Source organism: Macaca fascicularis, chromosome 4, assembly GCF_037993035.2.
Source record: "Macaca fascicularis isolate 582-1 chromosome 4, T2T-MFA8v1.1".
NCBI classification, from domain to species: Eukaryota; Metazoa; Chordata; class Mammalia; order Primates; family Cercopithecidae; genus Macaca; species Macaca fascicularis.
In genome coordinates, this window is record NC_088378.1 from 144,430,866 (window position 1) to 144,570,837 (window position 139,972).

At 41.2% G+C, this 139,972-nt stretch overlaps 1 long non-coding RNA gene and 14 other non-coding genes across 15 annotated transcripts; 8 read left to right on the forward strand and 7 right to left on the reverse strand.

The window, feature by feature from the left end:
• Nucleotides 1–2,762: 2,762 nt before the first annotated feature.
• On the reverse strand, nt 2,763–2,835 carry TRNAK-UUU (transfer RNA lysine (anticodon UUU)). Its single transcript has one exon. It is a non-coding gene; the product is annotated as a tRNA-Lys (tRNA).
• A 4,716-nt stretch (nt 2,836–7,551) lies between these two features.
• Nucleotides 7,552–7,624, forward strand: TRNAR-CCG (transfer RNA arginine (anticodon CCG)). Its single transcript has one exon. It is a non-coding gene; the product is annotated as a tRNA-Arg (tRNA).
• A 6,630-nt stretch (nt 7,625–14,254) lies between these two features.
• Nucleotides 14,255–14,326, forward strand: TRNAA-AGC (transfer RNA alanine (anticodon AGC)). Its single transcript has one exon. It is a non-coding gene; the product is annotated as a tRNA-Ala (tRNA).
• Nucleotides 14,327–20,088: 5,762 nt separating this feature from the next.
• TRNAA-CGC (transfer RNA alanine (anticodon CGC)) lies at nt 20,089–20,160 on the reverse strand. The gene has a single exon. It is a non-coding gene; the product is annotated as a tRNA-Ala (tRNA).
• A 5,174-nt stretch (nt 20,161–25,334) lies between these two features.
• TRNAT-AGU (transfer RNA threonine (anticodon AGU)) lies at nt 25,335–25,408 on the reverse strand. Its single transcript has one exon. It is a non-coding gene; the product is annotated as a tRNA-Thr (tRNA).
• A 6,723-nt stretch (nt 25,409–32,131) lies between these two features.
• Nucleotides 32,132–32,203, reverse strand: TRNAA-AGC (transfer RNA alanine (anticodon AGC)). The gene has a single exon. It is a non-coding gene; the product is annotated as a tRNA-Ala (tRNA).
• A 7,853-nt stretch (nt 32,204–40,056) lies between these two features.
• Nucleotides 40,057–40,128, reverse strand: TRNAA-AGC (transfer RNA alanine (anticodon AGC)). Its single transcript has one exon. It is a non-coding gene; the product is annotated as a tRNA-Ala (tRNA).
• A 16,532-nt stretch (nt 40,129–56,660) lies between these two features.
• Nucleotides 56,661–56,732, forward strand: TRNAA-CGC (transfer RNA alanine (anticodon CGC)). Its single transcript has one exon. It is a non-coding gene; the product is annotated as a tRNA-Ala (tRNA).
• Nucleotides 56,733–69,217: 12,485 nt separating this feature from the next.
• On the forward strand, nt 69,218–69,289 carry TRNAA-CGC (transfer RNA alanine (anticodon CGC)). The gene has a single exon. It is a non-coding gene; the product is annotated as a tRNA-Ala (tRNA).
• A 15,155-nt stretch (nt 69,290–84,444) lies between these two features.
• TRNAA-AGC (transfer RNA alanine (anticodon AGC)) lies at nt 84,445–84,516 on the forward strand. Its single transcript has one exon. It is a non-coding gene; the product is annotated as a tRNA-Ala (tRNA).
• A 3,776-nt stretch (nt 84,517–88,292) lies between these two features.
• On the forward strand, nt 88,293–94,427 carry LOC135970446 (uncharacterized). Its single transcript, XR_010586118.1, has 3 exons — nt 88,293–88,336; nt 93,663–93,834; nt 94,078–94,427. It is a non-coding gene; the product is annotated as an uncharacterized lncRNA (long non-coding RNA).
• An 18-nt stretch (nt 94,428–94,445) lies between these two features.
• Nucleotides 94,446–94,519, forward strand: TRNAT-CGU (transfer RNA threonine (anticodon CGU)). Its single transcript has one exon. It is a non-coding gene; the product is annotated as a tRNA-Thr (tRNA).
• Nucleotides 94,520–103,885: 9,366 nt separating this feature from the next.
• Nucleotides 103,886–103,957, reverse strand: TRNAA-UGC (transfer RNA alanine (anticodon UGC)). Its single transcript has one exon. It is a non-coding gene; the product is annotated as a tRNA-Ala (tRNA).
• A 10,845-nt stretch (nt 103,958–114,802) lies between these two features.
• On the forward strand, nt 114,803–114,874 carry TRNAA-UGC (transfer RNA alanine (anticodon UGC)). The gene has a single exon. It is a non-coding gene; the product is annotated as a tRNA-Ala (tRNA).
• A 21,503-nt stretch (nt 114,875–136,377) lies between these two features.
• On the reverse strand, nt 136,378–136,449 carry TRNAA-AGC (transfer RNA alanine (anticodon AGC)). Its single transcript has one exon. It is a non-coding gene; the product is annotated as a tRNA-Ala (tRNA).
• Nucleotides 136,450–139,972: the final 3,523 nt, after the last annotated feature.

The following is a 139,972-nucleotide window of genomic DNA, read 5'->3' on the forward strand; positions in this document are numbered from 1 at the left end:
CTTTCTTCTAAAGTTTATATTAGGCCAGACGTGGTAGCTCACACCTGTAATCCCAGCACCATGGGATGCTGAGGTGGGTAGATCACCTAAGGTCAGGAGTTCAAGACCAGCCTGGCCAACATAGTGAAACTCCGTCTCTACTAAAAATACAAAAATTAGCCAGTGGTGGTGGCACATGCCTGTAATTCCAGCTACTTGGGAGGCTTAGGCAAGAGAATCACTGGAACCCTGGGCGCAGAGGTTGCAGTGAGCAGAGATCACGCCATTGCACTCCAGCCTGAGTGACAAGAGTGAAACTCCATCTCAAAAAAAAAAAAAAGATAAATAAAGTTCATATTATATTAATAAACTCACTTTTGCTTTCTTTTAATTAACATTTGAATGTTATATATTTTTATACTCTTAATTTCAACCTGTCTGTAAAATTATATTTGAAATAAGTTTCTTGTAGACAACATGTAGTTGGATTATATTTTCTAATCTACGCTGTTAATCTCTGTCTTTTAATTGGTACCTTTAGACCATTTACATTTAATGTAATTATTGATATGTTAGGGTTTAAATCTAGCAGTTTGTTTTCTATTTGTACCCTGTTACTGCCATTTTCTTAGGATATGTATGTATGTATTTATTTATTAAAGTCTCCTTTGTGGACTACTTGTATACTTTTTAGAATTTCATTGTCATTTATCTGTAGTGTTTTTTGTGTGTGTGTGGTTTTGTTTTTTTGTTTTTTTTTTCTCCTGCCTCAGCCTTCCAAGTAGCTGGGACTACAGGCATGTGCCACCATGCCCAGCTAATTTTTGTAGTTTTAGTAGACATAGGGTTTTGCCATGTTGGCCAGGCTGGTCTCAAATTCCTGACCTCAGGTGATCCCCCTCAGCCTCCCAAAGTGCTGGCATTACAGGTGTGAGCCACTGTGCCCAGCCTATGTGTAGTGTTTTTAAATTATCTCTTTATATAACTCTTTTAGTGATTTGTCTGAGTATTACAAAATATTTATTTAATTTATCACTGTGTACTGGTATCATTATTTTATCAGTTAAAGTGGTGTGTCTCATCTTTACCTCCCTTTTTGTCACTTTACCTCTCCCACTTGTAATATAATTGTCTTAAATTATTTCTTCTATATACATTTAGAACTACATTGGACCATGTTATATATATATATATTTTTTTTTTTTTTTTTTTTTTGAGACAGTGTCTCACTCTGTCACCCAGGCCTGAGTGTAGTGGCGTGATCTTGGCTTGCTGCAACCTCCATTTCCCGGGTTCAAGTGATTCTCCCGCCTCAGCCTCCCAAGTACCTGGGACTACAGGTGTGTGCCACCACGCCCAGTTAATTTTTTGTATTTTTAGTAGAGACGGGTTTCACCATGTTAGCCAGGCTGGTCTTGATCTCCTCACCTCATGATCTGCTGGCCTTGGTCTCCCAAAATGGTAAGATTACAGGCATGAGCCATGGTGCCTGGTCATGTTCTAATATGTTAGAAGGTGTAACATGACCTTCTAAATTATGCTTCAACTGTTAAACATAATTTAGAAAGCTCAAGAGGAAAAGGAAAATGTATTGTTTTTACCCATTTTTTTCTTGCTTACCATGTTCTTTCTTCTTTCCTGATATCAATTATTTCTTCTTTTATCATTTCTTTTCCGTCTGGAGAAATTTAGCTATTTTTTACAGGATAATTCTGCTAAGCTAATTATCTTAGTTTTTTTTTTTTACTCTGAAAATGTCTTGATTTCTTCTTCAGCTCTAAAGGATATTTTCTCTGGATATAGAATTCAGAATTAGCAATTCTTTTCTTTTGGTCCTTGAAAACTGTTGTGCCACTCTTTCTGACCTCTACGATTTCTGATAAGATACCCACTAATATGCAAATTTGTTTTCTCTGTAGGTAAGGTGTTTTGTCTCTTTTATTGTTTTCAATATCTATCTGTTTTTAGAGTTTAGAAATTTTGATAGATTTTGTTTTCAGTCAACTGTTGAAGGAGATTCTTCTCTAAAAAATACATAAAAATGCAAATCTCCAGGTCAACAGTCTCTAAAATAGTTTAGATTTCTGTATTCTGGTGTTTGGAAAACAACTTTACTAAGGCAATCCCTTAGGGCTAGTAATTTCATGATGTAAATCATTCCACATTTGTGATGTATAAAGTAGTAAAGTTTTAGTGACTGTACAAACAATATCTGAACCTTTTCCTGTGCTTAATTGGTATAAACTATCTAGGGCGGCAGTTCCCCACCTTTTTGGCACGAGGGACCGTTTCATCAAAGACAATTTTTTCCATGGATGAGGGAGCAGGAGTTGGGGGGATGATTTGGGGATGATTCAAGCACATTAGATTTATTGTGCACTTTATTTATATTGTTATTACATTGTAATATATAACGAAATAAGTATCCAACTCACCATAATGTAGAATCACTGGAAGCCTTGTGTTTGTTTTCCTGCAACTAGACGGTCCCATCTGGCAGTGATGGAAAACAGTGACGGATCATCAAGCATTAGATTCTCATAAGGAGCCCACATCTAGATCCCTTTCATGCACAGTTCACATTGGGGTTTGGGCTTCTATGAGAATTTGACGCCTCCGCTTATCTGGGAGGAAGGGGGAGCTCAGGGGGTCATAGGAGGGATGGGGGAGTTGCTGTTTAAGTGCAGATGAAGCTTCGCTGGCTCTCCTGCCACGCTGCCTTGTACCCGGTTCCTGTACTGAAGGTTGGGGCTCCTGATCTAGAGTAAAACAGATGAAGAGCTCACCTGAACAGGGACTTGAACCCTGGACCCTCAGATTAAAAGTCTGATGCTCTACCGACTGAGCTACCTAGGCCCTCGTACGATGTTGTCCACGGAGTATCTAATCTAGGTTTCTCCATTTGTTCCGTTCGTTTTATGTTTCATGTTGCAATTTGCAAATCACGTTACTTGAATTCTCCTCATTTCGAAGATCCTGCTTAAGAGAGACATTATGACCGCTAGGAACATTTTCCTTTTCTTCTTTTAAACATCTCCTTTCTGCAGACTTTCGTAACCTGAGATGAGGTGTCTTCTACACAAAGCACTGCGGAGTTGCTAGATACAGAGGGTTTCATTCTCGCCAATTACCTGCAACCTAAACTTCTCGAGGCAACAGTGGAGCTACTTTTGTTCGTATCCCTCAGTATTGTCTTGTATGTCTTTCTTGCAGCCTTTGTCGGCAGAGGGTAAGAGAGACGAAGGAAGAAGAATTTGAAGATGCAAGAGAACATTCCATAACGGACCCCTTCCTGTTGGTGGATGAAATTGCCAGCCAGGTATCACTTTGTCAAGTGGACCTCAGACCGGCAGTCTGGCTGGCCAGAGAGGGAAAACCGCGTGTAACAGCGTCTTTTGGTTTAGCATTTAGTGCCGTTTTTGCTGGTCACAGTCTAAAGGTTTTAAAAATAGTGATGTTAAACACAGCAAGCCTTTTTCTGCCAGATATTCGTTCTCCAAACACCGATAGACAAAGGCAGTAATTAATAATGGATCTTTTCCTTCTTTTTTCCTTGTTTTATTTGTAAAGGTATTTTTTCCTTCATCTATGGATCTTTTTAAATTTTTAATTGTATGGGTGCATAGCATATATATGTATATATGATAAATGGGATATTTTGATGCAGGCATGCAATGTGTAATAATCATATTAGGTTAAACGAAGCATCCATCACCTCATCCATCGCCTCAACACCTTATTATTTCTTTGTGTTACAGACGTTCCAGTTATTATCTTTAAGTTATTTTTAAATGTACAATAAATTGTTGTGGACTATAATCACCCTGTTGTGCTATCAAATGGTAGATCTTATTCATGCTAACTATATTTTTGTATCCATTAACCATCTCACTGCCCCCTCCAATACCTTTCCCAGCCTCTGGTAACCATCATTCTACTCTCTGTCTCCATGAGTTCAATTGTTTTATTTTTGGCTTCCACAAATGAGAGAGAATATGTGAAGTTTTACTTTCTGTACATGGCTTAACATAATGTCCTCTAGTTTGTGGAGGAAAAGTTACATATTAAATTTGAATTCAATTGAACATGGACACAAACAATGGTCACCAAATCCTGGAACAGGCTGTATGAGCCCCTTGAGGTGTTCATCCAGTGCTGTTTCGGAGAAATCTCTATTTCAATCTATTCCTACATGTAAGTTATTGAAAAACAACAGGCAATCTCAAAAACAAGTTGACCTTTTCTTGTTCCTTGAGCCCAGTCACGAAGGGCCCTTGTGACTGGGCCTCATGCCAAACAACTTGTTACAAAAAGAGCTAGGGTCCCAGACCGCACCATAGCTTCTTGAGGCCTCTCCTTCTCTGTTTACGGATGAGTGGCTGACTCTGGAGCCTGGGCTGTTGCTTCCTGGTCTGGTGATGAATCCTTCATCATATATATACACACACACACGCACTATATACATGCATATATATATACTATATACATATATTTACTATATACATATATATATCTTTTCTCTTCTCCCCTTCCCATTGCAATTTGCTTATTATATCATTTGTTTATAATATCTGCGTTGCCATTTATGTGGGATAAATGTTATTTACCCTTAAAGGTATTGTGTGTATGTCTTTTCTTCTCCCCTCTCGTGTTTCCTGCACAGAGCATAGTTCCATCCGCTTTGCAAATGACAAGATCTCATTCTTTTCATGGCTGAATAGCACCCCGTTGTGTATATGTACAACATTACTTTATTCATTTATCTGTTGACAGGCACTTAGGATGCTTCCCAATCTTGGCTATTGTGAATAGTGCTGCAATAAAGATGAGAGTGCACATATCTCTTTGATATACTAATTTACTTTCTTTTGGATATATACCTAGCAGGGGGATTGTTGGAATATATGGTAATATTTTTAGTTTTCTGAGGAGCCTCCATACTGTTCTCCACAGTGGTTGTACTAATTTATATTCCCACCAAGAGTGTACTAGGGTTCTCCTTTCTTCACATCCTTGCCTGTCTTTTGTATGAAAGTCATTTTAACTTGGGTGAGATAATATTTCATTTTAGTTTTGATTTGCATTTATTTGATGATCAAGACATTTGTATGTCTTCTTTTAAAAGACATATAGAGAAAAGAATGGCAAATAGATATATGAATAGAAAACCTTTATTGGCTGAGTTTTCTTTATCCTTTCCTTTCACAGTAGCCCCCACCCCAACACACACACACACACACACACACACACACACACACACACACCCCTCAGGTCAATAACCAAACCATAAAGGCTGCAAATCTTAGTTCTTTCTGTGTGTGTGAGTGAACGTTTGTTGTACACTGGATCACACCTCACAGGAAATGCTGAGTTTTCCAAATTCTAAGTTAAGAAGATTACTAGGGTCATGCATTATGAGTTTTTGTAAAATGGCTAAAGTAGCTACATTGGGAGATTCTTTGTCTAAAGGTCTAATACATCCCCCAATTTGATTCGGGGCTTGGCAGATTGTCTGGTTTCATCTAAATAAATCAATAAATGCTATTTTTTTAAAAGCTCAATTATAAAAGCCTTTATCTACAGACACCCTCCCCCATCCATTTCTTCAGTGAAATTATCTAGACAGATTGATATAGAGAGATTAAGAATATCATGCTTTCAAATTTCTCTTGGATTCCTTACAAAATGCTTTTGTTAGAAATGTTTAAAAATTTTAAAGGAATCTTGCCTGGAACACATCAGATAAAAATCAAAAGGCACCAGAGAAAACTTTGAAAGGCTTTGGAGAGGAAGTGGTATCACTGGTATAAACAAACATTTTATACAATTTAATAGCTTCTTAGTATTATTCTTTCAAATTTCAGTGCCAATCCTTTTTAGCATCCTCCTGAAGAAAGAAATTTCAGGCTACTTTGGACACACTTTCTATAGGGTAGCCCTGCTCCGCAAAGAGCAGGAAAAAGTAAATAAATAAATAATTTTTGACGGTTTTGCTCAGTATGCCAATCTTACTAACTGTGCCAACTTTACTAATTGCTGTCTATGTCCGCCAGTTAACTTTTCCTCCTCCAGACTGAACAAAAAAATGCCCATTTATTTAAATTTGTTAGATTTTGAGATTTTGGGTTGCTCTTCTTTGGGCACAACATCCACTAGTGAGAAGGTGAGGAACCAAAACTGAGAACAATCTCAAAACACGTGAATAAGTTTGAGTCTGTTGGAACATAAGTCCTGGTAGGGCATCTTGCCCAAAGTGGAGTTGGATTCTTCAGCATTGACTAGAGTAAGTAGCCTCCCCAAACTGGATCACACCAGAAACCATTATTCAATCTAATACCCCTCATAGGACGCTTTCCGAGAAAGAAAGGGACTTAACTAAATCGGTTTCATAGGAAACAGTAGAAGACATTTCCTTGGTCTACCCAGACTCATCTACTCCGGCCCCAGAACTAGCGTTCGGTGGTCTCATACATGGGTCATTACTTGATAAATTAGTGTACATAGGATATACCATCCAAAATATGGCCTAAAACAATTCTTGAGTTTTGACTGGAGAAACCTGGAGAAAATGGTGTACAAGGGATCCAGGACAAGTTAAGGGCTGAGAGATGCATCTCTCTCGGGAAAGGAGGTAAGACTGGGCACTGGAAAAATGAAAGTTTCTTCCCAGTAGCTCGTCATTTCTACGAAGCCAAGACCACGCGAAAACTGAGGGAATTTGCAATTGGTTTACTTTACAAACTTGCTTTTTTTTTTTTTTTTTTTTTTTACTCTTTCCTACCCTATCAATATACGGGACATAACTGGGGAAAGGGTCACAAAAAGTCGTCCTAGATTGTTTTGTGGATCAATCCAAAGGTGAGCTTAGAGCAAGCATCCTTTAGGCAAAATGCTTGGGGCTTTTCTGACAAGGGGGAGCTTTTTTTTTTTTTTTTTTAAATTTCAACTTTTATTTAGATGCAGGGAGTACAGTGCAGGTTTGGGACAAGAGTGTATTGCGTGTTGCCGCTCTCTGGGTTACGATTGAACTCATCACCCAGGTGGTGAGCATAATACTCAACAGGCAGTTTTTCAATCCTTGTCCCCCTCCCTACCTCCCACCTCTTACGGTCTCCAGTGTCTTTTGTTCCAGGGGAGCTCTTCTTTGAGCTTACAGGCTTTTCTCCCTGGAGAAAGCACCATCGTATCTTTGAGACGGAAAAGGTTAAAATATATCAAACAATGATGCTCCCTCTTACGCTGTCATGTCCACTCCTTCATTGCAGACTTGAGTTCTTGGCTTGTATTTCTGTACCCGAATTTGCATCATCATTATTAGTAACTTACAGAAGAGAGTCTTCAAAGAAGGCAAAGATGTCACTTCTGATCATCTCCCAGTTTATAATTCTAAGGAATTGCTATTAGGAATTTTGGGTGGAGTTTTATTCCTCCTGCGCACATCCTCCCCCACCTCTCCCCGCCCCGCTTCAGGTTGTTAAATCTCCAATTGCGAAGTTAAAGGTTTGAAAACAGAAACTCAACGTTTCCCCACTGCACTTCGGTCTTCATGTTTGAGAACCAACACCTGCGTGCGGCCGCGTGGCCTAATGGATAAGGCGTCTGATTCCGGATCAGAAGATTGAGGGTTCGAGTCCCTTCGTGGTCGTGTCCTTACTATTGTCAGGAAATAGCTTTAGTTTCTGCATGTTTCCTTGAGCTTTCTGCAAGACGGTTTTTTAAAAAAAGCCTTTGGAAACTTGAAATGAGGGAAGGATATTGACGAAAAGCAAGAACCCAGTAAGCAAGGTGTGTACTGATTATTAAAGTGCACTTTGTCTGTGGCGGTAGGTACTACCGGAGGCGTTCGTAATTTGGAATTGGCTTGGTTTTTCCAATTTATGGTCTTGTCCTGCTTGTTTCATGAATTTAACAAACACAACACAAAAAGTACATTTTTTTTTTGAGACGGAGTGTCGCTCTGTCACCCAGGCAGGAGTGCAGTGCTGATCTCGGCTCACTGAAAACTCTGCCTCTCGGGGTCAAGCGATTCTCCTGCCTCAGCCTCCGGAGTAGCTAGGATTCCTGCCACCACACCCGCCTAATTTTTGTATTTTTAGTAGAGAGGGAGTTTCACCATATTGGCCAGGGTGGTCTCGAACTCCTGATCTCAAGTGATCCGCCCGTCTTGACTTCCCAAAGTGCTGGGATTACAGTCGTGAGCCACTGCGCCAGGCAGAAAACTACCATCTTAATAGTAAGTACTATCATAATAGTAAGAGTATTGGGTGCAGGGTATATGGGAACTCTAATATCTTCTAATTTTTTCTGTAAATCTAAGACTGTTTGACAATTATACTCTATAAAATAAAAATGACTTTTTAAAAATATACACAGTCATGTGTTCAAAAAAACTTACAGCAAAGATTTTGCCCTAGAAAGCAAATGCAACTCTAACGGGGTACTTGTACGGGTTAACATCCACATTAAAGATGATGGTGACTTACAGGGCCTATGCCATTCTCTCTGATTTCTACCATTTCCTTATTACTCTCAACACAAGCTTAAATAAAACGGTAAACAGAAAAATAAAGTCGTTCCAGACCTTGGTTAATAAAAGCAGAAACAAGGAGGAGAACGAGGAGAAGGTGAAGGAGAAAGAGAAGAAGAAAAAGAGGAAGAAGAAGAGGAAGAAGTCACAATCAAGGAGAGTATATCACCAAGAAAAGGAAGTTTCTATCAAAAACTTTCCTTGGGCTCTCAAAATTCGAGAGTCAAACATTGTTAATAAATTTCCACAAAAATCTGAAGGTCACAAATCCAAATCCTAGTAGGAAAACCTTTCATCAAAATGTAGTGATAAAGGCTCAATTACAATAACCTGGAACTCATGTGGTTGGGACACTCACTCAACCTCATAGTTTTGAAGGGTGGCCAGAATTTAAAAACAAAGTGCTCAAAGAATGCACTATTATCACGGTAAGAGTCTGGCAACCCTATCAGCAAAATGAACCAGGGCCCCCTAAGAAATCTCACAGAACCCTATATTGTTGAGGAAAAGAGGCATTTACTCACATCTGAAAAAACAAAACTGAATGTATGTCTTGCTTGAGCAGGGGTGAACTACAAGCGCAAATGCAGTCTCTTGGCAAACAAAACAAGAAACAAAAACAAAAAGACAGGACGTGCAAAGGAGTTTAATTCTGAAGTGAAATTAAATTCACGTAAATCAGTCTTTTGGGTGGTTCAAAGTAGAGATGGGTGTGAATTAATTGTTCCTAGATTGGCATACAAACAAATCTTTATTTATTTATTTATTTATTTATTTATTTATTTTTTTGAGACGGAGTCTCGCTCTATCGCCCAGGCTGGAGTGCAGTGGTGAGAACTGCGATCTTGGCTCACTGCAACCTCCGGCTCCCGGATTCAAGCGATTCTCCTGCCTCACCCTCCTGAGTAGCTGGGACTACAGGCGCATGCCACCACGCCTGCCTAATTTTTTAAATGGAGATGGGGTTTCACCGTGTTAGCCAGAATGTTCTCTATCTCCTGACCTCGTGACCCGCCTCCGTTTCCCAAAGTGGTGGGATTACAGGCATGAGCCACCGCTCCCGGCCTTACAAATTTCTTTTACTTAGGAACTACTGAGTTAAGATAAATGTGGGTGCTAAATCCCAATTCGGCCCGGGCATGGTGGCTCACGTCTGTAATCCCAGCATTTTGGGAGGCCGAGACCGGCGGATCACCTGAGGTCAGGAGGTCAAGACCAGCCTGGACAACATGGTGAAACCCCATCTCTACTAGAAACACAAGAATTAGCTGGATGTGGTGGCCTGCGCCTGTAATCCCAGCTGCTCGGGAGGCTGAGACACGAGAATCACTTCAACCCGGGAGGTAGAGGTTGCAGTGAGCTGAGATCATGCCACTGCATCCCAGCCGGGATGACAGAGTGAGACACCATCTCAAAAAATAATAATAATAAAAATAAAATAAATAAATTTCGATTTGCTGCGTGAATTCATGGTTAATTATGCAAAAGTGGAATATTGTATTCTTAATTGACTCAAATTAAAATTTCATTTAAATGTCAAGTTTTAAGATACCAAGATTGAGTGCTGATATTATTGTTATTACTTGAGCACAAACTCCTGGACTCAGTTCTCATGTTTCGGTTTCCCAAAATGCTAGGATTACAGGCATGAGACACTCTGGCTGTTCCTTCAGTAATTTTTTTTAAAGTAAAGTTTATTTTATTTATTTTTTGAGTTGACGTCTCGCCCTGTCACCCAGGCTGGAATGCATTGGCACTGCAAGCACGGCTCACTGCAGCCTCAAACCCCTAGGCCCAGGCAATCCTCCTGCTTCAGTCTCTGCTGTAGCTGGGACCACAGGTGTGCACCACACCTGGCTAATTTTTCTTTTTTTTGTTTTTGTAGAGACAGGCTCTCACTATGTTAGCCAGGCTGGTCTCTAACTCCTGAACTCAGTTGATCTTCCTGCTTTGGCCTCCCAAAGTGCTGGGATTTGAGGTGTGAGCCACTGCTCCTGACCAATAATTTTTGATGATATTAATAAATTTATGGCCAAGCGCTGTGGCTCATGCCTGTAATCAATCCCAGCACGTTGGGAGACCGAGGCGAGTGGATCACCTGGGGTCAGGAGTTCGAGACCAGCCCGACTAACATGGTGACATGTTGTCTCTACTAAAAATACAAAAATTAGCCAGGCGTAGTGGCGGGTGCCTGTAAGCCCAGCTACTCGGGAGGCTGAGGCAGGAGAATCGCTTGATTCCGGGAGGCAGAGTTTGCAGTAAGCTGAGGTCGCGCCACTGCACTCCAGTCTGGGCGACAGAGCAAGAGTCCGTCTCAAAAAATAAATAGATAAACAAATAAATACAATAATAATAATAATTTACATTATGAGCAGACTATGTCTATGTTTTGGCTTAACACTTTTTACACTCTCAACACTGTGCGATCCTCCTCATATCTTAAGTCAGTGTTTTGTTCATCCACTTGACAATAGGGCAGAAAAGAGCCTTGAATGAACAGCTCTCTGTAAATCCGACTTTCCCCGTTGTCAAATATTGCTCTTCAGAAACCCGCCGAGACAAAAGAGTATATAAGTAGCAAACCGCACCGCAAATACTCCACCGATTGCTCCAGGAGAAAGCTGGGTTCAGTAGCCTGTTAAGTATGAATTAAAAAGAAGTATGGGAAAATGGGAAGTATCTACTTCAGAACAGCATCGTGCTTCCTAAATTTCCGGACGAATGGCCTGATGCATTTCGAGCTGAGCTAGCCAGAAGTGCGATGATTTTAGTGGGTATCCACTCTAACCCCAAACATTCAGTCACTACTTAACCTTTCTTCCTCATTGTTTCTCTTGTGTTTTAAACTCAAACATGCCAAAATAAACAAACAAAAAGAAGCACAAACAAAACAGTTGCTGCCTGTATCAAAGCTGCAGGCTGCTCCCACATGAGAACTGATACAACGTCACTTTCCTCAAACCTCCAATACCAGGGGCTACTGCTCCACGAATACTCAACCATAGGCCCTCGAAAATGCTCAGCCTGTTTCCTGCGATGGAGAGTGCAGCGAGGCACTCTCACAGTCACAAAATCTTGGACAACACGAGCCGCATCCTTTTGTGGGATACACATTTTGAAACCACTCCCCTAGAGCCTTCTCTCTTCCCCAGAGCGTAGAGAAAGCTTGGCAGAGCCGCGGCGCATGGCTGCTTTCTTCCTCCGCGGTTGTCCCAATACTATCCATCTTTAAAGACGCATCCCCGATTTTTCTTCTGCATTATTCTCCGCTGCATCGTCTCTCCTCCACTCAGTTTCATCCCTCCCGGCGCCAAGAGCCCTTCCTTCCTTCTCAAAGCCTTCCCTTGCATCCACTCCTCAGATCTTTTCAGTTCCCAGCCACTTGCCTTTCTAGTATAGTAAGAACATAACCTGTAGATTAGGGATAAACTTCTCCGTACTCTCCCTTACACCCCTGCCAGGTTTACAGTGTTCTCCAATATTTGTATCTGGATTCAACAGTCGCACCACATTTTGGGTAAAGGCAGAAAGAGTTTACTTTCTGCACTTCAGAGACTGATGAAATTTTCACTCGTGCGGGTGTAGGGAAGGTTTTACAAAGGCTGAATTGGTTTTCTCAGGTTGAGCCCAGCTTCCTTTGTGCTTTCCTCCTTGCTCAAAAAAATTTGCTCTGAAAGAGTCCTCTGTCTTCGTCTTCTTTTGTATTGTCTTTAAAACCAGAGCTAGCCAGGCTTGGCGGCAAAGACCTGTAATCCAAGCACTTTGGGAGGCCGAGGAGGGAGGATCGCTTAAGCCCCGGAGTTCAAGACCAGCCTGGGCAACATAGGGAGAAGACAGACCCGCCCCCCCATCCCATCTCTATAAAAAATAAAAAACAAACAAACAAAAAAAAACAGAGCTGTAGAGTCGCTGATGAAGCCGCTGCCACGTTTCCAAATCCAGATGTTGGACACAACCATGTGCAAAACTGCCACCTTTGTCATTCTTTGTTTTTGTCAAGCGTTGTGAATTAACCTCTTGTCTTTGCTTGCATGGTTGTTTTTCAGGAGTTAATAACAACTTTATTGAAGTACAGTTGTTATATGCAAAACCCCTACACAAGTTGAAGGTAAGCAATTTGTGAGTGAGGACATATGCATACATTTATAATGCTATTTCCACAATCAGGGTAATAAACACATTTATCAACTCCAAAAGTTTCTTTGTGTTCTTTCATGTGCATGGGTGGTGAGAAGACTTAAACATGAGAGTTATCTTTTTAACAAATTTTTAAGTGTACATTATAGTATTGTTAACTGAAGGCACTATGTTGTGCAATAGATCTCTAGAATTTTTCATGTTTCATAACTAACATTTTAACTCACTGAGCAACAACTCTCCATTTCCCTCTGCCTCTGGTCCCTGACAATCACCATCCTGTTCTCTGCTTTTATGAGTTTGACTATTTTAGATACCTCATATAAGTGGAATCATGAAATATTTGTCCTTCTGTGACTGGCTTATTTCACTTAGCATAATGTCCTCCAGGTTAATCATTCATGCTGGTGCAAATGGCAGAATTTCTTTTTTTATAAAAGGCTGAATAACATTCCATTGTATGTACATACCATATTTTCTTTGTCCACTCATCTGTCAATGGACATTTGGATTGTTTCCTTATCTTGGTTACTGTGAATAATGCTGCAGTGAACATGGGAGTGTATATGTTTCTTTGAGATTCAAATTTCGATTTTTTTGGGGACATATACCCAGAAGTGGGATTGCTGGATCATGTGGTAATTCTATTTTTATCTTTTGAAGAAACTCCATACTATTTTCCATAGTGGTGGCATCATTTTAGATACCAACAGTTGTAGAAGGGTTCCAATTTCTCAACATCTTTACTAACACTTATCTTTTGAGTTCTTTTTAATAACAGGCATCTTAATAGGTGTGAGGTGATATCTGTTGTGGTTTTGATTTGCATTTCCCTGCTGATTAGAAATGTTAAGAGCACCTCTTCACATACCTAGTGGCTATTTGTATGTCTTCTTTGGAGACATGTCTACTCAAGTCCTTTGCTCATTTTAAAATCAGGCTATTTGGGATCTTAAGTTTGTGTGTGTATGTGTGTGTGTGTGTGTGTGTGTGTGTGTGTGTGTGTGTTTGACTGTTGACTTGTAGCAGTTTAAAAAATGTATTTTGTATATTAATCCCTTATCAGATAAATGATTTGCAAATATTTTCTCCCATTCCATAGTTTGCCTTTTTCCTCTGTTGATTGTTTTCTTTACTGTGAAGAAGCTTTTTCTTCTGCTACGTCTTGTCTTATCTCCTCACCTGGATCTAGGTTTTCTCTGCAGCATTCACAGAACTAGTCTTTATATTCTCTGGCACAACCGTGTGTGTGTGTGTGTGTGTGTGTGTGTGTGTTGGCAGCTTCATAGGCAGAGAAGGTTTTTTTTTAAAAGGAGAGAATCTGAACACATACAAGCATACGAGAAGATTCAATCCTGGGACTTCGCTCCAGGTGGATGGAAACTGACACAGACAGTTGGCTAAAAGCAGTCCTTGAAATAGATGACGGGAGGATCCAAGGGTCTTTCCGTCCAGAATGCCTTTCTCCTCTTGACACAGCGTCAAGACAAGATTCCATTCAGAAATTTCAGAAACAGGAGTCATACATAGTGGACTTTAACGTATCACACCTAAGCCCTCACCTTTAGATAACACTATATAATAAACCGATAAGAAAAAACAACGTTAAGTGGGGGTGTAGCTCAGTGGTAGAGCGCATGCTTAGCATGCATGAGGCCCTGGGTTCAATCCCCAGCACCTCCACGAGCGTTTTCTTATACTTTGAGCATTTCGTTTCAGTGTTTGAATACTTCGTTTCAGTCTTTTCTTTTTCCTTTGTGCATACCCTAGCTTGTGTTTTTTCTACTCACAGAGAAGGTAAGCCATTTGGTAGTCATTCATTTGTACTATGGGTCCTAACACCCCTTCAGCCTCTCAATCTGACTGCTTCAGCACAGCTTTATAGTCATTTACTGAAATAGAGAAGCTGCTTATTCAAGATCCCCTGACAGTGAAGCAACAGGCATGCGGGCCATATAAGACTCGTTCTCCTTTGCTGCCGTTTCTCAATACTATTAAGAAATCGGGGGTGGGAAGACAGAAAAGAAAAACAAAATTGCCCTTGAAAAACATCCATTAGATTTCTCTCCTCCCCGCCACCTTTCCTCATACTCCCCTTACATTTCCACCACTCACAGAATCTTGGTTGGGCGGCAAAAGGTGGGTCCAATCACTAGTCATGGGAGCGCTGTGATCCCAGCTTTCTCTAAAGAAGGAATGTTTAGAATTTTGTCCGAAAGAAAGACGCTTTTGGCGAAATTCCGAGACTTTCAAAATACACAGTTGAGAAAATTATTTTCAGAGATGGAAAAAGCCGCAGGTCGCTCTCAAAGAGGTATCAGTCTTGGACGTAAAGGGTTATGTTTTCCTGTGGAACAGAAACTTGTAGTTCACCTCCCTTAGGATGGAAAGACCTTCTGGTTTCCTACAGCCAAAGAGGAGCCGAGGGGCCGGGCGCGGTGGCTCATGCCTGTAATCCCAACACACTGGGAGGCCGAGGTGGGCGGATTATCTGAGTTCAGGAGCTCGAGACCATGGTGAAACCCTGTCTCTACTACAAATAGGAAAAATAGCTGGGCGTGGTGGCGCTCGCCTGTAATCCCAGCTACTTGGGAGGCTGAGGCAGTAGAATCGCTTGAACCCGGGAGGCGAAGGTTGCAGTGAGCCGAGATTGCGCCACTGCTCTGCAGCCTGGGCGACAGAGCGATACTCCGTCTCAAAACAAAACAAAACATTATAGAGGAGCCTAGGAGACATTGGCAATACGGGCACTTTCAGTGCCATCCAAATCTTGGGCCTCTGTAAAGATCTGGCTTCAAGCTCTCTCCTTCGTCCCTTCCTCTTCTGCAACCACTTGCCTCCTCCTATCTCCCCACTGGTTTTCTTCACCACCTCTTGTCAGCTTCACCTCCACTTTCTCCTATTCCCGTTGATTCGGTTCCATTGCTTCCTCCTGCCTAAATTTCCCCCAGCAGCTCAGCTCACTACAGTTTCTGCAGCTCCACTTTCTAGTTTGGCGTTCTCAAGCCTGAATGATAATCATCTGAGGGAGACCTTTCAATTGTAAAGATCCCCATCTTTCCTCCTATCCGGTGATTATCGGTTCACTACGGAGCTGTAAGTTACAAACGGGAATACCAGTGAAGTTCTCAGGGCAGTTCTCAGGCTCAGGAAACACTACATTCCAGTCTAAAACCTTTTGACTCTTTATTGGAGGTTGTTTCTGGTTGACTATGTTATAAATGTCGCCTTGCCTCTAAACCCCCATCTCAGTGACTTTCCAGCCACAACTGAGCCTCACTCAGTTAATTCTAGCGGGGGTGGGGACAGGAGACAAATTTGGGATGGAACCAAGAAGTTGATACCTAATTTATTCACGTATTCAGGAAGATACAGATTTTGCACAAACAAGAAAAAGTTAAAAGTAAAAGAGAAGGCACAATGGTTTAGGATTACCTCCTAAAATTTATGTGGGCATATTTGGACACTCCAAAATTTAACAACAAGAGGAAAGTGTCTATTATTTGTGCCATCGTGATGGTTGAGGTTTCAGAATCTCTCCAGGAGCACGGGGTAAGAGTAAAGAGGTTGTAACAGAAGTTTAAGTCACTTAAACTTAAATGCCTCCTATGTGTTTCTTTGTAGGTCTCAGGAACGGAACTGCAGCTTCCCTGAGACAAAGGCGCTGCTGAGTTTCCTGATCATGATGATCCACTGAAGAGTTTGCTAGAGCAGTGATTGTGACAGCATACACTTAGGTTTTTCTTTTTTCTTTCTTTTCTTTTTTCTTTTCCTTTCCTTTCCCTCTCTTCCTTCCTTCCTTCCTTCCTTCCTTCCTTCCTTCTTTCTTTCTTTGAAACTGACGTTTATTTGCCGTCAACCTTATTTCCATGTTGTCTAAGAGCCTGTGCAAGAATAGCTTAAGACCATTCAGTAGTTGCTTCTACCCATTCACCCTGAAATTCCTCCTTGGTCACAGCCTTTTCAGCAGCAGCCTGATCTTCTTTTTCAAGCTCTTCAAAATCTCTGTAGAAGCAGGGATCAGGCATAACCTGCCACGGGTGTTCACGGGAAATGCTGCCACTTAGGCGCTGAACTTTCGAGACCAGCATCCACCACATCGAACCAACTGAGTAAGCTCCTTTGTTGTTGCGTGGAATGGCAATGTACACATAGCACAGAGGAGAATCTGTGTTACACAGAGCAGTCATAGGTAGGTTAACAAAAGACGCCTCCGTGAAGGACTGGTGGTCAACCCTGGGGTCAGTAACCGCAGGAAGCCGTGGCTCCCGGAAGGTTGCCTGGATCCGGTTAATGAAGGTTCCAGGAGTGAAGCAGCCAGCAACTGGAGTGGCTCCAGTGGCAGCAGCAAACTTCAGCACGGCCCTCTGGCCAGTATTCCTGGAGGATGTAACACTGACAACAGCAGGGTTTTCAATGGCAGCAATGGCAAGGGCAATGCCATCACTTTTCCTTTTACAGATGTACTGTTCCATTTGGAAGTAAAGATTGGTGCCACCAAAGTGGGTTCTTGCTGCAAGGAACTTAAGGACATCTTCCTCCTCCATTTGCAGGACATCAACCGCTCCGGACATTGTGAAAGTTTCCCTTTAAGTTACAGCGGGAATCCAGAACAACGCTGTACAGACCCTTCTGTGGGTAACGCAGAAAAGCACACATAGGTTTTCATTTGGGACTTGTTTTCTTCTTCCATCTGGATGTAGATTTACCCAGACAACTTTCTGAGTTCCGCTTTTTTGTACCTCCTCCTAGCATTTCTAATTGGGCGGAAAGTCAGAAGTAGTGAAAATTCAGGGGCCCTGGTGCAATGGTGTGGGAAATCTGTGATAGGGTGGAGACTACCTGGAGAAAGAGAAACACACTGGAGCTCCAACCTGAAGCCAGGTGAGTTAACTTTGGCCAGGCTTGTTTGTGTGTGAAGCTTTGAGGTCCTAGGGCTTAGCTATTCCCTTTTGCTGGAAAGGGTTGTCCAAAATATGGATTCCCTCATGGATTACAATGGCCAGAGTTCTACTGCTTCATGGGGATGTTTTGTCTTTCATGGCTTTTGATAGCTGCCTGAGAGGTGTGTTGAGGGCTCCACACTAAATACTGTAGGGTTACAAACAGCAAGAGGTAAAAGAGGCCCTGAGAATCCATGCTTGGCAAATGGAAGGTGGTCCAAGCTGTTTTTCACTAATTTGGTGACCCTGTGGGCCAATCAGGAGGCAAGGATTGGGAGTCAAGAGAAAGAAGGTCTATCATTTTGTCTTTGCCCAGAAATAATTCAGACAGCAGCATGACCGTAACATACCTGGTGGGGATAGCCCTGCCAGGGGACTCTGTGACTTAGCTGGTTAAAACCTCTGAACTGGGTTTGGGTGTCAGAGAAAACTGAGCTTGTGATTCATCCTTGCTCCCTCTCCTGCTCCTTAAGGAACTGGGAGGAGCACGCTCTTGGTTTTTTTTAAACAAAGGAAATTTGATGCTATATTTGGAATTTCAACTTCGCATTTAAAACTTCCTTTTCTAATACAAAAGGTAGCATGCAAAGGCTTTGACAAAGAAAACTGATATCGATTTTGATACATTCACCAACACACGACTTGTACGGAAAAGAAAGTGCAGAACAATGATATACCATAATTTTTACTGACTCTTTAACAAGTGTTTCTTTCTTTTTTTTTTTTTTTTTTTTTTTTTTTTTTTTGAGACGGAGTCTCGCTCTGTCGCCCAGGCTGGAGTGCAGTGGCGCGATCTCGGCTCACTGCAAGCTCCGCCTTCCGGGTTCACGCCATTCTCCTGCCTCAGCCTTCCGAGTAGCTGGGACTACAGGCGCCCACAACCGCGCCCGGCTAATTTTTTGTATTTTTAGTAGAGACGGGGTTTCACCGTGGTCTCGATCTCCTTACCTTGTGATCCGCCCGCCTCGGCCTCCCAAAGTGCTGGGATTACAGGCGTGAGCCACCGCGCCCGGCCTAACAAGTGTTTCTTTCTAGAAATTCAGGCAACTTTATCTAGACCTATTCCTCATCCACACCCCTTTGGCCACACCTGTCTTTGGAGCCTTTGGTGCAGTGATATGTGAAGTATTATTAATTCATTTAAAGACTCAAGAACAAAAAACCCTGAAGTTCATCTAGGAAATGTAGAAAGCAAATGATTTAAATACGCTATTTGGCAATGCTTCTGAGATTTTTACTTGAGCTAGATGTTTTGGTTTGGGGAATGGGGGAGGGGGGATTATTTGGTGTCTTCTATTACATAGTTATTTGGTGTTTTCTATTACATATTTTGTGTACATTTCCTGTGAAAGTCGATTTAATATGCAATAAAAATAACTGCTGCCAAAACCCAAGACCTAACCTTTTTTTCTTTCTTTTTGAGATGGAGTCTCTCTGTTTCCCAGGCTGGAGGGGCGCGATCTCGGCTCACCGCAACCTCCGCCTCCCGGGTTCAAGCGTTTCTTCTGCTTCACCCTCCCCAGTAGCTGGGATTACAGGAGCCGGCCACCACGCCCGGCTAATTTTTAAATTTTTAGTAGAGAAGAGGTTTACACCATGTTGGCCAGGCTGGTCTCGAACTCCTGACCTGAGGTGATCCACCCACCTAGGCCTCCCAAAGTGCTGGGATTACAGGCGTGAGCCACCGCACACAGCCAAGACCTAACCTTTAAAACCTTTTGGTAGATCGCTTGCTGCAGGCTGTAAGCTGTTCCAGCGAACGAGAGCTGGCTGTCTTCAGTCATCCAAATTATGTTTTAAGTGTTCGCGAGGCAAAGCGCTGAGTGCCACCTTACACTTGGACAACCTTTACCTACTCACTCACTCCGAAAAACTTAGGACTGAATGCCCAGCTCCTCTGTTGCTCACAATTCAATTTTCAGCGGCAGAGGCGGCTGTTGGAGGAGCCCCGAGGAGAGACGCATAAGGCAACCAGTGGGAAGATTTTCTGCTCCTCAGCCTTGGACGATCTAACGCTCATAAAACAGAGATGCAAGGAAAATTTTCTCTGATTTTTTTCTTATTTCACAAAATTTTTTCTTGTTTACTTTCTTTTTCAGTCTCGCTCTTCAGCGATACCGCCTAATGCATGGGTCCGTAGTGTGACTGCAGGGTTCATGCTTCCTGCCAAGGAGACCTGATGGAAAATTTATCTGTTTATGATTTTTTTTTTTTATGCTGGGCTACAAGTCGATATCTACATATAGTCAGAAATGATAATACCATGACCCACAAGAACTCCTTGTGGAGTAATTTGTGCCCCGTTTCAACGTCTGCTTGTTTCACCCACATTAGCAATATATTCTTCTCACGCTAAGTTTTATAAAAAGCCACAGATGACTGTCCGAATAAACAGCATAGTATTAAAAGCAACATACTTGACACTCTCCTTTTTATAGAAGTAGAGGAAGCGCGACGAACGCGTACAAAGAATGAGAAAGGAGAATGAAGAAAATATGCAGCTGGAGGAGCCGGGGGTCGAACCCGGGGCCTCGTACATGCGAAGCACGCGCTCTACCACTGAGCTACACCCCCTGCCCGCGAAATAGTTATGTTGGCTTATGTATAAAATATCATTTTGTTTTCAGTTTGTTGGTTTCATTTTCTGTTGGTTGGAGAAGGATCGCCGGATTAAATTCCACCACTTTCGTGAAATCACTAAACTGGATACTGTTTGGCAGCTAACAGTATCCTAATACATTTATAACAGTATACTAAGACACTAAGATTATAGTCCAAATGACACAGTTTCTTATCCTTGGACTTTCCCATTCCTGTTAGCCTGCTCCAAGCTCCATTCACAAGCAAACTGCATGAAAGCTACTTTCTTCCACCAGCAAAAAGCACAGACTTCCAACATTGAGGACTGTTCAGTCATAGAGAAGGATCCCTGATTTTAGTCTAGACCTTTAATCCAGAGCTCTTCCAACTGAGCTGTGTTTGCCACATTTCTACTTTCTCCCGCAATATTGACTCAAAGGAAGTGCTGCTCTGTCCAGAGGCAGCCTTCGGAGAGTTGAATTCACACTGTATTTGTTGGAAGCTGTGACAACATCCATTTTCCAGTTGACTCTCAATCCTCGTTAATGCATCATGAGCTCTGAGATTGTCCTCAATTTTGGTTCCACACCTCCATCTCTAATCCTCCCTTAAGAACTATGTTCACAAAGGATTTTTTTTTTAAACCTGCAAAATTTGATTAACTTTAATCAATTGACGATTTTCCAGACTAGAGGAATAAACAGGGCAACAGCAAAAGCAGAACAGCGAAGCAAGGATGGGCGACTGAGCAAAGCTATCACAACAGGAAAGTCTGCTATGCATACAGATGTTTGAAAGAATAAAGCCGGAGAGTCCTGGGAATGTTCAGAGTGCCATCAATGAATGAAAAAATGCAAGGCAGTCCTGGATAGCACAGAGCTAATAGAATTGGATTGGCCGGCAGGGGAAGAGCATAGTTAATAGCTGTTCTGTCCCTGGGATGCTTTTATCACTTCCATAACGAGTCCGGGAAAAAAAAAAATAGTGGTGTGTATCACAGACAGGCACAGTTCTAGGGACCTGGGACACCTGTTAGTGGATGCAGAAGCTCTGGATTGGAAGACCGCACAGAAGGAAGAAGGAGGACAGGGAAAAAGTCCTCTCCATCACTTGAATTTATCTGAAAGTCAAATGTTCTCCATCACAGTGAATGAACATGATTTTGTCTTCAAAATTAAAGCACGTTGATGGTGGGACTTTCCTTACTTTTGTTTCTTTTTTCAAGCTCCTTCACGAGATACAAGAGCCCTTATTCAAATTCATGTGCTCTATTCCAGCTATGTGATAAAGTTTTATAAATAGTCTGTGTCCTAGGCATTCGATTTGTTATCCGAAGTGTTTTTCCTGGGATGGCTGGAAAACCATCCTAATTTTCCCCACTGCTGGTGTCTTTAGGATAACACTCAAATAATTTCCACTGCTAGTGTCTTCAGGATTAGCTATTATGGAAAAAAAAAATTTTTTTCCCATGACTTTCTTTTTTTTCTTCTTCTTGGTTTCTCTTCGTTCTCCTAAGTAACATTGTAGAAAGAAAGAATAGGTGAAAAGCTGGTTAGTGCTATTGCATTCGTGATGTTGAATAGGCATTTTTTTTTCCTTTTGTTTCTTCTTTCTGCTATCACAGAAATCATGCTTAATTTCTGTGTGAGCCGGTGGAAAAAAAAAGGGAACTGAAGGCATAGAGTAGGAGAGAGGCTTCCGCATTACGTTACTGAAGGTATGTGTGGTATAAAAGTACTTGGGGAAATCGAATAAACAAAACCATGGAAGTGCAGGGCATTGAACCCTGGACCTCATACACGCAAAGCACGTACTCTACCACTTAGCTATATGCCTGAAAGGCAAAGAAGACCTTTTAAATTTTTGATGAGTTCAAATTATTGCATTTTATGCTTTTGTTGTCATATCTACAAAATCTTTGCCTAACCTAGGGTCACAAAGATGTTTTCTTCTAGAAGCTGTATAGTTTTATGTTTTACACTTAGGCCTATGATTCAATTTTAGTAGATGCTTTAGGCTTTATAGTATGCATTTTAAAAATCACACTGTAACTTCAAGTGGTATTATATTACTTCATGTATAGATAAGGTAGATAAGGACTTTACACCACTATATGTTCATTTCTTCTCTACCAGAGTTTGTGCTAATATTAACAACATAACCTCTCCATATGTTATAACTCCACAACATATTGTTATTATTTGTATTCTAAACAATTATTTTTAAACAGATTTAACTAATAGCAAAAAAATTCTTATATTTACTACATCCTTATAATTCCCAGTGCTCTTCATTTATTTGTGTAGATGCACATTTCTTTGTGTAGATTCATTTTTTATGTTGGGGCTGTCATTGAGACACATGGTACAGATATCAGTCTCATGTAGACGAATGTAATATGGGTGTGCAGTAGAGAAAGGTGAATCTAGAAGAACTCCTGAGTTTTCTAATTTACACCAGAAAATTTTTTGAAAGTCTTCAGTTGTACAAATGTGAAATATTTTTCAAGGAGGCATATTCCCTGAACTTTTTCTATCTCCAGAAAAAAACTTAATACATTAGGCTATATAGACTTTTATATTCAATGGAATTCCTTTACTAATGTGGCTCTAGGGACTATTAAAATTTTACATAAAAATAAGAAAAGAATTTTCTGAAGACAAAAGGGAACTAAACTTCTAAGACTTTAGTTAGTGTACTATTATTATAATCCTAATAAATTTTTCGCTTCTCACCATTCCTATTCAACTAATAATTTTTCCAGCAAAAAAAAATTTTTTTATGTTACACATCTAGTATCCTGATGTAATACAGTTGTATTTTGGCAGTTCTATTTGATATTGTCTTTCCTAAATTTAAGTCCTAAATTTTGAATAATAAAAATTTTATGATGTTTCTTACATTAAAACTAGCTCCGAGTTTCCCAGTCAGCCTCTGATCCACAATAAAGACTTGTTCTAGCTCTTAATAAAAAGAGGAATACTGAAAATAATTAGCAGTAATATGCTCCACACTTTAATTAGGTCAAAACAATTGTGACAATGTTCTGTGACAAATTCCACAATGTGAAAAACAAAAGAAAACAAAGTTCTATCAGTTCAAAAGAAAGAAACTTATTCACCCTAGGTTAATTATATACAAGTAAAACAATATTCATACAAACATGTTTCAGCAATTGTCTACCCTTTTCAGATTGGATTGGGAATGTCCTAGAAGCAGATGCATTGTCATTTAGTCTGCAGTTCAGTAACCTTTCTCGTGGTATAGCGATGAAAGGAGATCCAGTTTAGTGATTTCAGAAATAGTGTGATTTATCTTCGTGGATTTTCTCCCGTCAACCATTATGTTTTGAAAATTAGAAATACTGACACTGATATATCGAGATGTATGTGCAAGAGAGCTTGGCTATCACGAGAATGTTGCTCGGTGGTAGAATGCATACTTAACTTGTGTGCTATCTTGGTTTCATTTCCTGAAAATGTCGCTGTTCTTTAGCTACTCACCAACAACCATCCCTTCTTTTCTCATACACTTTACTCGCGTACATGATCCAAAGGACTCCCTTTAGTGCTACTCCATTTGTATGCCATAAACTTCTGCACTGCCCAGGGCAAATGACTATGGCAAAGACTAGATGGAAGAGGATAAAACAAAGGATTAATAGCTCATTCGAAATCATCACTAGGAGACAGAAACCTGACCCCACATTAACAGAAATTAACCTTGGGTTCCGATTCTCTGCATCTGTAAAGATTATCAAAGACAAAAAGAAAAGAAAAAGATCACCATCACATTTTATTTATTTATTTATTTATTTATTTTTATTTTTAAATTTTCTTCACTGTGTCTGGCTCAACCAACAGGATGTGGAAGAGCAGAAAGTTTTTTTGTTTGTTTGTTTGTTTTTAAATCCCTGTCACTTATCTTCTGTGTCCCTCCTCCACCTATCCATTCCACACTGCCAGGGAATTGGGTTCAGCCATCATATGTAGGAATCAATAAGTTCCAAGTCTTTCTTAGTGGGTAAATACATTGTATAATAAAAGCACTTAAGAAACCTGAAAGCTAAAAAGTTGGAAACAATCGAAGTATTGAAAGAGAAATTGAATGAAGTTTTCTGTCTGCAGTAAGCTGAGATAGCTTGATTGGGAGGGCATTAGACTGAAGATCTAAAGGAGACTGGTTCAATTCAGGGTTTTGGCAACTTTGCCTTTTCAGATACTCTACCAGCGATCTACCTTTGCAGTCTTAAAATTTCGTATGAACTGCATCTCTTAATTTATGTTTAGTAATTGATATTCAGGGGAGCAAAAGAACATGGCACATAAGCAAAGGAATTACGTGTCTACCTTCTTTTGCTTCTCCATATGTAATAAAGCAATCGCGATGCCCCACGAATTTTGATGTGTGAAATAAAGATGAACTGTAAAATTCATTTTGATACTTACAATTTTATTTCATTTTTTCTTAATTAGAGTGATATTAGACAGAAAATGAAAAATACCATGACAGGCTGAAAAAAGAGTGACTGAAAGGGAAAAGCTTTGTATTTTAGCACTTTTTATGGCAGTTGCCCCCGCTTTGAATAAGGGATCCTGTATTTTCATTTTACACTGGACCTGTAAATCGACATTCATAGTACATATAATTGTAGTATCTATAATTGACATTCATAATTACAGATTATTAATTCATAGTTGACATTTTACAAATTTGGAGAATTGAAGACATTCTAACTCTTCACACGCCTATAGCTGAATTATAATCCCAAGAGCATGGCCAGTACTGTATTAAAATCCACACCTACAGTATACATTCCCTCTCTAAACTTCAATTCGTTGTTCTTAACTCTTTATATAAAATTGGAATACTTGAAATGACATTGCACAGAAAATCCCAATGGAAGATATGGCTTGTATTTAAAAAAAGAAAAAAAAAAGCAAACAAAAAAATGGGCAGCATACTATAATCACTGTACTGCTCTGTGCTATTTTTATGTAGTCTTATGTTGGGAAGATGCACAGTTTCAGTTTGTTTCCAAAGCCTTTGGACGCCACCTGTTATGTCCAAGATCAGGGGTGGAGGATCCCCGATGGTAGACAGGAACGACAGAAAAACCTCAAGTTTAAAGACAGTTGGCATGAAGACACTCTCACCTTGACCAACCGAGGCCCCACTGGGATTCGAACCCAGGATCTCCTGTTTACTAGACAGGCGCTTTAACCAACTAAGCCACGGAGCCCACGGAAACTGTCTTTGGTTTCCTTCTATCAGAGTATACCTTGGTATTTGTGGTAGAATTTAGATTTTCCTTTTAATTAAAAACAAAAAATTATTCATTTATTGGATTTTTATTTGGCCTTTGATCCCACCCACAGACGCTCAAGACAGTGAATAACAGCTTTGATGGAAGCACTGATTTGCCAGTCTTTTTCTCTTGCTCTTTATAACCTTACTGTATTTGGCTTGGAACCTCATTGCCTTATGGGAACTCAAGCCGAGGGATAAATTGAAGCAACATCAAAAGAGAAGGGACTATGAGAAATATTTTTATTTCAGGCTCATTTTAGGCTTCCTAAGGCATTTGACTTAATGTTTAGATTGTGCATCTGTGAAAGAAGGGAAGTGCCACAAGTTCTTTCACTTTAAAAGTCAACGCCTGGAAATGAGCTCAAGCAGTTCCTATGATTTACACAAGTTTGAAAAGGAAGGAAAATGAGTGAAGGAGCTAATAACCTCAGCGACTTTTTCTAGGGAACATTACAGCTCTTGACATAGAATCATAAAGAGATGGGAGACAAGGAAGACAGGAGGCAGGAAAACAGAACGTTCTGGAGCTTTAGCGATTATATTGTCCCTTTAAAATGGAACTTTTTCTGCAAAAAGGAGAATTCAAAGGAGATTCACAGATCAGGACTACAGCTACCAAATGAGTTAGTAGAATATATATGTGTGTCCCAGGTAGATCGATAGATTCATGTAGCTCAGATGATAAGCATTCAAACTATTAGTGTAAGGAATGAAGATTCGAATCTCTGTCACCAGTCTTTTTGTTGTTGTTTTTTGTTTTTTTGAGACGGAGTCTCACTCTGTCGCCCAGGCTGGAGAACAGTGGCACAATTCCGGCTCCCTGCAACCTCCGTCTCCCGGGTTCAAGCAATTCTCCTGCCTCAGCCTCCCGGGTAGCTGGGATTACAGGCATGCACCACCACACCCAGCTAATTTTTGTGTATTTAGTAGAGACAGGAGTTTCACTATGTTGGCCAGGCTGGTCTCGAACTCCTGACCTCAGGTGATCCACCCGCCTCGGCCTCCCAAAGTAGTGGGGTTACAGGCCCGAGCCACCATGCACGGCCTAGAAGTACTGTATTTTCTAAGAGGTTGAAAAAACAATAATTCATTGCAACCTGAAGCTAAATCTGCTAAGATATGTTATAGCTAGTGATGGTAAAATTATGAGAAGGACAGAAAGAGGTTTGTTTGAACAAGTTTAAAAAACTTGTGATAAATGTAAGGCTATTGTTATTTATTGTATTATTCATCAACAGATAATTTGTGGAAAATATTTGATGGTATCAGGTGTTATTGAATAGTAATGTCAACAGTGGACTTAATTTGCTCTGGTAGACCAGCCATCAGAAATTAGAAACTGAAGGTCCTGACAAAAGGGATCACACAGCAGTTTAATGACTTAACGCTGCAAAGTTGTGTGTGTGTTTTTTTTTGTTTGTTTGTTTGTTTTTGTTTTTAACTCAGGGCTGAGATGGAAATTTTTTTTTGAAGGGGAAGAACTGCCCTCAATTACTATGATCAGACCCTGAATGGCTTTGGAAGTTAGCTTTTGTTTCAGATTGGATAATGCTTTTTAATAAATTCAGCCCCAAATTACAAGGCAAAACAATGTTCATATACAAAACTTGTACCGCAGTAAAGTCATTTTGATGACAGCTAACACTGCTAGAATCATAGTAATATCAAGCTGCCCTGTGCACTGCCTGTGGTGTCAAAAGTTAAAAGAGGCAATTCTCCAATCCCACAGAAATTTTCAGCAGATATATTCTCTGAACTCGAGCTAAAGTACCAACAGTGTGTTAAAAACTTAATGCAAGTGCAAAAGCAATTTCCATATTTCAAAATCTACTTAACTATGCAATTGAGGAGTTTCAAGCTAAGCCTCACTTTGAAGTGACTAATTTGCAATGTAATGACATGCTAAAAGCAAACATAAAGAGATGAACCTACTAGAATCCATAAATGTCTTCCATGCAATGAATATGCCCCAAATCATATACTCACAGATTGATATTAGCCATTTGACATCTCCTATCTTTATGAAAAGATATTTTCAAAATGAAATAAATAAAATTACACTACAGGTCATTAACAGATGAGCATTAGCAAATGACTTTGATGATAGAAACACTAACTTTGAGCCCCCATCTGTAATAATAATTATTATTATAATGATGATTTAATTCTTCTCATTATCAATAATTACACTCAATTAGTATTGTATTTTGAATTTCATCAATAAATATGAGTGGACTTTTTTCTCCCTTGTTATATAAGTACCTACATAATATCCTTGATTTGGCCATTTGACTTGCAAATCCTAAAATATTTACTACTTGGCCATTTACAGAAAAAAGTCTCTCTCAGGCTAATTTTATAAGAGCACTAATCCCATTCATGAAGATTCCACCTTTATCACCTAATCACCTTCCAAAGGCCCTACATCCTAATCTAATGACATTGGTGATTAGGTTTCAACATACGAATTTTCGTTGATGGGGACAGTCACAAACATTCAGATTACAGTAGGAGTATATTTAAAAGCCTGGAAAACACAATTAATTTTGCACAAGCTTACTTTGACAAAGAGTCCCTAGGTTGATCTCCAATAATTTCTATCTCCTAGTGTTCAAGTATTTGTGTAATACTCTCCCCTTGAGAGTGGTTGGGACTTGTGACTTCTAACCAATAGAACATAGCAAGGGAAAGGGATGCCACTCCCATAATTATGTAAATATGTATATAAAACATACAATGTATAGTTTATATTATTTATACACATACATTATTATAATCTATAATAATAGGTATATATAAGCCATTTTATATATAGATATATGAGCAATTTTAAATATGTGTACACACACAAATATATATTCAAAATAGAGCACAAAAACCCTGCCTAGGTCATTGACGATAATGACAGCATTTGGGGTGGAGTAGATCCAGTGATCGAATCTGCAGTGAAGAAGGAAATGACAATGGGAGTTGATAGAAACAGAAGAGAGAGAGCCAGAGTCTGGTATATTTGACAGGCTTGAGTCTCAGGGGAATGACAACAGCACTCACTCCAAAAGGACCTGTAAGCAGCAACTGACGTCTCTACTAGAGAGGGGAGAAGTCTTTAATACAATTCATTTATGCTGTAGATTCCAGGAACATGCTCCTATAATATGTGCTTGGCTGAATCACCAGACATTACGGGTGGATGGTCTTTCTGGGAAAGTGGAGGGAGTGTTTTCTGTGGAAAATGTAACTTTGATGCTACATAAAGCTGGTGGCACGGAATGGCTTGGTGTGGCACTTTTTGCATGGAAAAGACAATTTCCGTTTACTTTGGATGGAGCATGTGTTCTAGAGCTCATGTAATTTAGTTCACAAAACAACTGGTGATTTTTTTGTGACTCAAAGTTGTCCAAATTTGTGGGGTAGGAGAGACACAGGTTTCTTTTCTTTGTTTTTTTAGACGGAGTTTTGCTCTTGTTGCCCAGACTGGAGTGCAATGGTGTGATCTCAGCTCACCGCAACCTCCGCCTCCTGGGTTCAAGCAATTCTTCTGCCTCAACCTCCTGAGTAGCTAGGATTACAGGCGTGTACCACCACACCCAGCCCACACCCAGCTAGTTTTGTATTTTTAGTGGAGATGGGGTTTCTCCATGTTGGTCAGGCTGGTCTTGAACTCCAGACCTCAGGTCACATGCCTGTTTCAGCCTCCCAAAGTGCTGGGATTACAGGCGTGAGCCACAGCTCCTGGCCTGACATGCAGGTTTCCTAAACTCCTTTATTGAAACATTTACAGTGGCCTCTGACTTTAGTGACCACTTGGTTTCTTTTAAAAAGTGGCAAATTATTTGAGCAAGCACTAAATTAACACACACCAGACCAATCATCTTTTCTGTGACCAATGTCCTTTTCTTATGTTTCGTGGAAATATCCTTAGACAAGTTTAAATTTTAACTGGGCTTATTTGAGCAAAGAACAACAAAATGAAATGTGGCAAAACAAAACAAAAAGACTGAAGAATCAGGCAACCTGCAAACCAGAGCAGGTTCAGAGAATGCCAACCAATAACATGGCCTAACAACATTTATGGGAAACAGAAGTACAGTGGAGACAACCTCATTGGTTACAGCTCAATTTATTAATTGGTTACAGAGCCTCCAGCAAGTAATTAAAGCTCAGCTACTGTATTTCAACTCCATATTAGTTTGGTCTGTTAGGCTTAGTGGAGGAGCCTAGTCCAAATCAATGGCCTCCTAGACATTTTATTCAACAGATACAACAGTCTTTATTTTTCCTTCAAACCTCTTGCCTTATGCACTCAGGTCTCCCTCTAAAATATTTTCTCCTAGTTTAAGTGAAACACAAAAACTATTTTCTGTCATAAACTGGATTGTGTAATCCAATTTATGTTGATTCATCAGTTATTATTAGGACTATAAATTTAGACTACTGGGAGGGAAAATGTAGAAATATCCCACAAACATAAGGGGATTGTCGTAACTCAGTGCAGAGGATGTGTCTGTGCCCCCTGTTCATGTGATGGTGTGTCTGTGCCCTTCTCTGATGTCTCCATAAATGCTTAGGACTTCCACTACATTATTTCCTCCTCCTCCTCCTCCTCCTCCTCCTCTTCTTCTTCTTCTTCTCCTTCTCCTTCTCCTTCTCCTTCTCCTTCTTCTCCTCCTTCTCCTCCTCCTCCTCCTCCTCTTCTTCTTCTTCTTCTTCTTCTTCTTCTTCTTCTTCTTCTTCTTCTTCTTCTTCTTCTTCTTCTTCTTCTCCTCCTTCTCCTTCTTCTTCTCCTTCTCCTTCTTCTCCTCCTTCTCCTCCTCCTTCTTCTCCTTCTCCTCCTTCTCCTCCTCCTTCTCCTCCTTCTCCTCCTTCTCCTCCTTCTCCTCCTCCTCCTTCTCCTCCTTCTCCTCCTCCTTCTCCTTCTTCTTCTTGCAGGTCTTCTCTTCTTTGTCTCTTTCTCTCTCTCTTTCTCTCGACGGAGTCTTGCTCTGTCGCCCGGGCTGGAGTGCAGTGGTGCAATCTTGGCTCACTGCAAGCTCCGCCTCCCAGGTTCACGCCATTCTCCCGCCTCAGCCTCCCGAGTAGCTGGGACTACAGGTGCCCACCACTGCGCCTGGCTAATTTTTTGTATTTTTTTTTTTAGTAGAGACGGGTTTCACCGTGTTAGCCAGGATGGTCTCGATCTCCTGACCTCGTGATCCGCCCACCTCGGCCTCCCAAAGTGCTGGGATTACAGGCGTGACCCACCGCTCCCGGCCTGCAGCCTTTTCAAAAGGTGATACTCTCTCAACAATACCCAGAGTCTCAGCTCAGCATAGGTAGAAGACAAAGGATTTTTTCTGCACTCGCGCTTCTTTCACTTCACGATTCAATACGGGGAGGACTAGGTAGCAAGTCTTTGTGGTGAATAAGCATCTCCTGCCTCCTCAGTTCACAACTGGCATTGTTGAACATCTACTTTTCTCTTTTAGGAGAAGGTAAAGAAACAAGAAAATGGCTTCTTGTTGGGGATGATCTCTTCTATACTTGTCGTCAGGGCCAGCCTCATGGGTCTGTGACCAGTGCTGTTCATAGACTTTGGGCTCCACACATTGTGTAACAAAAGTCTTGCTTTTCATTGCTGGGTTCTTCATCCCACAGGCTGCTGCTTTTTCCAAAGTACTCGATCAGGCTGACTTCTAAAAAATACTTCAACCTTGTCGGGCCGGGCGGCTCGCGCCAGTAATCCCAGCACTTTGGCAGGCCAGGCGGGCGGACCACGAGGTCAGGAGATAGAGACCATCCCGGCTAACACAGTGAAACCCGACTCTACTAAAAATACAAAAATTTAGCAGAGCGTGGTGGCACGCTCCTGTGGTCCCAGGTACTCGGGAGCCTGAGGCAGGAGAATCGCTTGAATCCGGGAGGCTGAGGTTTCAGTGAGCTGAGATCGCGCCATTGCACTCCCGCCTGGGTAACAAGAGCGAAACTCCGTCAAATAAATAAATAAAAAGCTCCAGCCTTCTAATATTAATATTAAACTTTCCCCCAAATCCAAGAATAAACCCTCTTGAACTAATTCCTGATGCTAGTCTCAGGTGCATGAAAGATGAGGTGGAAGTGTGGTTAAGTGTCTAAGGAGATGATTTTCAAGTTAAGGTGATTTTCCTGCTCTCAGAACTTTAATTTTTCCCACTAAATTTTTGTGAAGTACAAGACTGTAGCCCACACAGCAGTGATTGCTCAGAATGGCTACAGAGAAAGTGAATAACAAAAATGTCAACAAGTAACTTTGGTAGGGTAGGGGAAGCATTGGGAAGATGTTGGTAAAAGAATACAAAATTACAATTAGAAGAAGTTCAAGAAATCTATTGTACAACATGATGACTATAGGTAAAAACAATACAATGTATTGAAACGTGATGAGATTTTAAAGTGTTGTCACTACAAAAATAACTGTGAAGTAATGCATATGGTAATCAGCTCGATTTAGCCACTCCACAATGCATGTGTGTGTTATAATTATAAAATCATAATTTCACTTGTCAATTTAAAATTTAAAATACAAATGAAAAATGTTATTTTTCTAGAATATCCTCTTGAACATCAACACGGGTTTTAAACACCACAGGAAATTAAAACTGACGGTCAGGAAACCCACACGTCCTCATTTACCACCAAGTGGAGGTGCCGGGGATTGAACCCGGGGCCTCGTGCATGCTAAGCACGCGCTCTACCACTGAGCTACACCCCCTCTCCGGGACCGGTCCTTTTTATGTCCTAAACATTATAATTTCATCTTTCTCTGTGCGTTTCGAGAATTTGAAATTTAGTACAAAGATCCCTTATATGTGACTCTATTTCTGAAACCTTTAGGTTTTTCATTCTATCTTACAGGTACATCAACAGAAGAGTAATTTGATGCTACACAAAAATATTACCATTCCAGTCTTATCAGCCCATCCCAAATTTGGCTCCCAAGAAGAGGCTTGAAGGGCTCTTCCATTCCTCCACCTGAGAGGGTCCCAAGATGTAACAATCTCTGGCAGCTTGAAAATTTCTCTTGAGTGATATTTCTCTGTATAGTTTTGTTTACTGGAATCATGTTAATGGTTTACACAGTCACATTTAAAAATAAAACTAACAACTATACAGAAAAAAGTACTTTAAATTTGAAAACAAACAGAAAAAAAAATTTCAAATTAATAATATCAGAATTTAAAAAGAGAACCAACCCAGGTAAATGTTTTACACGGTAGTTTGACCTTATAACTACATTCTAGATACAAAAGAACTGCAAATAGATGATCTCCCCTGCAGTAGAACAGAATACACAGCCTCAAGTCATGGAGTTACACTGGCTTTTCTTACTTCTGTTGAACCAAAATAACATATGCAAGGAGAATGAAACACAGACAAGTTTATCCAGGAGAAAGCTGGGTTTTACTAGGATTCTATTAGAACTGAGTGGGGGAAACAAAAAACACTATCAGGGTCTGAAAAGGAACTCAAACACTGGACCATCAAATTGAAAGTTTAATTTTCTAACAAATTATTCAGGGTTAAAGACATTTTCATTTTCAAAATCTCTTCAATTAAAAAATATGTGGGTACTTCCTAACACATATATATATATTTAATATATGTATATATAACATATATACACATATATGTTTTTAAAACAATTATTCTGTTTATTTATTTTTGAGACAGAGCCTCGCTCTGTCACCCAGGCTGGAGTGCAGTGGTGTGACCTCGGCTCACTGCAACCTCCCCCTCCAGGATTCAAGAAATTCTCCCTGCCTCAGCCTCCCGAGTAGCTGGGATTACAGGTGCCCACCATCACTCCTGGTTAATTTTTGTATTTTTAGTAGAGACGGGGTTTCACCATGTTGGCCAGGATGGTCTCAAACACCTGACCTCAGGTGATCCGTCTGCCTCTACTAAAAATACAAAATTAGCCGGGTGTGGTGGCCTATGTCTGTAATCCCAGGTACTTGGGAGGCTGACGCGGGAGAATCGCTTGAACCCAGTAGAGGGAGGTTGCGGTGAGCCAAGATCGCGCCATTGCACTCCAGCCTGGGCAACAAGAGTGAAACTCCGTTAAATGTAGCACGCTCTCTCTCTCCCCTTTCTGTCTTTCTTCGCTGGCTTTGTTATTTGAATTAGCGGGAAGCCTTGGGGGCAGCTCCTTCTGCAGCACACATCAAGCACTGATCATCCACTTCTAAGGCTTCCAGAGTATGGCAGACAAAAGCTGAGGGAACAAAAACGTGTCTCATGTTTTTAGTATAGATGAGCTTTCATTTAATTGACATTACCTGAAAATCTTGTGTTCTTCATTATAGGGGCTGTATATTGCTTTCCTCCCTAAACTAGAGAAATTAGAAATGGGCATTTCCACTTTTTTGTTTTGTTTTATAGACTTTTATTGGTTTTAAAGTTTTGCCAAATCCAGGATTTAGTGCTCTTAAACTGAATCATACTGTCTTTTCCAGGTGAGTGATAGTTGAGGTACACTTACCACCAGGTGTAGAGAAGTTTGAGTTTTGAAGTCACTGAAATTAACTGGGTTTCTCAAGGGCAAATTGGAATCCTACTTATAGAATCCAAGGTCGAGTTCTGACTGTGGTCAATATGACCCTGAATGTTTGAGGTAGCTGGAGATTACACGTGGATAATGTAATAACAACGGGTTACATTAAATGAGTACATAATTCCTTTGATAAACCAACTTTTTCAGAGGTGAAATAATTGGCCACATAGCTCACAGCCAACATGTAGCAGGACAAGTTTCAAAGCCAGACAGATTTCCTCCGAAGCACCTGCTCCAGATATTTTCTTTAGAGACAAAAATCCTGAATTCAAAAGACAGTTTGAAAAAGAGTGACTTTTGGATTCATTTTGTCTTTGACAATGTCAGTATCACTCATAGGAAGACATGTTGTCTTCAATGTTGAACAGTTCTCAGTTCTCATCCAATCCTCTCATCAATAATTCTAGATGTCCACTAAGAAATTGGAAATCTCATCATCTGATCCATTCAATAAGTTTTTGTTTGTTTGTTTGTTTGTTTTGAAGCAGAGTCTTGCTCTGTTACCCAGGCTGGAGTGCAATGGCGTGGTCTTGGCTCACTGCAACTTCCGCCTCCTGGGTTCAAGCTGTTCTCCTGCCTCAGCCTTCTGAGTGGCTGGGATTACAGGCACCCACTACCATGCCCAGCCAATTTTTGCATTTTTTAGTAGGGACGTGGTTTCACCATGTTGGCCAGGCTGATCTCCAACTCCTGACCTCAAGTGATCCACCCGCCCTGGCCTCCCAAAGTTCTGGGATCGCAAGTGTGAGCCACCGTGCCCTAATGTTTGCTGAAGATATGGCAAGAGGTTGGTGAGGAAAGGGCAGACTTTGTCCTCCACAAACCCTGTTTTCAGGATTTGTAGTATGAATGTGTCTCAGGTTGATTTTATTTTATTAAAGCTCTTAAAAATCAGAGACAAAGAAACAAACTTCTGAACTCATATAAGTTAGTGGAGGTTTTGCACCAGTTTCTCATACTCCTTGCTTGTGAACTCATTAACCAAAGATATTTAAAACAGGATCTAAGAATGCAGCCATTGAGTAAAGAAATGGAATTTCCTTCTTGGAGCTAGAATGTGAAGAGAGGCAGCCAGGTGAAAAGAAAAAAGTAAAGTTGGCAGATAGAAATTGCTTTCCTCTGGCTAATTCAATATAAAAAAATGTGTATTTATATTAATACCTTTGAAAACTTTTAAAAATGTCAATCAGTGGACTAGAAATACTGAGTAGCTGGGTAATGAAAAGCATGGTGATCATACTGAAGAAGAGGGGGCAAAAAGCAAAGGTAGTCATTGCTCTTGTACTACACTGTAAAGGTTCTAGCTCACTTGTGAAATAGTCACCTTTTTCTTTGCAGTTGATAATATCCATTTTAACACAAAAATAATTTGCTGGCCGGGCGGTGGCTCAAGCCTGTAATCCCAGCACTTTGGGAGGCCGAGACGGGTGGATCACAAGGTCAGGAGATCGAGACCATCCTGGAGAATATGGTGAAACTCGCCTCTACTAAAAAATACAAAAAACTAGCTGGGCGAGGTGGCGGGCGCCTGTAGTCCCAGCTACCCGGGAGGCTGAGGCAGGAGAATGGCGTGAACCCGGGAGGCGGAGCTTGCAGTGAGCAGAGATCCGGCCACTGTACTCCAGCCTGGGCCACAGAGAGAGACTCCGTCTCAAAAAATAAATGAATAAATAATAATAATAATAATAATAATTTGCTTCTTCCACATGGGGTGTCTTCTGATGATAATGGATGTTTGCAGAATATATTTCATTTATCTATTCAAAAAGAAGAAAAAATGAGATGAGTGAAGAAATACAGAGAAGTAAATAGTGTGAAATATTTTGGCATGGTAGGCTATCTAATTCATTTAATGCAGACTTGTTTATTTTTTCACCTATTATTTGTGGCAGTATTGTACTTCATTGAAAGCCATTATTCTATTGTCCAATGTCCATCCACCCACTCACCTAGAAATTGTTGGTATTTATAGCCATCTGTTTGCATTGTTAGACCAAACTTTTGATGGCAGGTACTGTGAAGATTGAGGTGAAGGGAGGAGACCAGTAGGATGATCAATGAGAAAACGCTCTGCTCTTCTGCCTTCTCATATATTCATTGATGCTTTCCTGGTTTTGATCATCACACTGTGTTCACACAGATATTAAGATTAGAGGAAGACAGCAGACAGTTTGGGTATGCCAAAGAGAAGGCATAAAGTGCTGCTTTTAAGTGAAAAGGGGAAAGTTATCTACTTAATAAGGAAAGAGAAAAAATTCATATCTGAGGTAGCTAAGAGCTATGGTAAGAATAAATCTATCCTTGAAATTGTAAAGAAGTGGAAAGTTCTCTACTTAATAAGAAAAGAGAAAAATAATTTGTATCCAAGGTTGCTAAGAGCTATGGTAAGAATAAATACTTTGTCCGTAAAATTGTAAAGAAGGGAAAATAAACTCTTGCTAGTTTTGCAAAAGCTACTGCCACAGTGTGCGTTAAGTGCATGGAAAAGGCAGTAAATTTATGGGTGAAATACGTGAACAGAACATGTGTTCCACTTGATGGGGTTTCTATGGTGCTGGCAGCTTATGTGTTTTTCAGCTTCTCTCATTCTTACAAGGAAGTGAAGCATGAATAGCTATGAAAATATCACTGGGGGGAAAAAAAAACAAAAACAAAAAAGAAAGCCTGTGTAGAGGAAGTGCCCTGCATTCCTGACTATGGCCTTCTTTGTCCTGGCGCTGCTCCTTGAGAAACCTGGCACCTCTCCTTGAGGAACATGATTTTTGCTTAATCCTTTCATATTCTAATCGATAATTAATGCCCGATAAAAGACAACCATTATGTATACCAAAAATACAAAACGATTGGAAGAATCTAGGTGGGAAATATTAAAACTCTGTATTTGTTTTGTAACTTTTCTGTAAATCTAAAGTTAGTTGTAAATTTAAAAGTCTAAAATTTCCACTAAAAATAATGAGAAGTAAACCGGGCATGGTGGCTCATGCCTGTAATCCCAGCACTTTGGGAGGCCGAGGCGGGTGGATTATGAGATCAGAACTTCAAGACCAGCCTGGCCAACATGGTGAAACCCCGTCTGTACTAAAAATACAAAATTAGATTGTGTGGTGGCACACACCTGTGGTCGCAGCTACTTGGGAGGCTGAGGCAGGAGAATCACTTGTACCCAGGAGGTGGAGATTGCAGTGAGCCGAGAGCGCGCCACTGCACTCCAGCCTGGGTGATGCTTTGTTTCAAAAAAAAAAAAAAAGAAATAATGAGAAGTAAAGGAAAATTTTCATGAGCCTCTTCTGTTTTTCCTTTTCTCCAATAATAGGGAAAAATAGAAGACAAACTGAATGGCCTCATTATCGTGGTAGTACATCTTGATGTCAAAAGAACCTATGTAAATCAGTTCTATTATTACTTTCTATCCTCCTTCTTCTGTGATGATAGTTGTTTGGATGGTGCCAAGACTCACAGAATAAAAATGGGGCAGAGCCACCCCTAAGATGTTGAGTAACCCAGACAAATACATTTGTTTTTTGTGGGGTCCTGTTCATGTGAATTTTATACATACACACACACACACACACACACACACACACACACACACACACACACACATATATATACTATACGTGTGTGTGTGTATATATATATATTGTTTTTTTTTTTTTTTGGACAGCGTATCACTCTGTTGCTCAGGCTGGAGTGCAGTGGCTTGATCCTGGCTCACTGCAACCTCTGCCTCCTGGGTTCAAGTGATTCTCCCACCTTGGACTCCTGAGTAGCTGGGACTACAGGCAAAAGCCACCACACCTGGCTAACATGTAAATAATTTGATTAAAAAATGTTTTACAAAATTTAGGGGATCCTGTGAGGATCTTGTTGTGTATTAATAAAGATTTAGAATAATGGGTACTTACATAGTTGTTTACAGCCTAATCAATACTCGAAAACATTTTTCGTAGTGTTCTGGAACCAATTCATCCTTTTCAGTCCAGAAACTATCTCTTCATGTTATATATTGTCAAACACACTGTTTCTTTTTTTTTTTTTTTTTTTTTTTTGAGACGGAGTCTTTGCTCTGTCACCCAGGCTGGGGTGCAGTGGCGCGAACTCGGCTCACTACAAGCTCCGCCTCCTGGGTTTACGCCATTCTCCAACCTCAGCCTCCCGAGTAGCTGGGACTACAGGCGCCCGCCACCTCGGCCGGCTAGTTTTTTTTTGTACTTTTAGTAGAGACGGGGTTTCACCGTGTTAGCCAGGATGGTCTCGACCTCCTGACCTTGTGATCCGCCCGTCTCGGCCTCCCAAAGTGCTGGGATTACAGGCGTGAGCCACCGCGCCCGGCCCCAAACACACTGTTTCTGGCTAATTCTATATTTTTCCTACCGTGAGTAAAAGGTAGCAACATTGTTATTACTCACTATACCACGGCTCTTTGGAACTCCTTTGTGTTGAAACAATATGGATCTTCCTGCCTCTACAGTTCCCAAATGCCTTTTGTTGGATGCTGACCGCATCCTTATTCATGAAGAAGCTGCATCAGCTTTCTTGCCACCTGTAAATGCTGGCATCCAACTTCTCTTTAGAAGGTTATTACTTTGACTGTGTTATACTATGACTGTGTTAATAATGACCACAAATGTAAGTCACATCCAGAGTATGTAGGAAAATGTGTACAGGTTAACTTTTTTTTTCTTCTTTTTTTGAGACAGAGTCTCTGTCACCCAGGCTGGAGTGCAGTAGTGCAATCTCAGTTCACTGCAGCCTCTGCCTCCCGGGTTCAAGTGATTCTTCTGTCTCAGCCTCCCAGGTAGCTGGGACTACAGGTGTGCAGCACCATGCCTGGCTAATTTTTTTGTATTTTTAGTGAAGACAGGATTTCACCATGTTGGCCAGGCTGGTCTTGAACTCCTGACCTCAGGTGATCCGCCTGCCTTGGCCTCCCAAAGTGCTAGGATTACAGGCATGAGACACCGCGCCTGGCCAGGTTAACTTTTTCAGTCAAGTTAAACTTATTATTTGGAATTCAATAGCATAAATGTAGAATAACACATCTAGCAATATCTTCTTCTGAACTCTTTAGAGTGTAATCACTGGATTCGTAAAATGTGATTTCTTCATTGACAGACGTAGCCTCTCCAATATTTTTTATATATTTCAGTCAAAATCTATTCCCGAATCTGTGTAACCATCCCCTACTTGCAATATACGGGTTGGTGTCAATCATTTCAGAGGCTCCCTTGCTGAAGTCTTCATATGGGCTCAGTGTTTTCTGGTGTAAATCGTTGCCGTCAAGTATAACGGTGTTCTGTTCACGTCTTTCACCCACACATTTACTCTCTTTTTAACGTTAACTAAGCACTTATCACACACTGTAGCAGTAAGTTTTGCAGAAGTAACAAAAATTTCTTTTCTCTTCTTTACAATTTCATGGACAGAAGATTTATTCTTAACATAGCTCTTACATAGCTCTTAGCAAACTCTGATATGAATTTGTTTCTGTTTCCTTATTAAGTAGAGAACTTTCCCCTTTTCACTTAAAGGTAGCCCTTTAGGGCTTCTCTTTGGCATGCCCAAATTGCCCAGCATCCCTACTCTTGCACTTTGGGGCCTTTATCAGGTAAAATAAGGGTTATTTGAACACAAACAATGTGAGGACAATAGCTCGGATAACTCAGATGTCTGGCTACTGAGTGACTAACCAGAGGGTGGCTTACTACACAGTGTGGATATGCTGGACTTCCCAGGCAGGATAGAGCAGATGAGGTGAGATTTTATCATGCTGCTCACAACAGGGAAATTGAAATCTTACATATTTTCTGTAATTTTTCATGTAATAATCTCAGATCTTGGTTGACTGTGGGTACTAAAGGATGAATAGTGGACTATTGCTATTCACTTTAATTCCAAGGGCCTTGGTTCTATTTTTGATTTGGCTTGCCACTCATAAGGCAAGGCAGATCGGTGTTGCCTTATGCCCAGGGGGCCCTGCTCTGGGCAGTTAGACAAACCAGCCAAATACATGGAGGTGCTGGGGATTGAAACCAGGGCCTCATGCATGCTAAGCACGCGCTCTACCACTGAGCTACACCCCCGGAAAGCTGTTGTTTCTACTATGTTTTATAACTGGCTGTCACTATTATCTGCTAGGGTTCCACGATTTAAACCGAAGTCAAGCTCTACTCTATTCAACTCTACTGTTTCTGAAACCCTTAAGTTGCATTCTGGAAAGATCCCTTTAGTGCTACTGGGGTCTTTCATTATGGCGGACCCTCCAAGGACTGTTACTAGGGAACTTCCCGAATGGCAGCTTTTGTCCAGCACCAAGGAGAATCCTAGGCAGAAATATTATCTTAAATAATTAACTTCCTACTTTTCTGTCTACAGTGCTCCCAGAAAAACATAAACGGTAGTGCCAGGGACTACTAAGATCAGCACTAGGAGAGCTACTCAGGGAACGTAGGTCCAGGCGAGGAGATAAGACTGGAGGGGAATTTATTCACCATATCGGGGTGAAATGAAGAGCAAAGCATGTGTCAGTCACAGCTCCCCCAGACCGCTGGGCCCAGCGTCTACGGAAGCGTGGAAGCGGCATTCTGTCCAAGACGCTGCTCACTGGCTGAGATCCCTAGAGAGCAAAGACCAGAAAAAAAACAGCTCCAGGCGACTTTCACCTCTTTCAGGCAAAATCCTTTCACAATGAGGCGAACACAAAGAAAGCAAGAGGAACGAATTTGCTCTTTTTAAGACCTCCCTGCGCCTGGACAGGTCCTTAGACCCTGTGTTCCTGGAGCACAAAAGGTAAGGGTTTCCTGTCTTTATTTAACATGCGTGCTACAGTCAACCCAGACAAGTGTTTTGGAGACAATGGGGGTTGGGGGCAGGAATGTGTGTAATTTAAGAACACCCCCAGATGGCTCTGAAAATCAGCACGGTTCGGTTACAAGTGGAATGTCTGAGAACAGAAGAGAACTGAAGGAGAGGACGATAAGAAGGAAGGAGATAGAGAGTGAGGGTATTATGGGCGAGAGTGGGGAAAGGGGAAGAGATGAAGCAGCGAAGGACGGAGAAGAACAAGACGACGAGAAGACAAGAAGCGGATTCAGGCAGGAGACTTGAAACACCATCAGCATTTAAATAGGGAGGGAGACTGGACGTATCGAAGTTTCCCTATCTGTCGCGTTTTCACCAGGCCTACGGCAAGACAGAAGGTTCCACTCTTCTAAACAAAGTAGATCCTGCACGAAGATTTGGTTTGTTTTGTTCTAGACTGTCGAGGATTGAGAGCAATTCGTTGCTCTTTTCCTCTCCGGATAAACAGGTTGAGCGCTTCGCCGGGCGTTCGTGTGGCTGAATTTTTGTGCAATGGGTGCTGGGAATGGCAGTTTTTATTTTTATTTTTATTTATTTATTTATTTTGAGACGGAGTCTCGCTCTATCGCCCAGGCTGGAGTGCAGTGGCTCGATCTCCGCCTCCCGGGGGTCACGCCATTCTCCTCTCTCAGCCTCCCGAGTAGCTGGGATTACAGGCACACACCACCACGCCCGGCTAATTTATTTCTTTCTCTTTCTTTCTTTCTTTCTTTCTTTCTTTCTTTCTTTCTTACTTTCTTTCTTTCTTTCTTTCTTTCTTTCTTTCTTTCTTTCTTTCTTTCCTTCTTTCCTTCTTTCTTCCTTTCTTTCTTTCCTTTTCTTTCTTTGTAGAGAGGGGTTTCACTATGTTGGTCAGGCTGGTCTCGAACTCCTGACCTCACAATCCTCCCGCCTCGGCCTCCCAAAGTGCTGGGATTACAGGTGCGGGGAATGGCAGTTATAAAGAACATCTTGAAAGTCACGCCCGCACTCTTTCGGTTTTCTTTACTTGCATCCTGCACTTGTCTTAGCTGGAGTCTTAGCTGGAGTCAGAAGAGAAACAATTTGAATGGAGAAAATATGTTTGCCATAGCATTGTAGAACCACACTACTGTCTGCCTAATCTCATAGGGATTAATTAATGGGGTGATGATGAGGGACCATTCTGACAGGTGTGTAATGACATCTCATTATGGTTTTATTTTGCATTTTCCTAATGGTTAATGATGCTGAACATCTTTCCATGTGCTTGTTTGCTATCTGTATATTTTGTTTGGTAAAATATTTCTTTATATCATGTTCTAATTAAATTTTTTGTTTTTTACTGTTGCGATCAGGAGTTATATTCTAGTTCTTTGTATATCGATACTAGGCCCTTATCAAATGTGTGGATTTATGTCTGCCACTTTCTTATTTGATTTCCATTTGTTCCCTCTGGTGTTTTTGTTGTAGCATTAGTTGTTCCATTATTCTTTTCTCTACCTTTTTTTTGGATGTCTTTGATGTTTTTTGGATTCCATTTTAACTTAATCATTGGCTTTTTCTCTATATCTTGTTACTTTAGTGATTGCTGTATGATTTAGTGATTACAATATGCATGCCATCTTCTTAGACTTCATAAAAGTCCAGCACTGATATAGGATCCTTTACCCCTTCACCAACTTTGTTATAGGTGTCAAATGTATTACACTGACACATGGACAATTCCACTAGATAACACGCATATATATTTAAAATAACCTAGGAGAAAAAAATTCTTTTATATTATCACAGATATTTATCATTTCAGTGGATCTTCCTTCACTCCTGAAGATCCAAGTTTCCCTCTGGTATCATTTCCTTTTAGCCTGAAGCATTTTCTCAATATTTCTTGCACAGAAGATCTGATGGTAATGCATTCTTGTAGCTTCCCTTCTTTGAGAGTACCTTTATTTTATCCTCATTTCTGAAGGATTGTCTCACTAGATACAGAATTCTGGATTAATATTTCCTTTATCATTTTAAAGATGTTATTCCACTGTCTTCTGACTATCATAGTTTCTGAAAGAGAAATCCACATATTTAGATTGTGGTCTCCATTTAAAAATTGTGTTATTTTCTGTAGTTGTTGCCAAGATTATTTTTTGTTTGTATTTTAGTTAGGGTCTCAATTTGTAACTCAGGCTGGAGTGCACTAGTGCACTCACAGCTCATTCCAGCCTCAATACCCTGGGTTCAAACAATCCTCTCACCTTAGCACATTTCTCTGCTCCCTGTAGCTGGGACTACAGACTACTGTGGCTGGCTAAGATAGCCTCCTCACCTCCCCTCCCCTCCCCTCCCCTCCCCTCCCCTCCCCTCCCCTCCCCTCCCCTCCCCTCCCCTCCCCTCTCCTCTCCTCTCCTCTCCTCTCCTCTCCTCTCCTCTCCTCTCCTTTCCCCTCCCCTCCCCTCCCCTCCTCTCTCCTCCCCTCCCCTCCCCTTTCTTTCCCTCCCTCCCTCCCTTCCTTCCTTCCTTCGTCCTTTTTTTTTTTTTTTTTGAGAGATGGAGTCTCACTATGTTACTTAGGCTGGTCTCCATCTCCTGAGTCCAGTGATCCTCTTGCCTCAGCCTCCCAAAGTGCTGGGATTACAGGCATGAGCCTCCATGCCCAGCTCCAAAATTTTTTAAAAAGTTTTTATTTTCAGCAGCAGGATGATAATGTGTCTAATTCGTTTTTTTTTTAATTTTAATTGGAAGTTTCTTGAATCTGTAAATTTACATCTTATTTTTATCATTATTTATGTAAATATTTCTCTACACCAATCATTTTATCTCCTGAGACTCCAACGACATCTATTTTAGACTATTTGATATTATTCTACAGGACCTTGAATTCATTGTTTTCAGTCTTTTTTTTCTCTTTCTTCCAATCAAATTGAATGGCTTCTATTGATCTATCTTTAAGTTAACTGATTTTTTTTCTCTCTATCTCCTCTGAGTCTATCCATTTAACTTTTAATTTCAGATATATTTCAGGTCTAAAATTTCCAGTTGATTTCTTTTTCAATACTTTCTATTTCCTTTTGTTTTTTTGAGACAGAGTCTTACTCCATGGCCCAGGCTGAAGTACAGTGGTGCGGTCATAGCTCACTGCAACCTTGAACTCCTGAGCTCAAGCGGTCCTCCTATTTCAGTCTCCTGAGTAGCTGGGACTATAGGTGCATACCACCACACCTAGCTAATTTTTTTTTTTTTTAATCTTTGATAGCAGATATCTCTAGCTGTGTTGCCTAGGCTGATCTCAAATTCTTGATCACAAGCAATCCTCCCCCTGAGTCCCCACAAAGTGCTGGGATTACAGTTGTGAGCCACCATGCCTGGCCAGTTTCTATTTCTTCTAATAAAAATTTTTAGATTTTGGTTCATTAAAGTATGGTTGGCATAGAGCACAGTTAAAATAGACACTGGAAAGTCTTCATCTGATAATTTCAAGATCTGAGTTACCTTGGGTTTGCCATCTATTGATTGTATTTGTCTTGACTATTGAATATATCCCCCTGGATCTTTTTATGTTGAGAAAATTTTTATTGTTTCCTTGACATTGTGAATGCTATATCGTGTAGACTCTAGGTCCTGTGATGATTTTGTGGAGAGTGCTTGATTTATTTATTTGTTTTTAGCAGGTAACTTCCTGATTAGTTCAGACTGAAAGTTTTATGTCTCAGCTGGGCAAGGTGGCTCACGCCTGTAATCCCAGCACTTTGGGAGGCCAAGGCGGGTGGATCACGAGGTCAGGAGATTGAGACCATCCTGGCTAACACGGTGAAACCCCGTCTCTACTAAAAATACAAAAATTAGCTGGGAGTGGTGGCAGGCACCTGTAGTCCCAGCTACTCCGGAGGCTGAGGCAGGAGAATGGCGTGAACCCGGGAGGCGGAGCTTACAGTGAGCTGAAATGGAGCCACTGCTCTCTAGCCTGGGTGACAGAGTGAGACTCCATCTCAAAAAAAAAAAAAAATTTTTTTTTGTGTCTCTTTTCATGGTTGATAGTCCCAATCTCTGTTCAATTTTCAAAGCTTTTGTTATGCTGCTTCAGGTCTTCCCTTGAGTGTGTCCCACTTGGGGTTAGGTTAGTCTGAGATGAAGCTCTTCGTATAAATATACTTTTAGTTTGGAAAGAATTTGCTATGCTGTTCTGGTTCTATCTATAGCATGCACAGCTCAGAGCTGAGCCCAATATGTGTATGACTTTATATACAGATTTTAGGGAAATCCTTTCTTCAGTCTTTCAGGATTCTCCTTAACTCTCCAGAATTTCCTCAACTTTTCCTTGATAATTTGACTAGAAATATGAGTTTCTGTCACAGTTTCTGTTGCCTACACAAGTGATTCATGTTTGGGGCTCACTCTCAGTAAAAAGCTGTGAGAAAAATACTAAGAATAAAAAACTCACCTTTAATTCCTTGTGGGTCACTGTTCCAAGTTTTTATTGCCTCCATAATCTAATTGTTTTTGTTTGCTTGGTAAGTTTGGGGGGGGGGGGTGTGTGCCCTCTCCCCATCATTTTTGCTATAATCAGCAAGATATATTGTGATGGGATTATGCAACCATAGAAAACCTGGAATCTTCTGCTTGTAAAGTTTCACTTTTAGTTCTTGAAATGTTGGGCTTTATTTTTAGAACTCCCAAGGGAAAAACACTTTCACCAGAGGCCACCAAAGGAACGGTTCCATTAAACTAGAAGTTGAGAATGACACTTGACCAATTTGGCCTTTTTGTGCCAATAAACCAGCAGGCAAGGAAGGGGCTTACTCTATTGGTCATGGTGATTGATCCTAATACCAACTTAAATTGGGATGTTAGTACACAAATGGGGTTATGAAGGAATATGTCTGGAATTTAAGGGGGTTTTTAGCAGTGCCTTTCAGTAATATCATCTACTGTGATTAAACTCAATGAAAAGCTAGAACAATCATTTGTACAGAGCACTGCTAACGTCATAAACTCTCTAGGAGTGAAGGTTTGGTTGACTCCACCAGACAAAGAGCCTTAACCTGCTGAGGTACTTGCTGAAAGCAAAGAGAATATGGAGTGAAAGAGATCATTACGAATACCAATCAGCTGTAGATACAAGTACTGTAATAGTTATGAGCATTCTTTCTTTGTGTGTTTATCGTAACCAGTCTTTTTTCTTTCCTTTTCTGGCTCACCTACTGTATTAGTTTCCTAGGGCTGCTATAACAAATTATCACAAATTCAGTAGCTTAAAACAATGGAAATTTATTCTTTCATAGTTCTGGAGGCAAGCAGTCTGAAATCAAGGTATGAACAGGGTCATATTTTCTCTGAGACTCTGGGTAGAATCCTTCCTTGCCTTGTCTTAGCTTCTAATAGTGGCCATCAATATTTGGCATTCTCTGGCTTGTAGCAGCATCACTCCAATCTCTGCCTCTCTGGTCACATGGCATTCTCACAGTGTCTCTGTATACAAATTTCTCTCTTCTTGCAAAGGCATCAGTCATATTGGATTAGAGTCCACCTTAGTAATCTTGTCTTAATTTGATTACATCTGCACAGACTCTATTTTCAAATAAGGTCACATTCTGAGGTTCCAAGAAGTTTATGATTTGGGGGGAAGGACACTATTAACCCATACAACTACCATCTAACATAAGATATATTAATGCTAGTTATGTTTATATCCCTGAATTTAAGTAACTGTATATCAAAAGAGGAGTGGAATAAACATCACCAAAAGAGGGTTCCGTGGACTTCGGTTTTGTTTGGAAGGTAAGTGTGGTTTAAAGATACGTTTGGGGGACTGAGCAAGTTGCAATACATAAGCCTTTGTCAGCACTGGCAATGATTGAAAACAGGAACAGAAAATACAGGAAATTAGAACCCAGGCTTATCCAGCCAAAAAAAAAAAAAAAAAAAAAAAAAAGGAAAAAAGAAAATACAGGAAAGTTTGGAGACACAGGAAGAAGAGGAGAAAAATAAACAGAAAACGGAATAAAAAATAAAAAAGAAAGAACAAGGAGAACTCCACAACATAAATTGGAAAATTATTTATCACTGAAGGAAAATAGATTTAGAAGAAGCCAGATAACTTTGAAGAAGCGCTGGAGGCAGAGGAAAGAAGCTCCCATGGTAAGGAAATTATCCCAGCATTTTTGAGATTTGAAGCCATAATTCCTCAGTCCCTAAAGGAGAATTATAAATCTAGACCAAATAAATTAGTTGCAATTACGTTGTTGCTGCATTACTTGAAAGGAATCTTATGCAACTATTGTTTCCCTTCAAGAAGAATAAAAAACAGTAGCTATGCACATTATCTTCCATTCATTCAAAGATAAGTATCAGCAATGTATAATGGGGCAATTATCGGGTTAATCTCTTGATTCAACGATGTGAATGAAATAATGCCTGACCTCAAGGAGTTAGAACTGGAGAAGATCAGAAAGGAAATACATCAAAACCCACAAGACTATCTGATAACTTACTATTCTCTGGTCCTACCAGCTGCCATTTCATAAGATATGAAATTGAGAGAAACAAGAAATTGGAAACGGGAGACAATAATTTTTATTTTGAACAAGTTGATGTTGAGCTGCTTCTTAATTTTTCAAGTTTTTTTTGGACTGTGTTTATTAATTGCTGCTGGAGAAGGAAGGGCACGCTATAGAAAGCAAAGATGAAAATTCTAGATAGATAATATTTGAACACATGGATATGGACAAAAAGGCCAAGAAAGACTGGATAGATTGGTCTATACTGTAAATATAGATAAATAAATACATAAACAAATAGAAGGAAATAAAGAAATAGAGAAAAAAGAAACAAAAAAGAAATTGTGGAGAGGAAGAGACTGAAGACCCAACAGAATATTCCACCCTGAGACTTTCCATGTGTCAACCTAAATAACAGAGAGAGGTTCTCTAAAAGAAAATATGTTTATTTGTGAACAGAGCATTGCAGTGGGAATAGGCATGCCATAGTAAACGATGTTTGTGTTCAGGGAGGTAAAGAAAGACAAAAGTTTTTAAATAAAAATTGAGGAGGGCTACACAATTGTTTTCAAAATAATTATCTTTGGCTGCAAATATTAATAACAAGGGTGACACTAGTCCAAGGTCGGACAGGCAGTTGCTAGGCAGATGTCCTTGTAGACATATTTTTTTTGTGTGTAAGATTGTAAGGTTGTGGTTTTCAGTCTTTTGTGATAGTTTTTGTTATCAGGCATACAAGCATGAGAATCCTCTCTTCATGGTTTTGCTCTGCTTTATTTGTCAGGGTTTTGTTAACATTAGTGACTCCTTTTTGATTCTGACAACTTTCACATGTGGAGGTGACTCAAAATTAAAAATAAAAAGAAGCTGCCCAGCACGGTGGCTCACGCCTGTAATCCCAGCACTTTGGGAGGCCGAGGCGGGAGGATCACGAGGTCAGGAAATCGAGACCATCCTGGTGAACACTGTGAAACCCCGTCTCTACTAAAATAGCTAGGCGTGGTGGCGGGCGTCTATAGGATGCTGAGGCGGGAGAATGGCATGAACCTGGGAGGCGGAGTTTGCAGTGAGCCGAGATCGCCCCACTGCACTCCAGCCTGGGCAACAGAGCGAGACTCCGTCTCAAAAAAAAAAAAAAAAAAAAAAGCTTTAGGCCAGTAACAGGATCTGGGAAAGGACTTACTTGGCAGGTAAGATTGAGCAGGGCCCAGGCGCTGTGGCTTATGCCTGATCCCAACACTTTGGGAGGCCAAGACGGGTGGATCACTTGAGGTCAGGAGTTCGAGACCAACCTAGTCAACATGGTGAAACTTCGTCTCTACAAAAAATACAAAAATTAGCTGGGCGTGGTGGCTCATGTCTGTAGTCCCAGCTACTCGGGAGGCTGAGGCAGGAGAATTACTTGAGCCGGGGAAGGGGAGGTTGCAGTGAGCCGAGATTGTGCCACCACGCTCCAGACTGGATGGCAGAGCAAGACCCTGTCTCCAAAAAAAAAAAAAAAAGAAAGAAAGAAAAAAGAAAAAAAATCAAGCAAAAATTATGTCATATGCTTTAGAATTTATTATCCTTTCTTTAACATAGGTATGAGAAAGGATCTAGGAAAAGATTATAGAAATGGGCTTTAACAGAATAGACATTTACTTTGAAATGTTACACTTTCACAAAACCATGTAAAATATAAAACTAGAAAGCATGAAACAAGAAATTGCAACAGTGATGGGGCTGTGGCTTGATGGTAGAGCTTGTTTCTTGCAAGTGTGAGGTGTCAAATTTGATCCTGGGAGCACCAGTGCTGCTTTCTTTTTCCACAACTCTGACAACGTGGAATTGGCACCTTCCTTTATTCCCCCGTTTCCCCTCATTATTTTCTGCTCCCTGGCAAAGTAAAACAAAATGCAATGGGTTGCCACTACACAGGGTTATCGGGACAACACAAGAAAGACATGAGTGCAAATCACCAAGTAGCCAACAGTTTAATCAGCTTTAAAAAATTTACTTGGTCTAAGCTGAGTGCAATGGCTCATGCCTGTAATCCCAGCACTTTAGGAGGCCAAGATGGACGTATCACTTGAGGTCAGGAGTTTGAGACCAGCCTGGCCAACATGGTGAAACCCTGTCTCTACTAAAAGTACAAAAATTAGTTGGGCGTGGTGGTGGACGCTTGTAATCCCAGCTACTCAGGAGGCTGAGGTGGGAGAATTGCTTGAACCCAGGAGGTGGAGGTTGCAGTGAGCTGAGATTGCGCCACTGCACTTCAGGTTGGGTGACCAAGCGAGACTCCATCAAAAGAAAGAAAAGAAAAGAAAAGAAAAGAAAAGAAAAATTTACCTGGTCTACCATTTTGCAATAGTACTGAAGAAAAATGAGGAGGAAAAAGAAGCTCATAGGCAGAAAATATGCCACTGTCTCCTGATCCTCTCTCCTTTCTGTCTTTGCTATCATTCTCCATTTTTATCTACACAAACTTCATTGCAGACATTATCTCGTGGGTCAGACATTTTCACCCCAAATTCAGTCATCATTATCAGTGAATTATGTGTATATCGCATGGCAAAACCATGCCACTTCTTTTCATTTTAAAGTGGATTATGTCTAAGTAACAATACACAGAGATTTTAGAAGGCACCCTAATCTCTGAGTCAGAAACTCTGCAGACATGACATCTCTTATCCTGAGTTTTGCATTTTCACGAGGCTATAAAGGAGAGGTCCTCTGGAGAGTGGGTAGCATGAGGGCTCAGAATCTTATCAGAAGATAATAAGATTTTTGAGTATTGTTCCAATTTTCATTGTGAGCTGTCAATTTTCTGATTGGGAATTAAGTGTTTTTCCATTTAACCTCATGGGTTCTTCATGCCCAATTTTCCTTAATGCCAATACAAAGCCTAATACCACTTAACAATGGGAGGGATTTTGTTTCTTACTTTTAATGCAAAAGGTAATCAACCTAACAACAACAAAAAACCTAGCAGAGATTCTGTTTATCTTTCTGTACTTACTAGCTAGATAGAAGACTAATCAAGCTACTTGGAAGTCTCCTTAAGTAAATCCCTCACTCACTAAATCCAGTATAACTCCAAATCCCCTGTCAATCTACAATCTTCCTTGTTCTCTTAAATCTGTCTTTCCACTTTCTTGCCTATAGTCACTCTTCTGGTAATCCATCTAATTCTCCTAAGTCTTCAAAGTTGGCTTCTGCCTACAGTGGTAGAATAGAGTAGAAAATTGCTGGGTTGCATCTGTTTAAACAATGGAATTCTTATTTTACTGCAACCTTGGTTTTGCTCCCTCAAACTCTCGACTTTTAGAATCCAGTTGAGCAAACAGGAGGATGTATGGAAGGATGTGCTCACTATAAACACTTAGTTTCCTAAGAGAAAGCCAGGTTTCAATTTACCTCTATCTAAAAGTTAGAAAAACATAGGTGAAATAGAAGATTAGCCTTATCAAGGGTTTAGATCCTGAAATCTCACATTAAAAGACTAAACCTCCACGAAATGGGATATGCCTCTTCATAGTTAAAGAGCTCCTTGAAATCTAGTCAAGTGAATATTTTTAAAATTTTACTCTAAACTGTTTGCCTCATATTTTCTCTTTCAAGTTTCCACATTTTATATATGTATATATATATTATATATATATATATTTTTCTTTTTTGGAGTCAGAGTTGCCCTTTTGTTGCCCAGGCTGGAGTGCAATGGCATGATCTCAGCTCACCGCCACCTGTGTCTCCCGGGTTCAAGTGATTCTCTTGCCTCAGCCCCCTGAGTAGCTGGGATTACAGGCATGTGCCACCACTCCTGGCTAATTTTGTATTTTTAGTAAAGACAGGGTTTCTCCATGTTGGTCAGGCTGGTCTCAAACTCCCAACCTCAGGTGATCTGCCCGCCTAGGCCTCCCAAAGTGCTGGGATTATAGGCATGAGCCACCGCACCTGGCCCTCCACACTGTATTTTGCTTACACACATACCTGAGATGCTCAAGCCAAAATCAGCCATAAATTCCACTTCTATAATTAACATTGATCTCAGTGTGATCACTCACAGGGATGCAGAAAACTTCGCACACTCTGGTGCTTATGGAAGTCACCAATAACAGTGGCTCCTGCACCATGCACCTTCAAATCAACTATATGCCTGCCCTCCAAAGTGCTTATAGTGTTTGTCCAGTGACAGAAAAAAGCAGCGAGCCATTCTCAAAGCCGTAACAATTTTAGACTAAACAAGTCAGATCTTCCTGTGGGACAAATGTCTTTAGTGTTTTATCTTCTTCTAGAACAAAGGAGACCATTTGTTGGAACCGAACTGTCGATTGCCTCCTGGGCAGGGGTCGCCGCGAAGGATCACCGACACGAGATTCACAGCAGAGAGTTATTTATTACTAGCGCGCTAGGGTCCCAAGCTCTAAGTTGGCCCTGGGACCCCGACTGCTTGTTACAGGCTGTTTATATAGGAAAACACAAGTTCAAACACAGCTTATGGCGCGAAATTCAAACAAAGCTTAAGGCGCAAAATGATTGGGTCTAGCTATGGCCTGAGCAAGGTGTCTTATGCTAATTGGTTAGAGCAGGACCTTATGAGGTTTTTTTCCTGGAGTTGTTGATTCCGGGAACTTCGAGGCAGGGTGGGACCCCCGGAATTGGCAGGGTGGGACCCCATGAAGTTGTTTCCCGGAATTGGCAGGGTGGGACCCTATCAGGGTGGGTCCCTATCGAGGCAGGGTGGGACCCTATCCAGAGCCACCTGGTGTTAATTTTTTCTATATGAGGCCTAGTTTCTAAGTTTTATGAGGCCTAGTTTCACATTTATAGATAATAACTTGTACTCTAGTGATAACAAGAAAGATACAGAACTTTGGATATATCCTCTCTACTATATGTTCACTTCACCTCCACTTCTATGACATTTTCCTAATAAATTAACTCAATACAGATTCTGGGCACTTGCCTTCCAAGGCTAGTGATTCTCAAACCTGACTGATTACCGGAATCATCTGGGAAGCTTTAAAATCATGTACATTACTGGCTGCTTCTGCTAGAAGGTGCCCTAGGGTTTTCTTCACAGCTCCTGTGGGGGTTGACGGTCACACAAAATATTGGCAAAACTCACAGGGACCACACTTCGTATCTTATGTGGCAAAGTTTGAGGACTTCTCTAGGCCTAAAGAGGCTTCACAAAGATCTAGATTTTTTTAATTTTTATTTTTGGTTTTTTGAGACTGAGTTCTTGGAGTGCAATGGTGAGATCTCAGCTCACTGCAACCTCTGCCTCCCGGGTTCAAGCAATTCTCCTGCCTCAGCCTCCCGAGTAGCTGGGATTACAGGCATGCACCACTACACCTGGCTAATTTTTGTATTTTTAGTAGAGACAGGGTTTCACCATGTTGGCCAGGCTGGTCTCAAACTCCTGACCTCAGGTGATCTGCCCGACTCGGCCTCCCAAAGTGCTGGGATTACAGGCCTGAGCCACCATGCCTGGCAGATCTATCTGTCTGTCTGTCTGTCTGTCTATCTATCTATCTATCTATCTATCTATCTATCTATCTATCTATATTTTTTTACAAAGACTTTATAAAGACTTAATGTTCCAGCTCACGTATTGTTTCTTTTCCACTGTCTGTATTCTGGAGAGAATTTTATCCAAATGAGGCTTTATAATGCATTGTAGCTTTTCCCTTCCTTTTCTCTTTCCCTTTCTTTCTTTCTTTCTTTTTTTTTTTTTATTATACTTTGAGTTCTAGGGTACATGTGCATAACGTGCAGGTTTGTTACATATGTATACTTGTGCCATGTTGGTGTGCTGCAACCATCAACTCATCAGCACCCTCTTTCCCTTTCTTTCTATGGGGTCTCCTTAACTAGAGCTGAAGCATCCATTAACTGGGTCCAGGCTAGGGGTTGCTAGGACAGTGACTGTAAACCATTCTTGTTGCTCTTCATTTATAGCTAGCTTTGAGATAAATTTATTCCTCCTCGGTCTTATCTGCCTAACATTAGCCTATATTTTGAGATTGGCACTCATGTTACTCATTTTGTCATACTTCATTTCTCAGCAAGTGTTATTAATTTATTGCACTTCTGTCTTTCCTCCTTGCCTGGATCTAAATCCCCTGAGGCAACACACTGCTAATATTCTTTATGTCCTTCTGCACTGTCTTCTTTTTTTTGAGATAGAGTCTTGCTCTGTTGCCCAGGTTGGAGTGCAGTGGCATGTTCTTGGGTAACCTCCTGGGTTCAAGTGATTCTCCTGCCTCGGCCTCCCGAGTAGCTGGAACTACTGGTATGCGCCAACACACCTCGCTAATTTGTGTATTTTTAGTAGAAGCAGGGTTTTGCCATGTTGGCCAGGCTGGTCTCCAACTCCTGACCTCTAGTGATCTGCCCGCCTTGGCCTCCCAAAGTGCTGGGATTACAGGCTGAGTCACTGGGCAGGGCCTGCACTGTCTTTTGTCTTTCTTGATACTTAGTAGACAACATGGGAAGTTGAAAGAAAATAATATTGAAAAGAAGTAAATATCCCAACTTGGGAGTCTCCTTGATGAATTGGAACTGATGTTCTGTAGCATGTTGGTGAGCAGACCTTGGAGTGGCCTGACTGAAGTGAGAAGATTGGAGGAGGAAGATCTTAGTAAACAAAACTATTTTTTGACCTAGCATTCCATTAAGTCTCATGGCATAACTGCAAAAAGGGACTGGTCTACAATTTTCTTAAATAGTGAAGTTGAATACAGTAAACTTTGTCCTATCAACCATTAGATATCCAGAAATTGGAACAATCCTCAGTTTTAGAGAATTTACTGAAATGTAGGGTCAATCGGGGTATAAATAGCTTGGTGGTAGAGCACTGGCTAAACATGCAGGTAAGTCCAGGTTTATTCCTTCAATACTGCTTTTCTCTTACTTCTTCAAAGCTGTACTTAAATAATACACCCCAGTTGAATCAGCATAAGTAAGACAAGAAGAACTGAGAGAGAAACATCCCCCTCACTCAGGATCTCCCGAAAGGAGAGGAACAATCATGTCTCCACCTCATGAGTAAGCTCACATTATTTTCATTTCATTACACAGTTTCCTGAGGAACAACTATGAAAAGAAGGATCAAGGAAAAGAAAAAAAGGCCCTTAAGTAATCTTTGTTAACAAGTCTTTTTGTCATTGTTCCTGTGTGAAGCCTGAGGAGCCAAAACTCATGCATTTTCTCTCCCCTCACTTTTCTTCCATGCACACAGATGGCAGTACCAATCAGTTACCAAATGTGGCAAGTTATTGATCCCAACTTCTGAGTGAGGAATCAAGAGAAAGACATCTCTCAAAGAATGCAGTGCTTTCAAAACTTAATAGTTAAGATAATTACTAGTGTCAGTGAAGGTAGAGGTATAACTGACATAACTCAGTTGGAAGAGCCCCCGATTAAAGGTCTAAAACTCCCAGATCCCTTCTCGGAGTTTGAAATCAATGATTTGTTTCAGCAGCACGTTGCCTGACCACATACATCCTCCTGCACTCACTTTTCAAGGAAATCTTCTAGAAGGCTAAGGCGAGGAGAATCAAAAGTGGGTGCCTTCAGTGTTCCTTGCCTTTGCCAGTGAACACTTTTTTCAGTATTCTGAGTCTTTAAAGGGAAATTTGCTTGATATAATGTGTATCAGTGTTACACAACAGCTCTCGGATAAAGAAGCAGCCAAGACTTTGACGTGAATATGTACATCCTTGGCCTTATATGCTGTGGGGAAAAGAAAGAGAGATCAGCCTGTTACTGTGTCTATATAGAAAGAAGTAGACATAAGAGATTCCATTTTGTTCTGTATTTGAGATGCTGTTAATCTGTGACCCTACCCCCAACCTTGTCCTTGCAAGAGACATGTGCTGTGGTGACTCAAGGTTTAATGGCTTTTGGGCTGTGCAGGATGTGTCTTTGTTAAACAAGTGCCTGAAGGCAGCTTGCTGGTTAAAAATCCTGCCCGTCCCTGGGCAATGAAACATCTCGGTGTGAGACCCGATTGTATGCTCTGTTTACTGAGATAGGAGAAAACCACCTTAGGCATAAAGTGGGACTTGCTGGCAGGACTTGCTGGCGCAATGCTGCTAAGAGGTTTGTGGAGATGTTTGCATATGCATATCAAGGCACAGCATTTTCCTTTGAACTTATTCATGTCACAGAGATCTTTGTCCATATGTTTTACTGCTAATTTTCTCCCTTCGATGATCCTATTGTCCTGCCACTCCCTTATCTTTAAGATGGTAAAGATAATTATCAATAAATACTAAGGGAACTCAGAGACCGGTGGAGGTGTGGGTCCTCTGTAAGCTGAGCGCCGGTCCCCTGGGCCCACTTTTTCTTTCTCTATACTTTGTCTCTGTGTCTCATTTCTTTTCTCAAGTCTCTCGTTTCACCTAACGAGAAACGCCCACAGGTGTGGAGGGGCAGGCCACCCCTTCAATATGCTAAGCTGAAAGCTTCGCGTGAACAAAGCTCATTCCCAGACAATCCAATTCTATTTGTTTTGCCATATCCAGGACCTCCTCGCATTTTCCAATTCCCAGGTGGCACTGCTTGAAGGTTTCTGGGCCTCTTTGACTTTTTTCTTTTAAATATGTACATATATAGCAGAATTCCTCCTTGTGTCCGTGAGTTCTCAAAAGAAAGGCATTTGGAAATTCTCTCTGCTGCCCTGTGTCTGGACTTGCCCTGTTTATTCCCTAAGTCTGGGTGGGAGGGAATACGTCACTCCATTTAAAGTTGATGGAGTTTTGAAGTCGCTGTTTTAAAACCCCTTTATGTATACAATAATCGTCAAGCGAGAAATAGAGATGGGGTGTGGAATCAGAGCAGGACAATCTCAGAACCTGGGACGCACGAAAAAAGCTGAAAAATGGATGTTGGCAGAGCCTCCGACCCAGCATGGTGTGAAGTTCAGCGAAAGCTGGCGGCTACCTCCGAGCTGAAAAGCACTTTTTTCTGAGTCATTATCGCTGCTACACATGTCGGAGACTTGAGACTTTCTCAGGACTATCCTGGTGGGGGCAAGCAACTCTCACCGAGTCGCTGTTGGGTGGACCTTGGAGCAAGCTACCAGGAATGGGAAGGTCCTAGAATCGAAAACGGTGCTATTGAGACTACATTCTGTTCTTCGTCTAATGAAGCCACTACACAGTATCCAGTCTTGCAACTTCGGAGATAATGAAATTCAATCCAGTGGACTTTATCTAGCTAACTCTTAAATTTAAAAACTTTAATAAAACAAAGCAAAACCAACAAGAAAAATAGCAATAACATTTTATAAAAGAACCCAGGCACTTCAAGGGTCGGGGGGTGTAGCTCAGTGGTAGAGCGCGTGCTTCGCATGTACGAGGTCCCTGGTTCAATCCCTGGCACCTCCACTCTTCATTTGGCCAATCCGTCCTCTTTCATTACGGACCTCCATTTACTTGGAGGAAGGAGATCTCAGGTGTTTTTGGTGAGTGATTGGAAGAACTTGGATAACCCAAACTGCGTCTCTTAAGGAACGCGGAGCTTGCCAATGTGAACTTTGAAAACACATTTGCAAGTTTGAGGACCAGATGCTATCGGCATGCAGGGAGAGTTTGATTTGGTAGGGGCTTAGGCTTAAAGTGTTAAAGGTTTTCTTCTTGACGCCGGATTTTGGCAGAGTGATGAGTCTGGTAGACAGTAAATAGATTCTCTTTGAAGATTTTGACAGCTGTGTGATAGAAAACACTTAATTGAAATAAAATTGCAAGAGTATTAGTGGGTGATGGGTTAAAATTTCTTCTTCACTACATTTCTTACACTTGCCTTCTGAAAACTCAAGTTTCTTGTGTTTACAGTTGTACAATCATAAAGTAGATTTTATGAGTTAACAACACACCAAAGATTCCTGCGGTAGATGCCGCCAAAGGGGCAGTGTGTGTGTGTGTGTGTGTGTGTGTGTGTGTGTGTGTGTTTCTGTGTGTGTGTGTGGTGGCGGGTGGGGAACAGTTTAAGCACAGACAGATGCCTAAGTTTCTTGAGTTTCCTAAAATAAACACTGGCCGTATAAACAAGGGGCCAGTAAAAATGATAAGACGGAAGAACTACTTTGTTTCTAAGCATAGTCCTGCACTGGAGGAATGTACCAAAATCAGTTCCATTTCTGTTTCCTTTTGGATGCTAGTTCACTTATCAAAGCGGGGGACAAAAAGTGAAAAAGTTGGAATTCTGCAGAGAGTTTACATCTGGAGCTCTGGATTTTCCCGTGTCTAGGGAAAAGGCCTTTGAAGTGAGGGTAGCAGGAAGACTGGAAATGCTTTGATATAGATTTCTGGAAAACATAATAAAACTTGGCCTTAGACTGATTTTGGACCCTGGGATTCATTGTTCTGCTTCACACATCTTCCTACCTGTCAGCTTGCTCCAAGGTCCGCTCCACAGCCGACTCCCTGGCGAGCACTTCCATTCACAAAGCCCCAGGAATGAAGCATTTTCTTGCCTCTTCAAGTTGCCCCTTTCTCTCAACTTTTTCTTCTGCCTAAGGACACCAAAGGTAACACCAAAAGAAAATCAGCCGGGCGCGGTGGCTCAAGCCTGTAATCCCAGCACATTGGGAGGCCAAGACGGGCGGATCACGAGGTCAGGAGATCGAGACCATCCTGGCTAACATGGTGAAACCCAGTCTCTACTAAAAAATACAAAAAAACTAGCCGTGCGAGGTGGCGGGCGCCTGTAGTCCCAGCTACTCGGGAGGCTGAGCCAGGAGAATGGAGTAAACCCGGGAGTCCGAGCTTGCAGTGAGCCGAGATCCAGACACTGCACTCCAGCCTGGGCGACAGAGCGAGACTCCGTGTCAAAAAAAAAAAAGAAAGAAAGAAAGAAAGAAAGAAAGAAAGAAAGAAAGAAAGAAAATCAAAGAAGTCAAGTAAAATGCTGCTTGGGGAACTTTAGGGCCTTACGGAGGATGTAAAACAGAAGCGTAAAGAATTCACAAAACCTGGCCTGAAATGCAGAGCGACAGCGTGTGTCTGGCAAACCTGGGGTGGTTACACAGCCGGGACCGGCAGCTGCTTTTCCATCGCGGAAGCTCTGATCTGAAAGAGAGTGGGCGGGGTAGGGAGGAGGAGGGAGAATGCTGCCGTCGGATGCAGAGCCTCTTTCAGGTGGGATTCTCTCCGGAATCAGGAGAGGACGAGGGAGGTGTGTGGACTGGGGCACGATCTATACAAGGAACTAACACTTTGTACGCCTGGTGAGCGTCTCAAACGTGATCTGACACAGCTCAAAGGGTCGACGCTGTCATCCTCTTGCCACCGTTTTGTGTGACAGTCAACCCAGACATGAGTTTTGGATGACGACCGAAAACACGGTCTAGGCGAGGCCGGGCAGTAAGTTACATCATTTAGAAAGCTCCCTAGATTCGAAATCCGGCAGATTTGGGAAATCCTGGCCTGGAAAATCAAGAATTCAAGCTGGATGGAGTGGGCTGAGTTATTGGTAAGTCGTCGCCTAGGAGGAGGCAGTGAGGAGATCAGAAGGGGAAGGGTGAAGGGATGGGTGATTGGAGAGAGGGGTGAGGCGAGATTGGGGTAAGCAAAACGTGCCGATCAGGGCTTGAATATGGATCTTTAGGCATGTAAAGGATTTGGATGGATAAGTAAGTAGGACATGTCCAAGCTCTGCACGTTTTCTCTGAGTCCTCTAGGTACGAAAAAATATTAGTCTTGTGTGTTTGAAAGGAAGTGGGCCAAAACCTTTCGTGCCCTAGGAAGATACCATTCCTTTTTACCCAAACTGTCGGCTTTTGAGAGCGTCTTTGGGCTGTTTACAGAGCTGAACTCTTCGGAACGTTCCCGCGTGGCTAGGTTTTGTTTGAGGTGTAGTAGCGGCTGGTATTGGTGGCTTTCGAAAAAAGCCAGATGATTGTGGTGGTAGTAGGTTGGTGAGTGTAGAAATGGGATTTGCCGGCTGTTTTTGGTTTGAGTATGTGAGGTAATTCTGAAAGCGGTTGTTTCCCTTTGGAATGGAAGACAAAGTTGACGATAACTGAATGTATTTCCCTGTACTTATGCTATGAGGGGAATGTGCCTGTCGTGAGCCCGGTTAGCTCAGTCGGTAGAGCTATTAGAGTTTTAGCATGAGGATTCAGGGTTCAAGTCCTTGCGCGGGGTTGAGGCCTTGGCCTTCTGCTCACCAGTGTTTTATATACCAAAAAAGGATTTAAATTCACCTTGCTCCATTCTGGACATTTGAATTTGAGCTGTTAGGCCAGAGAGATAGTGGCTGAAGCCATTAATCAGAGGTTTCTGGTGCTTGGGATTTTGTTTAAAGGCAAAAATTAAGGAGGGGCCGGGCACGGTGGCTCACGCCTCTAATTCCAGTACTTTGGGAGGCAGAGGTGGGCAGATGGCTTGAGCCCAGGAGTTCAAGACCAGTCTGGCTAATATGGCAAAACCCCGTCTTTACAAAAAATGAAAATAATAAAAAATTGCCGGGTGCAGTGGTGCATGCCGGTGGTCCTAGGTACTTGGAAGGCTTAGGTGAGAGGATCACCAGAGCCCTGGAAGGTTGAGCCTGCAGTGAGCCATGATTGCACCACTGAACTTCTGAGCAATACAGTGAGACCCTGTCTCAAATAAATAAATGGAGCAAGGCTTTGTTTGAAAAGCAGAAAAAGGGGTACATCCTCAAAATATAAACCCAGTCTTCGTCCTGCTGTAGGTAGTGGTACCTTATACCACACTACAGGAAAGGAGTGCTCCCCTGCTTGTTGTTAGGTTTTCATTTTGCTTTGTGGGCATTGGATGGGGCCAGAAGGTGGGGAGGAGCTTGAGTTTAAACATGATTAATTTAAGATGCCTATAAATTTAAGATTCGGTCTTGTGAATGTATTTGACAAGCACAGTCTAACAACTCTGAGACTGTAACTCTGCAGGAATCCCCGACTGGGATTCTTATTAATTATGTAGCCACAGAGGAGAGGAACAATATGTAGAGTGAGAATTGAAAGGGTTAATTGTGGTTCGAAGATTGGGAGCTCATTCATGGTATTCACGGAAAACCTTATGTAAGCTACAGTGATCTTAGCTGTGTATTCGTTCAGGATAGCATAATGTTCTTGGAACCTACTTAGAAATCCCAGGAAATTATTAGAAATCCAGGTGAGAGGTTATTGCTATCTGCTTTTTGCCCTCTGCAGCCCTTATGAGACTATTTTTGTGTTCAGAGACATCGCATGAAGTAGTTTTGAACCTGAAAGGATCCCACTTGTCTGGCAAATGTCTCTTGGTTGGTCCAAAAGGCTCATCAGACTGCTAGAATATGAGAATAGAAAATAGAGAAAGGACAGGTCTCACCAAGGGAGACAACTAAGGTGGTGTCACACCTACAGGTGTGCAGGGGAGATGAAGCAGGTTTTAACTTGGCTTGCAGTGTAGAGCACAACTAGCATGATGTCTAGTGTCCCTGGCAAATGATTACTTTCCATTGTGACTAGAGCAAACTGTATTTAAAATGGACTCATATATTCCTAATATGAAAGATTTTTTTCCTGTCTGCCCCTAGCTGTATATCCAAAAGTATTGAATAATTTTTTTGTGGCAAGGTCCAGTCTTTCTTTGAATAGCATTATTGAAACATCTATTTAATGAGAAGTTGTGGGATTAACTCATAAATTACAGAATTTTCTGAAAAACCCAACATTTTACTCAGAAGACAGAATATACCTATGCTCAAAATACAGTATTCAGAAAACCCTAATACATATGTAGCATATGTCTAACCATCTGTGTCCTACAAGAAAATAGAAGCCCATTGGGTGCTGTTTTGGAAGGAGTCCCATAGAAAGCATGTTAGAATATAATTTGAGTGTGTTGGAATATCATTGTACACACCAAGCATGATGTTCTTTGATATCATAAAGATCCTTTTACATGGTCCGGGTTTTTGTTTGTTTGTTTTGCTTTGTTTTTGAGACCGAGTCTCACTCTGTCACCCAGGCTGGAGTGCAGTGGCGTGATCTCTGCTCACTGAAACCTCCTTCTCCTGGGTTCAAGTGATTCTCCTGACTCAGCCTCCTGAGTAGCTAGGACTACTCGGTGTGCACCACCATGCCCAGCTAATTTTTGTATTTTCAGTAAAGACAGGGTTTCAGCATGTTGGCCAGGCTAGTCTCAAATTCCTGACCTCAAGTGATCTGCCTGCCCAGGCCTCCAAAAGTGCAGGAATTACAGGCGTGGGTCACCATGCCAGGCCAACATGGTCCTGTTTTACAGGTATAGAAAGAATAATGAACTACGCTCCCAAATTTACCCTATGTCACCAACTTTTAAATGGCTTTACATTACATACCCAGATTATAAGACTGCAAATCATGGGCCCTTTTCTCGTAACATTATACTATACTCACACATACTCATATACAATTTAATGGTTCACTTTAATTTCAAGTGTTGTTAGATGTCAAAGACAGCATTCAATTAGACAGAAAATAAATATAATATTATAGGTCATTTTTTTTACAAGTTTTACAGAAGCCTTTTAGTCCAGGCCCATTATGGGCATTGCAAAGGTTATTTGTTTAATGATGCTTCAACTTTTCATTTGGCATCTTTGACACAAAATTTCCACTATATATCATAGATTAATTGCCAGAAGTTAAGTCAAGTAGCTTGTATCATTTCTGTAATTTGGCATGAAAAAGGACCAGGAGAAACAGAGCAATCATGAAGGGACCAAATCTAAGGAACATGATGGCTTTTCAATTAAGACATATGGTCGTCTTGTGCCAGAGTTGCTCTCACTTCTTTTATACAGTGGAGAGTGTAAGAACAACTTTGTTACTTGCTTTAACAATCTATTTTTTTCAAGAATCTCTTATAATAAAGTAATATTTACCAATATTGAAGGAAAAAACAAAACACCTTCTAAAATATTTGAAAACTATTATCTATAAGTAATGAACTGGCAAAAAAGATAAAGCAATATGATTCTTCAAGGTCACTCACTCTTCCAAAAATCAATGGTCATGGTGATGAGAGTTGGGGTGGAAAAACCTGAGGCAGGAACTATGGTTTATCATAAGAAATTATATTTGCTTATATTCTTCATGATAATTCACTCAATGTTTACTTTCTTATTAGGGCTTATTTAGGAAAATATTTCAGAACCTATGTCCTACTTATTTACCAATCAGAGAAAATAAATGTGGTGATATTACCAAATGCTTCTATATACATACACACATTCATGTGGATAATATGTATTATAGTATGCATATAAATTATGTGCACATGCAAATACACACATAACCACCCATCATGAGGTATCATTCATCCATATACTTTCCATGGATTATCTAATTTAATTCTAACAATAGTTGTGAGTAAATATTGAGCTAGAGATTGAAATCAGATTTTGTCTTACTTTAGACACTAATATTTTATAATTATATAATTGATAACAAAAGTCACTTCTTAAAGTTGATAGTTATTTCTGTTGTTAAATATGTCAGCTAAGAAAAATAGCGAGATAATACAATTTCTTTAGCATGGCAAATTATGTACATTTAAAACCATAGTCATTATCTTACTGAAAATAATAATTTGGGACTAATAGAATATACAGTGAGCTCAAATAACTCAATGGGGAAAATATCAAATACTCCCATTAAAAAATGGGTAAAAGATCTCAGTAGACATTTCTCAAAAGAAGACATACAAATGGCCATGAGGTACATTAAAAATGTTCTTCAGATGTTGGAGTGCTCTTAAAAAATGAAAAAATGCTCAATATCATTAATCATCAGAGAAATGCAAATCAAAACTACAATGAGATATCGTCTTACCCCAGTTAAAATGGCTTTTACCCAAAAGACTGGCAATATCGTTTTTTGTTGTTGATGTTTTGCTTTTTTTTTTTTTGAGATGGAGTCTGAGACGGTGTCTTGCCCTGTGACCCAGGCTGAAGTACAGTGGCACTGATCTCGGCTCACTGCAACCTCTGCCTCCTGGATTCAGACAATTCTCCTGCCTCAGTCTCCTGAGTAGCTGGGATTACAGGTGCCCACCATCACACCCAGCTAACTTTTGTATTTTTAGTAGAGACGGGGTTTCACCATGTTGGGCAGATGGTCTTGATCTCCTGACCTTGTGATCCTCCCGCCTTGGCCTCCCAAAGTGCTGGGATTACAGGCATGAACCACCGCGCCTGGCCGGCAATATCGAATGCTGGTGAAGATGTGGGGAAGGGAAATCCTTGTACACTGTTGATGGGAATGTAAATTAGCGCAACCACTATGGAGAACACTATGAAGGTTCTTTGGAAAACTAAAAATAGAACTACCACATGATCTGGCAATCCCACTGCTAGGTATATATCCAAAAGAAGGAAAATCAGCATATCAAAAACATCTCTGCACTTTAATGTTTATTGCAGCACTATTTACAATAGCACTTCCGCGTTTATTGCAGCACTACTTACAACCTAAGTGTCCATCAATGGATGAATGGAAAAAGAAAATGTAGTATATATGTATAATGAAATATTATTCAGCTATAAAAAAGAATGAAATCCTGTCATTCACAACAACATAGATGCAACTGGAGTACATTATGTTAAGTGAAATAAGCCAGGCACAGAAAGACAAATTTTGAACATTCTCACTCATAGGTGGGAGCTAAAAATTAAAACAATTGAGCTCATGGAGATAGAGAGAAGGATGATGGTTAGCAGAAGCTGGGAAGGGTAGTAGGGAGGGGGCTGTAAGGTAGGGATGGTTAAATGGGTGCAAAAATATAGTTTGATAACACAGTAAGGTGACTGTAGTCAACAATAATTTATCGTATATTTTTAAATAATTAAAAGAGCAAAATTGGAATGTTCCTAACACAAATGATAATGTTTGAGGTGATAGATACTCAAATTACCCTGAAATAATTATTATACATTGTATGCCTGTATCAAAACAACATGTATACCACATGTATACACCTATTATGTACCCATTAAAAAAAGAAATTTAAAAAAAGAATAATTTGTCCACTCAAAGTCAGGACAAACAGCAATAATATAGGAAAAAAAGCAACATCAATATAGAAAAAATTACAACTTTTTTGTTAAAAAACTGCAAAATTACATTTATGTTCTGATAATATGATTTTCTTTATCAAGAAATAAATAGATGCAACAAAACCTCATATTAAAAAGTTCATACAAAGGCTAAGTAGGAAATAAATGTATACCAATGTATTAGTTATCTGTTGCTACATAATAAATTACCCCGTCTTTTATGAGCCAGTCTCTGAAGTCGTACAACTCATCTGCCTCATTCTAATCACTCACTCATAAGAACAGTATTACACATTAAAACAACACTGATTATGAAGCAAGATTGGCCATCAACTGATAATAAAGCTGAGTAATTAATAGATGGGAATTCATTATAATATCCTTTTGGCTTTTTTTTTTTTTTTTTTTTGAGACAGAGTCTTGATCTCTCACAATCTCGGGTCACTGCAACCTCTGCCTCCTGAGTTCAAGCAATTGTCCTTCCTCAGCTCCCCTAGTAGCTGGAACCACAGGCGAGCACCACCACACCTGGCTAATTTTCATATTTTAGGTAGAAATGGTGTTTTGCCATGTTGGCCAGGCTGATCTCAAACTCCTGACCTCAAGGGTTCTGCCCGCCTTGGCCTCCCAATGTTCTAGGAATAGTCGTGAGCCACCGCACCCGGCCTTTTTGCTCCTTTATGTGTTAAAAGAGTCTCCAATAAAGAGGAAAAGAAAAAGAAAAACTACACTGATTGCCTCACAAGAAGAAATGAACAATCCAAATAGGCCTATATCAATTAGAGAAATTGAATCGATAATCAATAACCGTCTAAAGCAGAAAGCATTAGGATCAGGTAGGTTCATTGGTGAACCCTAACAAATATGTTAGGAAGAAACCATACCAATTATTTCATTATGTAGTGAAAATGGAAGCAGAGAGAATAATTCCCAACTCATTCTATGAAGCCAGCATTATCCTAATACCGAAACCAGACAAAGACGTTACAAAAGAAAGCTACAGTGCATATCTATCATGAACATAGAAGCAAAAATCCTCAACAAAATATTAGCAAACTGAATGCATAATGTATAAAAGGAGGTCGGCTGGGGAGGCAGGGGGCTTATGGAACTCTGTACTTCCTTTGTTTTGCTGTGAACCTTAAACTGTTCTTTTAAAAAAAGATTAGTTTAAAAAAGTAATCAACGAATACCAAGTTCATTTTCTGTGTTGTGTAACATTCCAATTTAATAAACTGAGGCAGCCCACCTGTTTTTATCATCTACTGAAGAGCCAGATTTTCTTCTCAAATTGTTCAGTGATAATAAGATCCTTGCCTCATGGGAGCACCCTGCAACATGAAGTTTCCGTGTCAGTGGTCATGTAGTTTTCATGCATAGTCTCTGCATCCTCACCATTTTTTTGTTTTGTTTCGTTTTTGAGGCCGGGTCTCACACAGTGGCCCAGGCGGGAATGTAGTGGCACGATCATGGCTCACTGCACCTCCACCTCCTGGGCTCAAATGATCCTCCCACTTCAGCCTCCTTGGTAGCTGGGACCACAGGCATGTATCACCACGCCCCGCTAATTATTATTATTATTTTGTAGAGACCAGGCAGAGTCTCACTTTGTTACCCAGGCTGGTCTTGAACTCCTGGGCTCAAGAGATTCTTCTGCTTCATCCTCCTAGTGCTAGAATTACAGGCATGAGGCACCACACCTGGCCTCACCGCTATTTTAAAAGACAATATTGAAGCAGGTTTCTATGTTTCAAGGAAGCCGCTGTGAAAGCAGAGGGAGCAAAAGACATTAAAAGATCTTAATTATCTCCCAAGTAGCCAGGGCTGAGATTTGGACCTGGTTTATGACCCTGTTTCGTGGCAGCATTTTTGACAGTCTAGAAGCAGGGTCCTTAGCAGTAGCCAAGCAGTACTGGATGTCTCACATTTTTTATGAGGAGATGCAGCTTTATGGACTGGCCAATCCTAATCGTTATTTATTTATTTATTTATTTTTTGAGACGGAATCTTGCTTTGTAGCCCAGGCTGGAGTGCAGTGGCCGGATCTCAGCTCACTGCAAACTCCGCCTCCCGGTTCACGCCATTCTGCTGCCTCAGCCTCCCCAGTAGCTGGGACTACAGGCGCCCGGCACTACGCCCGGCTAATTTTTTGTGTTTTTAGTAGAGACGGGGTTTCACCGTGTTAGCCAGGCTGGTCTCGATCTCCTGACCTCGTGATCCGCCTGCCTCGGTCTCCCAAAGTGCTGGGATTACAGGCGTGAGCCTCCGCGCCCAGCCCTTAATCGTTCTCACTAGCATACAATGGGTAACAGTTTCCTTTTGCCTTTTCCTCCTTGGTCAATAGGCGGCAGGCAGAGGCTGCGGATGTAATGGCACACCTTGCATGCTTCCATGTCACTGTCTTGAGTTCATGAAGGTTTCATTCCTTTTTTCTTCTTTTTTGAGTCTTTATTTTTTTAGAGCAGTTTTAGGTTCACCGAAAAACTGAGTGGAAGGTACAGAAATTTCCTATATATCCCCGCCCTCACACAGGCAGAGCCTCTTCCACCAACAGTATTCTGCACCAAAGTGGTACATTTGTTATAACTGATAAGCCTGCATAGACACACCATTATCACCCATAGTCCATAGCTCACTGTAGGGTTCCCTCTTGGTGTTGTGTAATTGATGGGTTTTGACAAATGTGTGATGACATATATCCACCAGTACAGTATTATACAGAGCATTTTCACTGCCCTAAAAATCGTGTGCTCTACCTATTCACCCGTTACCCCTAACCCCTGGAAACCACTAAAGTTTTTACTTTTTCCATAGCTTTACCTTTTCCGGAATACCATATAGTTGGAATCATAGTACATTGGCTTTTCAGATTGGCTTATTTAACTTAGTAATATGCATTTAAGTTTCCTCCATGTTATGTTTCCTCCATGTCTTTTAATGGTGTGACAATTCATTGCTTTTTAGCGCTGAATAACATCCCATTGCCTGAATATACCACAGTTTATTTATGCATTCACCTGCTGAAGATGTCTCCGTTGTTTCCAAGTTTTGGCAATTATGAATAAAGCTGCTATAAACATCCCTGTGCAGGGTTTTTGCATAGATGTGCTCTCAACTCCTCTGGATAGGTACCAAACAGTGTGATTGCTGGGTTGTATAATGAGAGTATGATTAGTTTTGTCAGAAACTGCCAAATTGCCTTCCAAAGCAGTTGTATCATTTGGCATTCCCACCAGCAATGAACGAGAGTTCCTGTTGCTCCACATCTTCATCAGCGTTTGGTGTTGCCAGGGTTTTGAATTTTTGCCATTCTAAAAAGTGTGTAGTGGTATCATAGTTGTTTCAATTTGCATTTTCCTGATGATATATGATGTGGAAACTTTTCTTTTCTTTTTTTTTTTTTTTTTTTGAGACGGAGTCTCACTCTGTCGCCCAGGCTGGAGTGCAGTGGCGCGATCTCGGCTCACTGCAAGCTCCGCCTCCCGGGTTCACGCCATTCTCCTGCCTCAGCCTCCCGAGTAGCTGGGACTACAGGCGCCCACAACCGCGCCCGGCTAATTTTTTGTATTTTTAGTAGAGACGGGGTTTCACCGTGGTCTCGATCTCCTGACCTTGTGATCCGCCCGCCTCGGCCTCCCAAAGTGCTGGGATTACAGGCGTGAGCCACCGCGCCCGGCGAAACTTTTCATATGTTTATTTGCCATCTGTGTATCTTCTTTGGTGAGTAGTCTGTTCAAATGTTTTGCCTACTTTTTAATCCAGTTGTTTGTACTTTTATTGTTATCCATTGAGTTCTTTGTATATTTTGGGTACCAGTCCTTTATCAGACATGTGTTTTGCAAATAGTTTCTCTGTCTGTGGCTTGTCTTCTCATTCTCTTTGAGAGTGTGTTTCGCAGATCCGATTTTTAAATTTTTACTAAAGTATAACTTATCAATTACTTCTTCCATGGATCATGTCTTTGGTGTTGTCATTTTCCATTTGAAGAGTCGCTGTTCTGTACTGTACAACATCTGAAGCAAGAGACAAAAACCTTCGTGCCCGCGGCTGCTGCAGTGGGGTCTCAGGGCAGAGAAGCGCTTTCAGAGGGTGGGGGCGTGGCGGCTGCCTCCGCGGGAGCGCCTGGCCAGGGCCTATCCCGCGTCCCCCGGGGAAGGCTGTTGCGTGCAGCTTCGTTCTTCCGCGCAGCAGCCTTGCGGAGACTCAGAACGAGGTACGGGGAAAGAGCTGACGGGTGAACCAAGAAAAGAGGGAAATAAGCAAACGCACCTTCTTAAATCTAGAATTCTTGGTAAAGCCAGAGTTGCCAGATAAAGCTTCGGTGTCAGGTGAGCTAGATGGTATGTGTGGCCCGAGTCATTGCATGTGGGGACAAAGGTCAGGCAGGATTTTCACGTTTTCATCTATTTGGACAGTTGCTTCTTCCAGCCGGGTCAAGTGCGTGGGGAGCCACAGCTCCCAAGGTACATTTAATCATTCAACGTACTCAGATGGAGGGAATTTGGGTTGCATTTTCCATGAGCCTTCGGCTAGCAGAAAATTTTTCAAAAGGTCTTGAACAATCCCTTAATTCTTTCCGCCTGGGATTCAATTGCGCCAAGAGGACTAATTGTGCTAAAGCTGTAGAAGTGTGCTCTGCTCTCTGTAACGATACAAGCTGGATGTTGCTGGTGCGTCCCGGAAGGAGGTTACTCGGCTGTAATCTGGGTTAGGCTTTAGGGGGAATTCATCCTCAGTGTTGGTCACTCCCTCGTCGAACACGAGATAACATAAAATGCTTCGCGTTTTTAACAGGACAGGAATTCTCCCTTACAGCTGACTTGTGCCAGGGGATGTAGCTCAGTGGTAGAGCGCATGCTTCGCATGTATGAGGCCCCGGGTTCGATCCCCGGCATCTCCAAGGCGATTATTTACATTAGCTTTTGTTTAATTCAGCCTCTGGCATAGAATATAAGGGGAAAAAAAAAGAAAAGAAAAGAAACGATTTTAGTCCTTTCACATGTTTGCCATTATCATTTCCTTTAAATCCATCAATTCCCTGTCTTTCTGTTTTCTTCTCTTCTATCTGGTTGACTAGCCACAGGCCATATTCCTGTTTCCTGGAAACTTCCAAGATGTTTTATTATGTGGTGAGTAGTACAAAGTCAGACGGACAATTCAGAAATGTACTATTCTTATAAATGCATCCAGAAAGAGGGAATACAGCTGAATATTCAAGACTATTTTAAGATCCACTAAATGAGACCCTAATCCATTCTCAGTCTCCAGTGAAAAACAATCAGTAAAATGTAATATGTCGACCTTAATCCATTCCCAGTCTCCAGTGAAAAACAATCAGTAAAATGTAATATGTCTCCGTATCATAGTTTTTTTGGGAGGTGGGGAAAGTGGAGTAGGATGGAGAAGAGGAAAGTAGCATGCTTTTTTTTAGTTTTAGTATTCAGGTGGGAGTTGCTTTCAACTTAAGGTCCACTCTAGCACCTTAAGATAATGTAGATCTTGTCCTATAGTTACTAACCTGGTAACCATTTTCTCACTGCAGCTTTTCAAGGTTTTTGTGTGGGAGACCTGGTCATAAAACATTTGGGACATCTGAGAAAGTAGTAAAGATTAGAAATAGCCTGTGGAAATGGAAGGCAGAGTTGGTTAGAAACTCACAACAGGTGGAACGCCGTGGCTCATGCCTGTAATCCCAGCTACTCGGGAGACTGAGGAAGTAGAATCGCTTGAACCTGGTAGGGAAAGGTTGAAGTGAGCCAAAATCGCACCACTGCACTCCAGCCTGGGCAAAAAAGAAAATCATAACAGATTTCCTGACAACACTGAGAACCCCGCTGAGGTTGCATTCTGGGCAACTGTAAGTAAATGAGTTTTTAGGTTTATGTTATTTCTACATTGCACTTATGTTCATTCCTTGATTCATTTGAGTGCTTTGGAATATTGATAGTAAATTTGCGCTATTGCTTCAGTTCACATTTAAAGATACACCAAAAATGCCAACGTGTATTTCTCTGCCATTGTTAAGAGGAAATAATTAAACATGATAAACAAGAGAGGATCACAATAATAGTGAAATATTACAATGAAACATTATAAGAGGAAATAATGAAACATGATAAACAAGAGACAATCACAATAATAGTGAAATATTACAATGAAACATTATAAGAGGAAATAATGAAACATTATAAACGAGAGGACACAATAATAGTGAAAAATTACAATGAAACATTGTAACAGGAATTAATAAAACATTATAAACGCAAGGATCACAATAATAAGGAAACATTACAAAAAAATTAGCCGGGCATGGTGGCGGGCACCTGTAGTCCCAGCTACTTGGGAGGCTGAGGCAGGAGAATCATTTGAATCTGGGAGGTGGAGGATTACAATCAGACTGGAATTTTACCAAGTTAATTCCATAAATAATGTGGAAAATGGATTGGGAATGGTGGTGAAATAAGATGAAAAAAAGACTAGTTCAGATATTACTGGAAGAGTCCAGATGAATTTTGGTGGGGACTTTCACTGAGAAATAAATTTCAGAACGTGAAGACCTGTCCTATGACCATTCTTTAGGAAACAGAATAAGAGTAGTCAGAGGCTGGAACTTTCCCAGGGGCCTGAACTGTAGTTACTGCTGACTTTTTCCAAGAGATTGATATCCAGCAAGATCTACATCAAGGATGAAGCTACCTGTCTCAATCTCTTAATTTCTCAATTAACCTCATTCCCACTCAGTTTTCTACTTCCAATGGGATCTTTTGGGCTGTGGGAAATATTTAATTTACTTGGAAAACATTTGATTCGCTAAACTTACTGTCTCATATTCCTGCTATCCCAGTTACCACTCTGGATATATGTCCCTCTAATTCTCCACCTATACCTTCATCTCCATAACCCTCTGTTCTTCTGTTTCAATGATGTAGACTTGCAATTTGTCTCTTTGCATATTTCAACTCCACTCTTTGTATCTCACATTTCCATGTTAACAACCACAATCCTTAACTACTCATCCAAATGTTCCTGCATTAACTTAAACCTAGATCTCCCTAATGCATTGCTATTTAAATTAGAAACTACACATTCTCCAATCTCAGAATCAGGAAATAGGTTAGTTCCTTCTGAGGCCACATTCCAGTTTCCAAATCATTGCATTTCGTTTTATTTTATTTTATTTTATTTATTTATTTATTTATTTATTGTTTTGAGACGGAGTCTCGCTCTGTAGCCCAGGCTGGAGTGCAGTGGCCGGATCTCAGCTCGCTGCAAGCTCCGCCTCCCGGGTTCACGCAATTCTTCTGCCTCAGCCTCCCGAGTAGCTGGGACTACAGGCGCCCGCCACCTCGCCCGGCTAGTTTTTTGTATTTTTAGTAGAGACGGGGTTTCGCCATGTTAGCCAGGTTGGTCTCGATATCCTGACCTCGTAATCCGCCCGTCTCGGCCTCCCGAAGTGCTAGGATTACAGGCTTGAGCCACCGCGCCCGGCTTTTATTTATATTTTGAGACAGAGTCTCACTCTGTTGCCAGGCTAGAGTGCAACATCCAGCTCACTGCAACCTCCGCCTTCCAGGTTCAAGCGATTCTCCTGCTTCAGCCTCCCAAGTAGCTGGGACTACAGGTGCCCGCCACCATGCCTGGGTAATTTTTTTGTATTTTTAGTACAGATGGGGTTTCACCACATTGGCAAGGCTGTTCTCAAACTCCTGACCTTGTGATCCGTCTGCCTCGGCCGTCCAAAGTGCTGGGATTACAGGAGTGAGCCACCGCGCCCGGACTTCTATCTGCATTTTAAAAACCCTGTTCTGGGTTGGGCACATTGGCTCATGCCTAGCACTTTGAAAGGCCAAGGCGGGCAGATCGTTTGAGCCCAGGAATTTCAGACTTGCCTGGGCAACAACATGGTGAAACCCTGTCTCTACAAAAAACATACAAAAATTAGCCAGATGTGGTGGCATGTGCCTATAATTCCAGCTACTTGGAAGGCCCAAGTGGGAAGACGGCCTGAGCCTGGGAAGGTGAAGGCTGCAATGAGCTGTGATTACACCACTGCATTCCAGCCTAGGCAACAGAGTGAGACCCTGTCTCAAAATAAAAACAAAAACAAAAAGTCCTATTCTGGCCACCTGCAGTGTGGTTCATGCCTATAATCCCAATGCTTTGGGAGGCCGAGGAGGAGGGTTGCTTGGAGCCAGGAGTTCAAGTCTAGTCTGGGCAGTATAGGTAGACCTCATTTCTAAAAAAAAAAAAATTAGAACAACCACTCTCCCTTAAGAAAAACCCTGTTTCTGGGAGGCTTTGCTTTATGAAACACAATCTCGGCCGGTGCGGTGGCTCACACTTGTAATCCCAGCACTTTGGGAGGACAAGGTGGGTGGATCATCTGAGGTCAGGAGTTCCAGACCAGCCTGACCAACATAGAGAACTCCTATCTCTACTAAAAATACAAAATTAGCTGGGCATGGTGGTGCATGCCTGTAATCCCAGCTACTCTAGAGGCTGAGGTGGGAGAATCGCTTGAATCCGGGAGGTGGAGGCTGGGGTGAGCCGAGCTTGCACCATTGTACTCTAGCCTGGGCAACAAAAGCGAAACTTCATCCAAAAAAACCAAAAAAACCCAAAAAAACACAATCTCACATTTCTCAGCAAGAAAACTCTTCCTAATTTAACGAAGACCTGGTGCCTGGTTTCTTCCACTCGCCCTTGGTGACTTCAGGGTCCATGTGGACAGATCATCCAGCACCCCAGCTTCTCATTCCTTTCTTCTCTCTTTCCCCAGTAATCTTTATTTCCACTCTATTTAGTCACTTGCACACATGGCCATGCTCTGGACATTGTCATGTATCAGTATTATGCCAAAAGAATAAATCCATCAATATTATGCCAAAATAATATAATCTAGTATAGAGTAGTTTATAAGAACACAGACTCTGGAATGAGAATACTCATGTTTAAATCTCAGCTTTTCTACTACTGTGAGATATAAGGCAGACCATTTAATTGATTTAAACTTCAGTTTTATCATCTGTAAAATGAGGAGAAAATGATGCCAACTCACAGGACTTTGTGAATTTTAAATAAAATAATACATTTAATAGTTTCTAATTATTAATAACTGACTATGGTAAGAACTCAATGAAAATTAAATATATAAGAATCAATTGGCTGGGTATGGTGGCTCACGCCTGTAATCCCAGCACTTTGGAGGCTGAGGCTGGTGGATCACCTGAGGTCGGGAGTTTGAGATCAGGCTGACCAACATGGAGAAACCCTGTCTCTACTAAAAATACAAAATTAGCCAGGCATGGTGCTGCATTCCTGTAATCCCAGCTACTTGTGAGGCTGAGGCAGGAGAATCGCTTGAACCTGGGAGGCAGAGGTTGCAGTGAGCTGAGATCGCACCAGTGTACTCCAATCTGGGCAACAAGAGCAAAACTCCATCGCCAAAAAAAAAAAAAAAAAATGGGGGCTGGGCGCAGTGGCTTACGCCTGTAATCCCACCACTTTGGGAGGCCGAGGCTGGTGGATCACCTGAGGTCAGAAGTTCTAGACCAGCCTGGCCAACATGGTGAAACCCTCTCTCTACTAAAAACACAAAAATTAGCTGGGCATGGTGGCAGGCACCTGTAATCCCAGCTACTCAGGGAGGCCGAGGCAGGAGAATCGCTTGAACCTTGGAGGCAGCGGTTGCAGTGAGCCTAGATTGCGCCATCGCACTCCAGCCTGGGGGACAAGAGTGAGACTTCATCTCAAAACAAACAAACAAACAAACAAAACACAAAAACATAAAAAAGAATAAATTAAGTTAAAACTTATAGAAGGACTTGTGACAACATCTTAGAACAATATATATGCTCAACAAATGTTAGCTGCTATTATTATTAATATTACTACTATCTGCATTATTTCCCTGTAACTGCCCCAAATATAATGACTTAAAACAACACAAATTGACTATCTTACATCTCTGGAGTTCAGAAGTCTGAAATGGGTTTCACTGGGCTAGTATAAGGGTGTCAACAGGGCTATATTTCCTGTAGAGTCTCTAGGGAAGAATTAGTTCCCTTGTCTTTTCTAGCTTTAGAGTCTGCCTGGATTGCTTGGATCATGGCTCCTTCCTCCATCTTCAAACTTCCAATCTCTGACTCTGACCCTCATGCCTCCCTCTTTCACTCATAAGGACCATTGTGATTACATTGTGCCTATCCAAATAATCCAGAATAAATGCTCCATCTCAAGGCCCTTAAATTAATCAACCTGCAACGTCCCCTTTGTCATGTAAGGTATCATGTTCACAAGTTTAGGAATTAGGACATGGACATCTTTGTGGAGGGTGGGAGGGCATTAGTCTGCCTACCATAGTATCCCTAATCTACTCTCTTTTCTGGCAACCTCATCCAGTTACTTTCTCAACTTCCGTTTATCTACTGAAATGCAACTTCAATTTCCTTAACATTTTTTTTCTCTCTGTGGATTCTTATGTTCCTACCTTTTCTTCCTTCCATATCCAGCTTAGATTCCTTGTTCTTTCCCTTCAACCACATTTCAGCAATGTCCTCATACTCCTTTGTTTCATAGTGAACATCCTCCCTCAGAGTTCCAACTGTAGATGATTCCATATGGCTCTTATTCACTCCACACAGACTGTTGGGTGGTCTTAGAGAATATCACACCACGGTGAAGATTAGTACCACCCTAAATAAGGAGTAGGCCTTCCAGTCCAGGACGCCTATGCCCACAACCTCCCCTGCCTTCCCACCCACCACAAGGCCTGGAATGCTCATGCTGCTGTTACTCCTACCCCACCTATTTGAAATAAAAGCAGAGGCCAGGTGACTGCTGCACACTCTTCTAGGGGTGGGTCCAAGGGGCAGTTCTGTACTCACCATCTCCTCCTGCATAGGAACTCAACTTGGTATCATCTTCAGAGAGGAAAGAAAGAGCAAGATTAGTGAAATAATTATGGCCTTTGTTACTTTGGGTCCAGATGGGACTTTTGGAAAGTTCATTCCAACCTTTCATTTTAGAGGCCAGGAAACCTAAGTACAGAGATGAGAGGTGACTTACTTGTTCCCTTCAATGCTACCCCACTCACTTGCATTTCCCTAATAGGATTCATAGTAGCTACTTCAAAAAGGCTTCACTTCCTCAAGATATTTAATCCTGCTTTCTATACCTTCAGCTGATGACTTTGCCTCCTACTTCAAACTTAAAAATGCCATCAAATGAAAACCATCTTAACTTCCTTCATTAACTTATAAATGTACCTATATTTGTATACATCCTTTTTTTTTTCATTTCTGTCTGCTAAAATAGAATAAATATCCCTTGTATCAGTGCTACCCAAGCTTTAATGTTTATACAGCATCACCTGTGAATTTTATTAAGATGAAAATTCCATATGTCTGGGGTAACCCCTGAGGTTCTATGTTTTATTTGTTTGTTTATTTATTTATTTATTCATTCATTCATTCATTCATTCATTTAGAGATGGAGCCTTGCTCTGTCACCCAGGCTGGAGTGCAGTGGCACAATCTCGGCTCACTGCAACCTCTGCTCCCCAGGTTCAAGCGATTCTCCTGCCTCAGCCTCTAGCTGGGATTACAGGCGCGTGCCACCATGCCCAGCTAATTTTTGTGTTTTTAGCAGAGACAGGGTTTCTGCATCTTGGCCAGGCTGGTCTTGAACTCCTGATCTCATGATCCACCCATCTCAGCCTCCCAAAGTGCTGGGATTACAGGTGTGAGCCACCGCACCCAGCTGAGATTCTACATTTATAACTAGCTCTCAACTGATGCTGATGCTGCTGGTCTCTATGCTATACTTTTAGTGGTGAGAGCTTAAAGTGTCCACAGCTAGTTCTTAAAAGGTCCTCAGGCCATCTTGTCCTGCATTCACAGGGAATTTGTGCTGTCAATTATTCCTGCTGTCTCTATCTTCACCCTGTCCTCTGCTGGTTTCTTTTTATTACTATTTAAAATAGTTCAAGTCTCTTCATATTAAAAATCTCCCCTGGCTCCACGTTCTTCTGCAACCACCACAATTTCTCTTTCCTTCCAATTCCAGTCACATTTCTTGAAATGAATATTTTTACTCTGTGTCTCCATTCCTCATCTTACTCTCATTTCTCAATTTTCTGAATATAAATTTGATTCTTAGACTTGCAGTGAAATGACTCTTATCAGAGTCACCAATGATTCCCATGTCTCTAAATCTAATGAACTTACTAGCCTTCACTTTACTAAACTCATTTTATCATTGGACACAAATGATTCTTGCTTTGAAAGAGCCTTGTCTTTCCAATACAATATATTGCATTGATTTCACATAAGTTATTTGTAAAACTTCTGTTGTTGTTGTCAAATGTGAGTATTGTTTATAGTTCAAATGTAGGAATACTTTCTTCATGCTCTACACATTCTTTCTAAGCATTCTTATATATTATACTTGCTCTGCATATCCTCTGTACGCTGCTATTTCTTAAATATATATATCTTTAGTCTCTACCACCCTCATAAGTGTTAAGTCCATATAGCCTACAGCACATTGCCACTGTATTATTCCACAGGCACCTTGCTGCCTTCCTCCCACACATATCTAATTAACCACCAAGGATGCTCAATGCTACCCTTTACTATCTCTCAAAACCATACACTACTTTCCCACTCATTTAATCTAGTTTGCATCTCCAGAAATTCTTCTAACTTATAGTACATATTCATAAGTCAATTTCCCTTCCGTCCTTGTGATGGCCTTTTTCGGTAAGGACCTCAATCCTGGTTAAAACTAATGATGCGGGCTGGGTGCGGTAGCTCACGCCTGTAATCCCAGCACTTTGGGAGGCTGAGGCTGGCGGATCACGGGGTCAGGAGATCGAGACCATCCTGGTTAACACGGTGAAACCCCGTCTGTACTGAAAATACAAAAAATTAGCCGGGTGTGGTGGCACACGCCTGTAATCCCAGCTACTTGGGAGGCTGAGGCAGGAGAATAGCTTGAATCTGGGAGGCGGAGGTTGCACTAAGCCGAGATGGCTCCACTCCAGTCTGGGCGACAAAGCAAGACTCCATCTCAAACAACAACAACAACAACAACAACAAAAAACCCCAAAACTAATGACGCGCCTAGTCCATATGAGTGCATGAGAAGCTCTCCTCTTAGGCCTCTGCAGATCTCATAGCCTTCAGTTAACACAGGTTAAGAGTTTAGCAACTAATTAGAGAGGAGTGCTTATTTACTAAGATAAGAAAGAGTGAAGGGAAGAAGTTTGGAGGTAAAGAAAAAACAAGGCTTTAGTTTTGAACATATTGAGTTAGAGATGCTGATTAGATATTCATGTGGAGATGTCAAGCAGGCATGAGATCTGTGGAGGCCAAAGGGACAGCTTTTATTTTCTGAGAAACAATGTAGAGACTGGGAAAATTCAGTCTTCCCAGTGTTTATTCTCAATCAGGTTCACTCAAGCAAATGAGGGATTCAAACTTGCTTAGTTCCAATTGGTTGATACAGCTGAGCTCTGATTGTACAAGGCAGCTGAGCCCTGATTCGGTGACTTTTAAGCCCAAAACTACAAGTCTTGTTGATTGGATGTTTCTAGGTGGTTGACTGCGGATTTCTTGCTAGTTTATCTTGGCCCTGGTTACGAGAACTACTCTGGTCCAGGGTTGCAAAGCAGAATGTTTGTCACGGGTCGTGTTTTCTGAGAACCCAGAGTGTAATGACTGTTCCCTCACCTGGACCATGGCCTCTGGACCCTGTTAAATTTTGAGCTGTCTGCATTAGCCACAGGGAGTGCGGGTATTCTCTAGACTGAGGCCACTTCACAGCTGAGTGTTATCTTTTCTCTGCTGTCCAACAGAACATCACATCTATTTTATGTCAAAAGTGTATCTGGAATCCACCCACACCTCTCTTCCACTTTAAACTACCTAAGCCAAAAATATTCACTCAATAAATGTTGACTAAGCACTATGTAGTTGCCGGTACTCATCTAGAAACTGTAGATACAATAGTGAACAAAGACAAATTCCCTCCACTCAATGAGCTTACATTCTGGCTCAAAAAATTTCCCAGGCGTGGTCGTGGGCGCCTGTAATCCCAGCTACTCAGGAGGCTGATGCAGGAGAATTGCTTGAACCCAGGAGGTGGAGGTTGCAGTGAGCCGAGATTCCGCCATTGCACTTCAGCCTGGGCAAGAACAACAAAACTCAGTCTCAAAAAAAAAAAAAAAGAAAGAAAGAAAAAAATTAGCCAGGCATGGTGGCATGGGCCTGTAATCCCAGCTACTTGGGAGACTGAGGCAGGAGAATCGCTTGAACCTGGGAGGCAGAGGTTGCAGTGAGCTGAGATCTGAACTTCAGCCTGGGCAACAGAGAGAGAGACCGTCTCACAATTAATAATAATAATAATAAATTTAAATATACATATATTACATATCATTTCCTACCTCAAATTCTGTTTCAATTAGCATATGTTTGCTTCTATTGACAGAAAACCTGACCATCAGTCATTTAAATGAGAACGGTTTATTAGTACCACATAGCAAGAGGTCAGAAGGAAGGGTTGACAAAGCACCTTAACAACATCATCAAGGACCCAGACTTCTCGAATCTTTCTGTTAGAGGAACCCCTGCTTACTAGGCCTCTGGTTTAATAAAACATGACCAGAATGAAATAGCGAGACACTTACAAGTTATCTATAAGGTTAATACTCATGATCTGAAAATAGTCACATTCTAATCTGACCACCAATTGTAATTGCAGAATATTTATGGTCATACAGAACACCTCCCACCAAGCCTGCAGAATGTCGAGATGTCCTAAAAGTGCAGCCCACTTTACTGAAAGATAATGTTAATGAGCAGGCTTAATGAGTTGAAGGGTCATTGATAGAAACAGTAGCCCCTAACTTTGGTGAGCACATCTACATATTACAAGTTTAATTATAACTCCTCATAGTTTTTTGTGTTTCCTTTTTTCTTTCTTTTCTTTTTTTTTTTTTTTTTTGAGAAGGAGTCTCACTTTGTCGCCCAGGCTGGAGTGCAGTGGTACGATCTCGGTTCACTGCAACCTCCGCCTCCTAGGTTCAAGCAATTCTCCTGTCTCAGCCTCCTGAGTAGCTGGGATACAGGTGCACACCACCAAGCCTGGCTAATTTTTGTATTTTTAGTAGAGACGGGGTTTTGCCATATTGGTCAGGCTGGTCTCGAACTCCTGACCTCAGGTGATCTGCCCGCCTCAGCCTCCCAAAGTGTTAGGATTACAGGCGTGAGCCACCACGCCCTGCCCCTCATAGTTTCTTATAAGTGAAGAAACTAACAAAGGATAGTATGTTCCTCCTCCTGCTTTCTGACACCCTACTCTGTAATGGAATAGTTTCTAATAAACTTGCCTCTTTCACTGTGCTCCATGACTCATCTTGAAGTCATTCCTGGGTGAGATCCAAGAACCCTTTCTTGGGATCTGGATCAGGACCCTCTTATTCCAGCGACATTTTCATTCTGTCGTCCTTAAGTGTCAAGAGTGTCTCTTTCATGATCACAGCAGCTCCAAACACTGTGTTTTGTCTTCAAAGTAGTGTTTCTGAAGCAAGAAAGTAAAGGCAAAAGCAAAGAACATTCTCCCTTAGCACATTTGTCCTCTAACAAGATAAATACTTGTCCCAGAAACCTCTCAGGAAGGCTGTACTTACATTGCATCAGCCACAACAGTGTCTCATACTCATTTCTAAATCAATTGCTATAAAAAAGAAATAGATGACAATGACTGAATAAGCGTTTCTCAGGACAGTTCCACTTGGACATTTTTAGAGGGGTTGGTTTTCACAGAGACTAGTGGCTGCTACAGGCATCTAATTTAAAGGGGTAAGAGTATCTTACAAATAAATGCAGCAATTCCTCATAACAGAAAAATTGCTGTACATTCTGCAAGACTTTTATATGGTTTCTTGAAAATTCATGTAGGTAAGAAAACAAACAAACAACTAACCTGTTTATAGTTTCCGAACCTTTGTTTTCTGTATAAATACAAAGTTCTTTATTTCTGAACAATTGCTTTGTTCAAAAAAATTGTTTTCAAAATTGTTTTCAAAAAATTTTGTTCAAAAAAAAAAAAAGTTTACCATATTAACAAATCAGTTTGTCAAGGCAAGCATGGCTCTTGGCTTTAAACATCCAACACTACATACCTGTGCCTTCATTACTGTTTTATTCAAACTAATTCTTTTGAGAGGTAGAAGAACTTGACTGTATCGTGTTTTCTAAAATAGTCATTTATTTATTTTGCTGAGAGTATTAAAAAGATTGTCATTCCTAATCATTTCCATAAGGAAATATATGTTGTCTTCTTACCTGTTTTGAATTACTATCCTTTTATTTCTCATATGTATACCAGTTAAGGAGTCTTATGAATTTGAAAGGAAAATTGTATCTGTGTCTAGTTTAAATTAACTATCACTTTTATTTCAGGATATTAAAGAATGTGCTGCAAAAAACTTGTAAAGAGAGAGGATTGGTTCTGTTAAGGTTAAGAACCATGCCATACATATGTAACAAACCTGCACGTTATGCACATGTACCCTACAACTTAAAGTATAATAATAATAAATAAATAAAAAAAAAAACATAAAAAAAAAAAAAAGAACCATGCCTTAATTACACTATGATTCATCCCCTGTGATGAGGCACATCGCCCTCTGAAAACAATTAAATTTTTATAAGATAAGGAAGAAGGACTGAATGTTAGGTAAACAATCAAAGTAGCACCCTCCATTTCACTACTTTTAGCATAAAATTCCAACTCTTATTTGCCTTTACAAAGTTCTACAAAGTCTAGCCTCTAGAGTCATTTATCAAACTTCAATCACACTTTCCTTTTTTATCATTTTTGAACCAACTAAGTTAGTTTCTACCAGAGAACTTGTTACCTTATCTCTTCTTTCTCCATGGAATGTTCCATTTCCTTATCTTTATATGATTGACTCCTTATTGTTGAGATATTATTTCAATCTACTCCTAGTGGCATCCCTCTCTCCCTTGCCCTTCCAGTTCAGGGGAACTTTCTTTTCAGTAGCTAAGACTGTTTTCCTGACATGATGGCACAATATGAACCTATTGATACATATGTGACATGATGTGATACATATTTTTCAAAGATAATTCTGGCACCAAAGTCTCGGTGGCAGCTTTTACGACAAGACAAGAATGCCTACACCATGGAATGAATGCACCTCAAAATATATCCACCAGAAATTCCCTTCTTGATTCTTGAAACAACTCACATCATCAGTATTCTCAGTGCACTCTAAGGTCCTGCTTTTTGCTCTCCCAGATAGGGAATTATGGCTATCCCATACAATTATTTAAAGTGATTGTGCTAAAGGGAGGCCATCCTTCCTCTCTTACCAAAGAGTAGTCAACCATCTATTAAAAAGAAACAATGATTTAAACTTATATTTCCCAAATCAGTGCAGTGCATGGATTCCTTTTTAAGAAATTGTCAAGGTCTTGCTTTTAGGATTTGTTACATCATGCCGATAGTTAACAAATGTTGTATCTTGAGTCTGGAGGCAACTTGGAGGTATAATTCTGTCCTCGGTTTCCCTTTTCTTTCAAGTCAGCTGATTGGGTGAGGCCCATCCCCACAATGGAGGGTAATCTGCTATACTCAGTCTACTTTCTTTCTTGAAACAAAGTCTCACTCTGTTGCCCAGGCTGGGACATAATGATGCAATCTCAGCTCACTGCAACCTCCGCCTCCTGGGTTCAAGTGATTTTTGTACCTCAGCCTACTGAATAGCTGGAATTACAGGCATGTGCCACCACACCTAGCTAATTTTTGTATTTTTAGTAGAGACAGATTTCACAATGTTGGCTAAGCGTCTTATCCTCAGGTGATACCCCTGCTTCTGCCTCCCAAAGTTGTGGGATTACAGGCCTGAGCCGTAAGCACTACGCAAATTGCAGTGGCGCGATCACCGCTCACTGCAAGCTCCTCCTCCCGGGTTCACGCCATTCTCCTGCCTCAGCCTCCCGAGTTGCTGGGACTACAGGTGCCCGCCACCAGGCCCGGCTAATTTTTTGTATTTTTAGTAAAGATGGGATTTCACTATGTTAGCCAGGATGGTCTCGATTTACTGACCTCATGATCCACCCGCCTCGGCCTCCCAAAGTGCTGGGATTGCAGGCATAAGCCGTTGCGCCCGGCCGATTTAAATCTTAATCGCATCTAACAAACACCTTCACAGAAATTTCTAGACTGATGTTTGACCGAGCAACTCTGCATTCTAACCTAGTCTAATTGATACATAAAATTAACCATAACACCTGTGTGGTGGCCTGGAGACACCTCTGAAGGCAGTAAGCTGAGGCATTCATTGTTCTCATCTTGTTTCTCATTTCTCAGAGATCACCGTACTTCATTGCCTAATGTTCATTGTTTCAGATTTTGCCTTTTTAGAAATTGTTGATTGATTCAGGTGGAATAGTAACTCTGGTTCCTGTCACTCTATCTTGGCCAGGGGTTTTCACTTCCCACACTTACCAGTTTTAAAGTTCAAAGTGAATCGTGATGGAAGAAACAAGAAGACACACTATGATTCCAAAAAAATCTTGTTTCCAAGCAGAGGTGTTAATAGTTGTCTGAGTCTTTTTTAAGATTTGTTCCTTACCTTCCAGGTGTGTACTGGGGTCTAGAGTAGTGCGTGTTTATGTGAATGTCAGATCTGGAAAAGATATTTAGTACTATTACTTCTATTTTCCACTCAGCAGTGAGAAAACTTTTCGGAAAGTGTTGTGATTATTACATGTTTTTCCCTCTTTTAATCCTCTAATATGTTGCATTAGATTAATGAATTTTATAATATTCATTGAAACATGTCCATTTCTTTAATAAACTCCATCTTTTAGTTAGCTCAGGCTGCTATAACAAAATACCATAAACTGGGTGGCTTAAACGGCAAGCATTTATTTCTGGAGGCTGCAAGTGCAAGCATTTAGTTCTGGAGGCTCCGGACAAGCATTTAGTTCTGGAGTTCTGGACAAACATTTAGTTCTGGAGGCTGTAAGTGCAAGGTAGGGTGAGAATTGCTGGTGTCCTCTTGCCAAGCTACCTTTTATAGCCTCCTTCCCACCTTGCTCCTTCTCCCAACTCCAACCGTTCTGAACACTCCCACGCACAGCCCTCCCCTCATTTCTACTTGACATCCCTATCCATCCTTCCAGATTCGGTCACAGGTGACTGTAACCGAGGACTTCCTGAACTGTCTACGCAGGTACAAAGCCTTCTCTGTTCCCTTGGTGAGACAGGGTTCCGAACCATCTCTCTACATTTTCTGTACAGAGAACCATTCCCTCTACAGAAAATAATGCGCCACAGAAGCAGAGATTTAGCCTCAATCTTAGAAGTAACATGTCTCCAACTTCATTCTGGGCTCTTCATTTCAAAGAATCAGAGTAGGATCTGAGGATTCCTACTCTCCGGATTTGATTTGTATTCTCTGGAAAAAATGCGAATCAGGGGGCCGCGGGAGGCAATCCAACATCTTTACCCTTTAACCGTCCTAGTTGCTAACGGAGTGGAAAGAATTTAGTTTTGTAACAGAAATTCCTTCACTACCTCCTTGTTTTCTAAGAAAAGGTGCGTAGCGGTTTCTGGAGTTTGGGAATAGGATGCAGAGACGGGGTAAGGAATTGGAGGCAGTTCAGTAGTTTCCCTTAGTAAAGACAGTCGTTGGCAAAACATTTGCTATCTTTTCTGGAAGGATCTTTCCTTTGTCCTGAAAATCGTTTTACAAATGAGAAAAGCATTCAGAAAAGGAAGGTCTGGGAGAATGTTTCTTAACTGAAATTTCCTCTAGTCTGTTTGTAATCCTTACCAAATGTCCACAAGATGCCGGTTAATCAGAATTTCTTGGTGATAGAGGACTACAAAAAGGGGAAATGGAAATTCTAACGTTCATTTATGAAAGAATAAATATAAATGTTAAAAACAAAAAACTAGAGGTCAATTTGTATATTCTTTCATAAAAGTAGTTTAAATAGCAGCATTCTTCAAGGTGGGGATGTAGCTCAGTGGTAGAGCGCATGCTTAGCATGCATGAGGTCCCGGGTTCGATCCCCAGCATCTCCAGTCTTTTGTATCTCTGCTCCAGAACCATCTTTCTTTTACAGAAACAGTCACAGCCCACTTCTGTAGAATCTGAAAAGTAATCATCTTGCCCCCGACTTCCATACTTATATCTTGCTTTGGTTACGCTTGTAGCTCTTTCATTTTTAAAATCTTATTCTTGCCTGGCCAATATGGTGAAACTCCGTCACTACTAAAAATACATAAATTAGCCGGGCGTGGTGGCAGGTACTTGTAATCCCAGCTACTCGGGAGGCTGAGGCAGAAGAATCGCTTGAACCCGGGAGGCGAAGGTTGCAGTGAGCCGAGATCGCGCCATTGCACTCCAGCCTAGGGGATAAGAGCGAGACTTCGTCTCAAAAAAAAAAAAAAAAAAAAATTCCTTTCCATTCTCAGCCGCATTTACATATGATGAGTGACTTTGGACCCTGTTCCATTAGGGCGGTGGTGGAAGGAACATTTATCAATAAAAGGACAATTATCAATAAAAATCCTAAGTGGATGTTCTGTGAACGAATTCATCTTTTCACTGAGTTTTGGTGCTGGGTTTGTGGTGGGGGATGCAACGGTAGGCTGAGCTCCGGTCTCAGGTTTCACCTTTTGGGGCTCAATGAGAAAAAGATGGATTTCTCCTCAAGCTCGCAGGAAAGAAAATGTACTCTTCCCAGGCCGGAGGCTACGAAGGTACTGGGTAAATTTAGCGTCTCCAAACGTGGCAGTTCGCTCAGAAATCGTACACAAAGAGGTGAAATAGTAGCATTTTGACACTGACGTTTTCCTTCAGTGATTGCATTTTGCCAGTGACTTAATGGCGTTCCCGTGATTGTGTGGATTCGATCCTTTCTATATTGATCTCTTTTGAAATCTCTAAATTTGCTTCACTGATTCTAAAACTGCTCACTTCAATTGTGCTTCTCAAACAAACAAACAAAAAAAAACAAAAACACTTCTCTTTTTAAAACTGGTGCTTTTATACCATGCATGTGTGTGAGGACTTTCCTGGGCTAGCTCTTTTGTGTATTTCGCAGAATACACAAAAATCTCCTTTTGGGATGCGGCGTCTCTTGTATCTTGGTGCTTTAGTCTCAACTTCCAACTTCGGACAAGGCAGAGATGCCGTAAGGAATCGGGGGGCAGTTCAGTAGTTTCCCTAAATAAAAACAGTCGTTGGCAAAACATTTTCTGTCTTTTCTGGAAGGATCTTTCCTTTGTCCTGAAAATATTTTAACAAATAAGAAAAGCATTCAGAAGAGGAGGGTCTTGGAGAATGTTTCTTAACTGAAATTTCCGTCCTCACTCTACTCCTAATATCTGCCCCCAGTGGCCCTCAGTGCCACTCTTTCCCCATCAGTTCCCTAAATTTATTTCATATAAGAGACCTGGAGAAGTTATACATTTCACTGATTTAATACTTCAGCTACCCACAGGTTAAAGCTATGCATGCTCTACATCCCCTCCAAGAAAAAAAAAAAAAAAAAAAGATTATTTTATTTTGGTCACAGAAAGCCTGAGTCTTCCATTTATTCCTTCAGCAAATAATTTAAGTGATAGATTTATAGTTATTTACTTATTTGCATTTTCAGTGCATAACATGTAACTGTCTTCCTCTTCCCATCTACCATCCTTCTCTTAGGTCCTTTATATTAGTTGCAGTGTAGGGTAGTCCCCAAAGTCTGCCTTTCATCCCCAGTTGACCACAGGTTACAGCTTACTTCGTATTTTAGAGGTTCTTGCCAAACACTGCCAGATTTCCTCCCTTGAATGTTTAAACTTTCCCGGGTTTGCCCAATACAGACAAGAAAGAAAAGAGAATCACTGTTAAATTTCTGTCTACCCACCATGATGTATTTTATTTTAAATTACTGAGAGGTTATTGATCACAATTTAAGAATAAACTGTGTGAAGATTTTCCTACATTACCTTGTAGGTCTGCTGTATCTCATTTCTCCTTAATATGGAAAGAACAAATTATATTCCTCGCTAATTAACCTTGATTCACATCTAATTTTCTCTAGCACAAGACTTTGTACAAACCACCAAATGGAGGCTCAGAGGAGTTTCAATCTGGTAACAAAAAGGAGTCTTTTTAGCTTTTCAATGCTAAGGAATAGGATCAGCAAATAGAAGATTTTTCCCGAGGTTTCAGTTCTCTGCTCATTTTTATGTTTTTAGAAAATTGCCCCTTTCTACCTTTTGCTTCTCTTAATATTCTTTTGACAGAAAAGCTACAGAAAATTAGGCCTGGTTTTACCCAATTAAAATAGCCATCTTTTGAAATATTGTTTAAAAAAATGTTTAATTTTCCTATCAGGAACCTAGAGTCATATGATAAATTAAAACAAGCCTTTACTTTTACTTAAGACAGTCCCAAGTTATCAACTTCCCTTTTCCATGAGATAAGTTTGTTTCAGTTGTCTTCCCTTGCTTTAGGATGAGGTCGGAACCATCTCAGACCACTGGCAAATAACTTCAAATTTCAATTTGAGGGAATAGGGCTTAAGGGTCTATTTCTTCCATCCCAGAAGGCCCTGAATTCTTAAGGGATCTGCTTTTCCCCCCAATAACTAGCTTTGCAAAGTAGGGATCTCAAGAAGTGGCAATTCTGATTTCTTAGTCTTGGGACAATTTTGGAAAGACAAAACGTAAAATAGAAGCTTCTCTCTGCTTGGCAGAACTGTACCTGGCGAGATTAAGTTAAACCACCTCCACCGGCCCTTGACTTTTAAAATGTCTGCGAACCGCTCATGTGTCTATTACTAAAGGGCCAGTGGATACAGAGATACTGCTTTGACTCTTATTTTCCCTAAGAGCCTCTCCATGGTGGGAAAGCCTCTGGAGTCTCCCAGCCTCCTGCAGGAGCCTCAGTTCTGTAGCTCCAGAAAATAGTTCTGTATTTTACAGAAGTGTAAAATAGGCCCCAGGCCATGAGTTCTGGCTCTGGAAGCACTAAGGTAGAGCTGCTATCATTCACTGAGGCTTCTGTCTGTGCCTCTGGGTTAAATGGTTTTACTTCATGCACTTACTATGCTGAACTTGAATTACTGGTGGGTTTTTGATTGGCTGTGTTTGGTGTGGTTTTTTTTATTTGGAGTTTTCTTCCTCTCTTTTTTTCCCCTTATGATATGGGTATGTATTTATATTGTAGTCATTTTACATTTATATTGTGGTCATTTTAAATGGTCATTTAAAAACATACTAGATCTATTGTTGTTGTTCAAGTGGGTAAATTTTGTCAGAGATATCTCCAACAACAGTATTTTTTTCATAAGGTCAAAATCTTTTCTTTTTTTTTTTTTTTTTTTTTTGAGACAGAGTCTTGCTCTGTCATCCAGGCTGGAGTGCAGTGGTGCGATCTCAGCTCACTGCAAACTCCTTCTCCTGGGTTCACTCCATTCTCCTACCTCAGCCTCCCAAGTAGCTGGGAGTACAGGCGCCCGCCACCACGCCCAGCTAATTTTTTGTGTTTTTAGTGGAGACAGGGTTTCACCGGGTTAGCCAGGATGGTCTCAATTTCCTGACCTCGTGATCAGCCCGCGTCGGCCTCCCAAAGTGCTAGGATTACCAGGTCCAAGATAAAAATCTTTATACAGTCATGTGTCAATAGGGGCAAATGTTCTGAGAAATGCACTGTCGGATGATTTCGTCATTGTGCGAACATCACAGAGTGTACTTATGCAAACCCAGATGATACAGCCGACTACACACCTAGGCCATATGGTACAGCCTATTGCTCCTAGGCTACAAAGCTGTACAGCAGGTTGCTGAACTGAATACTGTCAGCAATTGCAATACAGTGGTATTTGTGTATCCAAACATATGAAAGGTATAATAAAAATGTGGTATAAAAGATAAAAATGGGGCCAGGAACAGTGGCACATGACAGTAATCCCAGCACTTTGGGAGGCTAAGGCGGGTTGATCGCTTCAGCCCAGGAGTTGTAGACCAACCTGGGCAACATGGTGAAACCCCATCTCTACAAAATACAAAAATTAGCTGGGTGTGGTGGCACATGCCTTTGGTCACAGCTACTCAGGAGGCTGAGATGGGAAGATGGAGTGAGCCCCAGAGGTCGAGGCTGCAGCGAGCTGAGACTGCGCCATTGCACTCCATTAAAATGGTACACTTGTACTGGGCACTTGCCATGAATGGGTCTTGCAGGACTGGTAGGAGTTGTTCTTGGTGAGTCAGTGAGTGAGTGATGAGTCAATGTGAAGACATAGGACATTACTGTACACTACTGTAGATTTTATAAATGCTATATACTTAGGCTACATGAAACATTTATTTTTTCAATAATAAATTAACCTTAACTTATTGTAACTTTTTCACTTTGTAAACTTAATTTTTAAAAACTTTTTGACTCTTTTGTAGTAACACTTAAAACACAAACACCTGGCTGGGCATGGTGGTTTATGCCTGTAATCTCAGCACTTTGGGAGGCTGAGGCATGCAGATCACTGGAGGTCAAGAGTTTGAGACCAGCCTGGCTAACATGGTGAAACCCCATCTCTACTAAAAATAAAAAAAATACAAAAGTAGGCAGGTGTGGTGGCAGGCACCTGTAATCCCAGCTACTCAGGAGGCGGAGGCAGGAGAATCACTTGAACCCGGGAGGCAGAGGTTGAAGTGAGCCAGGATCACACCACTGCGCTGCAGCCTGGGTGACAGAGCAAGACTCCGTCTCAAAAAACAAAAACAAACAAACAAAAAAACCACAGACACCTGTAAGCTGTACAAAAAAACATTTTTTCTTTATATTCATATTCCATAAGCTTTTTTCTACTGAAAAGCTTTTTTTTTTTTTTTAACTTTTAAAACTTTTTTGTTAAAAATGAAGACACAAACACACACATTAGCCTAGGCCTAGACAGGGTCAGGATTGTCAATATCACCATCTTCCACCTCCAAATCTTGTTCCACTGGAAGGTCTTCAGAGGCAATACCAAGCAGGAAGCTGTCATCTCCTATGATAACAATGCCTTCAAGAATCCCTTGTGAGGGCCTGACTGAGGCTGTTTTACAGTTATTTTTTAATAAGTAGAAAGAGTATACTGTAAAATAACAATAAAAAGCATAGTATATTATAGTAAATACATAAACCAGTAACATATTTATTATCATTTTCAAGTATTAGGTACTGTACATAATTGTATGTACTATATTTTTATACAACTGGCAGAGCAGTAGGTTTGTTTACACCAGCATCACCACCAACATGTGAATAATGCACTGGGATACGTTACCACAGCTACAATGTCATTAGGTGATCAGAATTTTTCAGCTCCATTATAATCAGTCTTACGGGACCACTGTCATCTATGTGGCTCATTGTTGACCAAAATGTCCTTATGTGGCATGTAACTGTGTTTCTACCTTTAAAGGTCAAGTACTTCATCTTTCCTTCAGTTATATCTGGTTGCTCATCAAGATTTTTAATGCATGTTTATGGTTCAAATAACTATTTCACTTGAGTAATAGTCCAAAGTATGATGATCTAATATTCATATTCCTAGGCTACTTGACGTAATGCAATTTCTTCTCAAAATCAATCCATTTGATATAGGACTAGCAATTCTACTGTGCTTAACTATTAGTACTTTTACTTTCTCTTGCCTCATTACGGTGAAATCCGAACTCAAACATAGCCTTTTCAGGCTGGAAAAGGACTAAACTGGAGTACTGTGCTAAGTTGCTAGTGTCAAAGCTACTATTAGAGAAGTTTGAAAGGACTTTCCGGTAATCCAGTGTCACAAATGCTGTATTAAAATCACTGGTGAATGTAGATGGTACACACATGGTATACCAACATTCTTCACTAGACACTGAATGGCACTTCAATCTCATGGCAAAGTTACATTAGGGCAAAATGCCCAACATTTTAGCATAGATACCTGCCAATTGCCTGCTTTCCACTGACCGACAGTCTTATTCCTCTAGCTGATTTGGTGTTCCCAACTGGCATTTCTCTAGCTTCTCCTTGAGCCTACCCATTCTGTAGGGTCCCCTCTGTAGCCACCAGCTATGCCTCTCACTTCTGTGTCCTACCTCAAAATACCTTCTCCAGTGCACCCACTCCATCCCTTATTCCTAAATTACCTTCCCGCCTTAATCTCAGATCACATTCATCTCCATCTTCTGTTCTCCAGATTCTCTTACCTTTCCCCACCTCAACTCATTCACTATACTCACTACAGTAACTCATTACCCTCAGGATCCAGCCAGCTTTGTGCTCCCAGCTCACAGTCTTTGCTTTTACCACTTCCTACGATGGCCCCTTCCTCTACCATCCCTGTGCTATCCTTTGGTTTCCATCCTTTCTAACTCCTATTCTTAGCTTAACTTTTCTTCCCAGGCTCAACCTCTCTTCTTCCCACACATCTGTGAGATACTCCCATTCTGAGTGGTCCTTGTTTATCCCCACCTCTGGTTGTTCTCAGAAACTATGGACTGGGATCGCTAAGCTGACACATACTTTTCCTTGAGCCTTTTATTTTCTTCTATCTTTGAATTCAAATTTTTGTTCAGCTTTTTAATTAGGCATATGAACCTGTCATACTTACTTCATCTCACCCCTTATTTACTAGTTTTCTTTTTAAATAAGTTCATTTTAGTAAAGTTTTGGGGAAATCTTAGGACACACCTTTGTTATTTCTCAGAGGATGCTGCTTACTGCAATAGTTTCCGTGGGCTGCTATAACAAAATAGCACACACTAGGCGGCTCAAACAACAGAACTTTATAATCTCACAGTTCTAGAGGCAAGAAGTCCAAGATTGAGGTGTTATCAGGGTTTGTTCTTTCTGAGGGTTGTGAGGGAGAATGTTTCAGGCCTCTCCTCTAGTTTCTGGTGGTTTTCTGACAATCTTTGAAATTCCTTGTGATTGCATCACCAACTCTCTGCCTTTATGTTCACATGGCATTCTCTCTGCATGTGTGTGTATGTTCAAATTTCCATCCCCCCTCCCTTTTTTTTTTCTGAGACGAAGTCTCGCTCTTATCCCTAGGTTGGAGTGCAGTGGTGTGATCTTGGCTCACTGCAACCTTCGCCTCCCAGGTTCAAGTGATTCTCCTGCCTCAGCATCCTGAGTAGATGGGATTACAGGCCCCTGCCACCACGCCTGGCTAATTTTTGTATTTTTAGTAGAGGTGGGGTTTCACCATGTTGGCCAGGCTGGTCTCGAACTCCTGATCTCAGGTGATCTGCCCACCTCAGTCTCCCGAAATCCTGGGATTACAGGTGTGAACCACTGCACCCAGACAAATTTCCTCTTTTTATTGGGACATCAGTTATATGGAATCAGGGGTTCACTTTACTCCATATGACTTCAATTTAACTAATTACCTCTTTGATTACTTTATTTCCAAATAAGATCACATTCTGAGGTACTGAGGGTAGGATTTGAACATGAATTTTCAGGGGACAAAATTCAATTCTTGACAGCTACTAACTAGTATTATGGCAAATCACCCTATTCTCAACAAATAAAGCATAACTGAGGGTAATATGAAGTCACTGCAGTTGTGACAATCTCCGTACTCCAGTATTGATATTCATATCCCTCAGTCAGCTGTCTTGGATTCTGATGTTAGTTGAGCACTTTTGCATCAAATTGGCTGGAGATCTCATGTGAATTATTTACCCTTTCAATTCACTCACATATTTTTTTTTTTCTTTATGAGTACAAGTCTATTTGGAGGAGGATCCCATTGGGATAGTGATATGGTTTGGCTGTGTCCTCACCCAAATTTCATCTTGAATTGTAGCTCCCACAATTCCCACATGTTGTGGGAGGGACCCAGTGGGAGAAAATAGAATCATAAGGGCGGTTTCCCCCATACTGTTCCCGTGGTAATAAGTCTCATGAGGTCCAATAATTTTTTTTTTTTTTTTTTTTTGAGATGGTGTCTTGCTCTGTCTCCCAGGTTGGAGTGCAGTGGTGTGATCTCGACTCACTGCATCCTCCATCTCTCGGGTTCAAGCAATTCTCCTGCATCAACCTCTTGAGCAGCTGGGATTACAGGCGCCCACCACCATGCCTGGCTAATTTTTGTATTTTTAGTAAAGATGGGGTTTCACCCTGTTGGACAGGCTGGTCTCCAACTCCTGACCCTACGTGATCCACCTGCCTCAGCCTCCCAAAGTGCTGGGATTATAGGCATGAGCCACTGCGCCCAGCCATATTCTTTATTTTGTTTAATTATCTTGGATTAGCTTGAATATATTCTAGGTGTGTTCAAGTACTAATTGTCACATTAGGGGAAAAAAATCTGTTAAGACTTTTTCCAGCAAAAGTCAAAAAGAAATTTTAAAAATTAGTTGAACTGGGCAATGTCAGAATTATACCTAAAACAAAGTTTTATGCTTTGAACTAGATTACTGGGCCCTGTTAGGCACTCAGCTATCACATTGTACTTCTTTTATTGTGATACTATTCCTTGTTTGATTTTTATCATCTGGCTATCTTCCTAGTTGTGTCTACAGAAGTTATTTCAATTCCTGACACACAGTAGGTATTCAATGTCGTTCTTGTTGGGAAAAACTTGAACAATGTTTCCCTGGACACGATGCCATCCCAGTTGTATTTTAGTGACTGAAGTTAGTACAATCCTGATCATAAACAATTTGGCTGATTCAAATTCAGAAAGGCTATGATTCCTGGTCCTTATGATTTTGGGGGATGTTGCTTCCCAAACTCAGTAAATATTCAGTAACTCTTAACACAGTAACTGTTAGTATAGCCCTAATCATAACAGTTTGTTAATCTATATTAAATTAAAACATGACTCTCTTGGTTAACAGGAAAATAAGTTTATATTCACTACAAAAACATTCCGAATGGGATAGGAAATGGCAATGCTCCAACTTTTGGCTCAAGAGAGGAATTAAGAAAGACTTTAGGATTCAAGGGCGTTATCAGGCCCAGAGCCCCTTCCAGCCTTTGTCTGGTTAAACAAGGAATTTTGTAATCCTCCCTGTTGTCTTTTTAACATGGCGGGAAAGCTGGCTAATGTGCAGAGACGTTTGCTTTATTTGGTGAACTCACTCCCTCACTTTGGCACCAGCAAAGGCAGAAAACTAGGATACAAACGTTAACAGTTTCAGAATGGATCTTAATTTGCGGATTTTTCAATCAATTAATGTTTGTTTAGCTTCTACAAGGTGAGGATCCATAAGGAAGATATTAGGAAACAATCTAATGGAAGCTTGAAGAACCAAAATGAGGAAAGCAGAATTAGGAACGACCCTGTCCGGTGACGCCTCTCCTTCTGGTTTCCATCTGTGCCCCCTCTCAGGAGCCGCTGGAACGCAAGCCTCGAGCAGGCAAAGGCTCTTTGGATTTGAAATACAAAACCGTTAAGTGAGCTCAGACTAGGTCGCCTCCCAGCTGTCACCTGCTTTCCCTAGAGCAGTGATCTGGCAGCTGTTTGGAGAGTCTGAACGCGATAACAGTTTTTGTTTTTCAGCGCATCCCTGTGCTATCTTCTAATGGCCAGAAAAGCCATTAATGTGATGAAAATTCTGAATGATCTGTTTGGCTAGAAAAGCTTTTCACTCCACTTTTAGAATCCAATCACTTGATTCTAAATCACCACGATGCCATGGAATGTAAAAACTGCTCTCGCTACGTCTAGAGACAGACGCCTCTTCCTCCTCTGGGAACACGGTTCATCTCCACTCTCCGATTTCACGGCTTTATTTGCCCTCTGGGACGCGCTGACATTGTTCCAAGCACATTTTCTAAGTGATTATGTGAGTGTGGATGTGTTTTGTTGGACTCGAAGGGAGTCTAATTTCTAGAAGTTCCTTTCAGGAGTCTGCCTTTACTACAAAGTTGATGTATTCGAAAACACAGTAACTCTCATTGGCAACACAACTTTTCACCTAATTAAGTACAATTCGGTCATAAAAGAAGCTATGGGGTCTGCGCAGCTGGCTCTGTGGCTTAGTTGGCTAAAGCGCCTGTCTCGTAAACAGGAGATCCTGGGTTCGAATCCCAGCGGGGCCTGAGAGTGGGTGTGTCTTTTTCTTTCCCCTTTTAATAAGGGCCATCTGTTTTTGTGAATTTATCACAATTTTTAGTCTATAATCCTTAATCACAATATCAGATCCACTGCATAGAGCTTTAGTCTCTCCAGTCTCTCTTCATTCCACCTGCATCCTCAAAGGCTGTTAGTTTCTGATGATCTCTCAGTTATGTTGGAATTTCACCAAACTCAGGGGTTCAAGTTCAATCACGGATAAAAAATATCTAAAATAAAATGGTAAAACTTTTAATTCAAAACATTAAAAAATATATTCTTCTGGTTTCTCAAACTCCATGAAACCTTACTTAAATTCCACATGGATGAAAAATGGTTGCAATTTATGGAACATTTACTAAGTTGTACTTTATGTATTTTCTCACATACTTTTAATTCCTAGACTATTCACCGAAGTAAACAGTATTATGCCCATTTTACAGATAAAAAATGAAGTATCAGAAGGAAATAAACTTGCCCAAATCTTATAGCTGATAAATAATCAAGCTAATATTTCAATCCAATATTTCTCAGTTACTTAAGTCAAAGTTACTTAAGTCGAAGTCTTAAGTAACAAATAATATTATTTATAAAACCGAACAGTATCCAGTGTGATTTAGAATAATAATTCTTAAAATTGTATGGCACATGAACTCATTAGATTATCTAATAAAAACTTTTGTATATAAACACACACACACACACACAAACTTATGGACAAATTTTGCATATTCTTTTGAGATTTTCCCTGACCTCCTTAAGTTCTTTGGTGCCTATGTGCCACTGAAAAAAATCCATGACTTCCATAAATCAATAAACAGTAAATCACAAATGAATGTTCAGAAAAAATAAGCTATTTTAGGGTCAGAGGACATATTTTGTTTCTTGACATTGATTTTTATAGGACTATCACTCCCTTTCTTTGGTTGATTTAAACTGGGTTATTAGAAGCAGATGTCCCAATAGGGGTATTATGACTCTGAACCAGCATGCCGGTTTCAAAAAGTTATATTTCTGGATACGAGATCACTGAAGTGAATTCTGAAAAGAATTCTATGTGGTCCATAAACACCTCTTAAAGCTAACCTCAAGCAGTGGAAGATATGCCTTCATCTGTTTTACATGAAGTTACAGAACTCTAGTCATCTCCTCATTCATTCCCAAAATTATTAATTTTGTTTTGTTTTGTTTTGTTTTGTTTTGAGACGGAGTCTGGCTGTGTCGTCCAGGCTGGAGTGCAGTGGCGCAATCTCGGCTCACTGCAAGCTCCGCCTCCCGGGTTCACGCCATTCTCCTGCCTCTGCCTCCCGAGTAGCTGGGACTACAGGCGCTGGCCACCACTCCCGGCTCATTTTTTGTATTTTTAGTACAGACGGGGTTTCACCGTGTTAGCCAGGATGGTCTCAATCTCCTAACCTCGTGATCCGCCTGCCTCGGTCTCCCAAAGTGCTGGGATTACAGGCGTGTGCCACGGCGCCCGGCCCAAAATTACTAATTCTATACCTACTCACATCAAGGTGTGGGAAGGTAAGCTGAACAGGCCTGGTCTCTATCCCAAAGGAGGTAAGAGCTTATTTGGGGATGGGTGAGTGAATAGAAGTTATTTATATGACAAACATAACATTATGGCTATGAGAAGTGCTACAGAAAAAGAATGACTGTGATTTAGAACATACGGGTAAGATTTGGTTTCATCAGGGAGATAAGAGGAGAGTCTTCAGTTGCAAAGAAAGAGGCCAGTATAGGAAAGGCAGACAGCATAGGGAAACCCAGGCAGAGGAAGTTAGACAAAGTGCATTGGACTGGAAAAAAACTGGTATGAGTACAGTGGGAAGGCCACGGGCAAGCAGCCTGAGAGATGGGATGCAGGAGGATAGGACCAAACTGTGTCAGAATTTTAGAGGCCATGCCAAGGAGTTTTAATTTCATATTAAGAGCAACCAAAATCCATGTGTAATTGAACATAAACACATTTCAAAAATTATGAGTGAAGAAAAAAATATAAAGTTTAAGATGTATTCTCCTATTTATTGTGTTCTTTTTGGAAAATAAATTTAAAATTAACTAGAAAAGCAGATAACCAGTAACATAATCAGAAGTGGAGAAAGTATAAATGTAAGAAATAATTAAAAGGAATTGGCATCAAGTTTTAGGGGGAAAAACCCCCAAATTGAGAAAAAGCCTATATCTGCAACCTCAAGGGAGTTATTGCTCACAAATGACTCCTTTTCCAGATGTTTTAAGAGTAAAACCTCAGCAGACAAGTACATCAATGCCTTTGTTTAATTTTTGATTGATAAGAAATAATGCTAACCTCTTTCTCTTTACTTAATGGTGATGAATTCACTAATGTTTTAATGAGAATTTAGTTGTGCTTACTGGGGGTTCTCTGGAAAGTTTAGCTTTCTATTCTGTTTCTTATATAAAGTTCCTAGCTGCCAAAATAAGAGAGGTTGGAGTCAAGTCCTCTAAAGTCTTTTGATCCCCAAGATGAATTATCTAAGGAGCCTTAAAAGTCGCCTTTTGCAGTCGCCTCACACTCAGCAAAGAGCTGTGTTAGTCTCTGTGCAAACTCAGCACACAACTTCTAAGTTTATGTACTGGACCAGAGATTAAAAAGTGAAGTGGCTCTCAACTCAATCCAAAGATGCTTTCCTCCCTCTAGTGAAAGCAATGCTCATTCAATGGATCAAGTCACACCAAAGAGAAATCTATTCACATATAAATGCAAAGAAAAGGCTGGCAATAAAGTGACTGACTGTGCACAGGAGTGAAAGGAGCATGGAGTTCTCCATGACAAAGTCTGTATGGATGTCCTGGATCCCTCACTACCAAATGTGGACCTTTGGTTAGTAACTTGACTCTCCTAAGGTCTGTCTCATTCTTTTCTTTTTCTTTTAATTTTTACTTTTAAAATAATTTCATTGTTACAGAAAAGTTGCATCCTTCACTCAGTCTTCCCAAATATGGACCTTATCTCATATGTATATCTCATATGTGTATATATATACACACATATATACATACATATACATATATATACTTTTATCTCATATCTCATATGTATATCTCATATGTATATATGTATACATAGGTTTTTTTTTTTTTTTTGAGACGGAGTCTCGCTCTGTCGCCCAGGCTGGAGTGTAGTGGCACGATCTCAGCTCACTGCAAGCTCCGCCTCCTGGGTTCACACCATTCTCCTGCCTCAGCTTCCCAAGTAGCTGGGACTACAGGTGCGTGCCACCAAACCTGGCTAATTTTTTTTTTTATATTTTGTTTAGTAGAGACGGGATTTCACTGTGTTAGCCAGGATGGTCTCGATCTCCTGACCTTGTGATCCACCCTCCTCGGCCTCCCAGGAGGCTGAGGCAGAAGAATTGCTTGAAACCCGGAGGCGGAGGTTGCAGTAAGCCAAGATAGCACCACTGCACTCCAGCCTGGGTGACAGAGTGAGACTCTGTCTCAAAAAATAATAATAATAAATAAAAATAAAAAAGAATAAGTTGTAGACATAATGATCCTTTACCCCTAAATACTTCAATGTATGTTTCCTAACAGGAAAACACCCTCTTACATAATCACATTACAATGATCAAAATCAGAAATTAACATTGATACAATACTATTGTCTAATATATGGGCCTTATTCAGACTATGCTAATTGTCCCTATAATGTCCTTTTTAGCAAAAGAAAATCTTTGAGCATATGTTGAATTGTCATGTTCTGTAGCCTTTCTTTCTCTTTTATAACATTGGTATTTTTAAAAGAGTACAGGCCAGTTATTTTGTAAAATTTTCCTCTATTTGGGTTAGTCTGCTATTTCCTCATGATTGGATTTCGGTTATGAATTTTGAGTAGGAATACCAGAGAACTGATATTATACCCTTTTCAGTGCATTTTATCAGGAGATATTTAATGGCGGTTGTCCCATTACCAGTGGTATTAATTTTGGTCACCTGGTTATGACAGTGTTTGCCAGGTTTCTCCATTGTCATTAATAAGTATCCTGACTTTGAGACTATGTAAATATCCTGTTATCATTCAACGTTTATCAACTTAATTTAGCACCCATGATGATCCTGGCCTGAATCAGTTAGAAGTATGATGGTTGCCAAATGACGATCTTCTGAATCCATCATTTATTCTACATTTACAAGTTATCTTTCTGCTATTGGAAGAAAAACGTTTCCTTCCCCTCCCAGCCTCCACCAACCCTCCAGCTTTTTTTTTTTTTTTTTTTTTTCCACAGAGTCTTGATCTGTCACCCAGGCTGCAGTGCTAATATATAGATTTTTTTGTAGAGGGTGTCTTGCCATGTTGCCCAGGCTGGTCTCCAACTTCTGGACTCAAATGAACCTCCTACCTCTGCCTCTCAATGTGCTGGGATTGCAGGTGTGAGCCACTGTGCCTCGCCCCCCTTCTCTTTTGACATTTACTTGTTTGTTTATATGGACTCATGGGTTCCCACAATCCATTACTATTACTAATTTTGATATTTCTTAATCTGCAAAATAATTAAAAGTTCAGTGTAGGAAACAGGGAGCATTCTAAGTATTTCAAACAAAAGGAGTTAAAAACAGGAAGTTGGACTACAAAATTATCTGACAAGGTTGAGAAACAGGCTTTAGATTAGACCTTCAACTATGATTTCAGAAAATATCTACAGAACTAATCTATAAGGGAAGCTGGCAATAAACTTTTTGAGACTCAGAACATTGTAACCATAATCCAAGTAACACAACATTAGAGCTAGGAGATTGCTTCCTTTATAATAACTTCTCAAACTCATGAAGCTGGTGACTGAACATTGGAACATGGACTATGGCCACCGCCTCTGCACTGCTCTCTCTAATTCTAAAGGCTAGAGACCAGACCCGTTAACACTGTGCTGAGAAAGCGTATCTTCATGATCTTGCTTGCTAGCAAAAAATAGACAAAATCAGCATGATGATAGTCTGCCTGCTAAATCTCAGAGAAGTATATCTAATCTCAGTCAAATCTCATTTGCGTCAAGATTCTTAGCTGCAAAGGAGTCCAGAAAATGTACTTTCTGTTAGCTTCCAGTTCTCCCAATACAGAATGTCAACCAAAGGAAAGTGGGAATGGTTGCTGAATACATACCTGACAAAGGCAAACTTCTGTTTTCCCTGGGTTGTGAAGAGAATAGAAAACAAAATTAATGAACTGCTTTTTGCAACAGTAACAACTCCTGTTTTTTTCAAAAGTTGTTTCCTGGATTGCATTTGGGATTCTATTAGTTTATTAGGGCTGTCATAACGAAGTACCACAGACTGCGTGGCTTAAACAACAGAAATTTATTTTCTCATAATTCTGAAGGCTAGAAATCTGAGATTAAAGTGTCATCAGAGTGAATTTCTTTTAAGGCTTCTCTCCTTGACTTGTAGTTGGCTTTCTCCTTGGTGTTTTTGCCTTCATGTGTGTTTCTCCTAATCTTCTCTTTTTATAATGACATCAGTCATATTGCCTAAGGGCATGCCCTAATGACCTCATTTTAACTGAACTACCTTTTTAAAGATCTTACCTTGAAATAGAGTCACCTTCTGAGTTATTGGTGGTTACGATTCCACATATGAATTTTATGGAGATTTCAGACCATAATAAGGCTTAAGCAAGCATGAAATTTTCTTTTTTTTCTTTTTTTGAGACAGAGTCCGCCCAGGCTGGAGTGCAGAGGGGCGATCTCGGCTCACTGCAACCTCTGCCTCCAGGGTTCAAGTGATTCTCCTGCCTCAGCCTCCTGAGTTGCTGGGATTACAGGTGGCCGCCACCATGCCCAGCTAATTTTTGTATTTTTAGTAGAGATGGGGTTTCACCATGTTGGCCAGGATGTTGTATTTTAGTAGAGATGGGGTTTCACCATGCTGGCCAGGATGGTCTCTAACTCCTGACCTCAGGTGATCCACCCACCTTGGCCTCCCAAAGTGCTGGGATTACAGGCATGAGCCACTGTGCCCGGCCACAAGTATGAAATTTTCCTGAAACAAGTTTGTTTATTTGTTCATCCACTTACTATTTTATTTATTCATTGACGATTCCTTCCCCTCTTCCGTCCTTCCTTCTTCAGAAATGACTTCCAGTAATCCAAATAAAATATTATTAGCAAACTGGATGATGAAATTATGTTTCATATTAAGCCTGACTTAAGAAAGTCTCAATGAGAGGCCAGGCGCCAGGGCTCATGCCTGTAATCCCAGCAGTTTGGGAGGCCGAGGCGGGTGGATCACAAAGTCAGGAGTTCTAGACCAGCTTTGACCAATATGGTGAAACCCTGTCTCTACTGAAAATACAAAAATTAGACGGGCATGGTTGCCCGCACCTGTAATCCCAGCTACTCGGAAGGCTGAGGCAGGAGAATCCCTTGAACAAGGGAGGCAGAGGTTGCAGTGAGCCGAGACTGTGCTACTGCATTCCAACCTGGGAAAAAAAAAAAAAAGAAAAAGAAAGCCTCAATGACTGAGAAAAATTTCATTTGGGGTTTCATAGTGGAAAATACAGAGTAAAACATTGTGATTATAAAACTGACATTGCAGAGTAGAACCCTGATAGAGCTTAGAGAAAAAGAACAACTCTTCTGCCTCAGAAGTTTGAGACATATTTGTCTTCTTTCCTCTCTTTCCTTCCTTGCTTCCTTCTATGCTACCTTTCTTCCTTCCCTCCCTTATTTATTTCCTTCTATCTTTCCTTCTTTTCTTTCCTCCTTTAAGTTGAAGTATAAATCTATACAAGATACTATAATTTATCTGAGTGAATTCAGATCAAGTGCCATCAGCTAATGTGTTTCAGACAAAATATGTTAAGTTTTCTTGTTCAAAATATTTTAAGTCAAAATAAATGGCACTTGCAATTTACTTTTTATTAAAACACTACCTGTCATGTATGCAATTATGTACTTCCTATGGGTTAATGTATTCAACAATCAGAGTTGCCTTACACAAGTTCTGCCTTAATCCACCTTTTTGGTTAAATTTTAAAAAACGGCTGCATGCAGTGACTCACAACTGTAATCCCAGCATTTTGGGAGACTGAGGTGGGCGGATCACCTGAGGTCAGGAGTTCGAGAGCAGCCTGGCCAACATGGTGAAACCCCATCTCTACTTAAAATACAAAAAATTAGCCGGGCGTGGTGTCACACACCTGTAATCCCAGCTACTTGGGAGGCTGAGGCAGGAGAATTGCTTGAACCCTGGAGGCAGAGGTTGCAGTGAGCTGAGATCACGCCATTGCACTCCAGCTTGGGCAACAAGAGCAAAACTCTGTCTCAAAAAAAACTAAAAAACAAAACAAAAAAACTTTACTCACTTTCTAATTTTTTTTTTTTTTTTGAAAATTGATCTGTGGATGCTCCTTATTTATTTTTAATAACATTTTTATTTTTATATATGCTGAAAATGTCTTTACAGTTTATTCCTGGTTTTTCAGTTTGTCAAAAGATTACATTAAATTTGACCTAGGCAAATGAATTAATATTTTTATTCATGAAGTTTTTTATGTGTCTTAAGAAGGCCTTCCCCATACTAACTTCAAAAACTTTAATTTATTTTTGTCAGAAAAACCAGCTTCTGTTTCTTAGACTCTTAACCTCACAATATTCATATTTAGCTTCTATATTCAAAATACTAAATAAATCTCAATTGTTCGATCCTAACACTTAAAAAAATTAATTTAATCCTTGCTGAGGCAAGGGAGAAATGTAAATAGAAGTGCAGACTTTCACCAAACAAAACAAAAGCTAGAATTATTATAGGATTTGGGAGAGGGTGGCCTTTAGTTGGATTTAATTCAATTTAAACGAAGCAGCATTTTGATAGCATCAAAGTAAAGCAGGGCTATAAGTAAAACAGTTTGCATCAGGGTTGGGCTGAGAAGCAGACTCAGAACCTGCTTTCTTGAAACTACAGAGTTAAGATAAATATTGACAGATGTGCCTGAAGACCCTTAATGAAATTCCGGACTTGGTTGGAAATTGAATCTGAGGTTTTACATCAAGATCATAGTCAAAGTGAATGTCAAAGTCAAATTCATCAGAGCCACATGGCTCAGATAATCTAGGTAATAATGGATTGTTCCGTTCTTACTGATATAATTTCCACGAGCAAATTTTCTCATCATATTATTTTAGAGAACACCATTTCTTGACCTGTGCTTATTGATGTTAATTGATAACAGCAGTTTTTTTTTTTTTTCTAGTTTACTAAAAGAACTAAGGAGCAACTAACAAAAGCTGTTGACCTTCCCCCTCTTTACAAACATTTCTAACAACTCTGTCCTGTTAGCTAAATACCCTTCTTTGCCTACAATTTCCCCTGGTCACCTTCACAGTTGCACACAGCCACCCACTTAGAAATTAGTCATACTGGCCGGGCACGGGTGGCTCACTCCTGTAATCTCAGCACTTTGGGAGGCTGAGGCGGGCAGATTGCCTGAGGTCTGGAGTTCGAGACCAGTCTGGCCACCATGGTGAAACCCTGTCCTTACTAAAAATACAAAAAAATTAGTCGGGCGTGGTGGCATGAGCCTGTAATCCCAGCTACTTGGGAGGGTGAGGCAGGGGAATTCCTTGAACCAGGGAGGTGGAGGTTGCAGTGAGCTGAGATCGCATCACTGCCCTCCAGCCTGGGCGACAGAGCAAGACTCTGTCTCTAAAAAAAAAAAAGAAAAAAGAAAAACAAAAAGAAAGAAATTAGCCATACTTTTACCCACTTTACCAGTAATGTACTTTCTTTCTTTTTTTTTTTTTTTTGAGACGGAGTCTCGCTCTGTCGCCCAGACTGGAATGCAGTGGCGCGATCTCAGCTCACTGCAAGCTCTGCCTCTCGCCATTCTCCTGCCTCAGCCTCCCGAGTACCTGGGACTACAGGCGCCCGCCACCCCGCCCCGCTAAGTTTTTGTATTTTTAGTAGATTCGGGGTTTCACCGTGTTAGCCAGGATGGTTTCAATCTCCTGACCTCGTGATCCACCCCGCTCGGCCTCCCAAAGTGCTGGGATTACAGGCGTGAGCCACCGCGGCGGACCCAGTAATGTACTTTCTATTCAACAGATGGCTTTAAATATGATCACTTGTAAAATAGAAGGAATGAAAAATAAAATACTTGGTTTTAGCCTGGAAACGTAGAAGTACTGTGAAAAGATCAAAGAGCTGTTGAAAAAACAAAGGGCAGAGATGGAAACAAACCAATCCTTTTTTCTGCCTAACCTCCTTTCTTACCCCTCCCACTTTCCAGAAAAGGAGTTACAGCACCACAGCCTGAGAGACCTTGGCAATAATAGTGAGCAAAGTATTTGCTCAGCAGCACATACAAGAATCAACATTAAAAGCACTGCACCTAGTGGAGATGCCGGGGATCGAACCCGGGACCTCATGCATGCAAAGCATGCGCTCTACCACTGAGCTACATCCCCAGCAAGAATACTATACTCACAAAATTTCTTAAAATACACTGTATTCGATCAATTTTTTCCCCCAAAATAAATTTTAAATAGTTTCTCGTGCAAGAATTGTGTGAATTTTGCAGGTTATGAGTGTGAGAAAGAAGATTTAAATGAATGTCACTAAATCCGTTAGAGTAATTGGAAACTCACCAGGCCCAACACAGAACAAGTGGTTGCAAAACTGGCTTTTATCCGAGCAGGACTATGTATATAAGTCATTCAGATCCAGTCATTTGAAAAGGGCAGAATAAAAAAAAGTAGAACCATAGATGGTTACAGCAAACCACTGGGAAATTTCCTGATGTTCGGCGGGTTAAAGTACTGGGATAGATTCATCTTGTAAGGCATACCCAGTTTTAGGTTTTGGTCTTGGAATTATCCACAGACCAACCCTTCGCCTAGTCTAAAAAGAAAAATCCCACTCAGTAGATTGGATGAGTAAATCTGTATCTTGTTGAATAAAAAGCATAAGAGAAATGTGAATATTCAAATATAAATCTGGGTTACAAAATGTGAGAAACAGAATTCAGTGTCAGGAATAGATCTCAAAGTGTGGTCCTCAGAACAACAGCATCGGCATCACCTAGGATCTTACTAAAAATACAAATTCTCTGGGCCTACTCCAGACCTATGAGTCAGGGACTGTGGAAGTAGGGCTCAACAATCTATGTTTTAGTAAGCCCTGAGGGTGATTCTGGTACATGCTTAAGTTTGAGCACCGCTGATGTAAGGTAGTGATGAATACAACATTGCTGTTTCATTTTCTTTCTTTCTTTCTTTTTTTTTTTTTGAGACGAAGTTTTTGCTCTTGTTGCCCAGGCTGGAGTGCAATGGCGCGATCTTGGCTCACTGCAACCTTCGCCTCCCGGGTTCAAGCAATTCTCCTGCCTCAGCCTCTAGAGTACCTGGGATTACAGGCGACTGCCACCACGCCCGGCTAATTTTTGTATATTTAGTAGAGATGAGGTTTCACCATGCGGACCAGGCTGGTCTTGAACTTCTGACCTCATGTGATCCACCCACCTCGGCCTCCCAAAGAGCTGGGATTACAGGTGTGAGCCCCCGCGCCCGGCCTGCTGTTTCATTTTCTAACATTAACACAGTACTAAGGTGTTTCTGGCATTTTAAAATAAAATAATTTGACATATTAGACCTGAATTTTTATGTGTGTGTATTAAACCATTTAAACCTGTGAGGGAAATAAAAGTGATTTTTAATATATTGTGAAAATAGTATGTGACTATTTTAAAAATTACTTGTGTATTAGACAAACAGCAGATATTTCTGTTTATATTTGAAAGCCTTTGAACATTAAAGAATCTATCCACCATATTGAGAGGAGAAGAGGAGTCAGGAGAGAGAGAATTTGTTTCTGGACCTCAGTTATTTTCCCAATTTTGGTTGTTTTGAAGCAGCAACGTTTGTCTCAGTGCACATGCAATTTGGGCTTTAGAGAGGATGTCCACCCGCTGGCTTCCTAGAGAGTTTAAACTTTTGTTTCTTTAAAGTGTTGACCATGGCTGAGTTTATGCAGTAGTACATGGGTTTAGCAACCACAAAATATTTTACTAAGAAACTGTTTAAAAAATAAATTTTCACTGTTAATTTTTCTGGTTCTGCTCTTCTGCATAGAGCAAGGATAAAATTGTAAAATAGTCCTATTTTTATTTTAATTATGCAATACAAGGTGTCCTTGACAGAAGTCTTGTGATATGCTTTGGATCTGTGTCCCAGCCCAAATCTCACGTGGAATTGGAGCAGGGTCCTGGTGGGAGGTGATTGGATCATGGGTGCAGTTTCCACCTTCCTGTTCTCCTGATAGTGATATCAGATCTGGAGATCTGATCGTTTAAATGTGTGTGGTGGCACCTCCCCCACCCCTCTTACCTGGTCCGTCTGGTAAGATGTGCTTGCTTCCCCTTCACCTTCTGCTATGATTGTAAGTTTCCTGAGGCTTCCCAGTCATGCTTCCTGTTAAGCATGCGGAACTGTGAGTCAATTTAAACCTTTTTTCTTCATAAATTACCCAGTCTCAGGTAGTTCTTTGTTCCAGTATGAGAACAGACTAATATATCTTAGCTCTTGTGTTACAAGGGAGACCTCATTTGAGATCAGCCTGCTGGCATTGCAATGAAGTGCTTTGTATCAGGAAACGGTACACTATTGACCTTTTTTTCTGTTCACAGCTGAGCCACATGTACATAATCTAGATTTTGTTTTCATAGTTTTGTACTTTTATAGCCTATTTTTGAAGATTAACACATTTGCAAAATGACTGACACAATCTTTGCCTAATCCAATGAGTGTTACAGAAAGCTTGTTATGACTAGAACTGTAAATCTGTTTTTTTTTTTTTTTTCCTCGAGATGGAGTCTTGCTCTGTCACCTAGGCTGGAGTGCAGTGGCACGATCTTGGCTCACTGCACCCTCCACCTCCCAGGTTCAAGCAATTCTCCTGTCTCAGTCTCCCGAGTAGCCAGGATTACAGGGGCCCACCACCGCACCTGGCTAATTTTTGTATTTTTAGTAGAGAGGGGGTTTCACCATGTTGGTCAGGCTTGTCTCGAACTCCTGACCTCAAGTGATCCCCCACCTCGGCCTCTCAAAGTGCTGGGATTACAGGCGTGAGCCACCGTGCCCGGCCTAGAACTGGAAATCTTAAAAAGAGGTATGTGATAATAGAAGGCTGAAATTAAAACCTGCATTAAAAAAAATAAAATCACCAAATCTATTTGAAAACAAGTCAATTTGTGTTATGCTGAAATTTTCAGGGGCTGTCAGATTTCTCCTTTTAGCCACATTTCTGAATGTCTACAAATATCAATATTGCCCCATAGCGCTTTGGCCCTTTGTACTTCAAAATACATTTTGTTTCATGTTTTTTGTTTGTTTTGTTTTTTGAGTTTTTTTTTTTTTGAGATGGAGTTCTGTTCTGTCACTCAGGCTGGAGTGCAGTGGCAGGATCTCAGTTCACTGCAACCTCTGCCTTCCGGGTTCAAGTGATTCTCCTGCCTCAGCCTCCTGAGTAGCTGGGATTATAGGCACATGCCACCACATCGGGCTGATTTTTGTATTTTTAAAGGAGACGAGGTTTCACCATGTTGGCCAGGCTAGTCTCGAACTCCTGAGTCCAGGCAATCCGCCCACCTCCGTCTCCCAAAGTGTTAGGACTACAGGTGTGAGCCACTGCGCCCATCCATGTTTTTTCTTTTCCTTGAAACAACAGTACATATAATAGAGGTACAATTCATTGGGATTAAAAAAAAAAAAAAAAAAAAAGAGGAGAAGAGAGGAAAATAAAACTGAGTAAAAACAGTTTGGATTTCCAGTTTGGGGTTCTGCATGTAAGTAGCTTGGATGTTGCCACTTTGCTCTAACAACAATTGAAAAGCTGAAGGAAGTGAAAAATCAATAACTCTTTTTAGATTCATAAAAGGAGATAGGTCACAGAGGAAACTGGTGCCCCCCCCAAATTGGAGAGATAGACAGACACCAAAAATCACAGCACACTGGAGCAGAAACATCTGTGGGAACCATTGCCTAGGTAAGAAAACCTGAATTCTAATCAATGAATTGCTGGAGACTAGGTGTACACAAGTCTGAGAGTTAAAAACTCCAGGGGGACCCAGTCATAGCAAGGCCCCCATGCTTTTGTGTGTTTTACTTACAGGAACTTGACCAGATTATCACAGTAAATATTAGAGAAAAATCCCCTTGTGCTTCCACATGGGGAGAGGAAAAGGGACTATTTTGGATAGCACCTGTTTGTCTTAATAAGTTCTGCCCTCAGGAGAAACTGGTTAATCAGAGCCTAACCTGCTGAGGTTTTATCAGCTCTGAGGGGAGGAAAATACCCAACCCAGATAGCTCTAACCTTCCATGTCATGGAAGGGAAATATTTAACTCCAGTCCAGTCTAGCCATCCTGTCCCCTTAAGGGAAGAGAAAAACAACTAAGCAACACTTGTATGATTCACAGTGCAGACACGCAGGCTTACTGAAAGACAGGCCTAATTGGAGGACTGCAGAAATCTTCCTGTCCCCCTGCATCTTGCCCTCACATTACTAAAGATCTATATGTAGCAGTTCCTTTAACCCAGTGTATCATGTTGAGCTATCAAGAAAAAAGTTACAAGGCAAACTAAAAGGCAAAAAAAAAAAAAAAAAAAAACCAGCTTGAAGATGGAAAGCAAGCCTCAGAAACAGACATGGGCAGGGATCTTGGGATTACCAGATGGGGAATTCAAAACAACTATGATTAATATGCTAAGGACTCTAACGGATAAATTAGACAGCATGCAAGAACAGATGGGCAATGTAAGCAAAGAGATGGAAATTCTAAGAAACAACCAAAAAGAAATGCTAGAGATAAAAATAAAATGCTGTAACAGAAATGATGAATGATGTTGATGGGCTTATTAGTACACTTCATATGGCTGAAGAAAGAAGCTTTGAACTTAAGGATACATCAGTAGAAATTTCCAAAACCAAAAAGCAAAGAGAAGAAAGACTGAAAAGAAACAAACCCAAAACAAGTAGCAACTAAGCCTGTGAAAAGATGCTCCACATCATATCCCATCAGATAAGTGCAAATTAAAACAAGAGACAACACACACACCTATTAGAATGACCAAAATCCAGAACCCTGACAATACCAAATACTGTTGAGGATGTCAAAAAATAGGAACTCGAATTCATTGTTGATGGAAATACAAAATGGTATGACGTCTTTGAAAGACTTTAGCAGTTTCTTACAAAATTAAATATACATTTACCATACAAGTCAGCAATTATACTCCTTAGTCTCTAACCAGAGAAGCTGAAAACATATGTACACATAAAAACTTACACATATATGTCTATAGCAGCTTCATTCGTAATTGCCCAAACTTGGAAACAACCAAGATTTCCTTCTGTAGGAAATAAACAAACTGTGGCACATCCAGACCACGGAATATCATTCAGTGCTAAAAAAAAAAAAGAAATGAGTTATCAAGCCAAGAAAAGACATGGAGGAAACATATACCATATTATTAGGTGAAAGAAGCCAATCTGAAAAAGTTACTTACTGTATGATTCCAAATATATGGTATTCTGGAAAAGGCAAAGCTATAGAGATAGTAAAAGATCAGAAGTTGCCAAGGGTTAGAGGGAGAGGGAGGAACTGATTAATTGGTGGAACACAAAGGATTTTTAGCTCAGCAAAAATACTCTGTATACTATAATGGTGGATGTATGTCATTATATATTTATCCAAACCCATAAAATGTACAACACCAAGAGTAAACCCTATTGTAAACTATGGACTTTGAGTAATACTGATGTGTCAATTTAGGTCATCAATTTTAACAAATACATCACTGTATTGGCGATGTTGATGAGAGGGGAGCTATGCATGTGTGTGGACAGGGATTATATGAGATTTTTCTGGCTTCCTCTCAATTTTGTTGTGAACCTAAAACTGTTCCAAACAAATAAAGTCTAAAAAACCAAAGTCAAACAAACAACAACAACAACAAAAAGACAAAAACAAAAACAAGGAAAGCTAAGACCTTTCAGACCTAGAATGCATCACAGTTGTCTAAAATGGCAGAATTTTTTTTTTTTTTTTTGAGACAGACTCTCGCTCTGTTGCCCAGGCTGGAGTGCAGTGGCATGATCTTGGCTCACTGCAACCTCCACCTCCTGGGTTCAAGCAATTGCCCTGCCTCAGCTTCCCTAGTAGCTGGGATTACAGGCGCGTGCCACCATGCCCAGCTAATTTTTGTATTTTTAGTAGAGACAGGCTATCACCATATTAGTCAGGCTGGTCTTGAACTCCTGACCTCGTGATCTGCCCGCCTTGGCCTCCCAAAGTGATGGGATTACAGGCATGAGCCACCACGCCTGGCCCAAAATGGCAGATTTTAATATATGAAGCTAAAAACCTAAAAATGTACTTGTGTTGGTTGAATTTCCCTTGATATCTCAAATTCCTGCTAGTGAGAGAATTTTTGTGGGACATTGCCCTTTGGAGTGCCTTTTATGTGGTCCCATTTGCCACAACTGCTCTCTTTAAAACTTTCCTTGCAGTAGTGAATAAGGGGGAGAACAAGGAAGGGTGCAGATATTTTGAAAAAGGAAGAACAGAAGTTGAAAAAAATTCCACACAGAGGCAGTTTGAGAGCTAGGGATTAGTGTGAAGACACAGACCCACAATTCAAAACTGCGATGGTTTTCACAAGCAAGATTAACTAGGAATGGAACCCACCAGACTCGGCCAGGTGGAGAGATAAGTGCAAGATGACAGGAACTCATTCCTCCTGAACATGTAGTTCTCTGGGTCAGCCCAGTGCAGGTGCAGCAGGACAGGGGCTTAACCCCCTCTACCCCAAAACCTCCAATCCATTCATTTTGGTTGCCAGAGGGGCTGCAGGAACCTGGAGGGAGACAAGAAGTTCCTGGAGACAACAGAGTGCTACTGAAGACTCTGGTTGTTTACACCCTGATCTTCCCTTTAATCATTAAGAAATTGAGCTGTCCTGTTTCCAGCTGGGGAAAAAACAATCAAACAATTAAACAACCCAACCCCCCAAAACCTCCCAAACGTGTTCATTTCCTAAAATAAACAAAACTGTTTTTTTTCAAAAAGCAAAAAGCGACATAAAGCAGATCTACAGGTATTTGCCCTGCAATGCAAACATACCAGGGATTGGACTTAAGACCTTATGCTTGCGAACCATATGCTCTATACCAAGTCACACTGAAGGAAGAGAGAAAGGGATGAAAAGAGGAAGGGAGGCAGGAAGGAAGATTTGTTCTCTAATCTTTACCAAAGTCTCTCTCAAAATATTAACTAAGGGGGCTGGGTGTGGTAGCTCATGCCTATAATCCCAGCACTTCGGGAGGCCCAGGTGGGTGGATCATTTGAGGTCAGGAGCTTGAGATCAGCCTGGCCAACATGGCAAAACTCCGTCTCTACTAAAAATACAAAAATTACCCGAGTGTGGTGGTGGGTGCTTGCAGTCCCAGGTACTCGGGAGGCTGAGGCAGGAGAATTGCTTGAACCTGGAAGATGGAGGTTGCAGTGAGCTGAGATTGCACCACTGCACTCCAGCCTGGGTGACAGAGCGAGACTCTGTCTCAAAAACAACAAAACAAAACAACAACAACAAAATTAGCTGAGGGGATTTAGGCTTGCTTAATTCTGGGAAAACATTTCTTAAAGTCAGTTTAGTTTCATAAATACATATGAAGTGCCACTAACCACAGACTCTATACATTTTTTTCTCCTTGCTCTTAGCACACTTTCTACCATGGTTCTCTCACTCCTTCCAGGCTCTAAGCTGAACTGTCCAGTGCAAGACTTCACTCAACCATCCAGTCGCTAGTAGCCATGGCACAAAGGGCATGGTCTAAATCATGAAGTTTATGATGCCCTGGCCCAACTTGCAAGGAATTCCTTATACGTGGGGGACCATTGCAATCCCAGATCCCCACCTTGAATGGAATTCAAAGGCCTAAAGGTAAGCAACTCCCAGGTGAGTCAAGGCAGTACACATGTTGATGGGCATTTAGACCTGGCAGTGCTCAATCTTGGGGGTAGGAGGGATGCTGATCCACTAAGAATTTGGAAACTAAGAATTGACCATTTGGGGGTCAACGAGGGTCATGTAACTGTTATCATGTACTAGTCTTGTTCCTTATCAGAATTCATCAGAAAAACTACTCCACCACTAAAAATGGCCAGATATTACCACATATAGATTGGAGAAAGAGGTAACAGCACATCCATTTTTTCAATGTCAGGGTCTTGTGTCCAACAAAGCTGCAGGCTTCCCTCCTGGTGGTGCCCTTTCGTCTTCTCTTACTGGAAACCAGAGACAGCCTTCTCAGAAAAGGCTAGGAGAATAAGGCCTCAGTGCACCAGTCAATTTCCACTTTTGGTGCTAAGAAGGGAGTTTGATATTCTTTGGTTCTCTGTCTTCCACGCTTCATTACTGAAAATGTTCTTGAGGTTTGTTCTGATCTGTCTTACCCTAGCCCAAGAACATCAGTCTAGGAGCATTCTAAGAACACTAAGGTCTGCTTCTCTTAATCATGCCCTCAGTTAGCAAATCAATAAGGAAGAATCAAGAGCTACTCTGTAGCTGCTGTATCCAGGCCACTGAGGCCTGCTTTGAAGAACACCTCCCAAGATCCAACTACTACCTTCTTTAGCTCTGGCAATTTTAATGTATGGTTTTAAGGCGGTATTAAGGCTGTATTACTGACTGCTAGCACCCGGCTTGCCCTCCAGTGGATCTTAGTTGAAGGATTTAAAGTGTGCTTCCCTCCAGCTACAGGGCCAACAAAGTTTCCACTTGTGATTCTCCCCTCACTCCCTGGTGTCCGGGTGGGGAGTAGGTCATTTGCACTCTTGCCGCCTTTATTGGATGTGGCAGCCCGTGTATAAGCTTCTGGAATCGAACCTTGGTTATGGTTAACATTTTGCTGTCACAAATTTTGCAGATGTATACAGCTGAACACATGAACACATTGCCTGGGAGCCTTCCCAAGATCTTGGATGAGGCCAATACAAGCCAATGGGGTTGTTAGCATCGTGTTATAGCTAAGCTGATTTCCTCTGGGGGTAAAACAAAGCAAAACAAAACCTCTTGAATCCCCCATTCACACCTGTCGAGCCATTTTAGCTTGGAAATTGATAGGGCGATCTGAGTAGGAGAGGAGCAAGAGAGTCTGGGAACCATTCGCATTTTCATTGTCCGCGCCAGGTGTTCTCAATCGTGCAGGTTTCATCTTTGAGACAAGCCTGTGACCCAAAAGGATAAATCAGTCAGACTTGCTAGCAGGGAGAAGAGGAAGGGACACACGTGTCTGACAGTTGACCCAGCATCAAAGGAGCCCCAGCCACAAAGCGAAAGAAGCCGGGAGAACATTCAGCGCCACTGCAAACGCACGCGAGAGGGGAGGCCTCTGCCTCTGGGTTCCAGAAGATTCCTGCCCCTTTGGCGGGGAGGAGGTGTCTTGCGCTCGGATGCCAAAATTGCAACTAAGCTTATCCCAAACAACGTTCGCAACGCCTCCCAAGCCCAACCACTACCCCATATCAGAGCCGAGTGACCTCGAGCACGTGCCCCCTTAGAGTCCCGGCGCCGACTGCCCCCGCTGGCAAGATGTTCCAAGGACCAGGCTGGTGATCCCGCACCGAGGCGGGAGAGAAGCAAGGAGGGAAGCGGTGGCTCCATTGGAAGAGATAACTATGGCCCCCAAGGCAAACTGCGGCCGCAGATCCTCTTCCTACCGCTAGAGGAGAGCGACCGCACAGCCGCGGAGCGAAAGGTCTCCCAGCCCTGGGCGTTCCTCCTCTCTTGGGGTTTCTGAGATACATTATCCTCGCCGGCAGGAATCGGGAAGGGTGGAATTTGGACGAAGAGGAAGAGGCAGCTGCGGTCTGGCCGCTGCCACGGACATTGCAGAGAGCTCCTATCCCTCAGAAACACACCCCGACACCGAGCTGGGGCGGACAGAGTTAACGTATTTGCATGTTGGCTTGCGGTGCGGCGACCGCTGCCGTCCCTGCTCCCCATACCCCCGAGGAGAGACGAGCCCTTTGCAGGCAGCAGGAGAATCAAGGACGCCTCGAGGTGCTAGGCAACTTTCACTAAACACGCAGGGCTAAACCTGCATGGGCCTGTTGGTTACCAGCGTATCCCGCAGCCCAGGCCGGGTGATGGACGCCCGAGTCAGGTCACCCAGATCTCTCCACCACCCGCTGCGGTCTGTTAAGGAACCACCTGCTGCCGCGAGGAGCGGCAGGTCGGTGGGTGGAAGAGAGTTAGTCTGGGATGCAGAGAAGCGCGGCGGGAGAAATAAGCAAAGAGCCGAAGTTTTTATCCTCCAGTTCGGCTCTCTTTGCTTATTTCTAGAGATTTATATTTATTTATTTGCAGGCCTCTTTTACTTGATTCAAAAGGTTTCATCTTAGCTTTTGCCTTTTTGTTCACATTGATTTTCTAGCGGCCAGAGGGGTACAACAGGAAGGGGCAGGGCACCCACCGCTGCTCTCTGGTATTTTTGGGGAGATTTCGAGTGCTCCAGGGGACCCGGGGACATCCACACTGACGACCGAGCAAGGCTTGTTCCAATGACAGAGAGAGGAGGTCCTCCACGGGGAGGTGAACTTGCGAGGACAAGGAGTCCGCGACGAGGAGGAAGGGGCGAGATGGAAGGCAGGGAATAGAATCCCTGTCCGCCACACTTACGCGGGCAAGAAAGAAAACGGGGATGAGAGGCAGGGCGAGGCACAGGTTGGCGATGTGACGCGGCCGCAAACGCTAGGAGCTCACCGGAGAAGTCAACTGACCACCCCAAGCTGAATCCTAAGAAGGCAGAGGCGAGGCATGGTCTTCGAGGAGTGTTAGTCCGCTGAACTGCGATCTGCGGGTTAAAATTAACCGCCCGAGAGCGGGGAGAAAGGGCCATGTTTTTATTGCTGAAGGGTAAAAGGACTTATGTCCAAGGCTGAGCTAATAAACGGTTCCGGGAAATACTCAACGGTCCCCTCCAGCGAGCGCAATGAGCCTCTGCGCTCCAGAAGCTACCTTACTAGAAAAAGGGAACAAACTTAACATAAATCGACACTTATAAACTGTTTGTGGTAAATGAAATTTAGGGAAAACACAGGGAAGTTATGTATAGTATTAATAATAATTTGTTGAACAGACTTGATTTTCTATGAATGTAAATTGAAAAAGCCAACGGAATTGTGTAGCGCTACTCTATGTTGTTAAGAGCTATATGAGTTAACAAAGGGAAAAGAAAGTGTCAGGATTCGGGGGATGTAGCTCAGTGGTAGAGCGCGTGCTTTGCACGGACGAGGTTGCGGGTTCGATCCCCGGCGTCTCCACTTTAGTAAGCTGAAGAATGAGAACGGTGGTTTGTTATTCCTCTTTCTTTAGGCTTGGGCAGAGCGTCCTGACGTCTTCAAATACTTGAAAATGGGTCGGTGGCTTTGAACGTCAGATGTAATACATGGCACACTTGTATACTGCCAAGCTTTCTCCAACTGTCAAAATCCTGTAACTGCTAACTGCTTTAGAACACCTTTAAATCTCATCACTCATTAACAAAACTGGGTTTACGTTGTTATGACTGAAGGTACATGATTTGTAACCAGAAATACAATTATTTGGAGCACAGTTGAAGATGATTCTGCCTTTTTCTCTCAGCCACGGGGATTATCTTTTTTTTTTTTTTTTTTTGAGACGGAGTCTCCTTCTGTCGCCCAGGCTGGAGTGCAGTGGCGCCCAGGCTGGAGTGCAGTGGCGCGATCTCGGCTCATTGCAAGCTCCGCCTCCCGGGTTCCCGCCGTTCTCCTGCCTTAGCCTCCCTAGTAGCTGGGACTACAGGTGCCCGCCACCACGCCCAACTAATTTTTGTATTTTTAATAGAGACGGGGTTTCACCATTTTGGCTAGGATGGTCTCGATCGGTTGACCTGTGATCCGCCCGCCAGCTTCTCTCAGCCACAGGGATCATCTTTTAAGAGTTAGTTTTGCCGGGCGCGGTGGCTCACGCCTGTAATTCCAGCACTTTGGGAGGCCGAGGCGGGCGGATCACGAGGTCAGGAAATCGAGACCATCCTGGCTAACACGGTGAAACTCCGTCTCTACTAAAAATACAAAAAAAAAAAAAAAAAAAAATTAGCCGGGCGTTGTGGCGGGCGCCTGTAGTCCTAGCTACTCGGGAGGCTGAGGCAGGAGAATGGCGTGAACCTGGGAGGCGGAGCTTGCAGTGAGCCGAGATTGTGCCACTGCACTCCAGCCTGGGCGACAGAGCCAGACTCCCGAGTTTTGAGGCAGAAGGGCTGGGCAGGGGCGAGGGCAGAGCTGGCGCGTCCTCGTGGCTGGGGCTCCAGAGCAAACCACCTGCCTCACCAGCGCTGGAGTTCGCGCCGCTTGGCCTCACCTCACTCGTGCTGTCCCTCCCGTTAGCTTGCCTGGCTTTGTCTCACCTGACGCGCCATGTCTCGCCTACCCGGGCTCTGTCCTCAACTCTGCCACCATCGCTGTGTGGCTGTGTTTGCACTGCAGCCCGACCCCTGCCTCCCCCACTCTGAGCGTCCGTGCCAGCCCATGTATGCCACGGAAATATGGCTGTTGGAATTGTGTTTTACGACCTTCTTAACATCTTCTGCATGTGTGCTAAGCAGTCTGAGCCAGTTCAGAAAGGAGTAGATGGAAGATGTTGAGCGCCTGTTAATGTCCAAAAAACTTTCAGGAAAAAAAAAATAAAAAGCAAAAACTGTCTTCATAAACTGTAATACCACATTACAAGCACTGTGGTATTCAGTTTCATAACCATCTTTGTGATAAAAATTTTGTACTTTTTTAGTACTGTGCATTATAGAGATGTATAGTCAAAAATGTTTTGCTTAAGTGTTAAATACAACTGAAGCACTTTAAAAAAGTTAGCTTTGAGCTTTATATCAGGAATTGCCTGAACTATTTGCCTTAAGATACCTTTTCTGCGGTTGTTACCCTGGTCTTTTCACCAATATGCTACTTTTTCTTGGTGGGGGCGGCTGTCATATATACAATCTATAGTATTGGTTTATATAGCATATATTGTATTGTAAGCCATTTTTTCAGTTGCTTGTTGAATGAGACCTGGTCTGGTTCAATTGAATTTAAGGCCATTAGAATGACCTAAAGGGTAACTTTTTCTTCTAAAAACTAAGGCCCGAATTATTGACACAATCTTGAAGAAACAACTATGCAAATTATGTTTACATAATTTTTTGGACTCAAGATTGGGGGGAGAACAGAGGTGGTTGCAAGGATATAACAAGTGGTAGAGCTTACAATTTGCATGCCTAGGGTTCCCAATTCGATGCTTGGTATCTCCACTTTGTCTTCCCCACAAGGAGCAAATGAAGCAAAACCTATTCTGTTTGTTCATAGGTTATTTCATTCCTCTTTCGATGTCACTGCTGGTGTTTACTTTCTGTCTTCATTCCCACTTCCTGGTAGTTACTCTCCAAGAAACTATATAAAGATGCCATTTTTGTGGCAATTTTGGTCAACAATCAGAACAGTCAGTAATACCTCCAGTGGGGATGTGGTTCAGTGGTAAAGATTGGAAGACCCAGATTTGATCCACAGAACTTCCTCTTCCCATCTACCTCTTTAAAGAGTGAGACATTGCATGAATTCTGTAAACAAAACAAGGCCTTTGTCTTTCTCCCCTTAACAATTTCGAAAATAGGTTAAAACATCAGAAGTTGAGGCAGTTAAATACAGACATATATGTTTATTTAGTTTTTTATTGATGTATCATTTCATGTGCTGGCTGGCTTAGTAGATTAGATGCTGATACTGAGTGGATTTTTGATCTTTGCAAGGGCCTCTTTTTTTGTGTGGTGAATTTATTTATTTATTTATTTATTTATTTATTTATTTATTTATTGAGAAGGAGTCTTGCTCTGTCGCCAGGCTGGAACCTCTCCCTCCTGGGTTCTAGCAATTCTTCTGCCTCAGTCTCCCAAGTAGCTAGGACTCCAGGCGCAGGCCACCACACCCGGCTAATTTTTTGTACTTTTAGTAGAGACGGGGTTTCACTGTGTTAGCCAGGATGGTCTCTATCTCCTGACCTCATGATCCGCCCACCTCGGCCTCCCAAAGTGCTGGAATTACAGGTGTGAGTCACCGGGCCCAGCCTTGTGTGGTGAATTTAATTGATTTTTTTGCAAAGCTCCCAACATCTCTTTATGTCCTGTCTAATACCACATGATGAATGTTTTCTCCCTTTTGATTCCAGCAAACGAATTTCTTTATTTTCAATTATTGTCCTATTCTTTCTTTTTCTTTCTTTCTTTCTTTCTTTCTTTCTTTCTTTCTTTCTTTCTTTCTTTCTTTCTTTCTTTCTTTCTTTCTTTCTTTCTTTCTCTCTCTCTCTCTCTCTCTCTCTCTCTCTCTCTCTCTCTCTCTCTCTCTCTTTCTTTCTTTCTTTCTTTTTTTCTTTCTTTTTTCAGACAGAGTCTCACTCCGTCACCCAGGCTGGAGTGCAATGGCGCAATCTCGGCTCACTGCAACCTCCGCCTCCTGGGTTCAAGCAATTCTCCTGCCTCAGCCTCCCGACTAGCTGAGATTACAGGTGCCCACCATCACGCCCAGCTAATTTTTTTTTGTAATTTTAGTTGAGATGGGGTTTCACCATGTTGACCAGGCTGGTCTCAAATGTCTGACCTCAGGTGATCCACCCACCTCGGCTCCCCAAAGTGCTGGGATTACAGGCATGAGCCACCGTGCCCGGCCTGTCCTGTTATTTTATTTTCAATATAGCACACTTGCTCTGGTGTACCAGCTGTTGACCTAAGGGATGAGAACTTGACAAATTACTGATATCATACTGACCTTATATGCCTTTCAGTTCTTGTGTTCTATGACATGTAAACATCGAAAATTTCCAAGTAATCTAAATGTAAAGCAACTAAGTCACTACCACCTTTCTTTATCTTAGTTTTAAATAGGAGTGCATGCAGATGGTGAAATAAAGCCACATTGCTTGCAATGCTAGGACCTCTGGCTCCATCAATTTTTGGTGGTGGAGGGAGCAGGATAGGGGAGAATAATGCATGGGTATGTATCCCACTCAGCCATTTGTCTTTCAGTAACACTATGATTGTTGCCACTATGTCATTTACTCTAATTTCTCCTCTTCCTGGTTTCCCATTGAAGCCAACTGCTTTTAAAATATATGTACCATGGAACACACATAAGCTGAAGTAGAATGGATTCTCATGATAGATTAGAACAAGACTTTAATGAAGAGAACTGGTTCTGAAGGAAACAAAAAGTTTCTCATGAGAAAGGTAACTGAACATATATATTAGTCTGTTCTCACGCTGCTAAGAAAGACATACCCAAGACTGGGTAATTTATAAAGGAAAGAGGTTTAATGGACTTACAGTTCCACATGGCTGGAGAGGCCTCACAATTATGGCAGAAGGCAAAGGAGAAGCAAAGGCATATCTTACATGGTGGCAGGTAAGAAGGCATGTGGGGGGAACTGCCTTTTATGAAAACATCTGAGTTCATGAGAATTATTCACTGTCATGAGAACTGCAGGGGAAAAACCTGCCCCCATGATTCAATTATTTCCCACCAGGTACCTGCCATGACACGTGAAGATTATTACAAGTCAAGGTGAGATTTGGGTGATGACACAGAGCCAAATCATATCAATATGTAAACTAGCTTTCCATATTCACTCCACTCTGGTTGCCCTATCAGTAGGCAAAGGAGTTATTACATTGCTTTTTGTCATTTTTGTTTTTTAAATTTTATAGATGTAGTCTTGCTATGTTGCCCAGGCTGGCCTCCAACTCAGGCTCAAGTGATCCTCATGCCTCTCAGCCTCCTGAGTAGCTGGGACTATAGGCAAGGGCTGCCATTGTATGCCCGGCTGTTACTGTGTTGTTGTGATTAATGGTTTGGTTCTGTTTCTTCATAATAACTTATAATAATGACCCAGTTTTATTTTTATTTTATTTTTTACTTTTGAGACAGAGTCTCACTCTTTCGCCCAGGCTGGAGTGCAGTGGCACGATCTCAGCTCACTGCAACTTCCACCTCCCAGGTTCAAGAGATTCTCCTGCCTCAGCCTCCGTAGTAGCTGGGATTACAGATGCACATCACCATGCCCAGCTAATTTTTGTGTTTTTAGTAGAGATGGGGCTTCGCTTTGTTAGCCAGGCTGGTCTCGAACTCCTGATCTCAAGTGATCCACCCACCTCGACCTCCCAAAGTGCTGGGATTACAGGTGTAAGCCATTGTGCCTGGCCAACCCAGTTTTAATAAGAAATAGTAAGAAACAATTTTAAAAGAAATAAGACATTTAATAAGGAATAATAATAAAAAACCTTTATTCCCTATTATGCACATAGTAAATTACACGCTATCATCATTCTAATTTTTGTCATCATCATAGTTTTCATTATCATTATTATCCATTGGCATGCCACACGCTAACAAGCACAGTCCCTAAAGCCAAAAAAAGGAGAGATAAATTTGATTAAATCAAAATATAAAATGTATTTTAAAAATTAATTTTAGCCTTTAGGTTTATTTTATTTTATTTTATTTTATTTTTTATTTTTTTTGAGATGGAGTCTCGCTCTGTCGCCCAGGCTGGAGTGCAGTGGCACTATCTCGGCTCACTGCAAGCTCCACCTCCCGGGTTCACGCCATTCTCTTGCCTCAGCCTCCCGAGTATCTGGGACTACAGGCGCCCACCACCACGCCTGGCTAATTTTTTGTATTTTTAGTAGAGACGGGGTTTCACTGTGTTAGCCAGGCTGGTTTTGATCTCCTGACCTCGTGATCCACCCGCCTCAGCCTCCCAAAGTGCTGGGATTACAGGCGTGAGCCACCACGCCCGGCCAAGCCTTTAGTTTTAAAGAAATTGGAGATTGTTAAAGATTTTGAACACCTTAGAGACAAAGAATACCTTAGAACAAAATTAACACATTGATGAATCTGATAATTTTATAGGTCAACTTGACTGGGCCACAGGATGCCCAGACATGTGTTTAAACGTTTCTGGGTATGTCTGTGAGGGTGTTTCCAGAAGACAGTAGCATTTGAATTGCTGGACTGATAAAGCGGATGGCTTTCCTCAATGTGGGTGGACATAATCCAATCCATTGAGGGTCTGAATAGAACAGAAGGAGGGGGAAGGTTGGATTCACCTTCCCTCTGCTTGACAGGTTGTGCAGGAACACTGATATTCTGTCCTTGATGCACCTGGTTCTCAGGCCCTCAGACTTGATAAGAATCTATGCCACCCACCCTCCAGCTCTTAGGCCTTCCAAATATACCACTAGCTTTTTTGGGTCTCCAGCTTGCAGATGGTAGATCATGGAACCTCTCAGCCTCCAGAATTGTGTAAAGCAAAACCTTAAAATAAGTCTCCTTATACATGTAATACATATGCATAATATTTATTATAGTAACATAATAAGTATTGTTCATTATGTTAGGATATGGTATAATATATACTAATTATAATTATACTACAATGTTATAAAATGTGCATATAATAAATTATATGTATAATAATATATACCTATATAATCTGTTACTCTGGAGAACTCGGACTAACACGACGACAGATTTGGAGAAGTTATTTGCAATATTTAAAACCAGCAATGAAATCATTCTTAGAATATACAAAGAACAATTGCAAAGCAATAACAAATCTGCCAACTCTTGACGTTAGATTTATTTTAAAAAAACATTTATTGGCTGGGCACAGTAGCTCACACCTGTAATCCCAGCACTTTGGGAGACCGAGGAGGGTGGATCATGAGGTCAGGAGTTCGAGACCAGCCTGACCAAGATAGTGAAACACCATCTTTACTAAAAATACAAAAATTAGCTGGGCATGGTGGCAGGCACCTGTAATCCCAGCTACTCAGGAGGCTGAAGAAGGAGAATCACTTGAACCCAGGAGGCGGAGGTTGCAGTGAACCGAGATTGCGCCACTGCACTCCAGCCTGGGCAACAGAGCAAGACTGTGTCTCAAAAACAAAAAGCAATAACAACAAAAAAACAGATTTATTGAGGCATAATTGGTATACAAAGAACTGCACAAAATGTGTACAATATGATGAATTTGGGCATAGGGAAATACCCATGATCCATCAACGCAATCAAGGTAATAGACATATCCACCAACCAAAATTTCCTTTTGTCTCTTTGGGTTTTTTTGGTTTTGTTTTGTCTTTATTTTTTGTATGTGGTACAAACATTTAACATGAGATCTGTCATCTTAACAAATTTTGAAGCGTACAATACTGTATTGTTAACCATAGGTGCTATGTTGTACAGTAGATCTCTAGAACTTATTCGTGTAGCATAACTGAAATATATCCATTGAGCAACAATTCCCCATCTTCTTCAGCCTCCCAGCCCCTGGCAGCCACTACTGCATTCTCCGTTTCTGAGTTTAACTGTTACATACCTCATGTAAGTGGAATCATGCAGTATTTGTGCTGTGACTGGTTTATTTCAATTCCCATAATGTCCTCCAGGTTCATCAGTATTGTTGCAAATGGCAGGATTTTCTTCTTTTCTAAGGCCTAATAATTTTCCATTGGATATATATGCCACACTTTCTTTTTTCATTCATCTGTCAATGGATACAGGTTGTTTCCATAACTTGGCTACTGTGAATAATGCTACAAGGAACATGGAAGTGCATATATCTCCTTGAGATCCTAATTTCAATTTTTTTGGAAATATACCCAAAAGTGGGATTGCGGGATCACATGGTAGTCTTATTTTTAATTTTTGGAAGAACCTCCATATTGTTTTCCATTGCTGCTTCACCATTTTACATTCCCACCAACAAGTATACAGGGGTTTCAATTTCTCCACATCCTTGCCAACACTTGTTATCTTTCTTGTTGTCATTTTTTACAATAGCCATCTTTACAAGTATGAAATGACATGTCATCGTAGTTTTGATTTGCATTTTCCTGATAATTAATGATGTTGAGCATCTTTTTATATACTTGTTGGTCGTTTGTATGTCTGTTTTGGAGAAATGTGTTCAAGTTTTTTGCCCATTGTTTAATTAGGTTATTTGGTTTTTGTTTGTATTCTTTTTTTGGTATTGTGTTGTATGAGTCCTTTATATATTTTGAAAATTAGCTGCTTTACAGGTATATGATGTGCAAATGTTTCCTCCCATTCTGTAGGTTACCTTTTTATTCTGTTGTTTTCTTTTGCTATGAAATTATTGAGACTTCTAAATTTTGCCTGTTTCAGTAGTGTGAAATGAAGTTTTATTGTTATTTATTGTTGATTACTAATGAATTAATACTGCATCTTCACATCCTCATTAGCCTCTTGTATCTTTTCTTTTTGTAAATGTGTGTTTATATCCTTATTTGACTTTCTATTTGTTTGTTTTTGGTTTGCACTGCTGGGTAAAGTGCAGAATAACACACAGCCATCCTCAGAGAAATTGGCTAGTATTTAGGTAAACATGTTAACACATTCTCTATGACCAAATGTAATAGACGCAGATGCTCTGCCCAGATCTACCTGGACTTGTTGCCTCAGCTAATACCAGTGCATTCAGCAGACAATCCACAACTGTCAGGACTTTCAGGGATTGTCTCAGCTGCAGAGCTGCCTGCCCAAGATCACATCCTTTCTGAGGCTGTTCACATCAAATGAGTGAAGGGGCTAGAATATATATATATATATATACACACACACACACACACACATATATGTATATATATATTTTTTAGACAGAGTTTCACTCTTGTTGCCCAGGCTGAAATGCAATGGTGCGATCTTGGCTCACTATAACCTCTTCCGCCTGGGTTCAAGCAATTCTCTTGCCTCAGCTTCCCAAGTAGCTGGGATTACAAGCATGTGCCACCACACCTGGCTAATTTTGAAGAGATGGGGTTTCTCCATGTTGGTCAGGCTGGTCTCGAACTCCCCACCTCAGGTGATCTGCCCACCTCGGCCTCCCAAAGTGCTGGAATTACAGGCGTGAGCTACCGTGCCCGGCAGAGGGGGCAAGAATATTAAGGCCCCAAAGTGGATCAGATGGACCACTTAGCCTCAGAACTCCCCATGGTGTTAGCTGAGGCTGTCAGGCATGCATCCTACCTTGCAGGCATCCTAGCTTGACTTCTTCTCAGTCTTGAGTCTACTCTCTGCCTTCCACAGATGTGGATCTCAAAGATACTGCATAATAAACATCCTGCACATTAAACTCTATCTCGTTGGGCACAGTGGCTCACGCTTATTGGGAGGCCAAGGTGGGTGGATCATTTGAGGTCAGGAGTTCAAGACCAGCCTGGCCAACATGGTGAAACTCAGTCTCTACCCAAAAAATGCACACACACACAAAAATTATCTGGGCGTGGTGGTATGAGCCTGTAATCCCAGCTACTTGGGAGGCTGAGGCACAAGAATCGCTTGAATCTGGGAGGTGGAGGTTGTAGTAAGCAGGGATCGTGCCACTGCACTCCAGCCTGGGTGACAGAGTGAGACCTTGTCTCAAAAAAACAAAACAAAACAGAACAAAACAAAACAACTCTATCTCAAGGTCCACTTCACAGATAATCAAACCTGTGACACCAAGCCACTATGCTCCTGTGTATATGTGGAAAATTGTAAGAAAATTCTTACACATACATGTACAGGGACATGAGGAAAGATTTTTATTACATCATTTATTATCAGATATTTATATATTACATCTTTATTTGTATACATATTTATATATTAGTATATATAATTTGTATTTATATATTATTATCAACACTCTCCTTCTGGGTTTTTATGGAGGTTTCATTACATAGGCATGACTGGTTAAATCATTGGCCATTGGTGATCAGCTCAGCCTTTAGTGCCTCTCTTCTCCCTGGAGGTTTGGGGTTGGAGCTGAAAGTTCTATCCCTCTGATCACACGGTCGGTTTCCCTGACAACCAGCCCCTGAGGCTATCCAGGAGCCCAGCAAGGGTCTCCTCATTAGAAAAAAAGGTCTTAGGAGCTCTGTGTCAGGAACTGGGGTCAAAGATCAAATATTAGAACAAAAGATTTTCCTACTGCCCACCTAAGGGTTTCAGAAGTTCTATGTCAGTAACCAGGGGCACAGATATATATATATTTTTTGTGTGTATATATACACACATATATACACACACATATAATATATACACACACATACACACACACATATATATAATATAGATATATATTTCTTTCATTTTTCTTTTTTTTTTTTTTGAGAGAGGGTCTCTGTCACCCAGCCTGGAGTGCAGCGGTATGACTGTAACTCGCGGCAGCCTCGATCTTCCTGGCTGAAGCTAAGTCCCACTGCAGCCCCCCACAAATAGCTGGGACTACAGGTGCGCACAGCCAGCCACGGCTATTTTTTAAAGAAATTATTTTTGGTAGAGATGGAGTTGCCTAGGCTGGTCTCTGAACTCCTAGACTCAAGTAATTCTCCCACCTCAGCCTCCCAAAGTGCTGGGATTACAGGCGTGAGCCACTGTGCTGGTCTGTATTTCTTGTATCAAAATATCATAGTGGTAGACCTACACACGAACTACTCTGCATCCATTATGTGGCAGGCCAGGTTTCACCAACTCAGGCCTGCATCACAACTGTTTCAGTACTGACCGAGTGGTTAAGTTAAATATTAAAAGCTTAAAAAAGCCAATGCCCTCATACAAAGGCTAGAATGTAACAAAAGCCCCTCAGAGTTTTGCCTAGGACTTCTGTGGGCCTTAAAGCATGACAAAATAATGAAGGAGTTCTTAACAGGACCCATTTAGGATTAAACAAGTTTTATTGGGAGTCTGAAGAAACTCCCCAGGCCTCCACAAACAAGCTTATTGGAGGTCTGAAGGAACTCCCCAAACCTCCGTGATTTAGCAGGAGACAAGATAAGGGTAATCACCCCAGCACCTAGACCCATTTAGATTAAGTAAACTTACTGAGGCTCCAGAGGAAGTCTTCAAGACTCAGACCTTAGTTATAGATTAAAAGAAGTTAATCACTTATGTCTTTAGATGAATGCACACTTACACATAGACATATAACTTAAAAGGTATATAAGCTATGGAAAACTCTGACATTTCGAGTTGGTCTGGCAATAATTTCCAGGCCTTCTACCTGTAACTGGTTACAGGAATAAAAACCCTCTTCCTCCCCAGTTCATCTGCATCTTGTTATTGGGCATGGAGAAACAGCAGCCAGACCCTTAGTTTGGTGCAGAAACAATTAGAACAGTGAAGAAAATATACATGTAGTAACATACAAAGCATCATGTTTAAAGAGTAAGAAATAATACTGAACTCTATAAATCACAGCATTTACATTATTAAAAATATATGCACAAAAGCAACACAAGTTACAATAAGACATACAAATAAAAAGGCACACTAAATACATTCAAATTATGGGAGAAATCTGAGACAAGAAAGGGGAAATTAGATTTTTTTAAAAGGAACAAATAGGCGGAGCGCCGTGGCTCAGGCCTGGAATCCCAACACTTTGGGAGGCCCAGGTGGGAGGCTCTTGGAGACCAGTCTGGGCAACATGGGGAAACCGCATTTCTACAACAAATACAAAAAAATGAGCGGGGCATGGCGGTGCATGTCTATAGTCCCAGCTATTCAGAAGGCTGAGGTGGGACAATCACCTGCGCCTAAGAGGTCGAGTGGCAGTGAACCGAGATACATAAATAAATAAATAAATAAATAGGCTGGGCGCTGTGGCTCACACCTAATCCCAGCACTTTGGGAGGCCGAGGCTCGCAGATCACTTGAGGTCAGGAGTTCAAAGCCAGCCTGGCCAACATGGTGAAACCCCGTCTCTACCAAAAATATAAAAAATTAGCCGGGCGTGGTGGCCCGCCTGTAATCCAGCTACTCAGGAGGCTGAGGCAGGAGAATCGCTTGAACTCGGGAGGCGGAGGTTGCAGTGAGCCGAGATCGTGGCACTGCACTCCAGCCTGGGTGACAGAGACACCATCTAAAAAAACAAAAAATAAAAATTAAAAATAAATAAATAAATAAAATAAGAGAGGAGCCTTCTACAAACTGCTGTGGAAGAGAAGATAAGACCATGATTATCTTAAATCTACCTGAAATAAAAATAGAATAAAATGAGGCAGAGTGGGAAGGGGGTTTGGCTTCAGCCTACCCCTACTAGGCCATTCCTTCATGCATCTCCACTGATCACAAAATCTACCCCACTGCCTCACTGACGCCATAATGTTAGAACCATGCATTTAAAAGAATTCCAGGAACTGACCTTAGGAGACAACCACGGCTGCCGAGTGTCCCACTTTGGGAAGGAATGTTGAACAATCGATTGATTTACAGTCTGTTTCCTCCAGCCAGACCACAGGGTGGCCCTTTAACTCAAGATAACCAGAGCAAGTAGGTATGCAGCTCTGCACGCCCTACCCCTGATGTCAGTTCCCGCGCTTTGCCTCTTAAGAAAGCCCGACTCGCGCTCCGGAGCTCCAGCAGAGGCCGCTGTCTCGCCTCCCACTTGTCAGGCCCGGCTGGAAGCGGCGGGAAACCTCTCTTCACACCTCGGTGATCTGGTGGCTGCCGGGACACAGAGCCTTTGGATGGTGGCGTGTGTGCGGGGCGGGAAGAACCGCGCAGAGGCCGCTGGAGCGCAGGGCCCCGGAAGACGGAGCTAAGGACGGGCTCGGCCACCTCTTTAGGCCACGGCGCCGCGCAGATCCGGTCTTCGGGCGACCGCTCTGTCCCAATCGGGCGAGACCTACCTGGTCCTGATGACAACGGACAACGGCCTTAACGGCCGGAAGGTCAGCGGAGTCCCGGATGAGGACGAGTGGAACAGTCATGGCCGTGGGGCGGTTGACCCTCCTTCTACCAGACCTTGATGTGGGAAGAGAGAAATGGAGTAATAGGCCCCATTTGGTGCTTTGGAGATGCCCACGCTTTGGGAAGATGTACCGGCGTTTATAGAAGGTCTGCGTATATAATGTGAGAAAGCTGCTCTCAGCTTCTCCCAAAACTTTTACAAGATAACATTTGCCACATCTAGCCCTTCCAGATGGAAAGAAGCTGCCGACGTATGATAGAGTAAGAATATCACACATCTTGTAAATTCCCATTTGTTTTAAAAAAATCGTAGAAAATAAACATCTTCTGTAGATGACTTTTTGAAATGGAATTTTTGCACCACCTCTGGAAGCAACACCAGGAGTAGACACATACACGTTTGTTCAGTGGGTTAGACTAGGACATGGAGAAGTGAGAAGGAAGAGAAGAAGGTCCTATGCCAGACTGGTCATATTTAGAAGACGTTTACATATTATAATCATTGTCTTGTGTGTGCACTTTATTCCTCACTACTGTTTATGTAGCTGACAACTCCAAGTACTTTTTGAAATGTCTAGTCTTTTTTTTTGATATGGAGTCTCTCTCTCTTGCCCAGACTGGAGTGCAATGGCACGATCGTGGTCGCCTCCCATGTACAAGTGATTCTCCTGCCTCAGTCTTCCAAGTAGCTGGGATTACAGGCACGTGCCCAGCTAATTTTTGTATTTTTAGTAGAAACAGGGTTTCACCATTTGGCCAGGCTGGTTTTGAACTCCTGACCTCAAGTGATCCGCCCACCTTGGCCTCCCAAAATGCTGGGATTACAGGCCTGAGCCACTGCTCCTGGAAATGTCTAGTCTTTTTAGATGTTCTGAAGTGTCTAATTTGTGTTAAAATTAGAAATAGTAAAATAACCCATTTGGTAAATATCTTTTGGTTAAAATTCGTATGAAATGTTTTAAGAGGAGAATGGCCAACCACCAGTTCAGTAACACACGTTGTGTTTATACGCTAGTTCAGGGGAGGAGGAGAAGGAGGCTGTGCAGACACCCCTATGCCACCAGTGTGCTTACAGTGAGGCAAGATTAGCTATTGTCGTTCATGTCTGTTCACTTTGTTTTCCTTATCTGTTTATACAGTGTTTATAGAGGAAAACAAGTCCTAATTTACATGTAGACTTTCTAGACATTAAAGAGGTTTCCAGTATATGACAAAAGTAGAGTTAGTAAACTAATATATTTTGAACATTTTGTTTTAAAATTCCTTGGGAAGATTGTCTTCTGAAAATTTGAACATTATTGGCCACTGGGTTGAGATGGGAAGGGTTCTAGGCTGGAATATTTTTATTTGAAAGACTCTTTCAGATTTTAACTATTGTTACATGTGTACAGTTTATTCAAGACTGCTTTGCAGGACCAGCACGGTGACTCATGCCTGTAATCCCAGCACTTTGGGAGGCCGAGATGGGTGGATTGCTTGAGGCCAGGAGTTCAAGACCAGCCTGGCCAACATGGTAAAACCCCATCTCTACTAAAAATAGAAAAATTAGCTGGGTGTGGTGTTGCACGCCTGTAATCCCAGCTACTTGGAAGACTGAGACAGGAGAATCACTTGAACCTGGGAGGTGGAGGTTGCAGTGAGCCAAGATCATACCACTGCACTCCAGGCTGGGTGATGGAGCAAGACCCTGTCTCCAAAAAAAAAAAAAAAGACTACTTTGTATATAGTGCAAATATACTCCTTGCCTGAAACATGTAGCCTATCTAGATGTTTAGAAGTGCCTGGCATATGTTAAATGTACAGGTAACATTTAACCTCTATTGTAAAAGTAAGAGTAAAATAATCACTTAAAAAATCTTTTTGCTAAAATTCATAAGAAATAGTGTCTTTTGAAAGTGGAATTGTTGCCGGGCGTGGTGGCTCACGCCTGTAATCCCACCACTTTGGGAGGCCAAGGCGGGTGGATGATCTGAGGTCAGGAGTTCGAAACCAGCCATGGTCAACATGGTGAAACTCTGTCTCTACTGAAAATACAAAATCAGCTGGGCATGGTGGCGCATGCCTGTATTCCCAGCTTCTTGGGAATACAGAGAATCACTTGAACCTGGGAGGCAGAGATTTCAGTGAGCCAAGATCATGCCATTGCACTCCATCCTGGGCAACAAGAGCAAAACTCCATTTCAAAAAAAAAAGAAAAGAAAAGAAAAGAAAAGAAAGTGGAATTGTTAAACCACCTCTGTGAGCGGTATAGTAGTGTCTATACTTGTTTAATGGTTTAGTGGAAGTGGGAGGGAAGATATTGCAAAAGGTAATATGCTAGTGTGTTTATACTTGGACTTTTTAGACACCATTTTTCTGTATGTTTTGTGGATTTTGTTTTGCAGTGTATAAACTTTATAATAAACAAATGAGTCATAATTTTGCAACATCTAATCCCTTAGATGTTAGAGGTTGCCAGTGTATGACAAAGTACTCAGTAAAATTAGCACCTTTTGTATACTTTGTGTTGAAATTCATAGGAAAGCTTGTCTTCTGTAAATGACTTTTGGATACAAATTTGTTCCACCATCTCTAAGCATTACATGTGCCTGTACATGTCCACCGAATTGAAGTCAGAGAGAAGGAAGTGAGGAGGGAATGGTTCAAGACCAAAATGATCATATTTGGAAGATACCTCAGATTACAACTATTGTTGCATGTATGCAATTTTATTTAACAGTGCTGTGTACATGGTGGAAAAGTCATATGAAATATCTAGTATTTTCAGCTATTTAGAACTGCTTGATGTATTTAAAAGTAGAAGTAGTTGAATAACACTTTTAAATAGCTTTTAAAGACTGATGGGAAATACTGTGTTTGGAAGTGGAATTGTTAAACCACCTCTCTGAACAGTGTGCTCTCTACTTGTTCGTTGAGTTGAGGGAGGTGGGTGGAAAGAAACTGCAAAAGGTGTGTAGTTAGTACTAGAAAATTTCAGCTTATTCATTGCCTTATATGTTATGTGCATTTCATTTAACTTTTCTATATTGTGCATTTTGTGTATATACTGGATAAATGAGTTGTTGAGTGTGTATTTTATAATATACAGTCTCTAGATATTAAACTATAGTATCTAGTTAATTTTTATAACATCTAGTCTCTAGATATTAAAGAGGTTGCCAGTTTATGACAAAAGTAGTATTAATAAACTAACACATTTTGTACACTTTGTGTTAAAATTCATTTAAAGACTGTCTTCTGAAAAGGACTTTTGGAAATGAAATGATAACATCGGCTAAGTGACACATGTGCCTATATCCACTGGGTTTGTGGTGGAGAGGAGTTGGAAGAAATTAAGGATTCTAGACTAGAATGTTTCAATTTAGAAGACATTTTCAGATATAACCACTGTTACATGTATGTAGTTTATTCAACACTACTGTGTATATAGTGGACAAACTGAAGTCCTTATTTGAAAAATCTAGGCTTTCTAAGTGTTTAGAAGTGCACAAAATGCATTGTAGATATCCTTTTGATTCATATGAAATATTATCTTTTGAAAATTGATCAAACTACTTCCCTGAGCAGTACACATTATTATATTTGTGCTGGTTCAGGGAGGAAGGAGAAGAAAGTGCAAAGGGCTTTATACCAGTGTGTTTATAGTCTTTTACAGTGCTGTGTATATAGTGTATATAAATCCACAAAGGAGCCCTAATTTATAACATCTAGTCTTTCCAGATGGTAAGGAGGTTGCTAGTGTGTGACAAAAGTAGAGTTAGTAAACTGATACATTGAGTACAGTTTGTGTTAAAATTCATAGAGTGTTCCTAAAAACACAGAAGTGAGCTGGGCGCGGTGGCTCACGCCTGTAATCCCAGCACTTTGGGAGACCGAGGTGGGCGGATCACGAGCTCGGGAGATCGAGACCATCCTGGCTAACGCGATGAAACCCCGTCTCTACTAAAAATACAAAAGAATTAGCCGGGCATGTTGGCACACGCCTGTAGTCCCAGCTAATCGGGATGCTGAGGCAGGAGAATCGCTTGAACCTGGGAGGCAAAAGTTGCAGTGAGCCGAGATCACGCCACTACACTCCAGCCTGGGCAACAGAGTGAGATTCCGTCTCAAAACAAAACAAAAAAACCCCCACAGAAGTGAAATTGTTAAAATCTCTAACTGGATGCTTATACCTCTTCTGGATGCTCGTACCTGTCTACAGGGTTAATTTAGAGGTGAGAAGAGGAAGGATTCTAGGCCATAATGTTCCTATTTAGAAGACACTTTTAAATTATAGCCTGTGCTATGTATGTGCACCATTTATTCAATGCTACTGTATATACAGTGGAAAACAACTCCCATCTGAAACATCTTGTCTTTCTAGATGTGTAAAAGCACACAACATAGGTTAAAAGTAGAGACTAAGTAACACCTTTCACCAAAATTGCCTAGGAGTGGTTGTATTTGGGAATGGAATTGTTAAACTTGATGTTTTGGAGAGTATATTGACTTTTCACTGGGTAGTGGCAAGTTGTGGAGGAAGAAATATGTAGGGGGAAGAGTTCTGTACAGGTGAGTTAGATTAGTTCAGATGGTCTAACCATTGTTCTATACGTGCATTTTAGTTAATATTGTTGTATATTAAAAGGTAAGTCCTTTTGCTCAAAGTGTGTTGGAAGTAGAGGTAGTAAAACAATCCCTTTATATCCTTTTATTAGTTTTTAGGAAGGCCTGTCTTCTGGGAGTGACCTTTGTTAATCCACCTCTTGGAGCTGGACATAGCCACTTGGATGTGGAAGAGGGAGAAGAGGAAAGGTGAAGGGAAAGGCTCTTTGCTAGTATCTCCATTATCTAGAACATGGTTTTAGATGATAACCATATGTCTATATGAACACTTTACTTTTCAGTAAACATCTTTAGAAAAGATGTATCTTGGACATGGAATTGTGAAACCACCACTGGGCAGTGTATATCAGGACTTGTTCATCAGGTTAGCAGCAGAGGGGCAGAAGGAAGTATGAAGGGAGAGATGAATGCAGATGTGTCCATATTTCCATTTTGATGAGAACCATTGATACATGTGCATCTCCTTTGGCTGTACTATAGGAATACATGAAGTAATTCAAGGGAAACATATCTTCTTGCTAATATTTTAATGGTATAGATCTGTTAATGAATTCTCTTAGAAACCTTATACTTAGTGTATTCAGTTGCTTTATGTTTTATTTTAAATTGAGCACTAAGGGAATGCAGTATTTTAATCAGAACTCTGCTAATGCTTTTATCGAGAGGCATGTTGCCATTTTTGCCTTCTATAAAATTTTTGTCCCCCAAAAAAGCAGGATTACATTTTTTTTTCTAACAGACTGAGTTGGTGCTGTATATTCTTGGTCATCAAAATACTCATATAGCTTTGCAATTCTGAATTGGTAAATATTTATAATGTGTAAAAAAGCATAATATATACTATATACTGTGCAATCTCAATCCCATATAACTGGATGTTATGTCTACACACACACACGGGACCTAGAAGGACACATCAAAATATAAACTACTTGTGATTGTGGATGACTTTGTTCTTTGTTTCTTGTGGGTTTTTTTTTTTTTCCTTTCTTCCTTCCTTCTTTCCTTCCTTCCTTCCTTCCTTCCTTCCTTCCTTCCTTCCTTCCTTCCTTCCTTCTTTCTGACTCTTTCTTTCTTTTTTTTTGGAGTCTCGCTCTGTCACCCAGGCTGGAGTGCAGTGGTGTGACCTTGGCTCACTGCAACCTCCACCTCCCAGATTCAAGCAATTCTCCTGCCTCAGCCTCCTGAGTAGCTGGGATTACAGGCGCACACCACCACACCCAGCTAATTTTTTTGTATTTTTAGTAGAGACGGGGTTTCATCATGTTGGCCAGGCTGGTCTCAAACTCCTGACTTCAGGTGATCCACCTACCTCAGACTCCCAAAGTGCAGTGATTACAGGCGTGAGCCACCACGCCTGGCCTCTTGTGTTTTTTAATTTCCTATAATGCACATATTACCTTTAAAAAAAAAAAAGGTTATTTTAAAAACCTGGGGAATAAAAAGCCCTAATGGTTTTAAGCGATTCTTGTACCTCAGCATCTCAAGTAGTTGGGATTACAGGCGCCTGCCACCACAGCTGGCTAATTTTTGTATTTTTAGTAGAGACGGGGTTGCACCATGTAGCTAGGCTGGTCTTGAACTCCCGACCTCAAGTGATCAGCCCTCCTCGCCTCCCAAAGCGCTTGGATTTCAGGCATGTGTCAACGTGCCCGGACTCCATGCCATTTCTTTCTTGAAGGTCAATTTGTCCAGGAGAATTTTCCACATTCTGGATTTAGCTGATTGCATCATTATAATGTTATTAAACACATTTCTGTATCTCCACTATTTACTCTGAACAAATGGTTTTTATCTATTTGATTATAGAAATTTAATTTTCAACACCAGTATTTTATTGCGGTCCTGGTTATGTTCTACTTTATTATGGGTCACATGATTTGTGGTTGTCTCACATCTGATGATATAAAATTTAGCTTTGGTTTTAGGTGACATCAGCCTGCTCCAACCATTCTAGAGTATTTCATCCAATTTCACCTCATGGTTATAGCAGCCATTGCCAATTGTGACCTGGATGCGTTACAGTAATACCAGTTGCAAAATGTTGACTCTAATTTCGTAATCTCTCCTGCATTTATTAGCTGTTATTTCCCGAGAAGAAAAATCTTTCCCTCATCAACTATATGTTTATCCTGAAATACATTCCATACAGGAGAGATAGGATAAATACTTGATTCTTTTCCTTCATTTGTTAGCTTTCAAAATAAAACTGATATTCGAAAACATTCAAAGGTTGAATATGGAAAAGCTATTTTGTGTGTGTGTGTGTATGAGTGTGTATGTTTATGCTAACTTTGCATCCAGCTTCTTTATCAAATTCTCTATTTATAATTAGTTTTTCATTTTGAGGGGTGGCTTCCAGATATATAATCCTACCAAGATACATAGACAGCTTTATCCCATTCTATCCAACAGTTAATCCTTTAATTACTTTTTCATGTCTAAATGCTTTGGCTAATACCTCCGTTACAATGTTTAGTAGTAGTGAAGATAATGAATATACTTGTCTTGTCATGAAAAATAATTTAAATGTATTTGATCACAAAATACTGTAAAAAGACTTAAATAGGGAATATATACCATAAACACCTCCCCCCCTTTTTTTTTCAGACGATGTTTTGCTCTCTTTGCCCAGGCTGGAGTGCAGTGGCACAATCACAGCTCACTGCAGCCTTAACCTCCTGGGCTCAAGTGATCCTCCTGCCTCAGCCTCCCAAGTAGCTAGCTGGGAATACAGGCATGCACCACCATGACCTGCTAATAATAAAAAAAAAAGATTGTTTGTAGAGATGAGGTCTCTCTATGTTGCCCAGGCTGGTCTGGAACTCCTGGGCTCAAGCAATTCTTCTGCCTCAGCTTTTCAAAGTTCTGGGATTACAGGCATAAGCCACCATGCCCAGCCTCAACATTATATATTATACAGAATTATTTATCAGAATAAAACATAATTTCTAGAAATCAATAAGTTAAAAAGGGAAAAACTGGTTTCTTTCCTCTCATACTATATATTTGATCAGTATTTCATACTAGCTCTGGTGTAGGCAAATCACCTTTAATTTGGATTGATTAACATATGTAGGTGTTGTGGGAGACTTTTTTGTGTTAGGGGCAGTGGAGGTGGTCTTCTAGTTAAATATGTTTGTAAAATGAGTTCAACATGTGTTGGGGACCAGCCTCAACACCACCCGTAGGGTACCCAAAGTTCGGTGGTGACAAAGGATTGAGAAGAGACAAGTTAAGAGTAAAGGTGGGGAGCCAGGGGGCCAGTTGCAAAATGGAGGCTGCAGAAGGCTCAGGGCTCTGATCTCCACGCTAAGAGTACAATCACTTAGATCTAACAAGCAGATGTTCGGGGCGAAAAAGTGAATAGGTGGCAGTGCGTCATAGCCATAATCTATAGCAATAGTGGTTTAAATGAATCTCCTTTGTGCTCAAACAGCGTATCTTTAACTTATCAGAGAGTAGCTAGTGGGAGCAGGCTTAACTAGAGCCTGCACGTCTGTCCACATTCCAGTGTTTCGAAGGAGTGTCTTTCTCCTTGAGCACAGTGTTTACAGATAAGAGAGGGAGTCTCGCTCTGAGCATGGGAACATGATGGCAATTAGGAGGCTTTCCGCCTCAGAGGCCTCTTGTGGCTTTCCACAACTTATTGTCTCATATTTTTATGGCCAGTTTATGCAGGCACCCCACAAGCTCTTTTCCCACAAGCCCTTTTCCCAACAACATGTCATTTATGTTTAATGACATTTTCTTGAACAAGAGATATTTGGATGCCTGGTCTCTCACACTCCCACTAAGCTATTTCAGCAAAGGGGCAGTAGTTCTGGCTTCATTTAACCAGCCAATCCCATCTGTCTCATTCAGGTTAGACTTGGGAGGCACCCTATGCTAGGACAGACAGCATTTTATTGTCCTTCATGTACCTATCACCACATGATACTAACAGGGCTCACTGCTTCCATATCTGGTGATTCAAGAAAAGGTAAGGTATAGGGTGGTTGGAAGCTCAGAAGAAAGACATCAATAAGATATGTTTCTGCTATTAAACTTCCATGCTGTTCTTTGCTCCAAGAACTCTTCAGAATTCAAAAAAGAAAAGAAAAAAACAGTGAATAAAACAAAGGGTCTCTTATTATTTTTATATTTTTTCTGTTTTTTTCTGTTTTTCAGTAATACCATAGCATGAAATCCAAAGAAACCAGGCCGATTAATTTGCAAAAATGCTTGTTACAAAGGGTTCAAAACTTCCTGGTGTGGCAATGCTATCTATCGATACAGATATTGAACACCGCAAAGGCTGTACAGACAAGCAGAAAATTGAGTGAGTGAGACCAGGTTTATTTAACAGGAGGGAGAAATGAAAGTGGAAAGCCAGGGGAGAAAGTGCTCACTCCCAAAACTGGTGGAGGTGCCGGGGATTGAACCCGGGACCTCGTACATGCTAAGCACGCGCTCTACCACTGAGCTACACCCCCAACCGTAGGCAATTTGCTTTGCATTTCTTTCATGATTTATAATCGGTATTTCTCAAAGATTCAGTAAATTGCAGTGAAATCATGAATGCAAACTCCGCAATTTGTGAAACAGCTAGCCTAGGTCCTGCACAAGCAGCGTCCAAAGAAAGCAACACAGTGAAATTACAAAGGAAGGAGCCTGAAAGCAGACAATCTGTTGTCTCTCGCATTTTCCAGCTTGATTTCCTGCTCTTTTCAACCATAAGGCCCCAGGAGGCCGAAGCCAGTAGCGCAGTACCAGCTGAGACGTACGTGTTTGAAGGGGAACTGTAGGGGGGCATCAAAGGGGATCCTCGCCTACCGAGTTCCAGTCCCCGCGCCCAGCGCTGCCTTTCTTGGAACAAATACTCTCAAATCACTTCCGTTTCTAAAAACCCATAACGTCCACTGAACATTTAGTGGTGATGGCAGGGAACGTTCTTGCGAGCTCAAGATGTCATGAATCAATCACAAGAACAAACTGGAAACCTGGTCCCGAGTGAGAGGCATAACGTAGGCACCCAGATCGGCACTTCTAGAGTACTTTACCTCCGACAAAACTCTGAGGGTCCCCTGCTAAGCCAAGCTGATGGGGGTGGGGGTGGGGTAGTAGTGTTATTTGAAAAAAAGATGAATTAGGTAAGGCTGGGCTGGCATCTGTTTCTTGGCGACCGATCTGTAGGAAACCATGGAGCAATGAAAAATTATTGGTTTCTCGAATGGTGAGGGGCGGTGGGGGAAACTTCCCACGTTTTAAAGAGCTGGCCCAGCCCAACCCAGATTCACAACTACTGACTTCTGAGGCACCTCCGTTGAAATCTCTCCCTCTCTCTTTCTGAAACAATTTATAACTCACTAAAAAGTTGAAAAAATAGAAATAATACAAAAATACCCTTCTATCTTTTACTTGGATTTAGATATTAATATTTTACCCCATTTGCCTTATCATTTGCTGCTTCTCGCTCCTGTACGTTGCTTACATCACGTCCATTTCCTTTACTAAGTATTTTACCATATACCCACAGTACTATTAGGAACTTTTGTAAATATAACATTGATACAATAGCTGTATTTAATCTACAGTCTGCATTTCAAGTTGACCAATTGACTTGATGTTTTCCTCTCATACAGGATCTAGTCTAGGGTCAGGCGTTGCATTTAGTTGTCATATCTTTTTTAGTCTTCTTTAATGAAGAATATTTGCATAGTCTTTATTTTTTATGACATTGATATGTCATTTAAAAAATAGTGTTATTTTCATTTCTTTCTTTTTTTTTTCCGAGACAGAGTCTTGCCCTGTCGCCCAGCTGGAGTGCAATGGCGTGATCTTGGCTCACTGCAACCTCTGCTTCCCGGGTTCAAATGATTCTCCTGCCTCAGCCTCCTGAGTAGCTGGGATTACAGGTGCCCACCACTGCGTCTGGCTAATTTTTTTTTGTATTTTCAGTAGAGACGGGTGTTTCACCATGTTGGCCAGGCTGGTCTCAAAGTCCTGACCTCGTGATCCGCCCTCCTTGGCCTCTCCAAGTGCTGGGATTTCAGGCGTGAGCCACCACCCGGGCCTCATTTCATTTTTAAAAATAGAATGTCTTTCACTGACTGATACTTTCTCATGACTAGGCTCAGGGTATACGTTATCCATTGGAATACTAAATAATCTTGCATGCTTATATATTTTTCAGCCATTGGTCTGTACTTTCTGGTTCTTGCTTTAAAAAAATCTTCCCAACAAAGTCTCTTGATAGTACACTTTTTGTGACATTTCTGGTCTCACAAAGGATTAAGGAATTCTTTAGAGGTCACTCAAAACAAAAATAAGTGAATATTTTCTGAGAGCTAAAGTGACTTAGAAACACCTGGAGCCCAGGTCAGGGCAGTGAGTAGTCAAAGCCGTAACTGTTGGAACTCTGCCTAAAGTTCCTGGAAGTTAGAACAGTTGGGAGCAAGAACTGCTGGAAGCCAACCTGGACCAACAGAGGAGTGGGTTTAACCTGAAATCAGATACCAGTAGAAATACTACAACTGTGAGGATGAATATTTAATATCAGAAAAGCAGAGAGGTGGAGGAGCTGAGCCTGACACTCTTGTTATGGGGCAAAACCTGTAGTGAGACCAAGTGGTTCAGGGTCAAGTTTGTCCCCTAGCTCCTGGCAGAAGTAGAAATATATCCTCCCTGAAAGAAAACTTCCCCGAGTTAGGCCTGCAGAACGCTCTTATGTTAAGATCACAAAATAAGGTTAATAATAAAGATTACTACAAACCTAAGAAGGTAAATTACTATGCTTGAGACTCAACAGATACAAAAAAGTCATGTTGAAACCTAAAGAACTGTAGATGTTAAATTTTAAGATACAAAATGTATAATAGCTATGTATGACATATATCAATAAATTAAGGATATGATTACAAATGGAAGTATGCAAAAGAGTGAGTAAAATTATGTAAAAATGTAGATTCAATAAATAAAGACACAATAGTTAAAAAAAGATTTTTGTTTTTTGAGACAGAGTCTCGCTCTGTTAGCCAGACTGGGTGTAGTGGCACGATATCCACTCACTAAAACCTCTGCCTCCTGGGCTCAAGCAATTCTCCTGCCTCAGCCTCCCGAGTAGCTGGGATTACAGGGGTGTGCCACCACGCCCGGCTAATTTTTGTAGTTTTAGTAGAGATGGGGTTTCACCATGTTGGCCAGGCTGGTCTTGAACTCCTGACCTCAGGTAATCCACCAGCTTCGGCCTCCCAAAGTGCTGGGATTATAGGCGTGAACCACTGTGCCCAGCCAAAAATAATTCCTAATGGACAAGGCTAAATAGCATATTAGCTACAACTGGGGAAGGAATTACTAAGCTGAAAGATAAAGACAAAACATTAACCCAGAATACAGCAAAAATGGTTAAGAACATGGACCATATGAAGCAAGCTGAGATAGGTAAACATGACTGCGAATTATTTGCATCTCCTCCCATCAGAAGGTGGAGCCAAATCTTATTCCCCTAACCCTGGAATGTGGGCTGCCTTTGTGATCTGCTTTGACCATTGGAACACAGTGGCAGTGATGCTGTGTTACTTCTAAGTGCAGGTCTCAAGAAAGCTTGCAGCTTCAGTTCTCAACATGTTGGGACACTATCACTGTCTAAGAAAGCTGGGCAGTCCTGTTGGGGAGATCACATGAAGGAAAACTGATGAACTCCAGAAAATAGCCCTTGCCAAGTATCAGACATCCAGGCATTAAGGGCATCCAGGAGCAGCAAGTCCCAGCTGACCTGCCAACTCACATTAATTTGTAAATCCAGCTGATTTCACAAGGAGATGAGATGATACATTTCACCTGAGTTCTATGTTGTTTTAAGCCACCAGGTTTGGAGTACTTTATTACACAGCCACAGAAAACTGATTTAAAAAAAACAATAATGGAAATAGAAGATTATGTGAAAATTCTGAAGTATACACGATTAGAGTTCAGGAATAAAAGAAGAGAAAAAAATGTAAGTGAGGTAATATTTAG